The 144,179-nt window shown below is 38.4% G+C and overlaps 6 protein-coding genes across 7 annotated transcripts; 3 read left to right on the top strand and 3 right to left on the bottom strand.

The window, feature by feature from the left end:
• Positions 1–32,474: 32,474 nt before the first annotated feature.
• Positions 32,475–44,584, bottom strand: LOC137265052 (uncharacterized). The gene is made up of 6 exons (XM_067800374.1): positions 44,514–44,584; positions 38,108–38,167; positions 36,826–37,000; positions 36,097–36,314; positions 35,290–35,556; positions 32,475–33,856 (listed from the first exon to the last, which is right to left on the bottom strand). The coding sequence occupies exons 1-6, from the start codon at positions 44,563–44,565 to the stop codon at positions 32,475–32,477; spliced, it is 2,154 nt and encodes a 717-aa protein (XP_067656475.1). The 5' UTR covers positions 44,566–44,584.
• Positions 44,585–45,629: 1,045 nt separating this feature from the next.
• Positions 45,630–56,750, top strand: LOC137265828 (phospholipid phosphatase 5-like). The gene is made up of 8 exons (XM_067801292.1): positions 45,630–45,689; positions 48,425–48,502; positions 51,372–51,477; positions 52,714–52,801; positions 53,411–53,474; positions 53,895–54,019; positions 55,314–55,484; positions 56,450–56,750. Exons 2-8 carry the CDS (start codon positions 48,426–48,428, stop codon positions 56,659–56,661), a joined length of 843 nt encoding a protein of 280 aa, XP_067657393.1. The 5' UTR covers positions 45,630–45,689; position 48,425; the 3' UTR covers positions 56,662–56,750.
• A 9,690-nt stretch (positions 56,751–66,440) lies between these two features.
• On the top strand, positions 66,441–73,726 carry LOC137265944 (uncharacterized). Its single transcript, XM_067801428.1, has 10 exons — positions 66,441–66,586; positions 66,945–67,910; positions 68,028–68,105; positions 68,735–68,843; positions 69,279–69,433; positions 69,942–70,113; positions 70,518–70,682; positions 71,580–71,758; positions 72,501–72,740; positions 73,116–73,726. Exons 1-10 carry the CDS (start codon positions 66,467–66,469, stop codon positions 73,545–73,547), a joined length of 2,616 nt encoding a protein of 871 aa, XP_067657529.1. The 5' UTR covers positions 66,441–66,466; the 3' UTR covers positions 73,548–73,726.
• Positions 73,727–74,938: 1,212 nt separating this feature from the next.
• LOC137265322 (ribonuclease P protein subunit p30-like) lies at positions 74,939–86,346 on the bottom strand. The gene is made up of 11 exons (XM_067800691.1): positions 86,251–86,346; positions 83,256–83,320; positions 81,919–81,978; positions 79,646–79,720; positions 79,030–79,095; positions 78,771–78,860; positions 78,046–78,162; positions 77,736–77,765; positions 77,578–77,615; positions 77,282–77,361; positions 74,939–75,129 (listed from the first exon to the last, which is right to left on the bottom strand). The coding sequence occupies exons 1-11, from the start codon at positions 86,324–86,326 to the stop codon at positions 74,963–74,965; spliced, it is 864 nt and encodes a 287-aa protein (XP_067656792.1). The 5' UTR covers positions 86,327–86,346; the 3' UTR covers positions 74,939–74,962.
• Positions 86,347–86,490: 144 nt separating this feature from the next.
• LOC137265318 (F-box/WD repeat-containing protein 1A-like) lies at positions 86,491–115,764 on the top strand. 2 transcript variants are annotated; one of them, XM_067800687.1, is made up of 12 exons: positions 86,491–86,668; positions 98,750–98,978; positions 101,170–101,356; positions 103,432–103,525; positions 104,275–104,412; positions 105,886–106,004; positions 107,621–107,726; positions 108,568–108,711; positions 109,093–109,211; positions 110,410–110,520; positions 111,084–111,162; positions 112,510–115,764. In XM_067800687.1, exons 1-12 carry the CDS (start codon positions 86,603–86,605, stop codon positions 112,663–112,665), a joined length of 1,548 nt encoding a protein of 515 aa, XP_067656788.1. In that variant the 5' UTR covers positions 86,491–86,602; the 3' UTR covers positions 112,666–115,764. The 2 variants fall into 2 exon arrangements, with proteins under 2 accessions (XP_067656788.1, XP_067656787.1); XM_067800686.1 differs by having other exon boundaries at positions 104,275–104,418.
• LOC137265321 (ribonuclease H2 subunit A-like) lies at positions 115,765–126,297 on the bottom strand. Its single transcript, XM_067800690.1, has 8 exons — positions 126,096–126,297; positions 125,184–125,255; positions 123,909–124,035; positions 123,134–123,221; positions 120,706–120,843; positions 118,690–118,777; positions 117,281–117,404; positions 115,765–116,037 (listed from the first exon to the last, which is right to left on the bottom strand). Exons 1-8 carry the CDS (start codon positions 126,220–126,222, stop codon positions 115,896–115,898), a joined length of 906 nt encoding a protein of 301 aa, XP_067656791.1. The 5' UTR covers positions 126,223–126,297; the 3' UTR covers positions 115,765–115,895.
• Positions 126,298–144,179: the final 17,882 nt, after the last annotated feature.

Raw genomic sequence — 144,179 nt, 5'->3', positions numbered from 1 at the left:
GGTTCCATACAGACACACACACTATCTCGTGGTAACAGCCTCTTATCATATGATTTTTCAACATTATTATTTGAGCTTTGGGTAATGTAATAGTGGCGACAAGAACATCTAGTAACATCAAACAAACCCCAGCTATTTTTAACTTAATTTCTTTTTCTGTTACGCAAAGGTAAAATAACAAATTCTATTGTCACAAAACCAACGCGTTGATAAACAAAAACGAAACTAATTTCTGTGAGAAAGTGTAACATACAGATTATGACAGCTTATCAATCTGTAACACCATTAATCGGTGCAATGGCGGTATCTGCCATAACTGGAACACAACCTAAAAGTACGAAGGACGACATACTGGACGCCTAACGTATGCAAACCGAAAGATACTGTGTCATTTCCAATGTAAGCAAACATAATACGAAACATATCAACAGAACATGGAGCACGTGTAGTGTGTCTATCACACATAGGAAACCAGAGACCAACTCGTCCTAGGCTATGTCCATGACCCAAACACCACTTGTGAGAATGTTTTTAAACTCTGATCTGAAGACGGTATAACTCTCGTAACGGGAGGGAAGTTCGAGGATGCGGCCACATGTACGTGCAACTGGACGCCTTGCTATCCCAGTCAGCTCGACAAAACGTATTTGAATAACATCCGGCGGCTGCAGCATAAGGTTTGATCCTGTACAGTATCTGAGAAATCTTTCGACTTGATCAGAATTCATGTCTCGAACAAAACGCTTGAGATGAGACATTGTTTCCCTTTCAGTGTCTGACATCTCATCTGGAGGAACAAGGATTTTGGCAACTTTCCTGGGGGTTGGTAAAAGATCAGAGTAGATCTTGGTAAGGTCTTGTGGACTCATTACAGATCCCATGTCCCGGAGAATGTGTGTCCAACAGTCAATGACATACTTTGGCTTCTGTATCAGCTCTTTGTGAGCAATCTCTTGAACAATGTTGACAACATTTTCTTTAGAAACAAGTGTTCTACATTGCAGGTTATCAAACACTTCCATTAACTCATCATTGTCAACAGATGAGAAGTTTTCCAAGGCTGTTTCGATGGTTTTTCGATCTGGAGGTGGAAGGGTTGTCAGAAAGGCTCTAGTTAGGTCGCAGAAATGTCCACCAAATATTGCTTCTTCGATTGCTACGGGACTCAGGTAAATTGGGAAGTAGTTAGCAGCTTGCCAGCCTTTATAAATAATTCTGGCAATAGCTCTCCATTCCTCAACTTGAAAATCATGTCGAACAGTAGGTACTTTAACTTCATGCCCTGTGCAACAAACTTCATAAAACTCATTCCAAAACTCAGACAAGCAGTCTTTGAGCATCCCATCGCCAGCACCCAATTCTTCACTGCCATTCGGTAATATCATAACAACCGATAAATCGGTAGACAGGATGGATGGATCTTTGAAATGTGATATCATTTCCTTCAGACATTGTCCTCTGTGAATTTTCATGATGACTTTCTGCTGCGGGAATGTGTTGGCCAACGTGAATCCTGAGGCATCACCAAACTCTGGAGAGAATGGTCCAAACTGTATTTCACTATCATCATTAATGGCTACCTCGATGGGGTCTGAATTGCCATCCGAACTGAGTGTCTCGGTACAATGAAGATCAGGCAGGGGATCTACAGCAGGTGAACCACATGCTATCCCTTCAAAACTGTGACTGCCCAAAACACTTGTACATTCTATAATCATTTCAGTGCCCACCTCTGGCACGTTTTCTGCATCGTCTTTTCCCTTATCTTGTTTTGTGTTTGGCTCTCTCCTCTTCAGTTTCAAGTCTGGTAGTTCGTCTGATGAACTGGCCTCTTTGGCTGCGGTGGTCAATTTGAAGCGCAGTATTCGCATTTTGCTTCGCTCATACAATGTTTCGATGGTTGCATTTGGGTCAGCTTCTTCATATTTAAAGTCCCTGATACTAACATGAAAATCCACCAAAGACCCTCTCTTTGATTTTCCCTCGGGAAAGAACAAATCTATTGCCTGTTGCCGCAGTTCTCCGACTGTAGTCGTCTTGTGAACAATCAGATGTCGAGTACCACCTCCAGTTTGGGAACGAACCTGCTTATAGGTCTCATTTTTCTCGTCCAAATGTAACCATCCAAGTTCAATTCGTCTCGTGGACTTTGCAGCACTTCTGTTCCCAGACCATTTACTTCTAGACGTTGCCATGTGTACACTGCTCTCACTTTCGCTTTCACTTTCACTGTCGGAGGCTGGTAACGGCTTGTGTAGTCTCTTGTTTAGTTTCTTCAAAAGATGCTTTTTTCTTTTACTTTTCCCACCTGTGCCACTTTGTCGAGTACAAAAGTTTTTCACCGCCAATCTATCGCCATACAGAGGTAAATGTTGTGAAAGATCCTCGTCACTCATTAAGAGCAACACTTTCTGATCAATCTGAAATATATAAGTGAATTAACTGTAACACAAACAAAAATGTATCAATGATCGTTGTTCAATAATCAATGTAAATTGACCTGTAGCGATAAGATTTAGTGGGTGAGTTAAAAGTCATTGTCATCTTGGCAATATTTGAGCCATGCCATGACTTAAAAAGTTTTAAATTCATAATTTATACAATGAAATTATAAAAAAATGTCAACGAAGGACGTTAGCACAACTAGAATAGTATTAAGAGTATAAACTAGCGTTTTAAGAATTTCCCACTTCGGGTACTTTTGTTTTGATATGCCTCAGGGTAGGCACGAACTGGCAAATGTATAAATCTTATAATTAGCAGCCTCTCTCAGTACATGGTGAAAAGGTTACAGCACTGTAGTGGTATCACTACACTACACAACTTACTGCTGATTTACGCAGTTGCACAAAGTTGGTAAAATGTTAATGTGGGCCTCACCTGAGGTAGTGACTATTACACATATAACTAATATCAGATATGCATACCATATACATTATCTAACCTGTTTTAGTGCTTCGATTCAACTGTCGAAAATTTACGGTCTCGGTTCCTACCTTATTCTGTTTCATTCGCTGAATAACTTCTTCTGCAATATCCCGCTCCTTGAGGAATTCCCACAGCTTGGAATCTGAAAATTTGAAATTTGAAACAAACATGCACTAATGGTTATCTTGTTGAGGCTTATACTCACAACAGAGAACAAGCATGCATAGAATTGCGCATGTGTGTACTGTACGATATCCTCGGATGTAAGATGTGATGGTAGCGACATGAGAGTCCAATGTTACGATTGCTTTATTGATACCGTCGCTTTATGGATTGAACCCCTGTTAAGACAAACGAAAGTAGACATGTAAACATGGTATTGTAATGGATGTATATAGAAAGCAAAATAACATCATCACTTACTTACCTTGTTGACTCCCGTTTGAATCTTGCAACACTGACATGGTTTCAAATGGCTTTGACACGACACGAGGCATCAGTATTTCGTGCGCACAATTTAGTATATCGTGCGCACGCTATAGTATCTCGTGCGCACGATATATGATTTAAAAAATCTTCTCCCGTCATATCGTGCGCACGCTATATTATATCGTGCGCACATTTTAGTATCTCGTGCGCACGAAATATATATTAAAAAAATTCTCATACTCATGTCCCTTCAGCGCTTCCGTACTGTGATGTCAAAGCATGCGTGTGTTCAACTTTGTACACGACCATCCCACTTTATACATTCATGAAAACCCTTTCTTCATTGATAGACAAACCTCTTCATTTCGTGATCATATATAGATATAGATACAGGTGTTCTAGCTATATGGCGGTGGTTTGTAAATAATAGAGTCTGGACCAGACAATCCAGCGATCAACAGTATTAGCATCGATCTACGCAATTGGGATACGATGTCATGTGTCAGTCAAGTCAGCGAGTCTGACCATCACATCCTGTTAGTCGCTTTTAGGAATATTCGAGCAATTTCACGGCGGAGGACACCAGAAATGGGCTTCACATGTGGGGAATCGAACCCGAGTCTTCAAATTTAGAGACATCGTGGCAATGTTGGAATCGCGACAACAACATTGTTCCATATTTTAATAGGCATTACAACTTCAATTTGCTCATTGGGAGTAATGAAACTCCTTTCTTCAATCAAATCCGAAATTAATACAATCGTTTATGGGATCGAATTTACATTTTATGTCAGTGTTTCGGCGATCCTTTGTTTTAGAATAACCTTTCGTTTTCATTTCCAGTCTCTCAGTCGCAAAAATCTTCTTTATACAGCTTCACTTCTTGCAACATTTTGATTTATAGTTTCCATTAAGGCAGAAAAAGTCGAATATGTAAATTAAAGGTTTCTGCAAACGTTGAATTGAATGACTCTTCTGTGAAATGAAGAACTGGCATTTTTTATGGCTGCCTATTCACGACGCGTGAGCTTGCGCCGAGAACATATTGACAAATTTCACTGACATTAATATTGATTGCAATATGGTTTATCGATAAATATTTTAAACAGATCTGACTGAAGGTGTGACTGAGCGCGTGCTTATGAATTTTCGCCGTTTTGTTTTCAATATTCCTCCAGTATGACGGGGTACTCCAGACATGGGCTCAGCACATATATAGGGAAGTCTAGTTTAGTTGGGGAAGTGGTTTAGTTTAGGCACTGAAGGCATTAAGAACAATGCATGTGTATTTCGATACCTATGTCTGCAACTGTTGGTGAGAAGGAGATCGTGAAGCCATTGCTTTAAGTCCCTAATTCATATTACGTTTTCAGAAGTGGTAGCATCACATCCCGTGGCCAATATCCTTGTGCTGTCTCAGGCCCATTTCGTGAACAAATGTATTCTAAGCAGTTGTTCTTCAAGACACATCATGTACTAAACGTGCCGTCCTTTTTACTGGTATCCTTATCCTTTGTAGAAGATATTTTCTTCCTTACAGATGGATGCGAACAGAGCAAATAGCACAGCAATAGCAGACAGATGAATCAACATGCTACCAAGACTTCTCATTGAATGTAATATACGATTTTCCTCATAACTGCTAACCAACTTATTACATATCTCAAGCAGACGAGGAATTTGCTACAAAGGAAACTGCTCAAGAAAACATACAATGATACAAATTAATATATAGCAGTTACATACGATTTTCCTTGGTATGAAGGGTATAATTTATGAGTTTGTCTGACAAATTAATGATTGAGAGGACAAACGTGTATAACTGTCTTGTGTAGGTCAGGAAATTTCCTATCTGTATCTTCCTCTTCAGGAAAAAGAACCTTCATGAAAACGTCATCGCGATCCTCATGGTAGTTAAATGTCTGACGCGTCTAATAATGTTGATCGCAGTGTTAAGATGCTTTGATCAAAACAATTGCTTTATGAACATTAAATATTGGAAACAATGTAATGATACGTGAAAAGAAGACGAAGAAGCGGTTGTTCTTGTAAGTGTACTTGCATTCACTTTCACGTAGGCATTCGCGACATTTGCGAGTCAAAGCCACTGGTATGCATCCTCACACACGGACAGCACGTGGTTATATCCAAAGATTTGCAAGAGCGACGAAAAAATGAAATCGGATGATTAATCGGGTGCATTTAGCGGGTGTGTGGAATTATCGAACTGTTAAGAACGAAAATGGATTAGGTTTCTGCTCATAATTCGAAATTCACGTAATAACTTTCTGACAATATGTAACATGAAAAATTGCTATCGTCTCAGCAGTTCCAAGCAACTCTTTGAAAACTGTATCGAAGAGATGGATTTCCTTTATAGAAATAAACAATCAGGTACAAGTCCTTTACTTACATGTCTATATTTGAGACACGTGCAGAACATTTCCACACTTGGCGCATCAGTTACCAATATTTTTATGATCCAAATCCTTTTCTTTTACTTATTGCATGTGTTCTTCAGTTTCAAATGTCATGGTCATGAGTTACGTGACAATAGCTAAAGTTTGATGACTACATGTAACTAGTGACATCTTTACGCCTAGATTTCAAGTAATTTTGTAATGTCCAGTTTGCTGTTCAGAAATCCGTGTTCATACAGTGGCAATACCAGTCAAACGTTTTTGTATGAATCTAAATTGGTGACAATGGCAAAACTTAGGTATACATATGTATAACATACGATCAAGAACTATATCTTTCAAGTTGAACAACACCGTGTTTTGGTCGTGACTCTGTAAGACGTTTGTGTAATTGGAAACCAATTCTAATATGTGAGTAGATTATTTTAATTACAGTGGAGATTATGATCCATTTGTGTACACCAGTAGCCATGGAACAGTCTTCTCCAAAGGATGCACACAGTGTCTCTTATACATGATGGTACCTTCCAGAGATACCTCAAGACACATAACATTGAGCAACAACTGAGAGAGCAATTATAGCATGATTTACTCACGGGGTCTGACCTTCCACCAGACAATAGAGTCAAATCTTGTGTCCTATCTGTGTCACGCTGAACGATCATACATAATACTTTGATTTTAGTTATCGGAAATCGAACTAATCGTCATCAAATATCTGAGGCCACAGTTTGTACAGTAATATATGGTCCGGGTTTACAAGGTACAATGAACAGTTTATTAAATAAAGTAAGTAATTCCATTAAAATGTGTTAAATCATAAAAATGGTTCAGCAAGTATTTAGCAAAACGCATATATTCCATTACCGTACTCTTACTCCATTATATATTCATTATCTTTGATCTTATAAATTTAGGACTGAAGACTATAACAATATTAGTTTTTACACATACTTAGTCACCGTGTTGTCAACAAATTGAAGAGGTGCAAACCACCCCTACAAAGAGTGAGTGAGTGAGTTTAGCTTCAGCAATATTCCAGGTATATGGCGGAGGTCGGTAAATAATAGAGTCTGGGCCAGTGATCAACAGCATGAGCATCGTGACATGGGTCACCACCCGATCCCGTTAGTCGCTTCTTACGACAAGCATAGTCGCCTTTGATGGCAAACATGGGTTGCTGAAGGTCTGTTCTACCCCATACCTTCACGGGTACCCTACAAAAAAGGTGACTTCAACGTTGCAGTGGCCCACGTTCGTGATACATGTATAGAGCAATGTACAGTAGGTTCCTGACCACATTTCACACATATTGAGATAACATTTTGATCATGGTTCCAGATTTCTAGTCCCCAGTAAGAACATCATTATTCGAAATATTTGTCGTCAAAAGAAATCAAACAGAGATTTGAATTTTAACTACGATATTGCATTTAGAAATGAAACATTAAAACATATATCAGTTATGCTTTCAGATAACGCCATGACTGATAGCACCACGTCCTGGTCAGCGTTGCACAGTGAAGGACAGATTAACGTTGTCTGACGTAAGGCAAGCCAGTTGTCTGAAACTAAAGGTACGCAACAGGCAGGGATCATTTATTGTGCACAGCTAATCACAGGTCAACTCTAAATTCGGATACTTGTGGAGCCACTGCCCCTCTGTGTAAATTAGGACAGACTTGTCTGCAGGGGTTTCTGGATTTATACATCTTTGATCTAAGCTCTTTTAACCATGAACTGCTTGGGATGATGGGGTTTCTTTGAAGTTGTCTCAGATCTCGTATTGTGTCGGTAAGGTGCCGCATGAAAATTTCGGTTGGATATATTTCCTGTGGCCATTGAGGTCGCTGACATCTGCATCCAGGACATACATACTTGGGACATAAGACCACGAACATAAACAGAAACTAAAAAATGATAATCCTTTGTTAAAGGACAAAGTATGTCTCCTTAGTTACTTTATGTGTGTGTCTGCCTATGAATTATTATTGATGTAGTTTCAGCCTTCGCTCTTAGCTTATATTGCAGCAGGTGTTGCAAGTAAGGCGGAGTCTTTTTTATGAAGACCTAGTGTCACCACTGATGCCAGTGATCCATTCATAAAGTTTTGGGTTTTTTACACTGTTTGTTTATTCATTTATATTTTCTTATTTGCTTGCTTGGGGCTTGTTTTGTTTTTTGTTGTTGGGTTTTGCGTTGTTTTTGTTTGTTTGTTTGTTTTGTTTTGTTTTGTTTTGCTTTTTTGTTTGTTTGTTTGTTTTGGTTTTGGTTTTGTTTGTGTGTTTTTTGTTGTTTTTGTTTTATTTTGTTTTTGGTTTGTTTGGGTTTTTTGTTTTCTTTTGGGTTTTCTTTTCAATTAAATTAATTAATTATTATTTATTTTTGTTTTGTTTTGTTTTGTTTTTTGTTTGTTTGTTTGTTTTGTTTTTGGTTTTGTTTGTGTGTTTTTTGTTGTTTTTGTTTTATTTTGTTTTTGTTTTTGGGTTTTTTTTGTTTTTTTCTTTTGGGTTTTCTTTTTAATTTAATTACTTAATTATTATTTATTTTTGTTTTGTTTTGTTTTGGGGTTGTTTTCTGGGGTTTTTTTGTTCTGTTTTGGTTTTTTGGAGGGAGGGGCGTGGTATTTTGGTCTTTTTGTTTGTTGGTTGGTTTGTTGGTTTGTTATTTTTGTTTGTTTTGTTAACACTAAATGATTTTGGGGGGATGGGGATGGTATTCTTTTGCCGATAAAGAACACTGACTAGATTCTAGACCACTGAAATCTTCAGGACTAAATAATTGATACTTTATTGACTATTTGTATACTGACCTAGAGGTTGCAGGGTTGTGTCAAACCACATTTATTTGTATGTGTACGCACTAATGTTATTATATCTTCTTCTGTCACAAGCTTTCCCCATTGTGCTACACCTGATGAGTGTAAAACTTGTAATACGTACTTCAATATAACGGGCTAAGTATTCATTGATCGTGTGTGCCTTTACTTGTTTCTGTGGCGACGTACTTAACTTTAAAGCAAGGTCAATATAAATTGCCATAACAATATTTTAGGCTTGCAAAAAGTCTCACCTCATAATTAGAATACAGCAATAAAAAAATCAATTTATAAAATACTTTACGAGCCACCCATTCAAGGTGAAAAGTAACATACAGGTACATGTAAAATACAGAGAAATCAAAAATGATACTGAAAGCAATAATTGATAAATGTACACTAAACATTCTAAATAGCCCAACCGCCATGTCATAAAATACCTTGCATGTTTTGGCAACTTAATGACACTGGAGTGAAGACATTCGAATATTGTGTCAGTTCTGTAAACCAATAGTCGACACAAGATTTGTATCGCTGTTCAGAATTGAATTTCTCTGATACTATTTAATGATCCATGATACTATTTAGTTGTGATTCCTTAATCAGTTTAATATTCATAATAAGATGGTATTTTGCTGTGTTTCTTATTCGTCCTCTTCTTTTTAACAGAAGATCGTTGAGTGAGGCCAATCTTTCGTCAATGTCATGAGGTCCTTTTTACTGATTACGATGTTGATGCTTTTTTTACTAAAGTCGATACTGTTCGACTTGTTTGTACGGGATATGTACCTGATTGTCACTTGGAAAGATAAGTAACGACTCTGAATTATTAATGCGTCATTAATCAGACTGATCCATAAACATATGCTCGTGATGTTGATGGCCATCTTCTTTCGCAGCTTTTTATTAATTTGTCTCATCGTCTTACCTTTGGTTGAGGAGCCAGCGCCTCTACGGGATGACATAATGATGGATGAGCTTTTGTCTGGTTGGATGTCATCATGTAATGAGAGGTATTGGTGGAGGTAGCATGTTGATTCATCTGTCTACTCCATGTTCAGTTCTAATATTTCTGTAATAACGACAAAATGGCTTGTATAGGTGACAAAAATTATGTCTGATGCAATTCTCTATTTTGTCTTATACCATACGCTCCCTGTTTATTTCAGGTGAACAAATGGCTACACTTTGCTTATATTTATGACGGGTGTCACCGGTGGGGCAGGATACTCTCACCTTTTCGCCAACAACCGGTATCATCACTGTTTATAGTGATTTGTTCTCTGTCATCGAACGGCATGGTGACAATCACTAGATTACCTGGTTCAAACCCGCTTTGTTTACAAACAGCATCACAAAGGTGTAATACTGCTAAAACAAATATTTGCACATGATATAATCACAAATGTACCATTGACTCTGCTTTGGGGTTTGTCGCTTGTACTTACAGCATGAGGCCCTTTGTTACATAAGCGTTTAGAAAATCGTTTAGAAGTGAGGTAGGCGGGTGTCTTTTGGGATGAATACTTCGGGTGAGTGAGTGAATGTTTTCACACCACGGCAGCTTAACTGAGATGAACGTATGAAGAGATACATAGATGTCTACAATATTCTGCTAACAAAAGAATTATGATACCCATTCGAAACCAGTATCACGTGAAGGTTGCAGGGTAAGTTGGAAACAAACAAACAAACAAACAAACAAATAAATAAATATATATATAAATAAATGTACCGATTGTTGCTTACAGTTAAATCGTGGTCAGATGATTGCATGAAAACAAGTCTCAACATAATATTATTTTATTTAATGAAGGACTTTTTACTTTTTACCACCTGTGCTTGAATATTTAAATATTTGCCAAAAATTGAAAAAACGTATCAGGGTATCTGAGTTTGTAGAATAAAGAGGTCCGTTTAAAGGTCAATATTCCCCCAAAATGATATTCCCTCCTGAATGTTATGTGTCCAAGAACATATCACGCCTATATCACCAAGTGGAATCCTTTCGATGTCTGTAATTTGTATTTAAGAATTGACTTTCACTTAGTGGAAGTATTACCTCTGGTCATTTATTCGATTTCATGGCTTGAAACGACCAAATAGAAACGGAATTATGACACCGTATGCATGAACTGAACTTGTGTACAAAATACACATACAAGCGCCCATCAAGACGCAATACACTGTCGAATTCCATGACTGGCAACAATAGCTAGATTCAGAGAAGGGCACGAGAGACGCGGAGAAAGGATTTGCATATTGTGTTACTGAAGAACACAGACGGCAACTTAAAGTTCTGGAATACAAGCAAGAACTAATCTCCATCGATCTATACCGAACTGAAACCTTAAGGTGGTTTTGATGTTGGACACTCAAACACAACACAAGCAAAATGAGACAATTTTGATTAAAACTGACCATGCCAGAACAAACCTTTTGGAGTTGCCTGAAAAGAAGTAAGTTCAGTTCAGTTCTGCTGTGCCAAAACATGTGTTTTTTTAGAATTTGTTCATCACTGGCACACACGACAAACATAAAGGATAACTTCATTTATTGCTCCATAGTAAAAACTGTCGTGGTCATTCGAAGGTATAGAGTCATTACCATTTTCGAAAATTCACGGAAACTTGCAAATGAGAACAAATGTCATCTTGTTGACTATTCAGTGCAAGGTTCGTACAAACCTCCACCAATATTTTATTGAACACGTATTTTAGAGTAACCTTTCCTTTCGTTCCCAGACACTATAAAATCTACCAAAATGGTAACTGAAAGTTTCCAGACAGGACAAATCAAATATCTAAATTATATGATGCCACAAAATTGATTGGAATGACTCTAATATGAAATGAAGGACTGACATATGTTATGGCTACAAATTCTATTCGGCAAGAAATATTGACCGAGAAATAAGTTTATTTATTAAATCTCAAAGCATATGGGGGAGTGGGGGTGCTCAGAAAATGAACTCCAGACATTGTATCCATGTGGGAAATTGACCACTGCCTACTTCTGTTTGAAATGTATGTTTCCACTGTGAGCAAAACATCTTCTCAACAGATGCATACTGACAAGAAGAGGGATTACTTCATTTGTTTCTTCAGCCTCATCTTGGCGACATGAAGTCATACACCGAGAATAAGTATCTTCATACTTTCAAAATACTGTCATCGAAAGACGGTATATCGGCTAGATTATCATAGATTAATCAAAACTACTTTGAGACCATTTCTCAACAACATACAAAATCGGGTTATGGATCGCCAACAACCGAAATTAGTTCAACAAGGCTGGGACGGGGATTAACAGTACGTTTGCTAAATGCATGGAGCTCAGCTAGTGATTGGAGGGAAAAAATAAATGCATAAGGGACTGTTCATACTATTCCGCTGGGGGTAGGGACAGGGAGTGATGATAATTTGTATGGAGAGGTATGTGCAATGTGAATGCCCCCTTCACCCCACCCCCGACCGCAGCGTTTATGTACAAGGTAAGTGTGATGTACAAATACAATTGCCAGAACGGGAAGGTTCTACAGCGAGAGTACTTAAAGTTAAGAGTGTCACATACCAAAGTAACCACAACAGAAGAATAGTTTGTTTTGCAAAACTTTATTCCTCCCCTTAAGATATAAGTAACCCCAATACCTATACTAAACTAATTCTACAGGTGCAAATACAACTAACTAATCTAATTACCTAACCTAGCTACATATACAGTTCTGTCTACCACTTATATTGCTAAAGTTCTAATACTACTACTACTACTACTAACTACACTAAAATCCTAATACCCTCACTAATATAGATAATGATTACATATAATCCCAATCAGAAACTAAACAATTGAACTAAATAACAATAAAGGAATTTGCCACTCAGAGAGAACACTTTCTCTTTACAATGTAATCAGAATGTCAGTGCACTTTGGTTCCACTTGGTGACGTCATGGTATTTGTGTGGTATCCCTCACACCCAGGCGATGGTTTCCCTCACGGAGTTTAAGGGGCCTGTGTAATGGTTGATGGCTGTGCCATCCACATCTCACATTACTAGGAGATACATGCTCCTTGTACAACAGGGAAGACTCTTGTCTGTCTCCTTACAGGCGGAGATAATACCCCTCTCCTTACTTTAAGGATAACCGGCCAGTTCCGGGACACTACAATACAATATAAGTAACTACAGTTACTCAGTAAGACATGTGTCAATGTCTTATACTTTATGCATGTACTTTACTCCGATTTACATATTTGAAAGTGGAACAGTTTTTGTGGAACGATAACATTCAAATTTTGAATGGCTTTGTGGCTATATAGTGTTACAATATGCACATATATCTAGAAATACTACATCAGTAAAACAATTTCTTGCTACATCTACTCAATCAATAAATACAAAAGTAATAATGATAATAAAAACTTACGCCAGCCAGCGTGAGATGCAATCCCATACAAAAGTTGGACCCATACAGGTGAACACAGTGGTGATTCTGGCTGACTGTGCAGATTACTACCCTTCCTCACTATTTATATTGACCTCCCATACCCAAGCTACTCAACACCTCTCTATTGTTTACAAATTAACACCCCAGCTCTCTGGCCATACCTGGTCACGCTTCCCTGAACATAACCCTGTTCCCATAGTATTACCGAACATAATCTAACAACAACTCCCAACAATATATAACACACTCTAACAATACCATACTACATCTATTTACAGTACCATAAACTAATTATATAAACGAAATCATCTGTGATCTTGACATCACTCCCCTCTTCAAGTAATTGTACACAAGTACAATTATATATTACACTCAAGATCACATTTAAGTTTGTTTTAATGCATAAATATCATAAAACACAATTGTCTAAATGTACAATAGCACAGTAATACATAAGAAATAACTGCTGACAAATAATCTGGATATGCAGAGAGTACATTATTTACACACTGCCATACACATAGTATGACTAGGGTGAACACCGGCTCAAGAGATCAGCCCCAACATTCTCACTTCCTTTGATTGCACGAATTAGAAATCTGTAGGGTTGCAAAGTCAGGGCCCACCTCATCACTCGTCCATTGGTCATTTTTGCCTTGGTCATCCATATTAAGGGCTGATGGTCAGTCTCCAAAATAAATTCTCTCCCATACAGATATCTTTCTAACTTCTGTATTGCCCACACAATAGCCAAACACTCTTTTTCTATTGTAGAATACGCTCTCTCACGATCTACTAACTTCCGACTCACAAACAATATTGGAAATCGCTCACCTTCCTGTTCTTGTAGCAGTACAGCTCCGATTCCAACGTCAGAAGCGTCTGTTCTTACCAAGAATGGTTTCTTCAAGTCGGGTAGTTTCAAGATAGGAAAACTTGACATATGGGTTCTTAACGTAGTGAAAGCTAATTCCTGGCTTTCTGTCCATATTACCTTGTTTGGCTTTCCTTTCTTTGTGAGATCAGTTAGAGGAACTGCTATGGCTGCATAGTTTGGGATAAATTTCCGGTAGTACCCGGTCAGTCCCAACAACGCTCTCACTTGTTTCTTGGTTTGAGGTCGCTCCACATTTAGGATCTTTTCTACATTCTTACCTTCTGGTCGAATTAGACCACTACCCACCTTGTGCCCTAAAAAGTCCAGATGTTTATATCCCACTTTTACCTTTGAAGGTCGAGCTGTAAGATGGAATTGTCTTAACTTCGTAAATATTGCTCTCAGACTTACCATGTGGTGTGACCAGTTCTCAGTTCCTTCTATGATGTCGTCTATGAAGTTGTCTGTATTTGGTATGTTGTGCAATACTTGTCTCATCAGTCGGGAAAATACTGCAGGTGCATTAACTACTCCAAATGGCATCACCTTCCATTGGTATAATCCATCAGGAGTTATAAATGCTGTCAGTTCTTTGCTACTCTCTTCCATTGGAATCTGCCAATATGCTTTGCTTACATCAATTTTGGTAAGATATTTACAGTTCCGTAACCGTGCAAAGATGGAATCAGCTAATGGAATTGGTTCGGCATCAAATACGGTCACCTGATTCAGTTTGTGAAAATCGGTACAAAATCTGTAAGTCGAGTCAGGCTTCTTCACAAGTACAATGGGGGATGCATATGGTGACTGAGAAGGTTCTATCAACCCCATGTCTAACATTAGCTGTATCTCCTTAGCTACAACATCTCTCATATGATGAGGAAGTGGATAGGGCTTGGATCGTATAGGCTCATTACATGTCAGCTTGATCTTATATTCCATACAATCTACCTTCCCTGGTAAATCACTCAGTACATCTTTGAATTCACTTATGAGCTCCTTCACCTCATTTTGTTGCTCCTCTGTCAAATCTTCAGAAATGTCTACATCCTGATACGTTTCCTTAGAAACTAAAGAAGGTGAAGCTATGTCTAACATACTCACCTCTTCAGCCTTGACATCCACCAGACCAGCACTGACATGCACAAGTTGAGCTATGCTGACGTCACATACAGCTGTGTCCTTGACCTCCTCTCTCTCAATGTACCTTTTCAGTAGATTGGCATGATAGGTTTTAATCTTGTTACCAACCTGTATTCTGTAATTGCCAATGCCAAAGGTATCCAGTATTTCATATGGCCCTTTCCACTGCAGCAACAGTTTGTTTGAATCAGTGGGCAACAGAATTAATACTTTATCACCAACCTTCATTTTTCTTGGCTTGGACTTCACATCAAAGAACTTTTTGTATTTACATGCTTTCTTTTGAAGTTCTTGCTGTGCTACGTGAATAGTCTCCTCAAGACGGTTTTGAAGATCTAGCACATACTCATATGTGGTTCTTACCTCTGGATTTGGTATATCTCTTGTCCAGATTTCCCTCAGAATCTGTACTGGTCCTCTCACAGTGCGTCCATATAAGAGTTCAAATGGGGCAAAACCCAAACTCTCTTGAGGTACCTCTCGGTAAGCAAATAACAAAGCAGGTACATACCTGTCCCAGTCATTTGGTCGTTCTGCACACATCCGTTTCAGCATCGTCTTCAAGGTTCCATTGAACTTCTCCACTAGGCCATTGCACATTGGATGATAAGGGGAAGTAGTAAGCTGATGTATGGACAATAGTCTACTTACCTCCTTCATCACGCCTGACGTGAACTGGGCTCCCATGTCTGTTAATATCTCCTTGGGGATACCAACCCTACTGAATATCTCGAACAGAGCTTCGGCAACATATTCCGTCTCTACTCTGGGTAAAGCTACTGCTTCTGGGTATCGTGTTGCATAATCAACCACCGTCAGTATATACCTATTACCCTTGTCTGTGACAGGATACAATGGACCAATCAAATCAACAGCTACCCTCTCAAATGGCACTTCAATTAATGGCATTTGTCCCAGTGGTATTTTCCTTACCTTTCCCTTCGGCATGGTACGTTGACAAATATCACAAGACTGAACATGTCTTCTGACATCACCAATTACTCCTGGCCAATAAAACTGTGAGATTACCCTATCTAGAGTCTTCTTGATTCCAAGATGTCCACCCATCAGTGCTTCATGACATACCTTCATTACCTGTGTGCGCAATCCAACCGGTACTACTGCCTGTACAACTTGTTTACCATTGTCCATTTTATTGGAAGTATGCTTCCTATACAGCATATCATTCTCCACAAAGTAAGAGGAAGTACTATGTCGGGTCTCCCTAATCTTACCTTCTTCCACTAATTTTCTTATTTTGTTCAGACTTGAATCCTGATGTTGTAGGGATACGAACTCACCTCGACTCAGTGTCAACCCAACAGGTTCCAATGTCTTCAAGGGTTCCATGCCTACTTGGCGTACTCTTCTCTGGCTCCTTGTCTCTACAGCACCTACTGTTTTAATGTCCTGCTTATCCCACATCAAGTCTGGATCTCCTGGCTCTCTAACTCCGGGAATATTGCCCAATATTAAGTCACAGATTGGTGTGTCCATACATGCTGCTCTCACCATACCCGTGTAAAAGGGCGTATTTACAGTAATCCATGCTACCGGAAGTGTCAAGATCCTGCTATCTGCTAATTTACAAGATTGTGTTTCTGAAGTCAAACATGCATCTTTTACCATTGACCTCCTCACTATTACACCGTTACATCCCGTGTCTCTAAGCACATCTACTGGAGTGTCGTTTACCTTTCCCTGATAAAATGGCATGCGGTGATCTTTGGTAAGCACACTCCCTGAGGCTACATCTGCTTTAGTAACCTCCTCTGAAGTTGCTGCATCACCATCTAGAACTTCATGTATGCAGGGCTCTACTTTTGTGTTATCTGGATGTATTAGAGACATGTTTGTGTTGTCTTCACTCACCTGGATACTTGCCACTTTAAACTTGGGTTTCTTGCACTGTGCTGCCAAATGCCCAGTTTGATTGCAGTTGTAACATGTCCTTTCCTTAATCGGAACAAATTGTTTGGAACAAGTACCATGTTTACCTGATGCGCTACCCTCGACTATTTTCCCTTTGGAAACCTGCTTGTCAGTTTGACCTGGAATAACTGGTCTATTGTATCTTCCATGACTCGTACCTCTAGCTTCTATAAATTGCTCTGCTAGTCTAGCCATTTCCATCGCGTCTTTTGGCTTTCTCTCTCTCAAGAATATACCCAGATCCCTTCCAGTCACATTCAAAATCTGTTCACGCAGCAGCAAATCTCTCACACCTTCGAACGTCTTTTGTGTACCACTTAGTTCAATCCATCTGTTGAAATAGTTCTCAATTCTAACTACAAATTGTGTGAAAATCTCACCTGTTTCAGTTTTAGCAGTCCTAAATTTCTGATGGAATCCATCCTCAGTCATTTCATAGCGTTTAAGTAATGCAGTTTTAACTGCATTGTAATTTTCAGCCTCAAAGGCATTTAACCGGGAGTATACTTCTAAAGCCTTACCTTTCAGCAGAGTACACAGGTAAGCTGCCCAATGGGACGGGTCCCAGCCTTGCGCTGTAGCTACACGTTCAAACCTTTGCAGATATGCATCAATATTGTCATTGTGGTCGTCAAATGGAGGCATTTTAGGCATCTTGGGAATGGCTGCCGATCTATTCTCTCCTACCTGCCCTTCTTGATTTCCTGCCGCACTCTTTTCTAACTTGGCTAGTTCTATTCTTTCATTTGACTGTATTTTACACTTTTCTTTCTCCAATTCTAATCGTTCTCTCTCTCGTTCCCATTCTAACCTTTCTTTCTCCTTTCTTTCCTCCAGTTCTAACTTTTTAATCTCCCGCTCCCTAGCTCTTTCCTCCCGTTCGAGCCTGTCCTTTTCTTTCTCATTCTCCAACTCCATTTGCTCTTTCACAAACACTCTCAAATCATCTTTCTCATACCCTAAACTCTGACCCAGTTTGATAAGTTTGTCAATGTCCATAATTGTCTGTATGAGGGCAAAGCAGGGTACACAAAAAGTCAAACTGTCTGGAATAAATAGGGATCCTACCAAGAATAAAACCGGAGGTGATTTCCCATATATCCCAATGTTCAAAATGTTCACGACGAACCAATGGCCTTAACTGACCAATAACCACAATACACCCTCCACCCTTGAATTCCAAATCATACACTCAAGGACGCAGAAGTGGTGCCGTATGTTCTAACCCTTCTTTATGGACACAAAGATTCTGCAGCGATATACAATCAACAACGCTACATCAAATGCGCTACAGAACACAACTAGGGTTCCCTTTGATAGTGACAAATAATCTAATTATCCCACCGCTGCCACCAAAATGTCACATACCAAAGTAACCACAACAGAAGAATAGTTTGTTTTGCAAAACTTTATTCCTCCCCTTAAGATATAAGTAACCCCAATACCTATACTAAACTAATTCTACAGGTGCAAATACAACTAACTAATCTAATTACCTAACCTAGCTACATATACAGTTCTGTCTACCACTTATATTGCTAAAGTTCTAATACTACTACTACTACTACTAACTACACTAAAATCCTAACACCCTCACTAATATAGATAATGATTACATATAATCCCAATCAGAAACTAAACAATTGAACTAAATAACAATAAAGGAATTTGCCACTCAGAGAGAACACTTTCTCTTTACAATGTAATCAGAATGTCAGTGCACTTTGGTTCCACTTGGTGACGTCATGGTATTTGTGTGGTATCCCTCACACCCAGGCGATGGTTTCCCTCACGGAGTTTAAGGGGCCTGTGTAATGGTTGATGCCATCCACATCTCACATTACTAGGAGATACATGCTCCTTGTACAACAGGGAAGACTCTTGTCTGTCTCCTTACAGGCGGAGATAACACCCCTCTCCTTACTTTAAGGATAACCGGCCAGTTCCGGGACACTACAATACAATATAAGTAACTACAGTTACTCAGTAAGACATGTGTCAATGTCTTATACTTTATGCATGTACTTTACTCCGATTTACATATTTGAAAGTGGAACAGTTTTTGTGGAACGATAACATTCAAATTTTGAATGGCTTTGTGGCTATATAGTGTTACAATATGCACATATATCTAGAAATACTACATCAGTAAAACAATTTCTTGCTACATCTACTCAATCAATAAATACAAAAGTAATAATGATAATAAAAACTTACGCCAGCCAGCGTGAGATGCAATCCCATACAAAAGTTGGACCCATACAGGTGAACACAGTGGTGATTCTGGCTGACTGTGCAGATTACTACCCTTCCTCACTATTTATATTGACCTCCCATACCCAAGCTACTCAACACCTCTCTATTGTTTACAAATTAACACCCCAGCTCTCTGGCCATACCTGGTCACGCTTCCCTGAACATAACCCTGTTCCCATAGTATTACCGAACATAATCTAACAACAACTCCCAACAATATATAACACACTCTAACAATACCATACTACATCTATTTACAGTACCATAAACTAATTATATAAACGAAATCATCTGTGATCTTGACAAAGAGTGCATGTGAAAATTACGATGCATCAACCCAAACGCCATGAGCAGGAAGTAGATTGTGAGTGCGTTTTGTGGTTAAACAGTTCACAATCAATGTCAAATCAAAACTGCTTTCATGGGTGATATCATCACATCTCATGGAGGTGAAATCCTTGATAACCTGGACGCTATCCCTTACACATATATTGGGGAACAAATATATTCAACAATCACTCCCAAAGATTACCTGTCCTGCTGACATACAAAGATGGTTTTGTCTAACTGCTTGTATAACAAAGAACGTTGTAGTGTATTCTGCAAGCAGCATGCATATAAATCAACATGCTTCCTTCAACACGACTTGTCGTTAAATGTAACTGGTGATGTCCCTGGTGACTGCTGACCAGACCAAAGCATATCCATCAGATTGTCAGCCTGAGGTATGCTGGCTGCATGTATGGCTCCTCAACAAATTAAATATCAGATGATGAGACAAATTAATACAAAAACATTGTGAAATCAGATGGTCATCTGACAGCTGCTATGACGTTCCCGTCAGGTAGAGGAACTTTCATAAACCAAGTCATAGTCAATTTTAATTCATTCAAAAGTTGAATGGTGTCACCACTGCTTTAGATTTTCCTATTTCGACTTCATGATCAGCGTAATTTCACATATGTGATTTAAGATAAGGACAAACTTTGTAGATGAACCACTACTTTAGACGCATGAGAAGGCGTTTCGATACAGATTCTTGTATCGCTGTCAAGCAAATATACAAGAATCTGTGTTCATCCATAAAATGTATCCTTATCTGATTCACCAACATGCCACTCAAAGATGTTAGATGATTTCAGCTATATGAAAGTATAGTGACAATTTCTTGGAATTGAAATGCTAATATGTAATGTGGAAATCAGTCAATAGCAAGACCAAATCCCACATCACCATATTCTTCAAAACGTAATTTGGTAGAACAAGATTCTGATGTTATGATTGTTTACATCTACCGTATTTCTGCGAACAATTGACATATCTTTTTCTATGTCGCAGATCTCATCAGTAGCTGCAAATCTTCACTATCTTACATATGCATGAGTATACAACGTCGTAACATCGTACTGGGAGATGCGCTGGACGAGTAGACGATTCGAAAGAGATGACTGGCCATCAATCGAAAGAGACCAGAAGCTGAATTCTGTCCGACTGTCTGTGTGGACGTCAAATTGTGACTTTATCATAAAGTTACGTCACAATATAATTTATAACTGTAATTTATAACTCCCCTCCGACATAAATTTGAACCGCGTATTGGGAAACTTCGTGTTGTGTCATAATTACGTGAATTTCTTCTTTTTTTGTAATTTAATTTTTACAACAAATCAATTAAGAATGTAATTAATTCGGTCGTCTTTGAAAACGCATTGATACAGGAGACGTTCAGAGGAAAATTCTGTGTTATTCTCAACTCACTTCTGCAATATTTGTTAAAGCATGATTGAGCTTGTACAAGTGTTGCTTTCCCAATAATAAGAACAAGTCAAAACAGAGTCAGTAAAACATTTTCTTGCAGCCAAAAATAATCAGTTTATCAAATTAAAGTGAGTTTGAGGAGTTATCACAAGCTTCTTTTAACAGTGATGAAAATATGTACTTTTTATATGTACACTGTTGAGCATCGCCTCTATACATATATCTCCTCGTGTATGTATTAATATATGTAATATATATACCTGTAATATCATATGTAGGATGATATATCTCAGCATTAAGATTCATTCTTCTGACGAAAGATCATGGTCATTGGAACATGTTCTGCTTTATACCCGTGATAGCAATATGTACCATAAAACCATTTATCTTCATATGTGTTGTAAGAATGTTGGTATAAGCGCTATTGATTCCCTACATGTGCGACTCTTGACGTTCCGTGATCTGAATTACACGGGGAGTGCTAGTTCTGTATAGAAGCAGCTTTTAACCGTATGTACATTGCCTCTCCATCACCACTGATGAGGATGCCCGTGGCGTTGAACCGGGCCTTGTACTTCATATGATACTGGCGTAGTTCAATTCTGTCAGTCACGAATCGTGATATAATTGGGATCCCAAACTGTTCACATGGTATTGCTGTAAACCGCATGGTCATTGGCCTAGAAGAAGCAAATTCACAATCCATCAATCAGTCCTACGCAGCTATTCATCTTTTCACAAAACGGAAGTTTTCATATCGTTCTAGTGTCAGCTAAATCTTAGGTGTTTTTTTTTAATTTGTTTCACTTACGCCACATTGAAGACACGAGGGAACATTTCAGAATCTGACACATTAAGAACTTCCATTCCAGTGCACGTTATGACATGTCTTTTTCTCAGGTGAACAATTGACTTACTTTCCAACGTGTTTGTGACGAGTGCTCAGGATGGATGAAAATACATATTCGATGTGGTCGGATAAGTAAAAATGGGCTTTGATAGCTTTTCGCGGAGATTTTTTTACACCAGTGCGGTTTCAGGAAACAAACTTTGTAGTAACAGTAATAGTCATATCCTGACACACAGCGTGCTCACAGCGCTACGTACATTACTATCCTAGGTCATACGACAATCTCTCACTTTCCGATACGTTTTCAACTCCTTGAAGATTATACAGCCATGCTGCGTGTTGGACTCAATGAACTAAACACTCACATTGCCACGGGTACCCATTTTACAGCTGGGTGAACTGAGATAATGTGGATCTAAGCATCTTGGCCAAGGATACTACACAAATGTGCCCACCTCTGGACCCGAATCTAGGTGCCTCCATCTTTTTGTGAAACATGTGAGTCCCACTGTGAGCAGTGTTTTATCAGAACATTTCTTTGGGATATTTCAATAGAGCTTCTAGCCTATTGAAAATTTTGAACTATGACATGGTCATTGCAATAGTTCGGGATTTTCATGTCACGTGACCATACTTCATCTCAATTCATCCAACAACATTCCACCCTACCCAAGCGAAGAAAACAATCAATATTCAACATTTCAGTGCGTGAGTGAGTACATTTCGACGTCAATTTTAGCAATATTCAAGCAATACGGGAGAAACTAGAAATGGCTTTCGCACATTGTACCCATGTGTCAAATCGAACGTGGGTGTTCGGCGTTACGAGCGAATGCTTTAAACATTAGGTTACCCCACTACCCCTCAACATTTCAGAGCTTGCTCGTAGCCGAATACAGACCATCTATATGAGAAACATTATGGCACTGGATATCACGTCGGAACCAAGTGACACCAGCAGCAATCACGTCAACAATATTGTCCGATATTCCAGTGAGCATTAGAATTTCAATTTGGTCCAAGCGATAAATCAAACTCCTTTTTTTAATTAAAGTTTAGATAAATGAAATTGTTTATTGGACAGAATTTCCATTTTACGTTGATTTTGAATGAAATGTTCTTTTGAGTAACCTTTTGTTTTAATTCCCAGACACTCAAAAACTTTAGGAGAAATTGAAATCTATCTTATACAACTTTATTTTTCTGGCAGAATTGATTACAAGTTTTAGTTAAGTTAAGTCTGAAATAATCGAATATGTAAATAATATCTATATAAGTAGAATTCTCCCGTGAAATAAAGAATTGACAAATTGATTAAAACTCGTAGGCATGATCCTGTTTTCATTTTGTCAGTGTCGGAGGCTCCTGGCAAATTTGATGTGATCACCTGTCAAAGGAAAAATGCAGTTAAGGTACTGTTTTACAAATGCTGATAGATGATAGTTGTTTACGATCAACATGTAACTTTCCAACTAAGTTCATATTGTGAGAAGTAAAAACTTAAATCGATCGTGTTCCAGATCCGGTGCAGCACGTTCGTTTAGATCTAACAAAAAACTTTATTTTTCAGTGGTTCCATTTAAACTTTAACACTGTACCGACTCTCAAGTCTGTGTTTTTAGAACATTCTTCATAAAATATCTCGTTGAGTTTAATTGACATCATATGTGTCTATGTAGTTCTGGGGGGAGAAGGTTTGGAGGTTTGTTTGGCATTTTCAGTACTGTTTAGGTGTTTGTAAACTTTTGGACTCATTGAAGGACTGCAAGATCCATAACGAATATGGAATATGAACTGTGACATCTGGCATATTCAACAGGGTGAATGGTGGAAATAATATAAAAACACCACATTCTTGACCAAATTCGTCAGTTGGATACAACTGAATGGGTTTTCATTTGGATGGGTCTGGGTTATACACGTGTGCTCAATTAAAATGGCAAAGAGAAATAAACAATAAACTAGCAGCCAAACGAAAAGCCTCGGAAATAAAAGCGACAGTAAATTGTCAAAATAATTGTCAGACTGTTTGAAAATAGCTAAAAAAACATATCTCGAACACAACATGTCTACTCCCAGTAAACATTTGTACTTGTATTTCGTATTTTGTGAAAAAGTAGAAGTGCACAAAGTGACCCGTACCAGATTAAGGTTTAAAAGTTGACCACGTTTATACTCTTCCATCGTTTTAATCGATTGACAACCAGGAACATGCCTTGTTTATCACCAAAGCAGAGCAATCGGTATGTTTCTGATGGAACAGACACAAGAGCATGTGGCAAGGACCATGGGATGCTGCAAGTCCACCATCGGAAGACTTGTCACACGCCTATGACAGACTGGCAATACTGGGAGAGCTAGACTGAAGGTCACTACCCAACAAGAATACCGGTATTTACGGGTGTATCACCCGAGGAACCGATACGTCACCCTGACCTCATCAAGCGCCAACAGCATTGGACATCCAGTTAGCAGACAGACTGTGGCCTGACGATTCCGCAATCATGGTCTCTGTGCCAATCGACCTTTCAAGGGCATGACGTTGACGTGCCAATACCGAATTTACGACTGTAAATTTCCTAACATAGGTTTATGTCATGTAAACAGAAATGTACACCCGTTTAAAATACGTATGAATTATCACAGTTCTTTTTGAAGTTGGAATCGGTGTTATGATCTATTTCACAATTCCCTATGACAAATGCTACACTCTTTATGGGAATTCTTTCCAGGATAGATATTTCGGGTACGCACCTGCTCTAATGCACCAGAAATTGAGTTAATTATTCTCATTTGTTAAATTACGTATGTCGTCTGCTTCATGATGGCACAAAAGGAAAGAGAAATCCATGATGTTATTAGCCCTCAAAGCATGCAGGCATGTTGGTTATTAACTGATCTATGGTGGCAAATTCCTGAAAACGCATCATATCCGGAGATCAGTCGAAGTAACAGGACCAGAACAAGTGACGCTCGCAGGGAATAGCATCGTTTCCAAAGAGAAGAGAAATCTTTAAAGACGTAGTTCCCTGAAAGCACAAACACTGTAGCAAGGTAAGGTGTTATGTCTATAAGAAGAGAGTTGAAACGACAGGTCATATCCTTACAATCATTAGGGAGAGAATGGGGTTATGTTGGGATGGGATATGTTTGTTTGTGGCAAAAGGACAAAGGGCCATGGAAACCATTATGCCAAGACCACATCCCACAAATCTAGATTCAGAGTGCAGTGCACAGATAGAAATAATATTCAAGCGATGAGGTGCCATGCCTGTCCACTACGTATTAACATTACTGAACATGTTATGAATTCATGACACATGCACGCGCACACGCACACACGCCTTTGAGAATGCGGCAGATTTTGAGCGCTAATTTGTGTGTGACAAATTTTGACGTCAACATGTGTATACTCCTAGTACATATTTGTTCTTTTTTAAAACTGAAGCCCTTTGCGCTTGTAACAAGTTTACATCGTTGCAACCTGTTGAGAACTGTTACGAACAAATATTCTTTGGAAGAAATAAAAAAGACGTTTTCACCCCCAAAGCACAGCTCAAGGAAATAGTTGGATCTCCTATCCAATTCCATCCCATCTCATGGAACGGTATACCGTGTACAGGCCAAACCCATAGTGCGTTTCATTCTGACAGTGATATTCCACAATCACGAACAACTGAATACGACTTTGTATCGAAAAACAATACCTCAAGCCACCAATAACATTCCTAGTGAATGGAAGTAAAAAACATAAAAATACTAAGGCAGAACGCCGCTGTAATTATACCGGTGTCATGGACTCCTATTGCTGATGTTACGGCATGTTTTCTAAGATTCTTTTTGGCCTATACTGACAGATTGATTTGATCACCGAGATAGTTTCAGCGGTAGTATCAGCCTGTTTTACAAATCCTGATGGATGATAGTTGTTTTACGACAATAGCGGTTAACCTTCAAAGTGAGCGTGGGAAAGAAAGTTATGTCGTGAGAACTAACCATTTCAATCGATTTTGTTTCTCTTGCAAAAAGGATGGTGGTTTCGATTTCGATATGAAATTAAATTTACTGATGGATTCAAATTTAAGATGTTGCAATGGATATAATCTGATAAAAACAATAAAAGTTAGAAACCGTTCCATAAATATCCTATCATGATGTACATAGAGGGTGTCGAAACAACCTGCATTCGAAACGGACTGGGGTAACCTAGCACTTAAAGCATCACGCCGAAGACAATTCAATTCCCTTTTCGGTACAGTGTGTGAAGTTAATTTCTGGTGCCCCTCGCAGCGATATAACTAGAATATATTGCTAAGAGCGGCGTAAAACTAAACTCACTCACTTATTCAGAACCGAGTTCTACACCTATCAACTTTGTCCACCTGCTGTACATGTCCTTACCATGTGTAACCCATGTCGATCTTGGCTTCATTGATCTTCAGCAACTCCTGCTTGTCGTAAGAGCATATTAACGAGATGGGGTAGTCAGATTCGATAACTTGGTTAACACACGTTATCGTGCCGCAGATGCGTAGATCTATGCTCATGGTGTTAACCACTTGATTGTCTGGCCCAGATCATTTACAGGGAGGGCCATTTAGCTGGGAAACTTATGGGTAGCGCGTTAAAAACGGCAAGCAAACAAACACACAAACAAGCAAACCTTAAGGGCGCACCTTTTCATAACGAATGCTTAAAACTCGTCCTGTGTGTCATCGTATCCGAGTTGCTCATGACATCACTCACTGGATTGTCTGGTGAAGACTAGAATTTTTACAGACCACCACCTACATACATTAGTGCGGCGTTAAACTACAATCAAACGAGTCCGCACACAACGAATAAGTCACATTAGATGACGGGGTCACCTTCGTCCCTGTGTGTGGATGACGCACATAAGATAAGCAGACAGAGAGATGAACAGGATATATAGGTGGGTGTATATCCGTACATTTGAGAGCAGATACATCTCACTGACATACAACGTGCGTGTACTCGAGATAGACTTCTCCACTCTGTCAGTATAAACTCAGCTCATGAGCCATGTCATTTCCTTCTGGAGACATCACAAAGACACCTCGCAACCACCTCATGCAACTTGTGGCGACTCCATCACTTCCCAGTCAATTAGAAGCAGACTAAATACTCGCAACATTAAAACTTATTTCGGTTCGACCATTCCTGAATGAACAGTAAGATCATATCATCAGCGTCGTAAATCTACGCACGTCAATACGTTTGGTCTCAATCTCTGGCTCAGGAACTGATGAAGTGCCTCACCACTGTTACCACAGCAACCAGTGATCGAGAGCTGGGAATTTCAAAGATGATTCTAAACTCACGAACAAGCCTACAGTAACGAAATTAAAACGAAAGTTTTCGCATTTTAAGGAAGGGTTCTTTTATTGACTGCATGTTCCCGGACTCAGTAATGCAATTGGAGCGTTAGGCGTTCACAAGTCCACAGTCTAAGCGAAGGAAACAGGGCGAAACATTCTCAATAATTGTGACATTGTGCGTTTTCGTCTTACCACTGGATCAATTATAACACTCCCCATGGGTGGAAAAATTGAGGTCTTTCACGACGACTGTGAAATGTTTATAACAGTAAAAGCTTCGACTCAATACAAAAGAGGAAAAAGTCTAACGAGACGCCTTAGCACGGCGCGCCTTGAGGGTTGAAGGATGGGGCGATTTGTATGACAGGAGCGCTCTAAAATTAACAAAATACCCTCTTGAAAATCTCACGACCGTACAAAGTAATCTTCGATAAGATTATTCAACATGACTTTTCTTCAGATTGGCCAGCCTAATGAGTTAGAAGACCCAATCCATATTAACAGAATTGCCGTTGTTAAGTAAGCTCGAACCTTCGAATAAATTTACCTTGTTCATTTTTTAGGATATTTTTCTACTAAATCCATTACAAAAAATTCCAATAGTGGGAAGGAAAGCTGTTATCTATTGATAATTCTATTATGTCTGGAATTGCCCATTAGTGGGAGTGCATTTTTTATGCAATGGGTATTGATTACCAACATAAATCGGGGAACGGTTCCATAAATAAAGAACTCGCATCTTCACTCTCGTTGTTAGCGCGGAACGGAAACAACAGTATCGTGTAACAGTCTGAAAACACGACCCATAATCTGCCATACCTCAGATGTGATGATAACTAATTCTTAGTGTACGCAATCGCCCACGTCGTCTCGTTACCTCATGTAGACAAACTGCCCTTCATAAATCGCTGAAAGGAATATTTTTCTTATCGTATAATTAGTGTAAAATACAATTAAGGGAAGTGCTTTGTTATTGCTCTAATAAAGCATTCAGTTTTCACTCAAAGACATGTTTGTAAATCAACAAAATTCGTTGATAACGTGTTCTTCCAGAAAACGATTCATCAAGTAATGTGAGGGATATTTTACGTGCGCTTCTTGCAACTACCATTTCAACATGAAACGGTTGACCAAGTCGTAGTTTTCTTGCAAGTACCGGGATGTGTTCTATATTTCTTGGGCGCTTAGGACACAAGCACAGGCGCTGGTGTCATTGCGAGAATAAAAGACTTCTTTTAAATATGACAATTTTGGGATGACCCCCGACCTGAAACGCTTCACAGTCCAATACATCTAATATATTGTACTGTGGAGCGTTTCAACTCAAAAGTTTCATATTTGAAAAAAAATAATCTTTAATCCTTGCAATGACACGACCGCCTGTGGAAACAAGGGGAGTTAGATAGTGTCTTTAGTTGTACGCCGTACTCAGCGATATTCCAGCTATATGGTGGCGGTCTACAGCAAAAAGCAGGGGTTGGGGGTTGGTGAAATGTCAATAGGTTAATGTGTCTTGTAGCAACAACAGTACACGAGCTGGTGACAGTATGTTGACAGATGAGTGAGTTTAGTTTTACGCCGCACTCACTAATATTCCAGCCATATACCGGCGGTTTCTAAATAATCGAGTCTGGGCCAGACACTCCAGTGATCAACAGCATGAGCATCGACCTGCGCAAATGGGAACCGATGAAATGTGTCAAACAAGCCAGCGAGCCTGACCACCCAAATCCTGTTAGTCGTCCCTTACGACAAGCATAGTCGCCTTTCCTGGCAGTCATGGGTTGCTGAAAGCCTTTTCTACCAAGGACCTTCACGAATCTGTTGACAGATGACTGGACTGCGCATCTGATAACAGCCCACATATGAAAGTACACATTATTCAAACTGCTTGAGATATATTTTATGATTTACTTTGTTTTTTCAAATCCACCGTAAGCAATATTACACCTATATGACGGCGTTCCGTAATTTATGGAATCTGTACCAGACAATCCGGTGACTGACATCATGAACATCCATATACGTAACTCGGACACGATGGCATGTGTCCACCAAGTCAGTTAGCCTCACCACCAGAGACTCCGTTAGTCGCCTCTTGTGATAAGCATGGGTTGCGGAAGACCAATTCTATCCGGATCTTCACAGGTCGTCATTATAAGAGTATATCTTTTGTGGATCCTTGAAGCTCATACAAGTTCTTCATCTCAGGTTTTCCATTGTTACAAATCTGATCTGAGGCATATGTTTTGAATTATGTTAAACATCTATACAAGTGTGGGCTGCTGAAGATCAATTCTCCAGACGTCTCTTTTAAGCATATGAACTTCCTTACTGTATCGTGGCTATTTCTGATTGTACTGAGTGAGCACCCTGATGGGGATAATCTAGAAATGTTATGCCAATTTTACCGCAGTGATATTGCTGAAATATTGCAAAAAGCGGCATGAAACAATATGCAGTTAGAGAGATTTGCGATAGAAGAATCAATTGAATAAGGTACAATAAATCTATACAATACATCATGGCGCCAGCCATTCAAATTTTCAGAACAGTTGTATTTCATATACCACATTTAAAGTCATGGACGGATCCAGTAATTTTGACCATTTGAACAGCGGGAACGGGGCTACCCATGCCATGTTAGAAACCGCTCCGCTTGTTTCGAACTACTGAAAACTGAATTTTCGAATCCCCACAAGGCTTCGAGTTAACAAGTACATGAGTGTGGTTTTACGCCTCTTTTGGTAACATTCAACCAATAACATTACCTGAAATCGGCTTCACATTTTCGGCAGAGGTAGGGTAGTTGTCAATTCACGATGGGCTAAACAGTGTAATACAAGTAGCAGTACATGTGGCAGTATATGAAATAAGGCCCTTCCAACTTGCCTAGGTTGGCAAGTTGGCAAGTTGGCAAGTTGGCAAGTTGGCTTCGGTTCGAAAAATATTTTTCATGTCAAAATATAATATCGCCATCATCAAAGGTACACACCTACGATGTTCGTAGTTCTTCACTGGGTTGTGACCTCACATTCCCAACCCCATGTTGAACAATTACACACGTTAAATATGTTTTATTCAACATTTTAAGCGGCAACTGGTAGTATATCAGACCGTTCTTCGACTCCATTTCCCCTTCCAGCTTCCGGTTCAACGGAGTGAAGGAACGGTAGGACATTATTCAATATGGAATACTTACAGTTACCTCCCCTGCTTCATTCGCCCATTACGCCAGAAGTGTTTTTATATAGAATAATTTTTATGAAACTTCTAACAATAGCGACGACAGACAAGCTCCAACAGGTTCATGATAAAAATAAGCAATATGGTATTTCTTCTTAATTTCTGCTTATTTCTTTATTTCCGTCACTTCGTTCAGCCGGAAGCTGGCAGGGGTTGGAGGCGAAGAACGATCTGAATACCACGAGTGGCGCTTAAAATGTTGAACAAAACATGAGTGAGTAATTATTAAACATGGGGTTGGATAAAACAAGAGTGAGTAATTATTAAACATGGGGTTGGAAATCTGCGAGCACAACCAAATGAGGAAATGGGAGTGTACCTTTGATTGTGGTGATATTTTACTTTGACATGAAAAATATATTTTTGATCGGAAGCGAGGGATGCACGTTGCCAGCCTTTGCTCGCTTCGCTCGTATATGGATAGACGTGTCATATTCTCTATGCTGCGCAACCCCATTTGCGCTACAGTTTGTCTGTGCCCAAACCTACTATCGTATCGCAAGCTCAAAGCACTGCGCTGACGTATTCAAACAGAGCGCGGAGTAAATAAATGTCTTAGATTCATCAGATTATTCATAATAACTAAGTATTATCATTTTTTGTGTTGTCTGGTCTGGTTAAATCCATTTTGTTTGCTGAAATGGATTGAAACTAGACCAGAATTTCCGGTTGTGGTTTTGGCTTATTTCAGACACTGACATGTTGTACCAGAATATTGTGTTTCTTGATAGAATATTACATAATGGTAAACAGTGCTAAAAGACGTGAAGCCAGAATGTATCAGGAAATGGATATTGTTGGCAATGTGACTGTGTACGTTATTGATTTCCTCATCAATAAGGTATGCAAATACGCTCATAATACAGACAAGAGTTGGTCGATAGTACGACAGATCGATGAGAGCAGTGATGTACTCTTATAGAGAGTTATACCATTCGAATGAACCATGTCAACTTGGAAATCCTTCATTCACTGACCAACCCCGGTCAATATCAGATGATTTTGATAAGATGCTATCCCTCATACATACACGTCAGGAACATCAACTGACCCTTAGCAGAGATCAAAGGTCGGCATGACCTTGATCCTTTCTGCCTGTAACGTTTCAGAAGATGGTGTCAAAGCACTGGAGTCCATTCCTCATCGGTGTCCTCGTGATCTGAGAATGTAAACATTCCCTGTTAACGCTGCATAGACAGCACCCGATTATGTTCTTCCCTCGGGGTAATTTGTTTAGATACCCACCAAACAAACAGCGCTATCCTTGTAATGAGATTAATCTTTGATGATTTTAGGAGACCTAAGGCTTGTGCAGCGCGTATTTGCATATAGACAGGATTTCTACAATAAATATACTGTTATTGTTAGACCCATCTGTTCCGGAGCAAGTACTCAGTTGAAAAGAGCACCTGTTACTGAACACGAAACTCAACCCGATTCGTTTACATATAAACGTATTTGCTTTAAGCGGCAACGCCGCATTTCATCTATCTATCCAAGTGTAAACACGTAAACATGATTGATAAACATGACCCAAATACTTTATTCACACTGGCCTTAAATACAGGCATTGGGGAACGTGTATGAATGTATAATCCTTCAGGGTGGTTAAACAGCGGAACAGTATTCGAAAACATTATTAAACTCATTACATTTTAAATCACCTTACAGAGGAATTTTGCGGAAGGATTCCTTGTACACATAAGCTGGGGACGGCCTGCGGACAGTAACTAACGATCGCGTGATACATTTAACATCACCACTTTGTGAAACATGGAGAAATTGCTATGTACGTTTAGCTTCATCACACGCGGGCGTACATAAATAACACTGTTTTAAAGCGTCCAATTAGAGAAATGTCCAGGAAACATGTTGTGGGTGGCAACAAGTATTTCACTATCAGTATTTGCATAAAAATATCATTCAATGTGTAGAATGGGCACTGTCTTTGTTATCACCGTTTATTGTGATTATATTTGGTGCCGAAGTTTATTTTTATAAGAAAATTTGTTTTTGTAAATTTGCTGATTTAGTATGTAACAAACATTTTCCTTCTATTTGGTAATTTCAACCCTCCATTGTCACTAAAAGCTTCCTGAAATATCCGCTCTGATTGCTGTTTCCGTAACTTTTCAATAGACAGTCTACTATCTTCTGTACACATCCGCCATGTATTGCTGCAGATTGTAATAAAGTCCCATGAGGCTATTCCACCAAATATAGCACAGAGTAGGACGATCCCAATTGTCCCAATGCTCTGGGCTGACCGGCGCTCATCAGATACGCTAATGTATTTCCTTTGTGTCGAAGATAAATTCTTTTTGTCGACTTTTATCTCACGGACTATTTCTTGTACAATTACCTCCATTTCTTCAGACGTCAGTTCTTCCGGTAAGAAAGCAGCACAAGGACACCTACAGAGTGAACTTCCGTTTGAGGCGGAAGTACTTCCAGCGGCGGTTGTAGTCCGAAGGTCGTCACGTTTCCTTGGAGCTGAATTGGTCCCAATGTCGACACCTGATGTGTCTGCAGCGACAATACCCCGCTGATTGTCCGTTGTGGTCGTTGTAGAAGAGATTGAATGAGATGGCTGGCCTTTTACAGAATCGGGCAACATTTTTTCTATTGAAGAAGGACCGGGCTGAAGTGTAATTGAAAAGGGTACAATTTGAAACCCAGACGATGAGCTCGTTTCGGTTCCACTGTCGTAATTTGTCAAGTCGAAAACACCAGTTTTGTCTTTCAACGTTGACGTTGCACTGCGCGACTCCATTAAAATTGAAAGGACATCCGACGTAAATACTATATTAGGAATTTGCAAGGTGGGCGTCGAATGTAACAGGCCTCCGACGTAGTCATATGTCATGAAAGAATTCATTGCTTTTGGTGTTGATTCTGCAGACGTCGTGGGCATGTTAATGAAGTCATATGAGACTGGAACAGCTAAATAGGAATACAAGTTTGATGAATAGGCGTAAGAATCAGAGACAATGTCTGTGATAGAAAAGCTGGTCTGTAATGTCATTGATTTAATAGACTGTGTTCGTCCACCGTTAGCAACTGAGTCTGACGAAAGATGGCTACTTCGTCCACTCCAATATGAATTGAACGGAGATGAGGGTCGGATCAATGTGACCGTAGACACTGGGGGTGTCTGGATATTTTCAAAAAGGGTATTTGTCATGGGTTCGTGGGAAGATTTGATTGTGGGCGTGAACTGATCAGACAGTTGTAAATTTGCTGAGGAGGATGTGTGGATGGTGGAGATGATGCTCGACTCCCGTGACGTTTCCGGTGCGTCGAGCATGTCAGCTTTGCTTTGAGTTGATTCGGTAAAATGTTCAGTCCAGCAACCTCGATCTGGGATGGAAGAGATGTAGTTGGACGGGACCGGGTATCGGTTAACAAATGCTGCAAAGAGAGGAAAACATAATTACGTCCAGGAGAACACGTGACACATTCGTGTGGGCACTGCAATTTGCTCTGCAAAGTTGCTTTCCTTGGATAGTTCGAATGTGTGTGATATCTGGTTCAACACTTATTTCTAAAACATACGTATCAGCGAAAGAAACGCAATTTTCGAAAACATTGAAATCCCATGAAAGTGAACTTCTATTTAAAAACTTGACACAAAAGCAGAGTTGCGCTTCTTTTGCTGTTCAGTATATCTGTACGCCGATATTTACTCCCAGAAATGGAGGTCATAAATGGCCAGATCTGCAGATAGTTCACTGACGTAACAACCGGTGTAAATAGGGATTTACGTACCAATTACAGATAGGGATTGACTTAAGAACCAGTCATTGAGTAACTAATTGAAAACAGGTAGTAACTAGTTCAGGCAGGTGTTGACCACAAAAGGCAGGTTCGAGTAGTTTAAACTCGTAACAACAGATACTGGAATGTACTGACGTTACAAGGGCAGTGGGGTAGCCTGGTGGTTAAAGCGTTCGCTCGTCACGCTTAAGGCCAGGATCTATTCCCCACATGGGTACAACGTCAGAACCCGATTTCAGGTGTCCCCCCGTCTTGATATTGCCAGAATATTGCTAAAAGCGGCGTAAAACTGAACTCACTGACGTTATAACAGGTAGAGATGGTTGATCCATATAACAGAAGATTATATATTGGGATTGACGTAAGAACAGTCACGTGATTCATGCAGCAAAAGGACTGACGTAACAACAGTTACACGTGATTCATGCAGCAGAAGGATCGACGTAACGAGATACATGATTCATGCAGCAGGACTGACGTAACGAGAGCTACACATGATTCATGTAGCGGAAGGACTGACGTAACAACAGATACACATGATTCACTTAGCAGAAGGTTGAAATTAGGATTGCCCTAGCGGCAAAATCACATAGTCGTAATACGCAGCAATAGTGAGAGAGTGAGTACGTTTTTACGCCGCTTTTAGCAATATTCCAGCTATATCACGACGGTGCACGCCAGAAATGGACTTCACACACTGGGCGCATGTGGGGACGCGAACCCGGGTCTCCAGCGTGACGGACGGACGCTTAAACCATTAGGTTACACCATCGCTACACGCAGCAATAAGTTGAAACAGGTGTAACATGTCACAACAGATTCATATGTTTATATGTAACAATAGGTTCGGATAGTTGTAACACGTAACAACTGCCTCAGATTATTTTATCTGTAACAACAAGAAGCGCAGATAGTCAAGTCGCGTGTGCTATTGGTGATTGAGCATAAAATGAGGTCCCATTGCCTGTTACAGGGATTCACTACGTTTGCTAGGTTTTAGCTTTGTCTCCACTTCAACGGGTGGATATTAGCTTCTAACTGTTCCTCGTGCGTTTGCAGTTCAGTACCTTTAAAACAGTTCTTCACATGCAGTTCTGCAGCGTCGTCTTTCTCAAGGGTCAAGACACCCACGTCTAACAGAGGTTCTAGCTGAAAATGCAGTAAGCATGAGTTGTTCGTGTAGTGGTATGTGAGTGCCCAGCACTCCAGCTTTCCAATCTCCATCTCTCCACACCGGGTCTGGCATTGTGATGCTGTTGCGTCTTTCAGTTCTCGGGTGGCCATCATGGAACCAGGGTACTTCACCCCCCGCCAGATGTCAAACAAGCAAGCACCTGAAAATCACATTGCACATTTTGTTTGTTGTCCACGCCCACACAGCCATATTACAGGTATATGACGGCGTGTTTTTTGTTGTTGTTGTTGTTGTTTTATGTATTATCGACAGACGCGTAGCCAGTGATATTGCTCGTATAAGCCCGATAGGTGGCAAACTGTATATACATGTAGGTAGTATTGTGAAAATGATGTGTGAGCTCTTTTGTTTGTTTTGTTGTGTTTCTTGTTTGTTTGTTGTTGTTGTTTTTTTGTTTTTTGTTTGTTTGTTTTTTGTTTGTTTGTTTTTTGTTATTTAAGTAAATCGTATGTTTGTTTAAATAAAATACGCCTGGTCCTTCTGCATTCGCTATATTTTGAACAATGCCAAAATGTATCTATTCTTGTTCGTTTGATGTACAACTTTCTAGTTTACTTTAGGGATAATGTTAACTCAAAAAAAGTCACGATCACTTTGAAGCAATCAAATTTTCAAACAAGGGTGGAGCTTCACATGAGGAATATTTCTCATCACAAGATGGTCATTTTAAACGGCTCACCAGCTCTTCCTCCGCAAATAAACGGTAATTTAAGGTCACAGGAAGTTGGCCACCATTTGCCCGATCTCCATGACGACGACACACAGAGACCGTCTCCTTCCTGTATTGTTGTGTTCCAGTTTGAAAACGAGGCTGTGTCCGAACAGTCGTGCCATACAAATGGTGCCGAGATGTCGTTATAATGACGGTGTAGGCCGATCCAATTATCTTGATAGGCACTGTAGAGTGAGAGAGAGGGTGTATTTATTCATTGCAGCGCCAGAAGGAAGCACAATAGAATATACCAAGTAAACATATCAGGGTTGAAAAGGTTGGCTGCCTAATGTAGGACGTAAGACGAAGGTTCGATTCCAAAACAAAATGGTAAAAGAAGACACATGGGTACAATGTGTAAAGCCCATTTCTAATTTCTAATTTCTCATTTCTCATTTCTAATGTCATTTCTAATTTCTAATGCTTCAATGCTGCTGATAGAGGCCAAAACTAGAGACTCAGTAACGTCTATACTAAAGGATTAGTTACGGGGTTGAATGTGTTTCCAGAAAACACTAAATACACGCCAACATGCGCACGCGCACACATGCGCACACGCGCATACAAATACATTAGCCATGAGATTACGTCGCAGCTGGTGAACCCTCAGGCTATCCTGGTAGCATGGTCTCATTGACGCACGCACTCACACACACTCACTCACTCATTCATTCACTTGAACTGTTTTATACTCACAGAACTGCCCTCCACTCTGGGTCAGTCTTGAACTGGGAGATCATCATCCAGGTGACGAAGTCTGCTTCCATCAGAAGAGACTGTCCGTTGTTCTTGCACGCCATGTTAGCATCATTCCAGGACGTGGGGGTCGAGTACAGCAGAAACATGGTCCGGGAGGTCGGAAGCGTTAACGCTGGGAAATAATGATACATCACTTTACGTGTGATGAAATAGCGTTTAAAGTGGCGCAAAATATTACTGTCCTTACACATCGAAATACACACACACGTGTGTGTGTGCGCGCGCGTGCTCGCTCTTGTCTATTCCTGTGTGTGTGAACGTATTTAGATGTGTGCGTGCGTGTGCGTGTTTTCGAGTTTCAATGATCATTCTGCCAAGCGCCAGACAGGGTTACGAGCTCAAGCCTTTCACGTACGATCGGGGATCGACCGACCGAGCTTCCGCTTTCCAGACAGACGCTCTATCCATCCTTGAAATTGCATCATTTCAAGAAGGAGAAATTCCCCCTCAGTCGTCTAGTTATTAATCCCTGAACTGTTAGTTAAGTGCCCACCGTTGTTATCTGATCACCGTTGTTGGTTCGCATGTTCTCATTATACCGCGATATGTTCCTAGTTTCCTTCCTTCCTTCCTTAAGGGGTAGGATTATGCACCAAAACTTGTTATTCATGTTACAGAATTCGACATTCATAAACATTCAGTTTCGGCTAGTTATTATTCTTTGTTATATATATTATAATAGTCATCTCTAACCACATATGATTCATTAATGACATCTGTCCTAATTTGACGGAGATATGAAAATGATATTGCAGCAAGTGCAATGATATGTTGGCTTTGCAATTGTGTAGTAATAGTGACTGAATCAGTTTTGTCACAACCCCGAATGTACAGTACACAACCCTGTGCACTTAAAAACACTAAAATTCTACCACGAATTCGTTGGTAGATGACCAGATGGTGGCCACACGAATACGTGCAAACACGTAGTTGCGGGTACAGCAACGTGCAGTAAACATGGACAAAGTACTGTGACTATATGTCCCAGTCCACCCAGCTGTGAATGGGTACCTCGTGAGAATGAGAAAGTCGCAACGACTCGGTGCCCTGTTCCCCAGGGAGTTGGGACTGATAATTTAAGTGCCGCTGAGATTGACATCCGATAATCGAGAGGGAAAGCCCCAGCGCCTTGAGCACGTACTAGTTGCCTGGACACGTGTGGTATTATGATAATAATAACAATAACTGTGGCAATAGGTAAATGAACAGTTAGACTCACCTGGTCCAGATAGAAGGACCACACAAACCCAGCAAGGAAGATGCACCATATTGTCGTCATCTGAAACAAATACCTGGGTAAATAGGAATATCACCTGTATGCATGCATGCATCACCCTGTGCTCATATGTATGGATCTCTGGGTGTACTCTTACTCGGCCTTAATGTCCAGAAGGCGCTCACTAAGATAATTTTAGCCCCACACTGACGTTTAGTTGGAGAAATAAAAACACCAAAAAAAAATATCTACAAAAAGAAAAAATATATGAAGACCAAATATAAGCCAGATTTAATTTGTAGATCAGAGAAAATCTAGACTTCCGTCTATCATTCTAGACTTTTTAAATCCTTTTCAATCTTCTATCCGGTCTCATGTATACACTACTGAACACCCATTGCTAATCACGAGACGGCAAGCTGGTCGCTGATATCAGGATATAAAGTCGTTGTATTGAACTTCGTAACATCCTGCTATCGATTGCTGAGGTGAACATCCTCTTCAAATAGCTAAGTGGTGATGTTATCAGTGCTTGGTCTGCACACAAATCATTCACCGAGCAGCTAAATGGAACCATACACGACCAAGTATATTATATCATGTATATAACATAAGTAATAATAACTATATCATGTATATAATATATGACATATCAGTAGCATGCATAGTATGCATATCTCTGTCGCGTGAGTGAGTGAGTGAGTCCTACGCCGCAGCCACCAATATTCCAGTCATTTGGCGGCGGTCTGTAAATAATCGAGTCTGGACCAGACAATCCAATGATCAACAACATGAGCATCGATCATTTGGGAACCGATGACATGTGCCAACCAAGTCAGCGAGCCTGACCACCTGATCCCGTTATTCGCCTCTTACGACAAGCATAGTCGTCCTTTATGGCAAGCATGGGTTGCTGAAGGCCTATTCTACCCCGGACCTTCACCTGCCTACCTCTGTCGAATTTATTTGGCAGATTTTGTCTTTGGGAATGCCAATACCGACACTTCTTATGGGGTTAAAAAGTGTTTGTTGTTTAACGCCGCATATAGCAATAGTCCAGTCATAGGGCGAGAGTCTGTAAGTAATCGAGTCTGGGTCAGAAAGTGCAGAGATCGATAACATGAGCCTCATTATTGCATTTGGAATACGATGACATGTGTCATCTAAGTCCTGACCACCCGATCCCTTTAGCTGCCTCTTATGAGGAGCATAGGTCACCGGAGACCAATTATAACCCGTAACTTCACGGGTTAACTTCACGGGTTCTTTTCTAAATGAAAGCCCTTTTCATAGATGAGATGAAGTACTGACACAACACGTTCAGCGAAACACTTCGTGACAATAACTCTCTAATACACAACTTGTTTGTTGTACCCAACACGCAGGTGAGTAATCAACAGGATAAGGCTCCTGACAGGAAGATTGTATCACCTGATTTAGAGCTTTCGACTGTCAGGCAAGATTGTGGATATAATGATCATTGAAATCTGTCGGTGCAATGTCGTGGTCAGCCTGGTAATACATGTGCACTTGATGATTTCATCTGGCGTTGTAGTATAGTCAACCACGGGGAGAGCTTTCATGTATTTTGTATGACAGATGATAATTGATAATAAGAATGACATTAGTAGTAGTAATCAGAACGTGGAAGCTTCAGTAATCGGCAGTATCAACAAGGACATCACAAAGTCGTAGCGCGTAATGTCAGATAGAGCAAGACTAAACATGACCCCATGTCGTTTTCTTTCTTCCAAGAATCTAAATCCATTGTGATGTTGTGAGGTCGGATAGTTTACACGTCTTTTCCTGTCCTAAATTTCAATTTGGTAATTGGAATATCTACTCGCACTAACTTATAACGTTATTTCAAACAAGAGGACTTAAACAGTCAAAAATATAAAAGCAAGATATGTTCACGGTGTAAACAGCGATGTAAGTTAAACATGGGCAGATCCAATAAGGAGGAAAGGTGTTCTGGGGGTTCGGACCCCTTTCAAAAATTCTCTTAGCTAAGAGAGCTTCGGAAACCTAGACTCAAGATGCCTCAAACGCTAATACTTGGGGCACCCTGACTCTGAGGGTGTGGAATTCGCATCCCACGTCAGTTTTAAATATTATACATCCTTTAAGAATTCAGATTTGGATGACTAGATAGTTTAGATACGAATGCACTGAGTTCATCTAAGTGCGTATCTACACAGTTTTCTTAACACCTTGATCATTCTTCTGTGCGTAACATTTCCGGTATCGATCACGTGACCGACACAAACTTCCGGTTCAGTGAGCACGTCCGATGGCTGTGATTAGTAACGGTCATGTCTTCAATCGCCCCATCACAAAATCAATGCGTGGCAGAAAAGCATATCAGAGAAATTAGCAGCCTGTAAGGTTCATTTCACATGTCAATATCGCCCTGTATATGTCAATTACGTGGTGAATGCGGACACGCGGCTCCAGTAAGCCGGTATTAATGGCTGACATTGCCTTTACTTGCATGTCGTGGATAATACATCACTGCCGTTGTTATGTCTCATCGTCCGTTTGTTATCAGCTGTTCGACTTGTCAATACTCTGGACAAGGGATATGCCTCTTAAAACGTGAGACGATGTAACGGATCATTTCCTTTAAAAAGTGTGACGTTGCATAATCATTCAGACCCCTTTAAAAAGTGTGATAATGTTATGTGCAATAAGTTGCTCTATTTTATTGTTGGTACATTATATTTTCTTTTTTAGTTTTACAGTTTTCTCAAATCTTTTACTTTTGTAAAGTAAAAATTTACAAACACTTTGTTTTCCATACCTGGATTTGTACCCACATCTCTTTTTTCTACTTATTATTTTCACTGTTGTTGTTGTTGTTGTTGTTGTTGTTGTTAGAACCTATGGTGGTGCATTTTGCTATTAACAGATTTTTGTCATTTTTTATTTTTCTCGATTTCCATGGAAACGATTTGGAAGGGAGGGGTGGGCTTCGTTTTCGGAGCACAGCTCGAAAACCCTTCAAAGTCTTTCAACAGAACTTGCTTGATGTGTGATTCACATCTTCACGTGGCGCGTGTGTGTGTGTCAGTTAATCTGAAACGTGTTCTTGCTTTTGCTGGCTTTTAAATGCAAGTCCACTGAGTTATACTTTCAAGAATACTGCACCATATGACGTGCTTCAGGTGTATGACATTGTGTCATCGTGTTCTTTCTTTTGCTGGTTTTTAAATGCAAGTCCACTGAGTTATACTTTCAAGAATACTGCACCATATGACGTGCTTCAGGTGTATGACATTGTGTCATCGTGTTCTTGCCTTTGCTGGCTTTTAAATGCAAGTCCACTGAGTTATACTTTCAAGAATACTGCACCATATGACGTGCTTCAGGTGTATGACAATGTGTCATCGTGTTCTTGCCTTTGCTGGCTTTTAAATGCAAGTCCACTGAGTTATACTTTCAAGAATACTGCACCATATGACGTGCTTCAGGTGTATGACATTGTGTCATCGTGTTCTAGTCTGACTTTTTGTCGGTTTAGTAATGCCCTCTCACTGAGATATTTAAACAGTATGATAAAAGTTGCACGTGTGTGCGTGCGTGCGTGCAAGTATGTGTCATCGAGAAACCACGCCTTCAAGATGATTCCACTCATGTGTGAGCACGTGGTGCGTGTGCCTGTGCGTGTGTTGGAAATGTGTAGTAACCTAGATTGGTATTTCTCCTGCTTATTAGCTGTAGTCGACTGACATACCTCAGTTCAAGAGTTTAAGACCTCCCAACCTTTTCCTCCCCATAATGCCTAGCGCCAAGCAAACCACCTAATTCCATACCTTCAAGGCTGTCTTTAGTGTATCGTTAACGACACATGCGCACCAAAAACAGCAGACATGGTAAAAGATTCCGTATGACAGTCGTGAAAACGAAAACGCACGTGTACATTATGACAACTCTACCAATGATAGCGAGACCCAAACTTTGTTTTGACACAATCGCCATGGCACGAATGACGACCTATCAGAGGAACCAACTCTAGGGACGATTGCAAGTTAGCCAGACTGCACAGATGGTAGCCATTCCTTTCAGTGTTCATATTAGGACAATCTACTGATTGCTGGAGTGGTATCATGTCACTAACAGCACCCAAGATCATGCACGCAGTGAGCGACCTTCAGTAACATCATAAGGTCAAGAAAGACAGATTGTGTGTGATTGAGTCGCTTCCCCAGAGCGCTTCCCGACCATATAGTAGTCCTGTTGTCACCGCCCATCACCGCCTAAAACCGCCTGCAGTGGGCAACTCAGCATCAAAATTGGCGTTATCGACAATGGAGAATTGTGCTTTTATCTCATGAAAGTTGATATTGTGTTTTGACAGTCAATGTCAGCATGAGAGTATGGTGAAGGCGTGGGGAACTGTTTTCCAATGAGTGTATTGTTGAAAGAGTCCCGTGGGGTGGTCCAAGCCTCGTGGGGTGAAGTGCAATCGGTCTGAACCACTCAGTCGGCACCGTCGTGTTCCAGAATCTCGGTCCAGGATGAGGAAATGACGTGACAGCTATTCACTATAATGCCCAAAACATGAGACCCCACATTTTGGACATCACAGAAATCACATCTTCCGGCAAGACAACATTCGTGCTCACTCTGACAGAGTAACATTGGACTTCCTAAGACATTATGTCATCCAAACCCTACAATAGTCTACCTCCAGTCTTGATTTGAGTTCAATACAACATTATTGAGAAGAGATTAAAAGAAGACTGAATTGATCTCCACCTGAGGGCGACAACTGCTGCTGACCCATGTGCCAATTACCTTCAACAAGCGGCTATTTCATACAACGCTTTCATTGATACACACAATACCGTTCTTAACAAAACTACATGCGCTGGCATTTCAGACAAAGAGAGAAGGCATCTGACGTATGCTGATGTTTTTGTTCTCCGGTAGTTTTGAGGCATATATTGTGCCTTGTTAAGTCATATTTAAACGATCAATAATGTCCATTTAAATCTGTTAAACAAACTGTTGGGACATCATTTGCTGTCGTTAGAGGAACTATTATACTTTCATTTGTTTCTTGTTCATATTCATGGACCAGACAATCCAGTGTTTGACATCATGAAGATCTATCTACGCAACTGGGATACGACATACTTCAACCAAGACCGGGCGTCTCACCACCCTCTTGCGACATGCATGGATAGCTGAAGACCATGCTTACTGGGATCTTCACGATCTACAATGCTCTCCAACATTGTAAACCAAAAGTCACTGTGTTCTTTTATCTGACTGGTGGACAAATATGATCGAATGGTAATCGATTCCCTGAAATTTCCGGGTGTTATTGAGTATTTGACGGTGTCGGTTCCTTAGGTAACCCCGCGCTTCAAATACTCAATAACGCCCGGATATTGCCCAGTCCATGATGCTTATCTCCTATATAAATGATGCAATTTAAGATCAGTTTTGACTTTTGCATCCCCATGAAACAATTAACATATTTTCATATTTTTAAGTAACGAATATTTTTACTGTTTTCGCAATTATGTTTTCAAACAACGTTTTCTTTGTCCCACTTTGGATTATAACACACCTACACATGCATCTTGAGGTGTTGGAACAGTTAAAGAAAAAGTTGCCATACTATTTGAACACTTGCTCTTGGAAAGAGTCATAGTCATTACAACATAATCCTGTCATGTGCTGAAGATCGCAATGTTGTCGATGATATGTGTTGCTTTGGTCTTTGACCTAATGAAATCTTGTCTTGTCCTTGATCACTTTCAGCTAAATAGGCGCTGTTCGTATTTTTCTAGGGTGGATGGTGTTCAACGCCAGTATTAAAGCTATATGGCGGCGGTCTGTAAATAGTCGAGTCTGGACAAGACAAACCTGTGGTCAACATCATGAGCATTGATCTACAGAATTAGGATACAATGACATGTGGCAATCAAGTCAGCGATCCTGATCACCTGATCCCCTTTTGTCGCCTTTTAAAGCAAACATGGGTTGCTGAAGACCAATTCAAACCCGTATATTTAAAATTGGCAAGTCAGGAGTGTCCTCAAAAATATGAATTAAATGATGCATAAGTCAATTTCATAAACGATATAGTTTAACTGAACGCAACAACAAGAAGGACAGACATTCTTTTCATTAACAATGAATGATTTGAACTGCTGAGGTACTAGATACGAGCAAAGGTATCTAAATATTTAATGATAATAAATCACCGTTCTTGTCGTCGTCATCATCATCATCATCATCATCATCATCATCAGTACAGTAAATCATAAGAAACTTACCTAAATGAAAGCTATGAATAATCTAATGATCGGCGGCGGCGGCGGCGCCTTCATCAACATCATCATCATCATCATCACCACCACCACCACCATCACTACCACAATAGAAATCTTACCTGAATGGAAGAAAGCTTGAAATGAACTAACAGGCATCAGAAGTGGCGACATTCATGTATGCGCCTTGTGGGTGAACTGTTTTATGATACGGCAGATTACAAGTGTCCTGCACATTCTTTGCCATCGGCATTCGTTTGTTGGTCGCAATTACCGCCATGGCAGGTGTGGTTCATAAAATCCTTCCTCTTGTGCCAGGGGCTATGTGAACTGTTGTTAATCTATATGCACTGCCTATCCAGTTATTGATAAATGTGATCTAACCACTTTCATTATAGTGAAAGGATGACAAAGATTATGATAACAAATGCCGCGGCCTGCCAGGGGTTCTCGGGGTGTGTGAGTAAATTTAACTTGGTTTTGAACAGTTTGTAAAGAACTCTTCATCATCTAGTGACCAAATCGATCACATAGTAAATCACTGATTTTATGCACTTGTAGGAAAGAATCTGTCTATGTGACTGTCAACAAAATAAACAGCAGCAGCAGAACGCTGACAGTTTGCGGGGGGTAGCCAGTGACCCGTATCGGGGGTGGGGGTGGGGGGAGGGGTAGCCAGTGACCTGTATCAGCGGCAGACAGATCTTCAACTTTGGTCAAAATGTCCTGGATTTTTTGTCAAATTGTCCCAGGGGTAGTCAGGGGGTAGTAAAATAGTCAAACATATGCCATAAATGCATAGTTTTTGCCAACTTCAATATTATATTCTTCATATAATATTATGCAGTAATATATCTGATAAATGTTCCTGGGGCAATTTGACTACAAATCCGAGGTATTTTAACCAAAGTTGGTCGGGCATTTTATATCTGGGGCGATTTGTAAACCTGATATACCTTGAGGAGTAATACAAAACCACGTTGTATTATTCACAGATCGATTATTCGTTAGTTCCTGCAGGGATACTCTACAACTCTACTCAATAGTTATAACAGACTCTGTTAACTGTATATATATACACTCGTTTGCAATGGTAGGCTTCGGCAGGTACGCCAAATGGTGTGTTTGACGGACCATTTTACAATCGGTTTCCCCGAACAAACATTCGGCTCGATCAAAAAAGCCGAGAGATCCCGAGTGATTCTAGCAGACAGCTATTTCCTCTTCCGGTTTAAAATCTATCAACGTGGAGTGTGGTTCAGTTTGCAGTTCTAATTCATAATCAACATCGAAGACGCGTAAGGATTACTTGTATACAGGTTTCCCATTTTCAGCACAGTTTGTAATCCACCTAAGCATGATGTTTAAATTATGTTCAGTTATTAGCGTAACATCACGACAAGCAGTCACTTTCGCTGAAACGATGGACCAGCTGACACCCGGCACCACTGATGTTTAACCTGTCGGTAGACAGGGCAGCTGTTCAGGAACGAACTAATTTGTGTGCTTTTTATATTATTTTATAGATGTTAATTGCTTACTATTATTCACAATTTTGTTTTAGCTAGAATAAGAATTTGTAGGGGGTCTAATTCTTGTCTAGTTTTTGATATGCTTTTAGCACTTTGTTGATATTAATCCATGTTGTTATTGATTGCTTATCATTTCACAGATCATATAATAGAAATAAATATATCGCAGACTCAAAGCGCTGTCAAATATTTCCTGAGCTGTACTGCTGTTGTGAAATAATTCCACTGTTTAACATAAGGAAGATATGAGAAAATTGATATCCTGGATCTCAGTCCCAAGACCACATTGTTTTTCCTACTGCCTAGTCCTCCCTGCATTGTTAAAGTCCCATATTTCCCATTGAAATCTCATATTTCATTAAGGCTTATTTTCAATATAAATAGCTGTTTTTGTTACTATCAAAATTGGAACGGTGGAGTAGCCCCATGGTTATGGCATTCACTTGTCACGCTAAAGACCAAGGTTTGATTCCCCACATGGATACAGTGTGTGAGGCCTGTTTCTGGTTGTTCACTGACCTTGATATTGCTGAGATATTACTAAAGTGGCGTAAAACTAAACTCATTCACTGCTATCAAAATGTTTTAGATTCTGAGACTACGCGTTTATCCAGGTTAAACTGAGAAAGCCTTCATAGTCAAGTGGACTGACACTCTGTGCAGAGCTTGAAAGGTGCTATTCCTGACCATGTCATACCTTAATATGTTGACTGGTGATGGTTCAAGGAGATGAAAAGGACCAGGTGTGTCAGTGACTGTATGTTGTTTTTGGTGTATCCCTGTAAAGTGAGTCAGCAGTCGGACAGAAGTACACACATGCATATTCATTGCTATTTCAAGTACAATAGTACAACATTAACCCACATTTCACTTGATCTCACCTACTGGTTATTGTTTATAATGTTTTCCAATATGTGTGTTCTGTATTTATTGTATGATCAAAAGTTAAACTTTTAGACTTCTGAATTCAATCATGTTCAAGTATCATCCAATTTATGTTGCTAGCAGGCACTTCACAGGTCTCCTCTATCAGATTTGTAAAATACAATCATGTAACTGATATTCCAGATACAATTTGTCAGATGTTGATAAGACCATTTCAAATACCAATACAGTGGGAAAAGCTTGTGGTATGTATGTATCAAGCAGGAAGCTTGGTTCATTTTGTCAAATTATCCCATCCTGGTTACTATGATTACTAGTTGATTTATCAATTGCCAGTATTACTGTTGTCATGATTTTACCATATGTTTTGTATAATGAATGAGAAGTCAAAATGTACATTACTAGTACATTAGTGTTAATGTGCATAGTTTGTTTATGAGGTATGTAATACTTTGCCGTGACCCCTGCCATGGTTTTATTTTGACTCACAAACATAGGGGTCCACCAGCTACTAGTTTTGGAGGGATTGCAGGCTGTACAAGGATCCTGTGAAGTAACAGTGTAGAGAACTATATGTTTCGATAATTCCTTTAAAGCCTGGAATTAATCATTGATGATACTGACTGATGGATGAAATGATGCACGTAAATGCTCTGAAAGAAACATCCAGCCATAGTTGTAGATGTGTTTTACAATGAATAATACTGTGCATCTCTCTGGACGCAGTGAATGTTTTTTCTTCCTCCATTTTCTACATTTTTGCGTTTCTACATTTTTTTACACACATTTGCGCGTCAGGTAAAACCCTGCTCTTAGTGATGTCTTGCTTTTATCTCTCCATGGTTATCGCTAGGGCTGTTACGATTCACTTGGGTATTTGTTGATAGAACCATATCCTTACTTGAATTCATTTGTTTTTCTTGCCAGAAGAATCAAACACTCATAATAAGCTTTTGAAGGGAATGTAGTTGCTTGCACAGTAGTTTTATTTATCAAAGTAAGATATGCAAAATATGTTATATCCATGCCAGGCAGAATAACACTCTTCTGTGTTGAATCTGTCAGTAACATCATAACTAGTCATTGTCGTTACAAATTAACATTGTCAGCAAGGTTGAAACATGTCAAAGTATGTTTCGTTATTGTTTCATAATGTAATGACAAATATCAACAGCTGACTTTCATAACCCAATATTCATAACAGTCATGTACTGAGAAAGTGAAATTCCAAATATGACATATGTTGCAGTCATGATATGTATCTTATTTGTGACATGCTGGGTTTTGTTGCAACACTGTTAATACAACTGATTAGAATATCTGCATATGACATTTATACAGTTGTATTATTCACATCTGTGTTTCAGTGGCAGTGGGGTAACCTAGTGGTTAAAACGTTCACTCATCACACCAAAGACCTGGGTTTGATTCCTTACATGCGTGTGAAACCCACTTCTGGTATTCCCTGCCATGGTACTGCTGGAATATTGCTAAAAGTGGCGTCAAATCATACTCACTGACTCCTTTTGGTCAACAAATTATGGTAGCTGCGAGGTTTTGTAGTGAAAACAGCAGTTGAATATGGACCAATTAATATGTGACAATAAATTTTTCAGGATGAAGATGATAAAACACAGGCACCAGTCGTTTCTGGTGGAACTTGCTGTGAGGCTGACCTTGTTTTTTGTGTACTGGTAAGTGTTCCTGTTCAACATACAAAACATTGATCATGGATTCTAGTCAGTGGGGCGGTGGGGTAGCCTAGTGTTTAAAGCGTTCACTCGTCAAAGACCCAGGTTCGGTTCTCCACATGGGCACAATGTGTGAATCCCATTTTCTGGTGTCCCCCGCCATGATGTTGCTGGAATATTGCTAAAAGCGGCATAAAACTAAACTCACTCACTTACTCACTCTAGTCAGTGTGTGCAATAGTTTCCAAATTTTGCAAGCCAGTCGAGCTATGGTACTTCTGCCTGAAATTAGCCAACAAAATAGTTCATTAGCCTAAAAACTTTAGCATAGAAACGAAGCAAAGATTACAGAAATAGATGTATATAAGATATTGTCAGCATGACACAACTTTCATCATTAAGCTGCAGATATGAGGAACATTTGTATCAGGCCATAATCTTGCATGATGTATAATTGTATTATAAGGTTGGAGAGAGCGATATGTATACGAAATAAACACATGAAAATTTGTTTGCTAGTCAGGCCAGTGACTGGAGATTTTCTAGCCCATCTTTATATTAACTAACATCAGGCTAGCAGTCCAGTGGCTGTTTCGCGCACTGAATCTAGCTGTTGCCATGCCAAAGATTTTGAACGAGATTAGAGTATCATATTTTCATTATTTAAAATTAAATAATTTTCCCAGGTGCTTAAATGTGTTTTTCAGTACAGAAGTACAAAGTAGTCTGTTCTTTGGACCTTTGCCTGCAAGAAAAGAGCTCATTATTTTATTGATGTGAGGCACATGTGAATGAACTCGATGATTGTTATTTTTGAAAAAGTTCTTCTCCAAATCAAAATGTAAGTCTCTGAGACAGATGGACCCATGAAGATACAGATTAGAACTGGTCTTGCTTGTTGTATGAGGTGACCAGCAGTATTTGGTGGTTATCATATACCAGTTGCTAAAATTATGCTCATGCTGTTGATCACTTGATTATCTGGTTTAGACTGATGCTATGTAGCTGGAATGTTGCTGAGTACATAGGGGTGTTTGCTCCCCCTTCCCACCACCAACCCAAATCTATTATCAAATGTCTGTCAGTCCATAGACAAGTAATTTCAGCTAAACAACATTCTGAATGAACTACCTGTGGAGATCTGGGATAGAATAGGTCTTCAGCAACCCATGCTTGCCACAAAAGGCAGCAATGCTTGTAAGAGGCAACAAACAGGATCAGGTGGTCAGACTTGACTTGGTTGGTTCCCAAATCGATGCTCATTCTGTTTATCACTGGATTGTCTGGTCCAGACTTGATTATTTACAGACCACAACCATATAGCTGGAATATTGCTGAAAGCAGAAGTGTAAGCAGCTTTTTGAAAATACAGATGTAGTCACTGCTTGACAAGTATTAGATTAGCCAGCGCAGTGAACGTGTTTGTGACAAGCAGGCAGGGCAAGTAATCTGGACAAATACACTTGGTTGCTACAGGTAGATTGGCGATTAAGCATGTGCACTACACGCTGACAGTGGCATGAAATCAATATGGCTACTGTTTAACATGCGTCTTGTAGAGCGATTTAGTTCAGCAAGACACCATCTTGACACGATTCACTTGATGAAATTGAACTTTTCAATACTTCGACGACAACCTGTTTGCCTCTTGTTTCAAATGGAATGTTCTGGAGGGTGTTCCCATATATGCAAATTGGGGTCATTTGTCTGTTTGTGGCTCATCTAATACTTGTCAAGTATTTGTTGATTCATAAACTGTTCAGAATGTGTTTGTTTGCTGTTCGTTTGTTTATAATTGATAAAGATTATTTGCACAGAAAGTTACCTGAACCTGTGCCCAATGGATTTTTTTTTTTAAAAATTCACCCATAATGCTCTTTAGAAGTTGCTAAGAGCGTTGAGTTGAATGCTGTCATGGTTTTGGTGAAAGCTTTGTGCAAGTTATGTCCCTTTGCCAACTTCCTCGCTGCTTATATTGTCTCTGCGGGGATATTCTAAAAGTGATGTAAAAGTGTAAAATGTCACGCACTGTGTAACAGCAGCTTGTGGTAATTAAAGCTCTTCAATGAGCATGTAAACTGTAATTAAAATGGTTATACTTGCACAGTGTAACAGATGTCAGTAATAGATTTTGAAGTTCAGCCATGCTCCCAGGGTTCATAGGCTGTAGACAAGTGCTTGTTTCACTTAATGTGCGAGACAGTTTAATAACTTTGCTCAGTTTTAAGTCTTGTACATAATATCATCTCTAGAAGCAAGGCAACTATTCAAAATAGGAAAGTCAGTTCTGTGAAATACTCAATGTACAATTTGATAAATAATATGGTTTGAACAACCAAACTTGCTTGTCTCTCATAGGATGCAGTTTAAATTATTTAAATGTGTTATGCAGTTTCATGTGCATAGGATGCATTCTTCTGCATCTAGTAAAACCTATAACCTGCTAGTCAGATGAATCACAAATTATTGCCAGGAATATGAACATGGTATTTTTGATGAAACCATTTGTCAAATAGAGACATGAACTGTTTTCTTCATCCTGTAGGGGTGGTGGGGTAGCTAAATGATGAAAGCACCTGCTTCTCATGCCAAAGATCCGGATTCAATTCCCTAAATGGGTACAATGAGTGAAGGCCACATTTGGTGTCCCCTGCTGTGATATTGCTGGAATATTGCTAACAGTGGCTAAATCATCCTCACTCACTGACTACTTGCTCAAATATTGCTAAAAGCAGCATAACAGCTCACTCTTCATCTTGTGCTTAGAGATGATAAAATCATGTATGGAAGTGATGTTGGGAGGATGAAAGTTTTATAATAATGTTGACTGATGCTTATGAGTGTTTTTGGAGATGGGTTCTTTTTGTTTCAGGATCACTGATGATGCTGTTCCATTCCAGCGGAAGATTCAACCAGAAGAGATGTGGTTGTACAGATACCCCAAAACACCCAGCTACTACCCGGGATACTTGTTATGGGTATTGTTATGTTTGACATTAGTACCCCAGTATTGCATTTTGACTGAATGTCTTAGAGCCTACAATGATAATATAAATGGCTTTTTATTATGCGTTTGTTTCCATGCACTTGTACGTGCTTGCAGGGCTAGTGCATCATTACCCTGGATAACCCAAGCTTCCTGTGAGGCACTGGAAGGTTAATAGTTGTATGACTTATCCCACCGGGTACCCATTCACTGCTGGGTGAACAAAGGTAATTGTCACTTGCCAGAGGTGATACATGTACCACATGTCCATCATTATGGGGTGGAACTTAAGTCCTTAGAACTCTGAGAAGTCATGTCAAGCTGACAAATACTGTCACTCATCCAAGGTTTCACTGCAAACAACATTGCTTAACTTAACCTGATTTGAAATCTGCACTCTATGCACAGAACCACACAACACTTTGAATCTCTTGACAGACATTGCTCCAAGTGTCCCATGTGAGTGCTCTTCCTTCTCTTCCATCCTGATATCCTCCCATCAGCAATCACCCACTCTGAATGTATCACGTTGTACAGCTGCAGTATAGGGAACTGTTTCTTTTAAGAAAGTGTTTGTAATGAATCTCCCTAAGGACTAGAAAGTTCATGGTTTCTAAGATTAGATGCTTGTTTTTTCCCTGCCTGGTGTTCAACAATTACTAAATTGCAGTAGAATGAAGCATCAAGAACTGAATCAGAGTTACAGCCTTCAAGTGATCGGATTCTACCTGTCCTCAGTGTGTGTCCCTGTAGACTAGAAGATTGATGGATACCATGCAGCAAAATGAAGCATTGAGAACTGAATCAGAGTCATAGTCCAGTAATCGGGACTAGTGAAGGTCTGGGGTCCCTTCAGCAACCCATGCTTGCCATAAAAGGCGACTATGCTTTTCATAAGAGGCGACTAACGGGATCAGGTGGTCAGGCTCACTGAGTTGGTTGACACGTGTCATCAGTTCCGAATTCCGCAGATCAATGCTCGTACTGTTGATCACTGGATTGGCTGGTCCAGACTCGATCATATACAGACTGCTGCCATATAGCTGGAATATTGCTGAGTGCAGCGTAAAACTAAACTCACTCACTCACCCAGTAATCGGATTCAACCTATCTTCAGCACAGTTAATTAGTCTCAGGTAACAGACATGAATTTCAAAGGCTGAATATAACTACACCAACTACTATTGACAACCGTATGTTTGAAAGAACCATAAACGTCTCTCTACAGTGGACAGTGTTGGCAACACCTGTGGTTGTGATGGGATTATTTTACCTGGTGAGGAGAAGTGCTGAAGATCTGGTTCAAGGCCTTCTAGGTAAAGTATATTATAGTTCCAGGCAGGCAAGTTTATTGGACAAGATGACAATCAAGTCTGAAGATGCTTACATGGCACACAATTCCAAAGTATGACTGACGCAATAAATCTTAATTTAGAATGAGTATGTAATAATGAGTATTTAATAATTGTGAAACAATACACCTCTACAGCTTTTATTATTGATGATGATGATGATGATGATGATGATGATGATGATGATGATGATGATGATGACGACAACGACGACACTGTCACTTATAAAGTGCAAATGTCCACACACTTATGTATGCTCAATGAGCTGAAAAGAACTGATTGAACGAGTCAGTTGTAGGCACTCTGAAACAGGTGGGTTTAAACTTTTCACTTGACTTTTGACTTCTAGAGGTAAAGAGTTCCAAAGAGTTGGTTCAGCATAGGAGAAAGCCCTTTCCCCATATGAAATTAGGTGGAATTTGGGAACTTGTTGTAGGAGCAGTTTCTGGGACCAAAGTGATCTACATAGAACATGATGACATGTGGGTCTTTTAAAATTATCTCGTACCATTCATGTCCTGCTGTTTTAAAAACTTTTCAGTTTAACAGTCGCTGTTTCATGTTGTATTCCAGGTGTTTTCCTGTCCATATTTCTCACAGGATCCTTGACCAATTGTATAAAACTTGGCGTTGGAAGGTATTGTCCCATATCACTTATTGTTATGATGTTTTTGAAGTAATTCTCACTCAGCTATCTGATTGCCAAGATGATAGTATTGGTTTTAGTGATCTCAGGGTGTCCATGTTCTGCAGATTTCAAAGTGACATGTTACATAATAACATGATGATGTCATCATAATACTTCACCCTTGTCTTCGGCGTCTTGGCCCTTGAACTATTTACTTAATATGCTGAAAGAGGATCCCTATCTTCAGTGAACCAAAAAATAATTGAACTGTTTTTCATTTACAAACAATGGCACGATCATACTTTGCTTTACCCTAGATAATTAATTTCATGAAAATATGCCAAACATGTAGATATAGAAGTGCTAGAGATGTTGTCAGGGATCCAGTTCCCTTGGACAAATGATTAAATAAAGGAACGTAATTTCCAGACCTCGTCCCGACTATATTGACCGATGTTTTCCTGATGGGGCGGTGCGAGAAGACATGGCATGTACTGGGAACATGGACACCATCATTGAGGGCAGGAAGAGCTTCCCCAGCGGTCACTCTTCATGTAGGTACCGTCCATTGGTCACCTGTATAAAGATGTAAAATTCAGATGAGCATTTTGTAGGGTGCTTGATAGGAAAGCAATTTGTGGTAGTCGGTCTTGAGGAAAGCTTTCAGCAATCTAGAGATCCAAAAGAATTTGTGCACATTTACAGTAAACACTGAAGTTTTCATTTTCTCTAAGTCTAAGCTGTATTTTGCGCACATTTTTTACAATAAAAATTTGGCGATCGGGACTGATTTTGGATACACGTGTGATTCCCTTTATGTTTCCTTACTTCCTTTTCTCTTATACACCCCATCAAATCCTACAAAAAAGAGAATATCTGAAATACTATCAAAGATGGTGCTGTATTCTTTTCCCATGTTGGCCAAACTCAAGAAGATGCAGGTTAGAATTGGTCTTTACCAACCCATGTTTTTTCAAAGAGATGGCTAACAGGATTGGGAGATCAGGCTTGTTGGCTTGATTGACACGTCTCAGTATCCCAGTTGTGTAGACCAATGCTTATGATGTTGACCTGTACATTGTCTGATCCAGGCCCCATTGTTCAGAGATCCCCGCAATATGGATAGAATATAGCTGAGTTCAGCAATAACTAAAAAACTAATAAACAAACCGATGGTCATCTGATTGTGTTGAATTGATTAAATATGGAGACATGCATCTCATGTTTATGTTTGATGCTGGACAGTATACCCACTGAAGAACCTCTGAAATGGTGCATTGAAATGGTACTAAAAATGATACTACCTACATCTCACTCTGTCACTCATCTGTATGTACCACTCACTCATCTGTATGTTCCACTCACTCATCTGTATGTTTCATTCACTCACTCATCAATATGTTCCACTCATCAATATGTTCCACCCACCCACTCACTCATCTGTATGTTCCACTCACTCATCTGTATGTTCCTCTCACTCATCTGTATGTTCCAGTCCCTCACTCATCAGTACGTTCCACCCACCCACTCACTCATCTGTATGTTCCACTCGCTCATCTGTATCTTCCAGTCCCTCACTCATCAGTATGTTCGTTCCACTCACTCATCTGTATGTTCCACCCACTCACTCATCTGTATGTTCCACTCACTCACCTGTATGTTCTACTCACACGTCTGTATGTTCCACTCACTCATCTGTATGTTCCACTCACTCACTCATCTGTATGTTCCACTCACTTATCTGTATGTTCCACTCACACACTCATCTGTATGTTCAACTCACTCATCTGTATGTTCCACTCACTCACCTGCGTTCCACTCACTCACTCATCAATTTGTATGTTCCAGTTGCTTTTGCTTGCCTTGCCTTCATCTCACTGTACGTGGCAGGAAAGTTCCATGTGTTCAGCAGTAAGGGGCGGGGGAGCGGGCTCAAGCTGTGTTGTGTGGTGATCCCCCTGCTGTGGGCTACGCTCATTGCCGTGTCTCGCACCGCAGACTACCATCACCACTGGCAAGGTAAGTGGCATCTCAACATGCCCATAGTTTGTAGATTATGTTTTTTAGATACTTTTAACCATTTAGCCTGTGGAAATAAGATGAAAATTTTTGGCTGTCATCACATAAATCTAATCTTCAGTATAAATCTCCTGCAGTGTCAACTACACGTAACTAGTTGTTAAGATATTAGTACCACCAATCATCTGGTTCTACACTATGCCAAGGTGGAAAAAATCCCTTTTCATAACTGAGTGACAGGGAATGGCATATTATCTTTTGGGACTAATATCAATAACGTAAATTCTCTTTATAGTAATTAAGAAATTGCCTCGCCAAGGCTCAAGAATTATGTAATTAATATAACATGGGAAAGATAACCCTCCATTTCCTGTCATAAATAGGTTACTGTTTTTATTACCCTTAAATGTTTTTTGATGTTAAATGCACCAAAGTGGAAACAGTAGTTTCTCTGTTAGGACACCCGTGATATTGAGAATCGCCATATCCCTAAGCATGTGATTGGCTGTTATTTTCTGAAACAGCCAGTCAACATTCACAGAAAGATGTAACCTCCCTAGAGACTTACAGGAAAAATACTACCGTGTGTCTTCCTTCCCTTATCGGTGATAAAGACTGTGCAGGTCAGGGGTAGAACAAACCTTCAGCAATCCATGTTTGCCATAAACGGCGACAGTGCTTGTTATAAGAAGCGACTAACGGGATTGGGTGGTCAGGCTTGCTGACTTGGTTGACACATGTCATTGGTATAGTATACTCACTCAGTATAGATGATAAAAAGCTGTTTTATGAGTTGTATCTCTTGCTAACTAAGATTCCGATTTGTCCATACTTATTGTCAACTTTCATCGCTTAGAAAGACTTTATCAGGTTGCTGAATGTAGTAGTTAAGACTTTGTCCATATTTGTATGACAATTTTTAGGATTATTAAAAATGATACCTATAATAGCTGTTTTTGTTTCAGATGTAACTGTGGGTTCACTGGTGGGACTGTGTATAGCGTATATAGTATACAGGCAGTACTACCCACCGCTGTCCAGACAAAACTCCCATCTACCTTATACAGAGATTCCAGCTGCGCTTGATGTACACACAGATGTGCCAGGTCCGCTCAGGTCCCCTACCATACCTCTCTTACCTTTACACCAAATGGACTCTGCCCTGAAGATTGTTTAGCATTTTGTAGAATTATGTTTCCTCTTTGTTAAAGTGTGGAACAGACTGTTCAAATGACTGTTTGTGTTTGCTGGCCATCCACACTAAGACGTCATATTTTTCACGTTCAGACTGTGATAACCTGTTGACAGATTATAGTACAACATGACAATTAATAAGTTTTTAGTTAGTCATTTTAATTCAGAATCAAGGACCTGGTGGCAATACCTTCTTGGTAACATGTTCCTTTTGAATATGTAAATCCCCAAACAAATGCTTTATGCATGGTACACCCATCAGTGATTAAACCATGGCTCCGTTGTTCCAGATCAGGGTTTAACTGACCGTCAAACTAGTTAAACCCCAGACTGGAACTACTTTCTAAACAACAAACAAGTAATTTGCAGTAAAGTTTTAGTGTGGATAGTTTACATCTTTGCCTGGGTTTGATATTGAGGGAGATCTTAGCAAAGGGGTGAACACTACCGACTGCCGGAGCAGCTACTGTGCTCCGTGGACTTAACATAACGGTTGTAACAGTTTTTGGTAATTTTGCCAGGACACCCTGCATACTCTTCAGCGCATGCATTGTCAGTGTCAGTGTACTCACAGGTACTTGCAACATCTTCAAAACTGTTCAAATTCATCCATATCCAATCCTGTTTGTGAAAATGGAGGCCATGTCACTGTCCACTACGTTTGCATCCATCCTGTACATGTGCTTTGACCAAAGTGGTGATATGCATATGCCCGTAGTGACGTATTCAGATAGCACATAATCACTCATGTCAAATGGCCTAAGCAAAACAAATAGCAGGCCGAAACAAGAATAATTAATCGATAATAATTTGTTGTTCGAAATGCACGTGCAGGTCATGCAAAACAGACATCAGTGTCTTTGATAGGGAAAACCTATTTACAACCATTAGAGCAAACCATACTTACACACAAAATTTAGGTTGCTCTTTTAATTTAAATTTACTGAATAATCAGGGAAGTTAAGACCATCTAAAGCTAGCCATGGTTTAAATAGGCTAGACCACTCGGACCCGGTGTTTAAACATTGAAAAGGTGAGTTAAATCCCAGGGTTTAAATCAGCATTTCAAAGGTTTAACACAGGACCCACGTGGTCGAACCTATACATGTGTGAACATTGAATTATCTATTTACAGACAGGGAGGGCACTACCTTGTCTTTTGTGCATATTCTTTTATTATTGAAGTAATGAAATATGATTCATGTCATCATTTACAGACAGATGTAGATTGACTTTAGAGCAGAGATAGTTTTACAATTAAATGAGAAGAGTTATTTATGTTGAATATATTCAGTCAGTGTTTTATGTCAGTAACTTGACAGCCAAATCCTACAAAGTCTAACAATTCTACAAATATTTGAAAGTGTTAAATGGCAAATAGCTATTCAGTAATGATTAACTTTGACATTTTGGCGGACCAAATACTGTCCTCATCCACGCCATTCTTTTCACCAACATTCCAAACTGTTACCTGCAAAGCAAACAGTATAAGCACTTAAATCACTGATTTGTTGATATAGTCTACACATACAAAGTATGTGGACGCCCTGATTCTTGTAGTATAATAGTTAATCATCATCGCAAGTATCTATTGTAATGTGAAAGAATCAGGTTGTTCTAACATTCTTTGAGTTGTATAAGGATTAGACAGGATGCTTAGCATGCTGAGGATGCTGAGCAGTTTGATCATGTCTGAGAGTGGTGCATTTACAGTGGAGATACTGACTGTTTTAATGTGTAGAGCTACAGAGACATACTAGAGACATTCATCTGTGCCATATCTCATAAAACATTCTATGTGCTTTTATTGTCATGCTACATCCATATGAATGAGTGTTGAGAGGGACTTTATCTATTATAAAATTCCTGGTACCCACATTCTTAAATATTTCATGTATTATATCTCCATCCTATTTTGATGATTAATATGAACCTAGTTTTCTCTATGGTTATATTATGTCAGTGTTCCCACCTGTGGCATCGTTCCCAACTCTTACTTTGAGTAAAGTGACTTGTACTTTGATCGCACAGCTTTTATCTTCATCACTTTTGAATGAGGCTGTAACAAAGCTATGATCATGGAATATACATATTATACAGTGGAATAGCAACACAGCTACCATAAAATGTTGGTAATGAGCAAACTCGAGTGACGCAACCTCAGCACTGTTGTTTTGAGTTATGGCACCACATCACAATCATTCTGAAATTACTGGACCACAACAAAATCATTCTAAAATTACAGGAGCATAACACAATCCGCAGTCTGAGTCATGGGAACTATCACAATCATTCAAGTATTATGGGGCCACAATTCAGTCATTCTGAAATTTTTGGATCTCAACACAATCATTCCCAAATTATTGGAACACAACACAGTTGTTTTGAGAAATCAACCTGAAAACAGTTTTTCCAAGTCAGTGGATCTCAAACCGATTCTTTTGAGTCTTCAGCAATGAACCTGTTACTTTGCTGTGACAATATCTCCTGTTATGGTTATTGCTATCATGTTAATATTTATTATACTGTCTATTGCTTGAATTAATAATGATTATCATACTGTCTTATACTTATACTGAAAACAGTATCTCTTAATATTTACAATAGAGCTGGCTGTAAGATCAGTAGTTAGAATTTTTCTATAAACATACTTTTCCGACTACCTGATGGTCACATGACCATCAACAAAAATGCATATTGACTCCAACCCAGGTAGGACCAAAAGTCATACTGACTTGAGTTACTAAAAATAAGCTATGACGTCAAGATATGACATCATTCTATTGTTTACATGTCACAGTATTGTTGACATAATTTTATTGCTTTGCTGTGAAATTATAATTACTTTTCTTGACTAAATGCACATTTGATTTTTAGAAGCTTTTTTGTTGGCAATTACGTAGTAAAACAGTTATAAACTGTTAAATTTGGTCAATACCTGTTTTTATGGACGTTGTCCTTGGTCAGTATTGCTTTTTGCAGGTCCATAAAAACAGGTATTGACCTCATTGCCAGTCTGTAATTGTATAACATGGTTGATGTGAATGATTATTTGGATTATCAATATGAAAGTTGTGTCAGCACTAATGTCCTACATAATAAATGTGAAGAAATAGTGTTAATTTACTAACACAATATGTAAAGTTAGGTCCTTAATCATAGGAAGTGTTTTGTTCATAATCCATCGATAAGCATGCACAACTCACCAGTGATACGAAATATGATGATTACTGTCAAACATTTTGAAACTTTGCCCACAGATACTTCTGATAATCGATCAGTATTTAATTCATGATATCTATACAGATAGAGAGTCCTAGTTTGTACCGGTAATAAATTTAAATGTGCGGAAAAAACAGACAATTGGAGGATACTTATTGTACTAAAACCAAATTTGTTATACTTTGTCAGATTCCCTTCCCCTAAATGGCGATCCCAAGACAGAGAAGGCTGTTTTGTCTGTTTGACAACAGTCTGAGTGAAGACAAAGCGCTTCAAGCATTTTGTCTATGTAATGGACTCTTTGAATCTGTGAGATAAATTATTACAGGTCAGTGCATTTCTTCTGAATATGGCGGCTTTTATATATCACAAATCCTATCGCCTGTTGTAGGTATCTTTTGATATTGTTTGGGTAGTGGCTGCATTGTGCTCTTTGAAGCTAGTGCTATAAAATGTCTGTGTCTTTCACATTTTTGCACACAAAGGGGCCAGGATGTAGACATGGTGTCTGAGGTGATTCAATTTTGGACAGGGTTATGCCTGTTTACTCACCAGAATCCTATAATTATAGGTTCTCCCTGACTGTGTTACTAAGTTTGTCAACATCACATCACTTTCTCCTTGTTTTACAGAAATGGTGAACATTCACGTTAATTAAATTTTAAACTAAAAGTGCTTTATGGTTCAACTTCTTTATTATACAAGGTCACAACGTTTCGAGACAGATTCTAGTCTCTTCTTCAGGTGTCTCGAAACGTTGTGACCTTGTATAATAAAGAAGTTGAACCATAAAGCACTTTTAGTTTGATTCCTCCAACTTCTAAATGCCTTTGAAACAACTAATTAAATTTTAGCCATTTTGCTGTAAGGTAGATTTATTTGTATTCCAACCTTCTTGTCAATGAGGCCTATAACAAAGCCTTACAACATGTCAATAATGCACTGTTGTAATCAGTCGTTTACAGACTGTTAACTGAGGATTACATTTCAATTACAAAATGGCACAACTGGTAAGAATTGAAACAAGTGAGAATTATCTCCCCTTGACTTGGACAGCCCTGCCATTTGTAACTGCAGAACTTTCCTTACTCAGATAATCTGGAATCTTCAACACATTCTATACATTTCACATGCATGTAATATGAGAACCACTTTAATGTATCATAGATTCTATAATTACTTCAATATTTGAAAATAAAAAATGAATGGTTTCAGTTGTCTGAACAAAGAGACTTTCTAAGTATGTTTCACAGCAGCCATTTATTATGGAAGATACAAAGCAGTCCACAGTCACACTTCCCTAATTTACTTGAAGATACATGTATATTTATATGTAGATAATTTGATCGTACTATAAGACTGACAAATGGATGTGGTTATTGCACATATTTTGTAATAGCAAGGAAAATTAAGAATTACAACAGTTAATTATGCCTTTGACTATATATCAATGTTGGCTGGTTCATGAACTGCATCATGTTTGTAACGAGCACACAGATTTGTAACGATCTGTCATCTGGGTAATGGTGTAGTATTAGCTTGCATGTTGCGCACTGTAATCATCTGTGTATTTCTTCAGAGACTGAAATGTCAGGAGCTGAAAATGTACATATTTATTTATATGGTGATTTGTTTTTTGAATAATGCTTCACATAGTCATTTTATCATTCCACTTTAACAATGTCGTTATTAATCATTTTTTGTTGAACTACTATTCATATCCATATCATAATTCATTAAACATATTCAGTTTTCTCCAAGTTATAAGTATGAAATTTCATATTTCAAAATGGCTGCTAGATCAGCAGATGCTAGTGAAAACTAGTGGCTTCCTTTCCTGCTTGTATGTTTTAAAATACATATCTTTAGAGTTGGAGTTTGAGCTCATGTTCAAGATATATTAGTCATCATTTTAAAGAAGCAAGTTGTGTCATGTTCTATTTACCTGCAATAACAACCTGAAAAGGAAAATCTGAAAAGTGATGCTAACCAATATTTCGTTTAGTTGTTCTATGACATTCAGAAAGTTCAGACCATCAAACAGTGTCGTGTTGAACTTTGCTGTGCAAAATATATGTTTCTCTCAGATGGAAAACATGCATTTTCCTTATCTAGTCAGTAATTTGCAGTTGTGTAAACACAGACAACTCAAAGTATTAGTAGGTTCCAGCAACGTCAGCACAACACTGTTTGATTGTATATGTAAAGTTTGTTGCTTTGTGTCATGGCATTATAGTGATAACCAAGTGTAGAATGACTAGAATCTGTGACTGATACACAGCTTCACACCAATTAGTTATCTTATCACAGATATTGTGATAATTGTTTTTTTTATTCCTGTGTGAATTTTCAACTCAGTGTCACACTATTGGACTGATCTATGTCAGGTGACATTTGGATGTTCTGTATGTCTGATTTAGGTATGGTGGTGATCTTTTCACTCCGGTTTGTTGTTAAGGTGGGTGTGTTGAAATCAGACCCAGATGTTGGGGATAAAGTTGTTACTCTGGTTTCCCTTTGGTTGATCTCCGCAATTTAATGAGTCACATATTTACTCTCTCTGACTCTAGTCTGTTTTCTATGCTAGTGGAGTTGTTTGGACATCTCACACACAGTACACTCTTGTATGTTTGACCCAGTTTGTTTTTGAAGCTGCAGATTCCAGCTATATGGAAGTGATTTGTATAAAATCAAGACTGGACCATACCGTGATCAACAGCATGAGCATTGATCTACACATTTAGGATACATTGACACATGTCAACAAACTCAGGACGACCTAGTATGACAACTTAGTAAACATCTCTCATTGTATTTCTGGGAATGGCATGAGAAATAAATATCACCACATAACAACATATTTCTAAATACACTGTGATGTCATTGAAGTTTACTCTGATGTGGTAGCACTGAATGAAGATCTGGTAGGTCTTCCGTGAAAAGGTAATTTTGGATAAACCCAAACAAACGTGACCACCATTTGAAACGAAGGATCTTTGGGGTTTTTTCAGCCAATCAAATGTCAGCTTTCTAAAACAGGTGTACTTCAGTTTTTGACTCCTTGACACAAACACATTCAATGTCTCACCCTTCTCTGACATTCAGAAACAATGCCTTGTCCAGTTGGAATCAGAGTGAAACAAAGGTTATATTCTAATTAACTGAAGCTGATTTAGACCTTCAGCCATGGATTAGTGATTAGTTGGCATCAGAGTTGTTTTCTGGCAGATTAGGAAAACAAAACATTTCAATGTGTTACATTAAACAAGTATATATGACATACATGTTAGACTGGGCTCTTGACTAAGTAGTGGTGTAGCTAAGAGGTTTCAGTGTTCACTCATCATCCAGTAGGCCAAGGTTCAATTCCAAACATGCAAGTAGAACCAAGTAAACCATACTCACTCACTCACATTTGAATGCTGTAGTGAAACACCTTTGAAATGGAATGAGAATGACCGATCTGTACATAGATTTGATATCGGTCACTTATGGACAAATATTTTTTCATGTTTTGTGTTATATACTGAGGGAAAAAAGTAAGGGATTACAGGAAAGCAGAAGTGTTCCTTTAGTTTTTTCCAGGTTTCTTCACAAGCATTGTATCGCATAGTATGTGAAGAAACCAGGAAAAAACAGTAACACTTGTGCTTGCATGTGATCCTGTATTTTGTTTCCCTCAGTATATCATCTGACACATTAGTGGATTCATCCATGTTTGATTTCCATTGAATCTTGATGTTACACATCTGAAATGCAAAAAGACAATAGCTTCCTTTTCGCATGACCTTCAGATGTGGAACCAGATGGTTTTATTTTTATTGTTTTTGACAACATCTGTCATGCTTGAGATCTTTTTCATTGTAAAATTCATGTAAGTTTGTTTCGTCTATGAATTTCATTTTTATATATTTCACAGTGTTGTTACTTCAAGGCCGTTTTTTTTTTCTTCAATGTTGTTGACAATTCTGTTGAAAGGTAATCAGGATTCTGAGATGTGCCATGACACTTGGAATGAACAGTTCATGGATACCGAGTAGGTGTACATTGCAGACAGTCATATTTATGAGGTACGGATTTGTAAACTTGTCATTTTGTGTCGGGAAAAACTACAGTGCCATTTTTCTATTGGGGCAGTGCCTTGGAACCAAGAATACATTTTTCAATGAAACGTTGCACTGGAATTTTTTTTTAACAAATTTGAACATTTGAACGTTTTATACCAGTAAGTATACTATTCTTTGGGACATTTCCTATGAAATCACTTGTATCTATGAAGGTACCAGACTAGTGGTATGAACGTTTCAGTGTTTTGTTTGAGATTCATTTTCATGATATATTTTCTCATTGTTCCTGACATATACTTGTCTGTGGTTTGTTAATTATTGTTACCCATCTGTAAAATGTGTGATTCCTGTATTGTTTTTACAAACTTTTCAATAAAAGAATTATTTTGAGTTTTTTGTTTGTGTTACTTGTGTTATAAGATCTCGTCTATAATATCTACACCACCAAAGACAGTTTGTACTTTCCGTTTTGGAAAATGACGTCGTAATTTAGAATGTACCAATCACGAGCACTTCCGGTTCAATTATTCGTCTGCTACTCAAAAAGCAAACTGCATTAACATCAACAGCTATGTTATTAAAAGGTAAATGAGTTCTTCACTTATTTGTGATTGAAGTTTGACCACTCGCCCTAATGTTTTACTCTCAAAACATTTTCATTTCAGCGTTAGATACAGGTTTTGTTGAAACGCACTGTACAAAATAATAGGATGCTGCGGCGAACACGCTACACGCGTGGATCGTCAACTTGTATCTTCTTGTTATGGACTAACTTTTAATCCAGAAGATCTACACTGTACCACTAGCCCATATATTTCCAAACAAATAATGAATGTCAGCAATGCACCGTCCTTTATTTGATCTTTTCACATAGGATAGTGTGTTTCCTACATTTGTGAAATCAACTGTTTCAAGGCAATGTTGATCTTGATCTTGATTTTGATCTACTTATTATGGCATAATTTAACATAACTTTGCCTTTTCTATAATTTAGTATCGTGGTTTGAGGATTCTGTTTTTGTATATAATATTTTTTTTAATCCTCATATTAGATAGATCTATATGGGTTTTTGGATACTTAAAATTTATTCGTCGTTATCGTTTTACATTATTCCAACAACTGAAAACATCTCACTAACTTGTAAAAAGATAAGTTTATCATACACACAAAACCTTCGTTCAAGAATTGCAGTGTCTATATGACACAACACCCGTGTAAGTAGTGCCGTCCGAAATTATCCGACGGTATATGACTACGATCTGTATATAATTTGGAAGTTAAACTTGACCTTTGACTCGAGTTCTCCATTTATGAGTGTACTGAAACAAATTACTCTTTGAATGTACTTGACCTTTAATATTCAGAGCATTTGAAATGAGTACTGAGTTCTTCGGCATTTTCGGCCTAGTTCTCGTCTTTATATAAAGACTTTATATAAAGAAACTAGCCCGATAATGCCGAAGAACTCGGTCCCATTCACCAATATTTATCATCTATCGTCGAGCATATCTATCTAGAATCTTACGCGTTGTGTTGTTTTACGCGTTGTGTTAGAATGACATAGTTGTTTAAACCACAAAACACATTTGTCTTATATTCATGAGTCTTCGGTTCTCGAATATCATTTTTAAATGTGGACGTATGCCCTAGTTTTAAGAGAAAGAAGAAACAAGTTATGGTTGATAAATATTACTGAACCAGATCTGTAGATCATCCGTATCGATCCTGATCTTTGGGATCAATGGGATGCTGTGTATTATTCGATTGTTTATTTACCACTTGTACGACATACAAGATCAGACTACATAATCTGGCACAGTAGACCGAGGATCGCTAAATCCATCGCACCAGAAGCATGACACAAATTATCTCAACCAATGGGGTATATGTTATCGTACTACCCAGACCATCATATGATCAGATGTAGACCATATATATGCCGGTGTTGGGTGACCCGGAGGATCTGCAACAATGTTGTCAGTTTTCACCTTCAAGGAGGATAGGTTTTCACATGTTTTTTTGGTTCAAGTAGGCAGGTTATTTCATGCAGTATTCCAGGAATACGGTTAAAATACACGGTATTAGGTTTTGCGAATGCTTACAAAACTGATGGAACTGGCACAAGCAAAGACTTCTTGCTGACGTTTGATGAACTCTGTCCTATATGTAAATATTCCAAACACACAAACTGTGAAAGTGGGTAGAAACATACACTTGATCGTGGATTGGTTCAAAGTGGTACATGTCTGAGACTTGCATCACTAGGGGATTCTTCCTGATCAAAACGACACGACGTGTTATAACTGGAGTGCTGTTCACAGTCGCCTTAAAACCCAACCTACTCGCCCCAAATACCCAATCTTGAAACCATTCCTTTTTCGGGGAGTAGGGCAGTGCAACAGTAACGGAGGATATTCTGTAAGAAGATGTATGCTCGTAATTCAGTGAACATGATTCTCGCTTTCTCTCCAGCAACATAAAAGGAGAGTTGGACAGTCATGTTGGGAATAGCAAAATCAGCTGCATCCTTTTTTCTTCAACCTGTTGTACCCTTCTTTTGGGCTGGAGACGATAAGGAGCATAATTCCTGGAAAACACATTTTGAGAAGAGAATTCAGGTAACTGTATTAGTCAAAGATTAGAAAAATAACTAATCTTGCGGAGATTAATCTATGAAAATAGAAACTGAGTTTGGAGTTTCAAGAATGCCTGGTACCAGAATGAAATACTTCTCACAGCAGTTTATTCATCTGGTTTTAATTGGTAGATACATGTAAAACGCGTAACTCGCATCAAGGACTTGAAGTTTTAAGAAACCGTTACATCAAGTACGCTGTTTTATTCTCTTCCTCCAAATGTCATGTTTCAAGGCCTCTTGGTTCATATCGAATTCTTGTTTAAAAGTGTTAAATTCTGAATAATGTTTGCAGAAACGTATGAAGATATAACCGATAAGCAGTCTTACCTCCATTTCAGACAGGTGACTTTGGCCTCACGCTGCAGGCAGTGCTGCCGAGTAGGTTGGCACCCAGGTTTTTACAGAGAGACAAGATGGTGAAACAAGTGGAGACAGTGCTTTCCCACATGTCCGTCTCGGAACCAGAGGGAAGTTCTGAAGAACTGTTCACGGGCTCGACAGCGGGTCTTAATGGACAACACCTACTTAATCTCAGCGCGAATTGGGATGAGACCCGAAAGGCGTCTGTCGGTAAACGCTCCTCTTTGAGTTTAGAGGAATTTGTAAAATCAGAGATGCTTGTGAATGATATGGAAACATTTCTTAAAGAGTTCGATCTGGCATGCGAAGATCCCGATGTAAAAGATGATACTGAGTCCAGTAGCTTTGATGAAACTGTTGAGGACACTTTGGGGTTCGTTTCACCAGATGAACACTACACAGGAGACTCTCTGAAATGGGAAGGGAAAGTGTATGCCCCGAACCGTCCGGACGACTCACATAGTGCCCAGCCTATTGATAGTTCTGACGGTTTATTGGACCACGGTGGAGTACAGCTGCCAAACAATGACAGTCAAGAAGGGACGTCTGAAAGTGCAGATCCTTCAAACTGCAAGACACAGGAATGCACTGATAGCTTAGGTTTACATGAAACTGTGAGTGCATCACATTTGCAGAGTAATATGCAGCCGTCTGACAGTCTTCAAGAACAAAGTGACGAAGTTGAAGACGTAGCTCGGAAAAGCAGCCAACAGAACACTAACAATTCGGGAGATGACAAGAATACTAGAAGGTTTAAGAACAAAGTATGTCCGATTCAAACCAACCAGAATAACCACGCAGCTGATAATCCTTCACATTTTCCAGGAAAACGGAATAAACTGGGAATGACAAATATGGCGTACCAAACGTCAGGAACCTCGGTTGACTTTGCAGAGTCATCCAAGAAGTTCATAAAGGCGGTTTTAACGAACAGCGCAGAAAAGGTAACCAGCAAGAAGTACATGATTTGCGCATTACATTTTGATTAAATCAAGCATGATTAAAACAATCACTCATTTTGTTTGGGAGATTTCAACAGAAGTCATTGAATTTCGTTGCAGTTGAACTTTGAGGTTATGAAAGATGACTCATCCTTGAAGGGTAGCGAGGGATACAAACACTACAAACTGTTTACGACGGTGAGATAAATAGATTGCGAATACAGGATGGTATTAATAATCCTTTTTTTTTCATTTTGCCGTTAAGGCTCCATGATATATTCCAACTGAGAAATTGTTGTCTTGGTAAGTCTTTTAGATTATGTAGTGAAAAAACACGAAATTAGTAAGAGTGTCCAGGTTTCCCACTCTGTATGAACCACAAAAATGCATTTCTGCAGATGTGATTTAGTCCAGTCGAGATCTAAGTTACAATTCATCTTCAATGACCCATCATGCTTGTCGTACGAGTCAACTAACAGGGTCAGGTTTTTGGAATCACTTATATGTCAAAAATTATGTCATCATATCCCTTACTGCCTTGTTCGATGCTGTCGACGTCACTCACTGAATCGTCTGGCCCAGATTCTATTTATCCAGACATCCATCGTATAGCAAAACATACACACAAAATCGGGGCCTAGATTTTCGAAGCTTTCATAGCGTAACGTAAAGTAGCCGTAAGTTAATGGCACTCACTACAATCTTAGCGCCAAGCGAGCTTCCAAAATCTAGGCCCAGAATGCGATATTCCTTTATTAACAGTGTTACTATTAGTAAACATTCATGTATGTCATTATGTCATGGGTACTAATCATAACATTCTACAGATAGAATACGCGACAGATCTGAAACGCCTAGAGCAAGTGAAGGAGCAGATTGTCTCTGAGTACAAGTGGAAAATACGAACAGTTGAAGAACTTCGGGAGGCAGCTAACGGTAAACGGTGTCTCTTAAAAACAAGAAAGTGTAATTCAGTGGTTAGTGTCGATATATTCATGAAGCATGTATCTTGGATTAATGGAATATGGTTTGGTCACAAAATATGCATGTGTATTACAGTGGACAAGATATCTGTATGTATCTGCATGTATTTCAGTGTCTTGTCAAATACCATTGAATACTGTGAATCATAAGTGCATCATATCAGCTCTCAAATATGCAGCAAGGAAAATAGCTAAGCCAAATATATTCAAACCCAACAACTCCAGTGAAGTGTTACTGTTTACAGTTTGATTTTTGTATCTTTATGTCTGTGGTTACATGTTGAATTGAGTTAGCTGACAAATCATGGAGATGGGCTAGGATGGGTTGACAACCTATAGGTGTAATGAAAGGAATATATGAGGGGGTTATACTTTGCATTACTTTCAGCTTATTACCAGGACCCTGCTGGGAGTGGCAGGAAGAGATGGATTGAGTTGAGGAGGGAGATTGACCAGCACAGCAAACACAGCATGACCGACACCAGAGCCAAGTTGGCAACACTGACACATTACACACCCATCTTCACTTACGCTGTTATGATAGTATGTGCAGCCAGTGGATATATTATAGATCAATATACTGTCAACTGTATAGCATGTTGCTATTTGTTTCGGATTCTTTTATATGTATTTTGTCCACAAAATGTTATTTTCATATTTTGAAAAATCTTTTTACTATATTGATTAGAAATAAGAAATGTTAATGCATATATTTTTGTGACTCCTGTTTGGCACTAAGTCATGTTTGCAATTTGAAGCAAGGTAGGTAATATGTAGAGAGTACTGATGGCTGAAGGAGCATCAAATAATCAGTTTATGTGGTCTGTATCTATACATCTGTTACATTTCAGTACTGTAATCCAATATAAAAATATGTGATTTGTTTAATAACTCATTCTTAGGAGCACAGCCTGCATTGGGAATTCAGAAAATTTCTTTGAAAAGGATCATTATAAGAAAGACACTGCTGACAGATTGTTCAATATCACACTGAAAATTGATAAAATTCTACAAATTAGTCAGTTCATGATCAAAGCTGCTGTTTCACTAGCTGCAGGTTCTGATGCTTGGTGTGATGATTTCCCTCAATGGTGTGGCTACTGTGGACGCTGCATCAAGGCTGCTGTTGCAGGATAACACCAGAACTGCCTTGGGTGTAGAAACTGTGGACAAGAGGCAAGAAGTCAACATGTGGGTGGGCCCTTCATCTCGTTTCTTCATAGGTAAGGTGTCAAAGGGATCAGACACAATCCACTTTTATCATCTGCAAAAAATATTTAAAGTTTAAGGTATTTATGTGCTGACAGATAGTAACCTGGAATACATGTGAATATTGGCTGGCTGTCAATATGACAATGTGACATGGGCAGTCCCAGGTGGTAGGTATCTTTGTTGTATTCATTTTTGGACTAGCCTGTACTCTTGATGGTGGTTAATCAATGCATCAGCTTATACAAGCGATCTCGGCTGTATTGCTCTTGGATTGAGGCATTTCTTGCTGTTCCATGGACAGGCAGTTAATGTGTATTTTCATCTTGACCTAGTATGGCATTCACACACCAATCATATATTTTCAAGAAACACAAATGATCATATGGAACATTATCAGTATTTGTTGTACCTGCAGGAATGGGTGCACTGCTGAGTGTGTGTATGAGAGATGATCACAATCTGCACATGCGGGGCGTCGCACTGAACTACAGTACAGAAAGAACTCTGGGGTGTTGTGAGGTGCATGCCAGGAACACAGCAGGGACTACAACCAAGGAGGAGTGCCACTCACTTACATTAGGTATTGTATTTCTTGCCCTTCTCAAGTCCTTGGATACATTTGTGGGCAATTAGATACAGTCTCGGAGTTTAAATAAAAGAATTTTTAACACTGACATCTGATTTGAGCACAATTAGTCCAAGTCTTTTCTTTATTCACTTGCATTTCAGTACAAATTATATTCTTTGAAATAAGGCTATTCAGATGTAATCTGGGAGAATATTCAGCCCTAATATTGTCTTATCTGTGGTGTTGTTTGACATTATATTTTTATTTGTATGTACGCTACTCTTGCAAATATCAAATTTTAATATTCAATGAGATAAGCAGGCTACTTGTGAATCATTTTGGATTTATAATTAATCCACACTGTAGTATGTGAATAGGTGCTTAGGTTGCCTGTTGGGTGGTGTTTTATTTAAACTATGCACAAAGAGTTCAGTTTGTTAATGAACTAACTAGTTCAAAAACTGAAACCTTTTTGACAATAGCAAACAGGCTATTTAATACTCCTTCACTGACACTTTCAGTTACAACTCTGTAAAATGTGGGTACCCTGGTAATATACAGGAGAAATAATAGACTGCTATGTAAAGATTCGGTCTAAACAGGTGGTACTATAAAGATTACACACTTTGTTTTGAGGCTTCTTGCAGTCCATTACTGGAGCTGAGTGGTTTACAGACAATACAGTGAGCATCTTTGTCCATGACTTGTAAATTAAGAAGACGTTCAACATTTTTTGTGCTTGTAGACCACCACATTTAGTAATTTACCATCAAATCATCTGCAGATCATTCTTACAAACAAGGGATAATAATAATCACTTTCTACCCATAGCATTAATTATTCTTTGTTCACAATGTATATTCCTATTGCAAACCTTACAGATGTACACACTCTTGTTGGTACTTGCAGGTGTAGGTAACTGGAGGGAAGTGCCCTGTGGCCAGAGACAGCCTGGGGAGAACTATGTGCAGCATGTCCTCAAGCCCTGCTGTACTGATGAGAGGGGCACCTGCTTACTCATATCACATGAACACTGCAGTTTTCTTGGAGGAACATTTCATGAAAGGGAAAAGGAGCACTGTTCTCAGGTTAAATATCCCACATCTTATTCTTTATTGTGTCAGGGTTTGTTTACCTTCACAGGTCTAGGCCCAATGACAATCATGGTCAGAATTAGTTTCAGCAAAGAATAGTAAGTGTAGGAGATTAATTTATGTCATTATATCTCATTTGCATAGACCAGTGTGTATGATGTCAGTCACTGGATGGTCTGGACCAAACTTGATAATTTACAGACTGCCATCACATAATCGAACAGCAAAAGAATCACAAGATTTTTAAAAAATAAAATCTCATAAAAGGAAGTGTTTGTGTTTATGTCTCCCTTTTAAAACTTGACAAAAAAGCTAGAGGTGCTTTTCCTTTGCTGTTCAGTATACATTTTGCTGGAGTTCAGCATTACATAACAAAGGAAATAAACAAGAGGTTGAGGTGCAGTCATTTCATAATATTCATCCAATACTTTTGATATGCTGACGTTAAAGGTTTTGATAACATTTTGTGGTTATTTTGGGGCTAGTTATAAATGTGTAACTGTATCTGGAACTAGCCCATGTCACTACCAGTATGTCCCACTTCCATCAAATGTCATGTATTTCATGTTCGCATTGAAAATTCACATTAATGTTTAACAATCATTCTTTTAATAATTATTACACAGATTCATCTGAGTTTTAACTGTCCATGCATGTTATCTATTCTTACATCTTCTTAGATTCACGGAGCATATTATTTTAACATATTTGCTAACACCATTTAAATGACTAACAGGTAAATTGTCCAAGCGAAATCTGCCAAATGGGTGGAATGTCATCTGATACTCATAAGCCATGGCTTCCTAGTTCCTACCAGTGGTGGCGCCCACTCTTATCTCTTGTGTACACCCATGGTGTAGTGCACTTGTTGTTGCTGCTGCTGGCCGAATGGATGCTCCTGCGGCAAGTGGAGATGTCAGCTGGGTGTTTGAGAATGGGCATCATCTATGTCCTCTGTGGAGTCGCAGGTGGAATGGCAAGTGTTACTGTTTCCTTGATTTACGTTTAATAGGATTTACTGCAGCAGACTCTCATCTTGAAACAAATACATGTACTGTAATTGTATTGTGAACATCAAAAATCTTTTTGTTTTCTTACATCAAGTGTTTAAAATGAAATGGATTTGGGGGTCTTCATCTTATCAAGTGGTACTTGAATCTATGGACTCTCCGAATCTATAGCTTTGAAAATGAAGGCAAGCATCCTTGATGTTCAAGTTCAGTTACAAACAATATATAAAAAATAACACACTGAAACATTTAATTACTAATTTTAATATATAGGAATGAAGCATAAAATGTCAGCACAAGTGTGACCAAATTTATGCAAGATGTTTCTTTTCTATTTGCAGTGTGCGTCTGTTATCTCCCCCTACACACCCCAGGTTTGCACAACAGCTGCCGTAATGGGTGCTCTGGGTGTTCTACAGATGGAGCTTGTCGAGGCTTGGACCCTTCTCCCTCGACCGTGGCTGGAGCTTGTCAAGATCTATGGCCTCCTAGCTTTTGCTTTGATAACAGGAACTTTGCCTTTGATCAACAACTTTGCCATTATCACTGGCTTCCTTACAGGCCATATGAGTGCAGTTGCACTGCTTCCATACATTAATCTCCGACTTTGGAGCAAAAGGAGTCGTGTAGCCGCAGTGTTTGTGTCAATTGCATTGTTATTACTGTTGTACTTTGTCATCATTTACAGCTTCCATCATCTACAGAATCTGTACACATGCAAATGGTGCCGAAAACTTGAGTGTGTAGAATATGCTCAGCACATGTGCCCATAGCCATGATATTCCCATATATACCTCAGACAGTCATGTTGTATCATGATATGCCATTACTTGTGTCAGGGGTTGATGTAACTGCCTGTCCTAACTGCAGAAGTTCAACCACTATCCCAGAAGGTTGGTTGATTATCTATTTCACCCATGAAATAGTCATAAAATGTAATTTTACAAAATTGCAATGTTCATTTGTTATACTTTTGCAGGTCCATTCTTTTAGTGCCAGTTGGCAATGCTTGGCAGCAGGTGGTATGACCTGTAATGATTTGTATTAGAATTGGTCTTCAGCAACCCTTGCTTGTCGTACAAGATAACTAATGGGATCAAGTGATCAGGCTTGCTGATTTGAAAGACATGTGTCATGATACCCCTTTTGTGTGGATTGATGCTCGAGCTGTAGATCACTGGACTGTCTTGTCCAGACTTGATTACTTACAGATATGTAGTTCAAAAATTGTTGACTGTGGTGTTCAATAACAAACAGTACCTTCATGTTATTTGTTCTTACGTTTGGTTAATATGTTCCTAACTGTGCCTACAGGATGAGGATTTCCAACAGAAACATCACAACATTTGAATGCATCATGGTCAAGAAAACTAGAGATTGTGATGTTGAAAAGACTTCAAAATATTTTGATATCACAAGCTTGTCAAATCTCTCACTGACCTGTAACCTGCATTTGGACATTTATGACAAAAAGCTACAAAAAGTTAAAAGAAAGGTGTCACACACTTGAGAGTGTTTACAATACATGTTTACAATACAGTTTGCAATAAGCTACAAAAAGTTAAAAGAAAGGTGTCACACACTTGAGAGTGTTTACAATACATGTTTACAATACAGTTTGCAATATTCCAGCTATGTGGCAGCAGCCTGTAAATATTTGAGTCTGGACAGACAATCCATGATGAACAGCATGAGCATTGATCTACGCAACTGACATGTCACAACCAAGTTAGCAAGCCTGACAACCCAATCCCGTTACAACATAGGTTTTTGAAGATCAGTTGTAACCTGTATCTTAATTGGTCACACACTTACCTACAAACATAGGTAGCCTATATGGCTACTAAATTAACAGGCAGTAATGTCACATATTGTCCTAAAGTATATTTCCATTTGTGACAAGTGAGTCAAATACTATCAAACTTCACACATCCTTGTATGACAACCATAAGTGTGATAAAAACCTGTAGTACTGCATATCATAAATAAAAACAAAAACATTTAGGACATTAATTCAAAATATGGTATCTCCCGTATTCAGTATCATGATCTGTGAATCCTGGTATCAGGCTGCAACTATGATAGAATAGACAATAAGTAGTAGTGTAATACTTGCCCCCCCCCCCCCCCCCCCCCAAAAAAAAAACATGAATGAAAGCAAACACTACTTGAAACGCAATTTATTTATCTATTTATTCTTGCCCTTCTTCTTCTTTCTTTTCTTCTTCTTGGGCTCATCTTCCGTACTATCATCTTCAGCCAGCACACTACTGCCATACTTGTCCATGGTCCAAGTGGTACCAGATGCAGGTAACTTGCTCACAGATATCACAGATTTCGAGATTTTCCTTGAATCTAGAAAGTGCAATCCAGTTGAAGAGTTAGGACAAAGGCATGTTTGTCAGTAAGACTGAAAGGGCCAATTGTTTCAAAATCTTCATCGTATCCAGAATAATTGTGCCAGAATAGTTATTCTAAGATGCTTCGGTGAAAGATCAAAGGCGCCGACAATACTTTATCAGACAATAATGTGCACTTTCTGCATTATGTCACAATGTAACCGACGTCACGATGGTTGTCAGTTTCCATCGCCTCGTACAGCCTCCTATAGTAAACTGCTTAGCTGTGTGATAAAACTGCAAACCAAGAAACGGCTTGCTGTTGTTTCACACAGCTAACATCACGGGTGGAAACATTACGTTTATGGTTTCTGCAGGATAAAATGTCTCATAGTTTGACTAAACATTTTACAGAGACATGGTAATGTTTGCAATATATACATTCCCACAATGCAATCGTGGAATGTCGCATGACTAGTCAGCTTCAGCTCAATGTACTGATCTAAACTTTCGTTGATAGTAGAAATGAGACAGTCATATTGCCTTGTATGGTCTAAGAGAATCACAGATGTAATTAAAATGAACTAGAGAAGATATTTAACCCGAACGTACACCGTCACCAAACTGTTCATCATTTGTTTTTTCGGTAACGTTTGTCTTAACATAGGGGGGCTGACATGTCAAAAGAACAGCGCATCAGTTAGCCCTGTGCGAGGATTCTTAATTTAGGTCACAGACACCGTTGTTTGTTTTCTGCCATAGATTAATCAAAATTAGGCTTAGAAATTATTAAATATGGCATCTTAGAAAAGGTATACAGTTCACTCTACCACCATGTATAGTGTAATAAAGCACACTTTTGCCCTGAACTATTAGATCCTTGAAGCACTCAGATGCAAGCGTCCTCGTGCTTTAACTATAATAGTTCAGAGCGAAAGTGTGCTTTATTACACTATACCTGGTGGAAGAACGACATGTTTTTCTTAACTCTATGTCCAAAGTCTAGCCATATCACACCTGTCCGTCAGAGAATTTCCTTTAAAGTTCTCTGCATCACCTATAAGTGTGTAACAGGGGCTGCTCCTACTTATCTCTGTGAACTACTTCAGCTACACAGACCAGCAAGATCTCTCATATCTGCTTCACAGACCCTCCTACGTGTACCAAAAGTCAGGACAGTCAGGTTTCGCCAAAGATCCTTTGTGTCTTCTGCAGCTACGGATAGGAACAGCCTTCCCCCACACTCTTAAACTGCACCATCATACTCAGCATTCCGATCATATCTGAAAACTTATCTGTTCCAAAAAGCCTTCCCTTCATGTTGATGTGTATCAAATGAACATAATTTAATCCTGTGCTATGTGACTTTCAACACTGGGCACTTCGAGCAAGCATTATGCATGGAGAAATGCGCATTACAGATGGACTATATTATTATCATTATAATTGAACTGAAACATAACTATTTTCACTTAGTTCAAACTCAACTTCTAAAGTGCACATCAACTAGAGTGACAGTATCACAAAACTGCAGAGCAAGAAGTATGGCAGTATTTATGATTTGACAACTCTGACAGTTAGGATCAAGTATATTTCACTTTTGCTATGTTGAAACATTTAAGAAAAATCCCCCGGAATCAGGGTTGGAGTATTTCTAAACCTTTTCTTCTCTTAAAAGGCAACTTACTGCATCTAAAACTTGGCATGTCACTGTACGTGGAATATTGTGGGCCAGTGCGTAATCAATCAGTGGTTTGTAATGTCATGTGCAGAACACTACCATACAGACGGAATATTGCAAGTACTGAGTAAGCAACAAACTAATGGGCTTGTAGCTTAAATCAAATTCAGCTTCTACATAACAGGATGTGGCAGTAACAGTTTTTAACCACCTCCCCACATGAAACAGGGGAACTGTCCCGAGTCTAATTTGTCATTTCACATCAGTGTATGTATGCTGTCATTGGTAAATGGGAGAATGAGTGATTATGGTCTTACCCCTTTCTCAGCTTTATTCAGGCAATTTCAGAGAATGGGATACTAGAAATGATCTTCACAAGTGTTACCAACTGTGAGCAATGAATTTTGAACTGTATCTTAAGTTAGACAGGTAAACACTGACCCCACTGGCCCAAATGATAAATATAACTCATATTGAGAATACTCACCCGCATGTTTTAATACAGCTCTACAATTCTTGGCAACAGCATTCTTAGCATTTTCATGATTTAAACCAAACATAAGACCCCTGGTATATTGTTAAGGACATAGTGCAATAATTTGCATAAATACACAACATAAAAGTCAGTTGAAAATAATATTGAATCTTTGCAAAAGTGTTGCCATGAAATGTAATGCATGAAGATTTACTCCAAAATATGTTGAAGCTTGTTTAACTGTGGTCAATAAAAAAAGTATATTGAGTAACTGATTTTACTTGGTTGTAATATCTGTGAAAGGATACAGGTTTACAACATCATATGGACCTCTAAGCTCCATTGCCTGGAAAATATGACATGACACCATACAGAATTATATATGACAATTGCAACAGAGTAGTTTCATAGTACTGTTCATGAACATTTGAAAAAGGTTGCCAAGTGTCAGAGTCTAATTACTTACCATTTCACAGCCACTGCTAAGAATTATGTTCTGAAACAAAATAACAGTTTTAGTAGTACAAAGTCTGCTTATTGATTTGACATGGGATGCATAGAAGCGTAATTATTCCAAAATACTGACTTCAACTCAAAGATATATCAGCATTTATTTCAAGAACCTTGTTATCATGCAAAGTATGACAATCCAAGGGAGAGTAAATTATCTCCCCTTGGACCACTTCTTAATCAGTATAGTCCTGTCTCGTAAAATATATTCATACTGAAATGTGCAGCTGACAGAAAAGTGTGTTATCATTACAGACATATTTTACCTTTCCTTTTGTGACTGATGCGAGGGCAATTGCTGATGCTATGACATTTCTTCTCAGTGTTGAATCACGTACAGTAGGACTGTATTTGATTTCAAAGTGGATGCCTCTTTCAATAGCCTAATAAATACATATATTATTTTGTAAAAAGAAATAAATGTGCAAACGAAATGTATGCATATTGCCACTGATGTATTCACCCTGCTTCAATGCCATCATATCAAAAGTAATTGCATACCACAAATGTATACAACAGTTGAATATTCACCTTTTCTAAATACACAGAGAAATGAAAAGCTGACTCTTAATATAACCCCATTTCCTAAACAGTGTTTGCATTAACACAGAAATCAGCGTTTTTCAAGCAAAAAAAAAAATAAGAAAATTACGCAAAAAATATCTTGCATGCATGTTTTGGATGCATAGGTTCTGACCTGCTTAATTTTATTAAGTAGACTAACACAGCAAAATATAAAGAAAAAACAAGAAATTTTGAAATGATTCAGGATTATAATGAAAATTTCATTCGCTAAAGATTTGGACTACATATATTTACAAATTTATTTCTGCATACACTCATACAAAACCTACTGTGAACACCAATAAAATTATTGGCTGTCTACATTTAACAATAGCCTTAAGCTAAAATAAGCTAAAATATGCACAAAGAGTTGTGCTATTGACAACGTGAATATGACTGGTGACAGAAAGCAAAAAATTAAACATACCATATTTATTGAGGGTTTCTTGAAATAGTATGGCATTTTCTCTGTCATATCTACAGAAATGATATCCACGTTAAGTACAGCACAAGCCATCTGAAACAATGAAAGAGTTCCCAATAGAGTTCATGAAGAATTGCTGTAAATGATTCACTTTCAAATACATCTTACTGTTTTACACATGCATGCAGGTGTGCTGGGTATGCGATTTCATTTCAATTTCAAATGAAGAACACATATTACAAAACAACAGACAATGACATACATGAAATGTTTTCTCTGATGTGGGTTCAACAGCAACCAAATCATAGGCTTGTACCTCAGGGGACCCCTGTAACACAAGGAAACTATATTCATGAAACAACATTGTATCTTTTATGCAGCTTTATGGAAAGAGATATTTTACATAAGCTTGGTGATATATTCACTGTAATAGAATTTCAGAATAAAAATTGAGGTAAGAATGACTGAGTAGAATCTTGCTTTTTCAAGCAAAATCCCAGCAGGTTGTTACAAGAAGGGGCTTCTAGCCCGGACTCCAGACGCAGATCATTCATATCTCTAAAACAGAACATTCTCAGTCCTTGCTGTCCATGAAATAACATTATTGGTCAGGTTCTCAACATGAGAATGAAACCCTGGTCTTGACCTTGATAAGTGAAAACTGACTTACCAGCCAGGTTTCAGTCACATTTGTCATCTGAAGTTTAACAAATGAGGTTAATGACACCTTCAAGTACCAAAGGGCCCACAAACTAATTTCTACAACTCTTCATGAAGGTATGCTACCTTGACACACAAAATGGACAGTCAACACAAAGATAAAATGCATATGATTCTTTCTAAATGTATCTGGTTCTGTCCAGTCAAGTAATACTCACCAGCTTGTGTGTCTGAGATGGATCTTCTATAGTAGCTGTCAGTCGACTTAACTGTGTCAGTGAACGGCGTTTTTTCTGACAATAAACAAATCACTCAATTAATTACCATTGTAACCAAGTAATGTACAGACAATTACTATTTCAACTATTCAACAGTGGAACTTTACAGTATAGTCACCATGTTAAATATCAGATCAGAGAACTTTTTCTTTTGAAAGGACACTACTGAATGGATCAGTAATCGTGAGATCACTGAATTTTGGAGCCATACAAAAAACTAAAACTCAATATATGACATAACAAATGTGAATTATTTTAAGCACAGCATACCGTATATATATATGGAACTAATAAATATACAGTGCGTAAACTTTTTAAATGTTGATTATTTATCAAAGCTAACCATGATTTTTGTGAAAACATAGTTTTAGAATTAATCCATAGTAATCTCCCCTTAGTAACAACACAATGTCACACATTTCCTACAAATATTTTGGCCTATGTTACATATACTGGGGCCATATGCAGTCACTTTAACTTCCTGTTGGTGCAACAAAAGACATATTATCCATTAGGACATATATGGAATGTCAACAATTGCTCCACACATCGAAACCTGTTGCATGCAGTGTTGTCAGTGTTTGCTGACCTTTCTCAATCAAAAGGTGTGAGTAGGATATTCGAAAACAGAACTCCACTGAGAGTTGGACATTTAGAGGGGAGAAGGGGGGAGGGTGGGAAAGAATCAACATTTGTGGGTCAAACAATTTACAAAGATAATCGATTTTCAACTAATAATGATATGCCTCTAAGTCTGTGAATTATACAGAATTATCTCCCTTCAACAGTTTGTTAAATGACAGTGGTCACATCAAGCAATGCAAACAAGCTAACTAATCTTAATTCTTAAATAAAGCTCACACAAAAGCTAAGATTTCATTTACTCATTTATTCAACTATTAATCCAATGCCAAGGGGTCACTGATCAAGAAAACAAACAGTCAACAATGTGAGTGATAGACAAGCTAAATGGGAACTTCACAAACTTGGTTTGATGTACAAATAAACTTGGAACTTGGTTTGATGTACAAATAAGCTTGGAACCAACTTGTTGGTATCTGTGCCACTGAACGATGCATTGTTGCTTTATTTGAAAATGCAGTGTTGCATCAAGAAATGTGGGATTAAGGGGGACATCACCCTCAACTGTTCCAAAAGAGGGGAATCTGACACTAAGCAGGTAGAGAGGGGAATCACATATTGACTAAAGATAGGTATTTACTGTTATGATGATGCCATCACAACAACGCTTAACTATTCACATGAGTTTTCTCACCTGGCCTTTGGCTCAATGCTTGTGAAATAAACCTCTCTCTTTCTCAGCTTTTCATGCTGTAACAGCAGCAGTATAGGGAACTTCCTTATCTGGATCTGGGATCTGGGCTTATCTAGCATTATATACAAGCTGACTTGCATGAAGCTTGTGAAGCTTTTTCAGGGGGAAGATTATGGTATAACTTATCACTTTGAATGAACGAGCAAAAAAAGACGAATTTGTCAGCAATGACAGTAAAGCAATCAAACATCCCTAGACAAGACTGTTTACCATTTCACATCCTCATGATTTAGCGGTGATTTTCTAAATGAATACTGTTGCAGTGATCACAAAAATATGTAATTTAGTTACCTTTATTACATATTATAACACTGAAATGTGTGGTTTTGATTAGTGATTTTATTGCGTCTGAAGTGACGCAGTGTTTTCATTTGCACTTTACACTGCATCATATACAGAGGTTTTTCATGTCAAGGGGAACCCTGTCCAAGGGACACAACTCTATGAGGTTCACTTGAACTAATGGTCGGCCTGTAAAGGAGGTGAGATCAACTTAATGTAATGTTGCATTAATTCGTTTGCACTCTTTATTTAATATTGCAATGTAAATTGACAGTTTATTTGGGAATAAATATACAGTACTTCAGTGCTGATAGTTAGTACCATCAGAAGAAATGCCTAGTCTATTTTTTGGAAAGTCTGGTGTGAAATAGTGCCTTTAACCCTGTGAGTTAAAAAAAGGTCTTCAACTTATACTGGTCATAATATTTGACTTAAATGATTCAGTCGCTAGGCGTGGGGACTTGGTTGAAGGGATCACCATCACTGAGTGGGGCATTGCTCACATCAACAACTGGACTGTGTAGTTCTGTCTGGATTATTCTGACCATACAGGTGGAATACACAGTAAACCCTTAGTAAACAACTGTAAACATACCTTCAAGAATTGGATATCTGATTTCCTCAGCTCATGCTTCTTTGGTGTTGGTATTGTGGTCTGCAGGGTTAAAATTTGTTACAAAACATAAGTTACATTTGTAAGAATCAATAATGTTCAAGGTCATGCTGCTCGAGAGGAACTGCACAGGAAGGCAATGTACACTGTACACAAGGACTGGCCTAGAAAAAATACATGTTGCATCCCTTTGGACACAGAATAATATTCATTGTACTGAATTCTTGACAGGAAATATAAATTTCTGCAATTACAGTAATTTCAAAATCTTACAGACAGTACACTGAATAATTTCATAAAGGGACTCTGACTTCAGTCTCCAGTAAAGGCCCTTCAAATGAGGAGTCTCAAGGTTAAGGTTAGAGGTTAAGGTAAAACTGCCGAGCGTAACCGAAGAGGAACAATAATGTGTTTGTTCACAATACATACCATGATGAATGATGACAATGTTACAACATGAGATATCAATAACATTAGCAGGATATTCAAAACAAAATGTCTCAATCAGAAATCAGACATTTCAAGTTAACTAGTGAGGTATATTTGAAATTAGGTTTGTAAAACGGCATAGGCTTATGATCTACAGAGGTTTTTCATACATCTTTCAATGAATGCCCATCACATCCAGCCTAATCTTTATTTATTGTCATTATAAATATGTCTCTATTTTGGAAAATATCTTGGCCCTGTCTGGAAGGAATTTTAGCACTTTTTGCCTCATGGATCTATACAGGATTTCCAATGAAGGAAACTGTTCTCATAACGCTCAAATTGGTCTGTGAAACACATCTCCCCTACAAATTCATACCATTTATCACTACTATTCAACATCTGGGAAACTTGTAATTCCATTTTGGCAATTTTACCGGACATTTTCTAAATACTTGGGAGTAATACTCTGAGTAGGTCGAGATCAAACATCATACTTAGAACTGAAATTGGTTTGATGCTTTTACTGGATATTTGTTATCATGAAGCTATTTCAGTCTGGCTATTCATCATAATAAAGGACTCATGAAGGTCTGGGATAGAATAGGCCTTTAGCAACCCATGATCCCATAAAAAGGTGACTATGCATGTCATAAGAGGCAACTAACGGGATTGGGTGGTCAGACTTGCTGATCTGGTTCACACGTCATGGGTTTTCAGTTAAGCAGATTGATGTTCATGCTGTTGATCAGTGGAGTGTCTGGTCCAGACTTGATTATTTACAGACTGCCACACAGTTGAAATATTGCTAAGTGCAGCGTAAAACTAACTCACTCACTCAATCACTCATAACAAAGGGCCCAGGAAAACTGAGAACAAGTCTACCATACCTGCGACGCACCTTTCCCTTTCAAATCCTTCAACAGGACGTTCAGGCCAACACACTCATATCCAACTACAAGAAACAAAAACATATTTAAGATATCAGTCATAGGTCAAATGAATGAACAGGAATAGAAATAATTTGGGTGTTCTCTTGACTCAAGGCATACAAAAAAATAGAATTTGTATTTTACAATATCATGTTTCTACTTTCGTGCCTTATTTTAATTTTGCTCTTTTACTAAAGAGGATCAGAAAAAGAGAAAAAGGTTTCACATCTGTCATAAGAAATACCAATTCTGGCATGAACGCAACCAACAATTCATCAGTCTTAACAGTACTGAAATTATATCACAGTCTGATATTTACAACTTTGTTAAAACCCACATGGGCATGGTGCTCAAATCCCCAAAACAGGGTGAACCAGGACGAATCATGTTTGTTGTGTGCACAATGGAATAAAACTCTGTAGAGATGACTGGTACATTGCACAACTGTGGCACCCCTGACCCCAAAACACCCCTGACCTGAGGTCAAAGGGTATGCTCAAATGTTCAGCTGATAGCATCCCATAAGCTCCTGGTAGTTTATGAGTAAGCTAGTCAGCATCATTCATCATAACAGTGACAAGCCATTAGACAGCTAGATTCCTTAATGAATAAAAATAATTCATTGTACAATGTAATGAGAATAACTTAACACATTTATTACTCTCTCATACCATGTCCAATTTATGCAACTTTTAAACAGGAAATCATTAAACAAATGTGTCACCAAATTAATTCAAGTGTCAACCTCTAGCCTTAAATGTCTCTTTAAGAAAATGTCAAAAGTCCTTCCAGTTAACCCTGACAATAATCCACTGGATATGAAAATGGGACACTGTATTCTGATAGGATAGGTTATAGAATATTTATATAGCACACATTTCCACACACTAGTGCATGCTCAAGACACTGGTATTTTTCCCTCGATCACTGGATGTCAATCTCAACAGCACATCATAATATCAATCTCAACGCCCTGAGGAGTATACAACTCTTGCAGCCACTAGGCTCATTGAGCTATTGTCACTTTCTCATCCTAACAAGGTACCCATTAACAGCTGGGTGGACTGCGACACATGGTCACAGTACTTTGTCCAAGTTCACTGCACACTGCTCTACAAGCAACTAGGTGCAACTATGGTCATATACCAATGGATTTGTGGGTACATTTAAATGCACAGGGTAGTGTACAGTACATCCGGGGATGTGACAACACTGATAGAATCTGCACACAAAGCTGATTCCCAGGTTTTAACACTCGGTCACAGGTGGGCTTCATCCCAACACCTCAACTTCGCTGAATCACAGCCTGGCGCCTCAGCCAGTTGTGCCACCATACCACTAACAACACTTTGTAACATTTTTCAAATACATTTAAAGCCCTGTCAATCAAACATCAGTACACCTGATTTTTTTCTGTCATTGTATTGTGAAATTTGTCTATATCATGGCCAATCTAATTGCAAGTATTTCATGAGGCTTGGTGGTATAAGCAAAACAACCCTTCACAAAATAAATATAATAGAAAGTATTTTTCTTGTTGGAGGATAGAGATGTCAGTTGAACCAAGTAACATCTGATGCCTAACATTCCACTGTGACACTACTCTATGTCATGATTAATTTCACTGCAAGTATTTTGGCAGGATCAGTAGTAAGCAGTGTTGGGAGTGGGTTAAAATTTCATAATTAATGATTGGTTCACTGAAATCCATCAATCACTGAAAATAATTAGTTAGCATCATTTATGAAAAGTTCATGGTTGCTATTTTTAACACAAAAAAAATATAGAAAAAACAGGTAGTCGTTTCAGGATGTGTTTAGCAAACTGCACCTCACCAAGGACAACTAGTACGTTAGGAGAATAAATTTCTTGGGGCCTTTAGGATAAATTCAATCATAACTAGGAACAAGCTCATGAGATATTACAGATAAAACCAACATTGTGACAAATATTTTTCATGACAAATGTGTTCCAGAATTGTTTGTGTTTGATCAACTACTTAGCCATTTAGTCACTGCAACCAATCTTCAAACATTTTGATTAATCAGACCACCACCAGTAGTAAGCTGACATACTGAGATAACTGTTTGTATGTTGGTTGGATACAATTAGAATGTAACCTATGCGCACAAAGGAACTATTGAAGATCTGTATTCCCAGTATCAGTACAAGTACCTATGCAACTACCAGCCCCTTCAAAACCATAGTCCTATTTTGTGCCCTATTTTGCATGGTATTTTCATCTAGGTCATTAAGTTTGTTATTTTCACTTTTTGTGCTATTGGGAGTAGTGCATTTTATCTGGTGCACTTTTTCAGATTATATTTTGACTATTGTGGAGGCTAGGATTGAAGTTGCCTGTCTGAAGGTGAACATGGCTATGTGGATAATCTAACTTGTCAATATGCAACCTGTGGACTGCAAAGCTATCACCTTTGTGCAGTAGCCATTTTCATCAAAAAACCTGATACTTTTGTTTAAAGAGGTAACTGGCCCGCACTCTACATTGCAAACCCTACAGACTACAACATGATGACTAACTGTAAGGATCACAAAACGGTGTTTGATCAGAAAGTGGTAGCTAACACTTACGATCGCTACAAGGTGATTTAAAAGTAATGGGATTCCAATGGCTATGGGTGAGTTGGGTAATCCTACCAGCACAAGAGATCTGAGAAGCAACAGTCTGAGCAAATTAATGCCACAGTAAGTCGTACCAGATAACATGGATTCTTGTTATATTCATCTGAGGCAGACTTCACAATCACATATAACCCTACAAACTTGCTACTCCTGAAAAAGCAGGACGGGTCATGCCCTCAAATGGTGAGGTAATGTTTAAGACATAACTATGTTCCACGAGATATAACTACCCATTAACACACACTGACTACATATTTCCTACCTACAGCATCGGACTATGGATAGCTATGAATAAGATGTTGACATGTACGTTTTATTGCTAGTGTGAGAGTATCCTCGGTGGTTTCATCATCTGCAGGAAGGCAAAGATCTGAAAAGGCCGCCATATTTGTTTGAAAACCGGAACCATGAGACATGTGCTCGGTCCTCTCCTAATCATTGAAAATAGTTTTGATATATCTTTCCAAAAATATATTTGTTTAATATTCCAAAAAAACATGACTATCTGGAAAATTGATCGATATTTCATAAAAATTCATCTCGCGTGAACGAGAAACATGACGTCATAGATCCTGTCCCTAATATGGGAACAATCTGCAAGGGTGGATACTGAATTTCGCCCGATTTTCTAACCTTCTACTCTCTTTCTTCATATAGTGAACATGTCATTTATGGAAACAACAATGGAAACGTGTAGTTCTATAGATGATAGGCCCGATGAGAAAAGGGTAAGGTCAATAAATCGGTAACAAAGAGTCACTAATCGGTTATTTCTGGACGCCATTTTTAGAATGTTCTGAGATGTCTTGGCTTGTCAAATGGAATCGACAAGTTTTGTCTGCCTGTATATTATTACGTTCTTCACATTCTTGTCTGTGCTGTGGTTGTTTCTTATGAACACATATAAATGTTAACGGTACTCTATGTGATATGAACAACGCCCCATTTGGGGTCTGTGTAAATATTTGAGGAAGTGAAACTTGGAATTTTGACAGGTGAATCTCCACCTTGTGAAAACTGACTGATCTAGTATGCTTTCAGAAACACATGGTCAGTCGAGATCAATTTCATAAACCCCAAATAATAACTAGCATAGCTGTATTTTCGAACAATTTATTAGCTCAGTTTTGAGACTCGTGTTGGTGACCAATCCAACATGCGTGTTTGCACTAACGATGTTAAAAAGGAATTCTTTGGAAAGAGTTCTACCCGTACCCCCTCTTTTTACATTTCTACATAGCACTGAAATATGTTCATTGTATTTGAATGTATATTAAGTTAAGATGAGGTATGTATTTCAGTCTGTAATTTTGGCTTTTGATTGGGGGTACTATTGCGGGACTCTTGCCGTGTCCCCTCCCTTCTTTGGTAGAAATGGAGTCAATGCCCAGTCGATTCCAACATTGAAATAAGTTTATTGATTTTAGGGTGTTTTTTTTTTACCAGTTCTAGTTTTTAAATGTAGATATATGGCTAGGTTAGTTCATATGAATAAACTCGTATTCCAGCCAAGGCCTACATCGAGTTTATACGGCGAGTGCATTTTCTTTGACGCACCTTTCCGCAAGAAATTTGAGCGGAACGGTTTAAGGCAAAAACAGACTGAAAACTCAACCTATCGACTGATATTTTTGCAGATTTTGTTAAAACAAACATTCATCGTAAATGCGGGACACTTATCTCCAACAAAATATACTCATTTTATTTTTGATAAGTTTTGAAACATATATATCCCCTCGACTGCCGGCCATTGTGGATATGTAAAGGAGAGGCTGCTTAAAAAACGGAATCCATGAAAACGGACTATGACGCTCTGCAGTAGGCGGGAGGGGAAACGAAACGTTAGTGGTATATAGCATTGTTTATGGACGGTACATTTCAGGTTCCGAGATGTCATAAGACCTACAATGCCATTTCTAGATGTTTTTTGGTATTGAATAGGTGTGCATAGTGTTCTTATTATCCAAATGGGAAAGGTTTGGGTTTTTTTCAGAAACGACATTAGCATGGTGTTACATCTCTCATGCTACTACCTTGATAAAGACTGAAGTTCCTATAACGTTTGAAGTCTAAGGATTAAGTCGGTGGTGAAAATCAGGCTTCGAATTCCAATTTGTGAAGTCCATTTCTGGTGTCGCCCGTCTCGATAGTCCTGGAATATAACACCGGGGAGTGAAACTAAACTCTACCACTCACTCTAATACCCACTTGCAATACGTAAGGTACACACGCGTGTTATTGATGATCTATTAGAATGTTTGCCATTTACACATGTTGGGCACATATTTTCAGAACGTTTTTCGACAACTGCCAAGCTATCTAATATGCGACATTTTAGGAAGACTTCTGTCTCTTGTATGGGGAAGAGCCGTATTATTTCAGTCGACTTTATTAAATATTTGGTGGACGTCCTGCTCTAACGTCTATAATGTCCCTCCCCTCTAGCGATGAGCTAGCCCCAAGTTAAGTGTAAATATACGACCCTTCCTCCATCAAACAGTGATGCGTATAATTAGTTATTATGTTTATATAGTAATATGTATGAATATGAATCTAAGAATGTTATGCGTAATTAGTGCTCAAGTAATTCTCGGTACTTGATGTTCTGTTTATAGAGCTATATGTGTGGATGTGAACGTATGATGTTTACTTCGTTTCGTGAAACTGTAGGTGTGGTCTTTAGCAGACATCTTGCAAGTACCATGTCCCCGTTTAACCACCTCCCACTTGTATTTACTGAAGCGTAATTGAAAACGTTTTTAGTTGTGTTAGTTTTGTAAAGTCAATTGTTGGGCCTCCCCTGTTAACCTTCTTGGAGAGGGATTTGAAGCGAATGTGCCCGCATATGAAACACTATCAAATTATTCTTGATGAAATACAATCCCAAGAGCGTGTGTCATACAGTTTTTCTTGTCTTGGAAATACATTCACCGATTTGTTGAATATGTCTTCTTTCAGTGTCATGTAACTTGCGTAATGGCGCCACTTTATTACTGAAGGATAGGAACTGTATGGTGTAGAAATGTAGGACGTAGAGGAAATGAAACATTTGAATGAATCAGTGACGAAATCCTAATTTGGAAATATGTCAACTTTACAAAGTGCATGAAAGTGAAAACTGTCATCTCGTAAGACCCAATATGTATACTACATGCACACTGCCATTATGATGATGGTGTAGAATTATAATTACTTACAGTGATTCATTTCTTTTGAGAGTAATCAATGTAATTTTAAGAGTTCAGTGAATGGTGCGATGATATGTGGGATCCTGAAATGTCTACAAACGATGAAAAAATGAGTTAAGTTCGTTTCCCCGCAACCACAGTCAATTTATCGCTAACCGTTTTAGTGCGATTCCACTTTTTGGTTAACCAGTCAAAATGTCCGTCAAGTAGTGAAAAATGGGGGTGGTTCTGTATCAGGGCTGATATAAAGTAAAGTGAATGGATATTAGTGGATGTAAGTATGCCGTTTTGAAAATGAGTGTTTGTTTTAGCAATCCGTGCACCTGTTCTAGTCGACAGGCTGGATTTTCGCCTTTGACCGCTGTACATATCTGTACAGCGCACAGTGCGTCAAAGAAAATTCACTCGCCGGCCAGACGTCGAGCACACCTTGGTATAGTGCGAAGTCGTCTAGTTATATGCTGGACTAATGGCTAGGTATGCATGTAGGTTTGTAATTTTGGTTATTGATGGGATTAGGGCATACAGGCAGATCTCTTATCAGTCTTTTGGTGTTTATGATAGTGAAATAATATTTTTTGAGCGTCATTCATGTGATATGTTGTTTGACAATGAGACTTTGATAATCAATTGAAAAAACTTTCAATCAATAACATTGTATACTATCTTCATGAATAACATGAACAAAATCAATTTAGTTCAATGTTTATTTGTCAGTTGGTGCACGTCCAAGATTTGTAAATACCTCCAGGTAGGATCGCGCTCACAGCCATAACATACAGGAAGTCAAATCTACATATAGCTTGTTGAGGGAGCAGTGTTCTTGTTTAGGTAGTGACTTGCAGTGTAATAACAGTTTTACTGTGGATACATGTGTTATTTAGACCCACGTTCAATTGTATGTTTGAGTATGTAAGTATTGATTAAGGTTACTTAAATGTAGTATATTATGAAAACATGGTTCTAGAAACAACATACTGCTGAGAATATGGCACATGATCAAAATAAGCAATTTGATTGGCTGGTCAGACTGTCAACAAAATGCCTGCTTTACTGCATGTGTTTACTTCGAGAAAACATCTCTATTTGTGAAAGTCTCAATTCTCACCGAATTCACTTTATTGTTGTCACATCTACTCTTTTCATTTACTCATACTTTTCTATTCTGATTTCTGCATTGAATTCGACACACAGATCTTGAGTTCAACATTTCACAATTTTCTCACACACAAATAATTAATGTACGTATCACTTATCTGTAAAATTAGTAATCAAAATTCATAGTACTTGTCAAATACACCATGATTTTGAGTATCTTTTCTAAAAGTGCTTTTTAATCCATTTCTAAAGAAGAAAGGATAGCGATCTTGTGTCCCAAGACATGTATTTGTTACAAGCGATCATGTAGCAGTCTTAGCATCTGGTCTTGTGTTCATGAAGTCATACTTGTAGTCTATAATTTATCAATAATTGATCAACAGAAGACATTGATAATTGATTATGGTTTTAGAGGTCGATTTCCAATTTTAGTTCTTGCGTCGTAAAGAGCTGCAGCGATTCTGTTCAATTCATTGAAAACTGACATTGAATCTCAATTTTCTCTGCGAACCTTATTCTTTGGGTTGTTTTGTTTTGTTATGTTTTTTTTATTAATTTTAGTTGTCTTCATTTTATAGATGGTCACTTCATTGGATCTGCTACTTTACTTGTTTGGTTTTCTTCGGGGTAGGGGGGCGAGGTTTCATTTTTTTAATTTTTTTGGTATGTAATGGTGATTCATTTGTTTATTATGATGTTTTTAGTTTTATTTAAGATTGTCAACCATTGTCTCTATATAAATACCTTGTCACAAAGCAAACAAAATTTAAGACTTTAATGGTTTGTACATCCTTGTATGTCAGTCAGTATTGCATAGCATTTACAATTAGGTGCATGTTTATGCATGATATAGGAAGTATGATAGACCTCAAGCTCATATAGATAAGGCAAGGCTCTTTATATGTATCCAATATGTATTGTTTACATTACTGATGTCACTGAATGGTTTGGATACCTGCTGATACATCTGTTGATACATCTGTGATGTGAAATGACCCTGCGTTTCTAGTTCTTGTCCTAGATTTATCCTTTGCAATATTTATTTGGCATCTTGATAGTTGCAGTTTCGTTCATCTTTAATTGCAATGGGTTGTTATCTTGCAGATCAAACTGACATGGCAAAAATCTTAATCAAGACAATTATTATTGATCTATGTAACATTTGATTAATAAAACAGGGTTAATGAATTTTATTATGAATGTAAGGCAGCTATGATCATTGATTGCTTTCCAAAACATTTTGGAATTTACTGATAAGATGAAGAAGTATACATGTAGTTTTTACATAACTATTGAGATAAGTCGTAGAGATCCATGATCCTGATTATCGATCAGTTGTCAATAAACATCGGTAGTATATTTGAGAAAAACCTAAGAAATCTGAAAGAAATCAGCATATTCCTCATCACTGGCAAGTGTCATATATTCAGGCATTGATTACAGGCAAAATAGTGTCCTGATCATGATCAAGAACTATCCTAGTAATTTATGTACAAAATTATCAGTGAAACAAGTTTCACATGGATGATCATTGAAAGAATTATGTTGACAATATTTCTAATTATCTGTCTTTTCTTCAGCCTGGTTGTTGGCATAAATCATCTTGCATGTTTGACAATTTATTACTATTAGTGGTAGTCCAATTAATTCAAATAATCAGAAATGTTATTTTACAGTAACTTAAAGACCAAGCATATTGATCGCATTTTCTCATAATCAAACGCAAGAAATTTGGAACACTTGTTTGCATTAACAATATTTATCACAAGGTTCGTTTCGTCTGTCATTAAATTTACATTTCATAAGCACTACAAGACCAGGGATTGGGAAAGGCAAGGGCCACGGGCCATTTTGCACATTAGAATAAGAAAGGTCCCATTAAATTTTGTTTTTGATACAAGGGCAGTGGCCCATTCTGAATTGAGAAAATCACTAACACTCCTGACAATGGCCCATTGTCAAAGTTCTCTATCCCAGTCCCTGCAAGACATGAAGTTTGTTATAAGTCATGATTGAATTTATCTTAAGGATATACTAGTCATGCTTAAAAGTGTGAAATTTGCAAATACATTTTGTGCAGTTAGAAAGAGACCAAAGATCTATATTTTTCCTTTACATTTTGAGTGCATTAACAAACATACCAGGAAAATTTGACAAATGATGCTAACCAGTTATTTTTGATGATTGATCTGTTATTCAGTTACGAGATTTTAGCCAACACTACAATGTATGCTTTGTGTACATGCGGGTTACTGAGTTCAGAACCCATTACATTTGACTTAATAATATCTTAAGCACTCAAATGCCAGGTCTAGTAGGTATATTGTACTTGTCATCTTAAATACCTATGTGCTGAAGATGATGAAGACTTAATCACCACTGATTACTTAATCATGACTGTCATTGAAAGTGTTGAAATACATAACCCACAGAAAGTGTTACCTTTTCTGGACCCTTGACCCGAGGCAATGACCCATGACACTTTGCATCATTGCCCCTGGAGTGAACCATATCTGTCAGTCAGGGGTGATTTACTAGGTCATGGGTCAGTGACTACTCGTCAGGATATCAGCAGTCTGACTTGAAGTTGAAAGGAGAAAGGTTACAGGTAAACTGTGGTGACTGAAGGATTTGATTGCAATTTATGTTGAAGGTAATATTGAGTGAGGTTGAGATTACCATTCAGTGTTTGAAATTAGGTAGATAATGGTACTTGTTTTAACCTTGAAAGATTGGATTAAGGTACCAACTTGAAACTGGTTGGATTAAGGTACCATATGCAGTACTCATAGATCTTTGTTCCTGATAATTGAAAACTGATTATTCATGCCACAAACATATGAAAGATAAGGAATAGAAATATATGACAGGTGTTTTGCCTGTTATTAAAGTTCTGTTAATCATGTTTTGAAATGCAAACATAATAATGGGGTTTCATGTTGCGTCACTAACATGAGCATGATTAGACTGAAAAAGTTTCACGGTTATAATGTGTCCTTGCATGTTTTCTCTTTAGGATAATTATATATTTATGTAAGACTCTCACGTAAGGATAACTTAATCTTACATGACAGTGATGTTTTGTTGAGTCCATTAAGTGTTAACATTATTTGAAAATAATAATTAAATTTTGTAGTAGTCAGACTGTTAGCTTACACAGCTAATCTTTCACAGCTGTCTAAATGTTTGATAAAAATCAAATAGTCCTTGTCTTTACTCCAGTTTTATTTCGGTGGTTTCAAGATTCAGAATAATGGGAGAAAAACTGAAGTCACTGGAATCTTTCATTTAAAACATTTCTTTTCAGAATGGTAGTAAAATTGTGCATCAGACATGAGAAATTTATCAGGATTCCGATTGAAGTTTTGTTACCATGCTATCAGTATGATTTGTTGACATTTTGCCCGGTGATTGTATGGCAGTGTTTCAACAGGGAGATTCATGGATACTAGTCCTTTAGTCTGAAGCTATTAGAAATTTATATATACTAGTTGTTTTATTGTAATATATAGTCACTATTTATAACTTCTAGTACAAAAAGTGCTGTGGAATGGTTGAATTTGATCAGTGGATTTTCCCACTGAGAGTGATAGGATATATCTGTTTCTTTGTGATTACTCTTATTAGGGTATGAAGCTCCCAAAAATCTGAAGCAGACCTATGGGCTGGTTAGATGTAAAACTTGTGAGCCCTAACCAAAATGTACCTGCCCACAGAAAATACTAATCTACTTTATATAATTCTATTAAAACTTGTAAAATATTGAAAAAAAATATATTAACTTCATATTCATGTCTAAATTTTAACCCAACCATCGGGCAGGTGAATTTGAGAATCTGGCAGTCTGTGTTGAAAATAACCTGTTAGTGCAGTCAAATTTCCCACGCTGCTCTTACAGTGGTTTAGTCTTCAGACCCCTAAACATACTACGTCTTTACTAAGTCTTTAAATTTCGGCACAGTGAGTCCAAGACTTATACTCTCAGTTAAAAACAGTGGTGAAAAAAATGAAGGGAACAATCCTGATATTAAAAAGCTGATTAGATCTTTACAAAATCTTGCAGTTGATATTGTTCCTTAGGGTATGTTACACTGAGTACAAACATGTTTTGGATAGTAAGGAAACCGGACATGCCTTCTTGAATTACTGTTACACCTAGTTGAGATGTGTGCCCATGTAACAGATTGTGACGGTAAGGGAATTAAGCTGATTTGCAAGTATGAGTATCATCACTTCCTCAAGTGCACTTCCCGCAACTGACCCCATTAGATGCTCACAAGTCTCCATACAGGAGGAACATATGGCTCAGTTTCTATGAAGGGAAGTGAAATTCTGGTTTTTTAGAGAGAGTAAAATTTTATGCTGACTTTGACATCTGCAGAGCGAAGTGTTTTCAGGTCACAGTCACTTTTTACAGTGGCAGATTTTCAAAGTTTCTCCTGAAAGTGAATCTGGATTAACATGTTACTGTTGATATTGATGTGTGTTTAGGTGTATACTGATGCATGATGTCATGGTATATATTCTAATTAGTTCTTGTATCGGGTGGAAATATTTTGAACCAGATTAGCGTAAACATTATGCAGAGCCTTTAGACAAAGGCAGCCAATGAAGTCCAGGAGAGAGCAGTAAACTGTGGAAAAGGTTCACACTTAAGATGTATATAGCCTCAAAAAGTTCAGACAAGACAGTCCCATATAGTGTGCTCAGTAATGTGGCACATTTTCTCTGGAGACACTACCAGACTGTTTATGTGTAAACTCCCACTGTTAAAGTCTGAGTAATTTACTGTTTGTTCCATTAAAAATGTGTTAAGTTGTAATCCCCCAAATTAAACACCCCTTTAGTCTAGTTTGATGAATATTTGCAATGAGTTCAAATTATAGCTTTGAAAGTAAGTTCACAGAACGTGTTACAGATTGGACTGATAACAGTGTATTAATGTTGGTGTTATTGTTCTGACTTAGGTTTATGGTTTAGGACAAGCTGTCCTTGTTGGATCAGCTTGCTGTGTAGAATGACACATGAAGTTGTCGTGGCAGACTTGGGAGGGTGAGGTAGACAAATGGTGAAAGCATTCTCCCTTCGTGTAGATGACTCAGGTTTTATTCCCCACATTGGTACGTGTGATGCCCAGTTCAAGTGTACCCTGTCATGATATTGACAGAATAGTGATAAAAGTGGTGTAAACCTTCCTGCGTCACTCATAGCAGATGGGTTGGAAGTTTGTTTATTAACAAGATGCAAATTTTGACACAATCTCTGATCAAAGCATGAAATAAACACAAGAAAGTTGATAGCATGTCCTTGATCTGATTTTCAGTCTGATTTGTCTGAGTAATTGCTTCATTATCATAGATCGATTAAATGCATGTCATTTACAAGACTCAAGACACAAGGCTTGTATTGTTCAGTCAAGTAAGATCCCACACCTTAAGCCTTAAGCTGCATGATGGACATGTCAAATACAAAGCTAATGATTTGGTATCAAATTTGCCAAGGTAATGCTTTACTCAAAACAAGTTCATTGAATGATATTGGCACTGTTATAATTGTTAAGTATTATTGGCATCATAGTGGATTCTTTGCAGCCATTAGATTTTTCCAGGCTTACTGGAAACACATGCTTATCTTCACCCCAAAGTCTGCCATCATTGTCCATACATATAGCACAGATTCCTCGATTGGAATTGCAAATTACCCAGTTCATGTAGTTATGATAATAGCCAATGTTCTATGCTAAGCAGGAAGGTCTTTTATTCCCCAATAACAAGACCAGTAAACAGTTTACTCTTAGGAGATAAACATCATGTGTTGGCCAATTTCCGGGTGTTATTGAGTATTTGAAGCACGGGAATGCATTTGGAACCGACGGCGTCAGCCGGAGGTTTCAAATGAAATATTCCCGTGCTTCAAATACTCAATAACTCCCCGAAATTGGCCAACACATGATGTTTATCGACATTGTAAACAAAAAAGTAAACCAAAGGGGTTTTACTGTCTGCACTCGTTTACATCGAGTATGAGTACAGCAGTAAAGTGTCATCAGCTGGCCGTTTCAGCTGGTTCCCATGGTAACGTCTGGAGTTGCTCATTTGTGACGTCATTCTAACTTTACGTCACAATATGGTTTGAATGACATCACCACTGTTGATGACACAACAAAACAATTGTTTACGTGTAAATACGCAGTGAATAGTCTTACAGTTTCTGGGAATCTAATACCATTTGATCATGTTTTTCAACCAATCAGATTACAGAACACAGTGACTTTTGGTTTACAATAACAAAAGGATATCCTCGATATCTCGAGTATACATTCCAATAAATCAACAGTATACACTGGATGCATCTTTGGCTCAGCCCAATGAATTTATTACCTCTCATGGCTGGCTTTTTATCCAATCATTTGTCTGCACAGGGAAGTGATTGACTAAGCTGATTGACTAATGTGAGAATTGGCTAATGTGAGAATGCGGAGCCAGCAACGGGATGTAATAGAATTGATAAAGCTGTAGATGCATCCAGGGTATAGTGGAGATTTATCGTAACATATACACTGGACATATCAAAGATGACAAAGAGGCTGAGTATGGGAATCCTTGATAAATCCCTCGCTAGGTTTATATGTGAGTGGAGTTTTGTTACTTGACTGAAACAGTTTTTGTTAAGGATCCGACTTTTGTCTAAGGTGCATACTTTCTGCTTTGCAAACATTCTTGTTACAAAGTAATTTTTAATGATCATCGACTATGGGTCCAGAATGTCCAACCAGTACAATATTCCTGATAAAAATTGGTTGGAAATGCTATGCTACATGTTGACAATAGTTTTGATGGAATATTGCTGAAGATGACATAAAACAACTCTCCCACTCACTCGCTTTGGTCCGGCTTTTGCTGTAAACAAGTGTGTCTTATAAGTATTTTTATATCATGTTGTAGGCTCTATTAGATATAAATCTTTTTTAAAGATTTTAGATTGATTGTTATGATGTTTTTAATGAATAAAAGGCAGTTGTATCGCCTAGTTATGAAAGTGTTCACTCGTCACAACGATTAACCCGGGTTCGATTCCCCCCTGTTGTCTTCTCTCATTCCTCCGGCTGTTATGTTGCTTGGATATTACTAAAAACGACATAAAACACACTCACTTTCTCAAAATGGATAATGTTTTAATGAATTATCAGCTTTTAAGAACTAAATAAGTTATTGCATTGGCACTTAATGTCAGAATTCCTTGAAAATTGACTTTCAGACATGTCTGTGGCTTACTTTAAAGTCATTGACAGGTCTAGATCTTATGTTGACAGTTATTTGAAGTTGTAATTTATACCATTAAGAGTCAAATGTGCTAGGTTATATGATTTCAACATTCCAGGCTTGAATGTAGAACACTGTTAGAAACAGCATGTAATGAAATCTATATTGACTGGTGAGCTCTCCTGTGAAATATTAGCCGTGCATGGTGTATGTGTCAATCATGTAGTTGATGGTACACAGGAAACTTGACGGTCCAGGAAGGTGATCAATACCCACAGACAAGATGATTACAATCTCCACCAAGCCTATCCTTCATTATGTTAGCTTCCATCTCAGCCATGTTCATCATCCCTTTGTTGTTTGGAAAATTTGAATTTTAATATCAGACTCTCCTCTTGTGAGCAAAGAGAAGAAATTTCATTGTGGTGACTTGGTCATGCATGACAGCGAATGACAAACCAGAGGATACAGTTGATTCTTGGCTGCAACAAATGAACCATGTGTGGACAAAGGGTAGTGGCTCACCTTTCAACTGTCAAGGTTCAGATGACCATTGGTCAGAAAGGTCAGGTTTAAGTCACTGAGATTACTCAACCCTATGTGTCAGTAATAGATTCAGCTGTTGTATGAATACAGCAAGTCTGTTCATTGTGTCAACATTATGCATATGGTGAAAGTCCTTGCTCTGTTTAGAAGTTTTACATGTGCAGGGTTTTAAGATGGCTGGCTTTGATGATTACAATGGTGTTTTTTTGCTGCTTAGTCATGAGAGCGTGTTCAAGGAAGTTGACAATCCCTGCAGTTAACCCTGACCAGAGTATTCAAGTTAAGCTACAGTCATCGTTGACCATGAGAATAAGCATGATATTTATAGATATAGGGCTACAGTGTCTTTTGTCATAAATTGTGATCTGGTCAATTGTTACTGTTGGAAAGGGAGAGTTCTTTACTTGTTGACACTTTTGGAGGTCGTCTCACCTGTTTGTGTTTGTTTAGCAACACATCCGTCAGTTGGAAAAGTATTTAGTTCGTGGCAGCTGCAATGAGTTGCATGACTCTTGTGACTTTTACAAGTGTATTTGCAAAGTGAACATTGTCATGCTTGGAGGGAAAAATTGACTTCTTAAATCTCATGATGGTATCCAAATCATCAAATGTGAATTTCAGCAAATCGACTTTCAGTGTTGGTCAACACAGTTTCAAACAAATATTTGCAGTGAAGAAATTAAAATTAATAATTCCGTGTTTTGCCTTTCCACAGGCAGAGAGTGCTGCTGTAGTGAAGAGTTCCACAAAGATGACACCAGAGTATTCCGAGAAGTTTTTACAGGAGAGAGATCTTTGTACCACACAGTTTGAGAAATGGACTGAATATGAACAAATTGCATTTGTTGAACATTTATTATCACGGATGTGTCATTATCAACATGGACAGATTAATGCTTACCTTAGACCCATGCTACAGAGGGATTTTATAACAGCACTTCCAGGTAAGGAACAAGACTTTTCTTTTTGCATGATGGAGAGATTGAGTCATGATAAGCAGTTTCATGATTGTTAAGGAGTGGCTTTGAATGTCTGGCGTTAGAAAATGTTTTGGGCCACTCTTGATTTTTCAGTGTTAAAACACGACAGATGGTCAGAATGCCATGTTCACTAAAATTTAACGTGTACAGACAGTATTTTGGAAACATCCTGTGATTTGCATCATGCTAAATATTTTTTCTCATATTGATATGATAAATTTGATGCATTACAGTAAGTAAAAATATTTGTCCAATGTCCTCAAATGTATATAATTATTACCGAGGAGAGGCCTTTCTTTGTTTATGTACCAAGTTCTGAAATAGGCTTTCATTTTCAAAGACAATGAGGAATTTTAGGTTGATGCTATATGGGCTAATATGATCACACATCTCGAAAATGAATGTTTGAAATTTCCAATGACCCTTGTCATTACATGAATCCCTCTGTTTCTTGGTGTAATGTTTTTTTGGTTCAGTGGCAGGTTGTATATTAAATGCTTCAGAATCAACATGATATACCAATATTGTATCAGTTTATTTATCATAAGAATATTAGTGTTCAGATAATTTGTGACATGTAATAAGTCATGTTTTGTTGTTTTTTAGTTAGAAAATAGATGATGTGAAATCTGTGTTTCTATTTCTCTGTTTTATACTGGTAAGATATTACAATGATTGTTAAATCTAAGGGTTGATGATTGCTGTGTTGAAATTCTCATTGAAAATATTATATCATGGACTGTTACCACAGTGCTTCACATGTGCCAAATGTCCAACAAATACATTTCTTATCAATACAGCTGGTCAAAAGACATGTCTAGTTCAAAGTCTTAGATCTATTATTAGCAATGATGAGCTTTAAAGTATTAACCTTTACCAGTTTCCCATGTGTTTGGCAAATAAATATGGCACAAAACAAATAAGGAGTGAATACAGGATTTTGTTGCATGAAATAAGAATGGTCCACTGGCACCATGTCTGGACATATGCTTGCGATTTCATGCTGTAACCATGATTACAGGTACTGTATGTTTTGTACGTTTCGTAGTGGTTATCTCTAATCTGTAACCAAAGGATCTGCTCTTCAGTCTTTAAGTAATTTACTAGTTAACTTGGCAAACATGATTAGCTGCCCAGAAATGCACTGATTTTTGTTATTTTGTAACTTTTCTGTCAAATTTTTAACTTTTATCATGCCCAAACATTTCACATTGATGCAAGTGTAGAAAAAGAAAGACCAACAGCTAGTCTCTGAAATGAACATATTGTACTGAAAAAAGTTCATAGCGAAAGAAAATTAAATGAAAAGGAGCCGTGAGACTTTTATTTTCCTGAAGCAGGGGAAATCTAGACTTGCCACATTTTCTAGACTTGCATGGGCTTTCTTGGTTATATTTGCTTCAGGGTCTATATGAGAGACTTTGAAAATGATGATGCTACAATGAAACAAAATGGAAACAAAATGTTTCTGACTTTCCAAACATTCTTGTGATATTGTGACTATATGGACTGTAGTAACGTGTAACCATTATAAGCACCTTGACACATTTGATGTCTTATCCCATTTGTAATGACAGTTTCTGATAATATTTCATTATGACTTTAGTCATCTAAATGCAAGTTTTTATGGAAAATTGTTGTGGGGGTATTATTGTGAGGGTGGATTGGTAGACTACACCTCAGAATTTTGGTAACATTCAAACACAAACTAAATTTAAACTCTTTACCGAACTCTAACCTTTTATTAGAGGCATATGTGTCTTTTAATGTTTGGCTAGATGTGTCTAAATTGGAAACAGCTGTACAGATGGTGTAAATACAGCTAGGGTCAATGCAGGAAGCAAGTATAATGTAAGTCCTAATGGTGCCTAGTTTGGTGATCTCCCTTCAGTTGTCTGTGATCTGTAATCTATTTTAATCTATTTGTCCAAATTTGAAGTCCAATTTTAAAGACCGATGCTAGTTTTACTCTTAAAAATCTGTGACAGTTGTTTTTACTGTCCTTCATTGACAGGTTTTTGTAATTTTGGTGTATTTGTGGTGAATTTACAACTTGTTTTAGTCATGATAAGGCTGAAACATTGCAAACGTAACGTTCAGCTTTCACTCACTTACTTTTTGATTAATAATAAGAGTGTGGCATGTGTGTTTGTAGCCAAAGGTCTCGACCATGTGGCAGAGAACATCTTGGGCTACTTAGATGCTCCCTCGTTGTGTGCAGCAGAGCTAGTGTGTAAGGAATGGTACCGTGTCATCTCAGAAGGGAACCTGTGGAAGAAACTCATAGAACGCAAAGTGCTCACAGATAGTCTGTGGAAGGGGCTCGCAGACAGGAGAGGATGGTAGGTTACCTTTTGTTTGTTGTTGACTTTGTACTAGACAGTCTGTGTGAGTTACAGAGTGCATTATGTGACTGAGGGGTTGGCTATCAGGATGTATTCAGGGAATCCAAACTGACTGCTTTGTAGGCTCATTTGTTTGTATTTTGTGGAGTTATTTCCTTAATTTCAGAGGTATTTCATAAATTTTCGCTCATTCATTGACATAATGTAACTTTATACTGTTAAGCCTCTCCTGTTATCAGTGAAACCACCATAGCAGCACATAGAACCAAGTCATCTCCTGAAAAATCATAATGTTATTGTTCGTTAGTGTGAATAATGATAGCCCTCTGGGCAGTGTATCTCAAGATCAGATCGCAGAAAAGAATTTAAATTCAACATAGCCTGCTCATCCAAAAAACATAAAAAGACTAGTGCTTCTTAGACATAAAAATGTCTCAGAACGATCTTGAAAATATGGAAAAGATGAAACACAGGAAGAATATAAAAAAAATTTAACAGTGATGGGCATTTTTCTGCGATAGAATCCCACAACATTCCAGAGCTCCAGATAAGATTTGGCTTTCGTAGGGACTGTACCCACCAGATTTCTTCGGAGTGGGAATTTCATTTTCCGTGACCCTCTGCTTTCAAACATAATGTACTGCCTTGTGTAATACCCAATCAAAACCCACTTAATCAGAACGGAAATAATTTCATAAAAAATGTCACTCACCTTATACTGACAGTACAACTTAATAGCAATCAGTGTCTTTTTCATTATGCAAGCAATTTTCCTAAGTATATTCCATACGCAAATGTTTTAAACCTTTGTGTGTCTAACATTTTAAGTACATAACTGGCACACAATTGGGTATTATGCAGGACGCAATTTCTATGCATATTTTACCCGGATACACAGCTTATCTGGGCTTCTGAGATTCCATGCAGATTAAGAGTCAGTGTGCTTTTGATAAGTTTGAGATGGGGGATAAGGTTTAATCAAAACAACTTAGCTTGGCTTGATACTCCATGTTCTGTTTTCAAGGTAGAGGTCACATAGTTGCCATAGTGAGCATCAGAAAGGAGCATGCGAATCTCAAGTGGGACTCAACCGAAAAAAAACCCCACTAACATCTGTACTTTACTGAGAACATGCAGTTCCAAATATGACATGTTACTGGTGAACAAAGATAAGTTGAGCACCAACCTGACAAAAAATGTCTATACCCAGTATTTTTGTCGTAAAATGGTTTGGAAAAAAATATTTGCTCAACCCTATGAAGATCCAGGTTAAAATTGATCTTTAGTAATGCATTAATGGGATTTGATGGACATTCTCACTGATTTGGTTGACATGTGTCATTGTATCCCAGTTGTGTAGATTGATGCTCATGCTGTTGATCTCAAGATTGTTTGGTTTGGACACAATAATTTACAGACTACTGCCATATAGCTTGAATGTTGCTGAGTGCTATGTAAAACTAAAACGTACTCCCTCACTCTTTTGCTCAGTCAATTTCATCGTGGTGTCCCAACACCTTTTTTTCTGATAGCAATGTCATAAGCTATTATTCAGCCACTGCTGAACTAACACATGTTATACGTGTTTAAGAATGTTCGGTAAACCAGTAGGAGTAAGAATGGGCTTTGTGAGATGTAACTGCAGTGTTTTGGCAGTCAGTAATCGCCGTACATAGGTTTAACAAAAAGAATTCTAAGTAAAGACAAGCTTATCTGAATCCGGCTTGGCTAATGCACTTGCTGGAATGGCTCTGTTGTTTGTTATACCTAATGTGCGAGTGACTTTGCTGGCACTGTCAGATTCAATGTGTACGTGGAAGTACATGCATTTGGAAGTGTTAAGGGATTTTGATTAAAGACCATCCAGAATTAGTCAGTTATGATCAGATCTCAGGTAATGTGAGGTCACAGGTTAGTCAAATTTCAAGCTGAAACATTCTATGATTTACAGAAAGTTCAATTTGTTAACATGCCTGTATCACACATTATTGAGTTAAATAGGTCTGTCCTTGACCTCAAACAAAGCTTTTAGATATGACATTCCACTGACATCAAAGTGTATTCTTTTACAGGTGCCAATTCTTGTTCAAACCTAAACCTGGAGAACCACCAAAAGATCATAAATTTTACAGAAGTCTGTACCCGCAAATTATTCAAGATATTGATGTAAGTATCATGTTAAATACCTTTCCATCCCTGCTTCTGGACCATATAAATCAGTTGTTTTTTTATTCTAGTGTTTGATACTATTTGGCTACATAACGCCTAATGTATTTTACTTATTAACATCATACCCTCTGAAATACTGATTAAATAGTCCATATTTTTTATTTTGATTTACATTTATTTTCTTTTGTTCCATTAAGATATTGAGGATTCAACAAATATATATAATTGTGTTAAAAGAAATCTTAAATAAGGTCAGGTTAGACCTTTGAAATCACTAGTCAAAGTAATATTCTTACTAAATGCTAAATGTATTTTACTTTGACCAATGTATGAAGTGAATGTTGCCCAAAATAAAATCTTTAAAAAAAAATCTCGTAAGGTTGCATTTGGGCCCAATCAAAACATTAGTATTTTATTTTTTGAGCAAGGAAAATTGTGTCCTCAAAAAATATGACCTGTTGATCAGTAAAAGAAGAAATAATCTTGGCCTGGCCTAAATGTCTTTCCTTAGCACAGTAATCAGTTGGTTTACATATGTCCAGTGAAGAATATGTGACAAGTGCCATCATTGGGAGAAATTGAATTATTTCTTTACCACTTGCACAAAAAGAGTTATTACCTTGATGATACATAGTTTCTGAAAGAACTAAACATTGAGCTCACCTGAAGACTATAGTTACCATCGGGCAAATATGTTCTTTATTCTATTCCCTGGGTTTCAATGCAAGGTGATGTTTGTTTTTCAGAGAATAGAAAGTAACTGGCGTACAGGGCGCCACACATTACAGCGGATACATTGTCGCAGTGAAACCAGCAAGGGAGTGTACTGTCTCCAATATGATGATAGCAAGATCATCAGTGGGTTGAGAGACAACACTATCAAGGTATATGTACGTGTATTGCTTTATTTTCTCTCAAGTAAGTGCAGTAAAAGAAACCCTTTTCACCACGCAAGCAACATGCTATCATTTAGCTTTGGCTACAAATTATCTAATGACTGAATTTTTTATGCGCAAAAGTGTTTTTATTTGACAAATGTTAACTTTTTATGAAAACATTCCATGTTTAAAATGTCATTTCTAGGCATTATACTAATTTTGAAAGAGCTGGCATGAATGGTAGTTGCCTTGGCTACTGAATTTATGCATCTAGGATTGTATTTGGATTGTTTTTTAGAAACCTTGGCTTTATTTGATCTGGAACTAATAGATCCTTCAGGTCTTTTTTTCTCTTTGTTCAAAAATAAGTCTCATGTGATATTAATAAATTTTGACAGATTTATGAAAGAAATGTTAACCTACTTGGTAAAGAGATTCCATATTATTGTTAAGTTGTCTGTTTGATGATGGTCTGGCTGTCCAGTTGAAAAATTATCCAGCATTTTGAAAACCTTGAAAAAAAGATTGTATAAATATGTACCGGCCATTCCCTATCTAAAACATTGTCTAGAGCCCTGACCTGTGTGTTCTAAGCCTGCTGACCTGACTCAAAGATAGAGACAGCTTTGCCTGGTTCAGAGTTGAATGGCTGACTATCTGCTCCTTTGGTCATGATGATGATATAACATTCCTAAAACTTGCTCTGTAATTGTCTTAGCGTTCATCATGCATTTAAACTTTGTATTTATGTAGTTTTACTTCACAGAATAAACTTAAAATTATAAAGAAATACAAATTCACAAAAAAAGTTTATGCCTTACATTTACAATTTGTCAAATGAAAGAAACATGTTTTATCAACAATGTTCCAAGCTAGGTGCCATTCCTTTTCTTGAATTTTTTTTTTTTTTTTTGATTTAGATAGATTTTATGATATTTGAGAATAGTTGTGATTATGTCAAATATCTGATTGATTGGGTAAATTTTGTTTTTATGAAGTTCTGATATGTTACTTTCTTGTGAACGTAGAATCTGTGTTTGTCATTTTAAGCAAAGACTTAGGAAGTATGCTGATACTTGGTGGAAAGGGCTTTCTTCTTTTAATTATCATGGCTGTAATTGCTGTTTGGCAAATGGTGCTTCATGTGCAGTTTTGCTTTAGACTCATACAGTACTGGCTTTTGTAAATATAGGCTGTGGGGAATGGATGCACAATTTAGCATGCCTTAATAACTTTATGCATGGCAATTGTACATGTATGTAAATTGTAATGAATGTGTATACTGAAATCATAAATCTGTATTAAGTCTTAGTAAAGTTAAAGAAATTTAATGAAAATTTAACCAGATTCGTGCATCAAGAGTAACATTTGTTCCATGTAAATGATAAAGGTATATTGGAGATTGTATTATGGGTTCCCCCAGTACTGTAAGGGTTGGGCCATCTCTATGTACTAGTACATGGCTTGACATGTTTGTAGATGTGGGACCGCAACACGCTGGAGTGTGTTCAAGTATTGACAGGCCACACAGGATCTGTGCTGTGCCTTCAGTATGACGAGAACATCATCATATCCGGATCCAGTGACTCAACAGTCAGGTCAGTACAAGAAGATAAGATCTGTTATGAAATAGCAAGGATTGTGGAATTGGAGGGAGGGGAAATGTTGTTTCAAATACATGCAGATTTTCTAACCAAGTTTTCAAGGAAGTGTCCCATTAGAAATACTAATTTCATTGCTAAACATTGCTCAGCTTGTAAACTGAGATGTTTTAATACATGTCAGTGGAAACATAGAAAAATGCGTTGATTGTGACAAGCTGTCTCTGTCCATTTAAGTGACATCTGTGCGTTAGCGTGCCTGTCTGCTAATGACAATATGCAATACACAATCTTAACCATTGACCACATGCAGTTCACACCTATCAGGCTATACACCATAAACAGAATACATTGATTTATGGCTTGTGCACCTGGGTTCTGTCTCTGTCACATTATCTAATTACAGGCAGTTGTGATACTTGTACACGTGACGTGTTATTTTATCTGTTGTTTGCAAACAAACTGCATCTATTTTTCCTGAATGACTGGATCAGACAGAAACCGCAAAAAAATTCAGATTGTCAGGTTCTGCCTTGTACTTGGACAAACGACAGTTTCCAGCCACGCAGTAGTTCACCATCTCATTTTTGGTTGATTGGATCGAACACAAATACATGTATTTACAAAACCCAATTTCTCTATATGAATAACAACTTCTGTTGTACATGATGTTTCAGTATGGATTCTTTAGGTATGCCATTATCACTCTCGCTTGACAATGGTGTATGAATCCATACCAAAATGTTGCATCATGTACAATAAAAGAAGTTGTTATAGTTAAAAGAAATCTTACTTTCTTATTACTCACCATACTTCTGAAATGCCAAACAGATCATCTCTATATACACACAATGAGCCTTCTGCATATCTGCAAATGAACCAGGCAGCAAATGAAAAGTGTCTGTTGCACTTGAGTGCACACCCACCCACTCCTACCGGGTTTGGTATCCCAGGTGCTTTGTTTTGAAGGAAGTAAACCCAAGTACAAAACATTGCACTTCAGTTTCGCAATTGTATGCTTATAACTTTGTTTTGTTTTTCACAGTCAGCAGCGTATACATATTGTATGTCATGAATAAGTGATAATTCTGATTTAATCATGTTTGGGATTTTTGGGTTGCATGTGACCTTTAATCTGTGCAAGGTTGTTTAGAGATGAGATCTAAAAATGTAGAGTCTCTGATTTAGGTTATTGTGGTGAACTGGTTCCTTTTGCTATTTTGTAATATATTTTTCAAAATCAACTTAAAGAGTATCCGTTGTAATGATCTATAAGGTTGAAAACAGCTGAAGAGATTGGTTCAGGCTGAAAATGTAGCATAATGACTAACTAAGTTGAAAAGAGCATAAGTGATTGGTTCAGGCTGAAAAAGTTTTGATCATTTCCAGAGCATGTCTTGAAGACTTTACATTCCTTAACCAAACTTGGTAAACAGGTAGGCTTGGTTGTGAATTTGGGGGACAGGGTACAAGTGGTGTTGCAGTTTGTGTGACGTTTGTTTTGTATCAGTGCATGGAAAAGGTCAGATATTATGCAAAGCAGCTTTACATCCAGTTCACTAGCTCAAATGCTGTTGAATGTTTACATCAAATCACAATGTCTCCTGTTACAGAGTGTGGGATGTGAAGACTGGGGAGATGCTTAACACACTGATCCACCACTGTGAGGCTGTCTTGCATCTCAGGTTCAATGATGGCATCATGGTCACCTGCTCAAAGGTCAGTCTCTTTTCCTGAACGCATTTGCTTTTGGATGGAGAATTGATGTTGAAATCCAGCTTAAAAGCAATAGAGTTTGTCCTAGATGTAGTGCTGAGAGATGAAAGAGTCCTTAAATTCAAATTACAGTTGGATGAGGTCAGAGGACCTAAGTAACCTTCTTGATTTAGACACTGGATGCTTAAGTTTAAGTCAACTAAAACCAGGCAATGAAATACTCATTATTGCAAGAGATTTGTCTTAGTCCTTAATTATCATCATTAATTTTTCAGTTATCGAATGAAATGTTCTATTAGGTGTATATTTAGGAGATAAACATACTGTGTTGGGAAATCAGAGGTAAATAACGAAAGTATAATAGCTCTAAATTTGATCTAAAACCAAACGCATAGCTATTATAATTTTGTTTTATACCACTGATTTTCCAACACAATACGTTTATCTCTATTCTACCATTACCGTGTTATTCAGATTTTAAACAAATACTTAAAGTGTTGGAAAATCAGGGGTATATGATGTGATTATATTCCCCTGAATGACTTTGATTAACCAATCACAATCCAGTATTTACTGAAGTCATGGTAGAATGCTAAGTAGAGGTGAAGATCTTATGATGGCATGGTTTATGAAAGAGGTAGATCTATCTTCTACAAGGCTCAGGGAATTTTCTTTGACACAGTGGCAGTGTAAATCAGCTTTCCTGCTTCTGGCCGCAAAAAACAAAACAAAAAAATTAAAATGTTTGTGTGAAATAAGTGGATATTTTTGTGGGAAAAGGGTGCAATTTGTATGACATTGTTGTGAAAAATGCCTCTAATCTGAATGGAATTGCTCTAACTAGGACCGCTCGATAGCTGTATGGGATATGCAGTCCCCTACGGAAATCAACTTGAGGCGAGTGCTTGTGGGTCACCGAGCTGCTGTCAATGTTGTTGACTTTGATGAAAAATACATTGTCTCAGCGTCTGGAGACAGGACAATCAAGGTTTGTGTACATCAGATCTTTACATCAGCCACAGCATGTTTATGTATTTACTCATTTGTTAGCTCAACAAGACTAGTCAGTTGAGCTTAAGTGTTGGTATTCCATCTGTAACGTTTTCAGGAAGAGCAATAGGGAAGAGCCTAGAATTCTGAGAGGGTCCCAGATATGATACTCGGTGCTTGAGAACAGATTTCCTTATCTTGTTCAGTCACAACAGAGCTTTAAAAATCTTGCACAGAAAAAGGCAAGAAAGATCCCATGGAATGTAATGTGACCAGCAGTGCCAAGTTTCAGTGTTATGATTTCCCTTACAGTTGATAAACATTACACATGATTATGTTTCTTGACTTTCTGTAGTTTGTTGTTAATTTTATGTTTCAGGTGTGGAACACCTCTACCTGTGAGTTTGTGCGGACACTAAATGGCCACAAGAGGGGTATTGCCTGCCTTCAATACAGGGACAGACTAGTTGTTAGTGGTAGTTCAGATAACACCATACGGTGAGTACACACAGTCACTGCAAACAAAGTTGAAATAGGCTTGATTGTCTTTGTCATGTGGTCAGTGATCGTAAGTGAAGAGGTCCTTCCATTTGACGCAGACCTCAAGAACATGAGGACATACCTCCATACCTAGTGTTTGTAATGGAACATGCACAAAGGTGCTGGTTAGAATGTTGTATACCAGTACCTTACTTGGGTAGTGTATTAGAAGACTGTTACTGGTGTTCTTCATCATGTTATTGCTACAGTTTTACGAGTTGTGTGTAAATGTTGGGTGTCATTGGCCTTGACTTGACCTAACAATTTGCTAAAAATGACAAACACCAATGACAAACACCTGCTAGGGCTTGATTTCACCAACAACCTGAAACAGCAAATTGCAGGGTCATATTCAAATTTCGCCCAATCCATGTCAGCAGGTTGAAATTTCTGTCAATATGTCCATTAACTCAAAAGTGTCAGGGTTTTGAAAAAGTTGTATTGATTTATAGGGACGTTGTATTTATTTATAGGGACATACTTTGTCTTTGACAATTTCCACAAGTGCAGGCAGTTTGCAAACTTTGATTGTAACAACTTTCACCACTAGCCAGAAATTGTTCTGCCTGTTAACATAGCAGTTCCACCCTAATCAAACAATGTTGTCAACTGAAGTGTCTGGTAGATGATGTTCTTGAAATTACAGTTTTGTCCTTGAAATCCTTTTACTGTCCTTGAAATCCTTTTACTGTCCTTGAAATCCTTTTACTGTCCTTGGAGAGCTTGAACTCTAAAACATAAGCTTCCTTTTTAGGTTGTTTTTTTTTTGTATAGTTATATAGGACAAGGTTAAGTAATACCTGACCTTCTGTTCAGGTGTTTTATGTTATTTATGCCACCTTGATAATTCACTAGTAGCTTCTGTTGTTTTTGTTACGGGGAACTGGAATGGACAACAAGCAGTCAAGTCATGAAATGTGACATGGTTCTTCAGGTCTCTGTCTGTTAATTATATGCATTTTTCTTGACAGAACTGACAGTATAGTGTTTGAAATTATCACCCTGATATAATACCTTTCAGGAAGAACTTGCAACAATTCTTTGTGGTTGATTAAGTCAACACCAGATCGTTTTTGCAAACGAAACCCTGCTACTTTTGTGGATTAAACTGTAAGCCTGATGTGTGTTCACCTACTCAGTTCCTTGTATGATTCAGGTTATGGGACATAGAGTATGGAGCATGTCTCAGGGTGTTGGAGGGCCATGAGGAGCTGGTCAGGTGCATCCGCTTCGATGGGAAGAGGATTGTCAGTGGAGCTTATGATGGGTGAGTAGAAACAGATGTACTTGGCAGCCTGAATTGTTATGTTGTGATTTGGCAGACTGTACGTTTTACCTGAATTCATGTCAAGTATTGTTGTTTGCTCACTCTGTTAATGAGTTTGTGTTACATTTACATGTTATTAAATCAGGATCTTTGATTGTTTTTGACGCAGTTTTGTTTGATGATTAGCGACACACTTGGCAGTAATCACACTGTGTGACCTTGACCTTTTTGTTTGGAGCATGGCCCAGAAAATACACTGATGTTGTGAGTCATATTATCAGGGATTGATCACACTCACTCAACCCATTCGTCTTCTCCGACCAGACCCGTGATGGTCCAAGGTAGAAAAGGCTCTCAGCAACCCATACTAGGCATTAAAGGCGACAAAGCTTGTCGTAATTGGGGGCTAACAGGATCAAGTGATAGGCTATGACTTGGTTGACACATGTCATCAGTTCCCACTTGTGCAGATCGATGTTCATGCTGTTGATCACTGGATTGTCTGGTCCAGATCCAATATATATGAATGAGCAGTATGAAATGAACTTTTCATTTTCTTTCAGCAAAATCAAAGTGTGGGACTTGCAAGCTGCTTTGGATCCCCGCTCGCCAGCAGGCACTCTCTGTCTCAGAACTTTAGTGGTGAGTTGCTATGATGAATTCACCGACAGACATTTGTACATGCCATTACAATCTGTCTGTTGAATTTTTGGTAATTGCAAAAACAAATTTTGTTAAGGGTAATCAATCAGTAAATGAAAGTTTCCCAGTCTACTCCGTGATTTAATTGTTGTTATGTTGCATCAAATCTCCATCAGATCTAGGTTACAGGTATCTTGAACCCAGGGAGGCAGGTTTGTTTTTTGTTTGTTTACATCTGTCAACAAACTTCCAGCTGTTACAACGGGCATTTAGTTTTGATTCTTACAACCCACACTAAAGTGTTGGGACTTCATCCAGATCTCTAATGGCTCAGGGAAATAGGTGGTTGTGTGTCAGGGAAATGGGTGCACTGACTCAGGGTGTAGGTTGTTTTGTGTCAGGGAAATAGGTGCTTGTGTGTCTGGGAAATAGGTGCACTGGCTCAAGGAATAAGTTGTGTCAGGGAAACAGGAGAAATATGTGGTTTTGTCAGGGAATAGATGGTTTTCAGGGAAATAGGTGGTTGTGTGTCAGGGGAAAAGGTGGGTGTGTCAGAGAAATATGTGGTTGTATGACAGAAGTACATATTGATATGGTTGCGTGGCGAGGAAGTGGATGGTAGTGTATCATATATACTTAGGTAGTTGTATGACAAGAAAGTAGGTGGGTGAATATGAAGGAAGTAGATGGTTATTTGACCAGGAAGTAGTTGTCTCAGTGACGAAGTATAGTGATTGTATGACAAGGAAGTTGTGTGTATGTCAGGGAAGTAAGTGGTTGTGTATCGTAAATGTATTGTTAAAAAATTGCAAAATTTTTCTTAGTGCTGTCTTGTTGGTATAATGATAAGGAACAATCAGCTGATAGTGATAGATGTTTTTGTGGATAACCATATAAGAGTGGAGATAACTTGTGTGAGAAACTACTTGTCATCAAGGGGGCTGAGTAAATAGATAAAAAAACATCCCACTATCAAGCGATGACTTGCCTGGCATCAATCACCATGTGATGGTTGATGGTCCCGACGTTGATAGATGCCCCAACGTATTTTGGATAGCATTGTGACATACATCATAGGTGTATGATGGAAAATGTGATTCTGACCATTTCCATTGTGATCATTAAATGCCTCTTTTTTTTTTTTTACTTGTTTATTCAAGTTAATGTATGTCTATTTAATCATGAAAATTTTGCTTGAAATTCACGTGGCACTGATATGAAAGTTACCATAATTCTGATCCTCTATATTTGAAGTAAAATTTTTGTCTTTTGCTTTCACCATATTATTGTGCACCCAAAGAACAATTTCACAGGTATGATATCTTGTAATTTATGCGTTTTTTGCAGGAACATTCAGGACGTGTATTCCGGCTCCAGTTTGATGAATTCCAGATAGTGAGCAGTTCTCATGACGATACCATTCTCATCTGGGACTTTCTTAACGTACCCTTGCCAGAAGGTGGTAAATCACCTCAAAGAACCTACACCTACGTATCCAAATGATGCATGCTTCTTTCAGGCTCGTAATGCTGACTTACTAAGACTAAATCTATCCTGTCAAACAAATGCTTTGCCATTGGAAACTGATGTAATGGAGGCTGGTGATCAGACACAAAAGACTTGTGTCAGCAGCAGCTACATGAACTTGTGCCCAGCAGACAGCTTCAGGCTCAAGGATACCTGCCAAATCTCGGATCTGATGGTATAGAGTGGGTATAGAAAGGCATGGAGGACAATGGACCATGATAATGACAGAATGACGGACAGCAATGATAGGGAATTCCTTCCAAGCGGACGTCTTTCAGCCATTATTTGTACTTGTGTGTGTCCCGGGCAGCTGTTGACAATGTTGTCCAAAAAACATAAAAGAAAAAAAAAAATGATCCCAAAATGATAACATGTTTCTACATAAACTTGAATAATGTGCTCCGTCTCTGCTCACTGCTGACTTGAGTGGAATGGACAGAATGGTAGATAACTTCTGTGATTTTTTTCTGTGTGTGGATGGATGGATGGGTGGATGCTGTCTTCTCCGTGTTTCTCATCTCATCTGAATATCTGTAGTTTGTGGATGGAACTGGACTGTTTCTTAATTTGTCAAGCTTTCATAGGCAAAGTGGTGGTATTGGGCATCTGTGCATTGCCATGCCTTGTGATGGGGCACACTTTGCGACTGTTTAAGTTTTTTTTTTTTTTTTTCCTTCTTTTGATGGGGTGTTTTTAATACGAAAGTTGCTTTGCAGGGCAAGTGCTATAAAGAGCCTGTTTCATATTTTTAATGTTGAATTTGTTCTAGGTGAAAGAGTATGTCAGATATTCATGCATGGACAGCTTTTCTGAGTAAAATAAAATAGTTGTCTCATATCTGATCTTTTGTACACACAAGTTGCCTTTTTATTTTTGTGTACATTACTGGTTGTCATGGTAACCTTTAATCTGTTCGTTTGTAGATCATTTCCTAGTTCATTATGTAAGTCTTTGGGAATCATATAATGGTTCCCAATGTATTCATGGACTTGTTCATACTCAGCCTGTGTATGAAGTTTTATTCCACTAAACCTTGGTAAAGTGTGCAGACCATGGCCGAATGAATTAACCTGTACTGTGTTAATAGTGTGTATATGTCTCTGAGTATAAGTTATTGTGTGAATTTATTGTGTTGAAGAGAGAATTTCATCTGTTTGAACCTTGCCAGTCTGATAATATCAGCAGTAGTTCAAATATTTGATTTATTATTCCAGTCCCACACCTACAGGGGTTCAAACATCTCATCGCGTGACACCCGGGGCAAGTCTGATTTTATTCCAGGGAATCAAATAATGGTATCTTACTTGTCCCAGGACTACTAGATAATTGCTGCTTATGGTTTCAAACTGCAAATACACTTGGATTTCATTTCATATCTGCTCAAAATGTAGCTATTAAATTTTTCACTGATAATAAAGTAATCTTTCTTTGCTATTTATCACTTCTCAATAAATATTTCAGTAAACATTAACATCAAATACCATGTTGATTTTATTTTTGTCAAAATTACATCATGATTCAAATGATAAAAGAAATCAGGGCAATTGGGAAATTAGGATAAGCGACTTTCTTGCAATCACTTGCCCTTTGGCATGTGACTTTTAAATCAGTATTGAACCCCTGATCAAGAGTGATCTGGACCAGTCTTCTGAACATCCAATGGAGATATAAAATTGTACATACAAAAAATTGTATATAATGAACTGGTTTCAGTGGTAAAATTCCAGATTGTCAGACTGGCAAGGCCTAAGTGTTGGATGCCTGCGAGACTTACATTTGCAATGCCGTTACTCCTTCAAACTCATTAAAATATGATCTTTCATTCCATTGTGATATCTTTGCATGTAGACCTCTGGTCACCCCTCTGAGAGGTATCGCCCAGTAAATGCAGTGTGCCTCCCAAATTTAACAAAGGTTGTGGGTTCTTCAGCTAGAATTTACTAAGGCATTTCAGCTTCCATTACTTAAACTGATTTGAAAATTTAAGGAAGAAAATGCAGAACTCATGTATGTTTTTGATGATAGTCCATATATGGTGTATATGCCATGGTCTTCATAAACTAGAGGGTGCTTAAGATATCAAGTTATTTAGCTAGAGATTCGTGGCTTTAGGACGTTTTTCATGACTTAAGTTTTCATATCATTTCCAAAGGAAGGAGATTTTGGATGACTGCATCCTGGCATATGAACCAATTTGAATACTCAGAATAAGTCAGTAAACAATGTTCACATGTGGAGAAATAACCAGTGCTGCTCTGGAAACTTTGACCATTCATATTTAGAATTCAGAAGCCTCCATGCTGATTAAGTGTAAAGGGGACAACCTTCTATGGAGATGCCAAGTCTTGATGCAGAGATATTGTATTGGAGTAATAGATCTGATTTTAGTGTTCCAAAGTCTTACATACCAAATATTTACAGATAATCATGACCATGAAATTGACGCCATAATGTACAACCATTTCACTACATATCAGTCACTGAATGAAATGGACAGCCTAGGCTTCATCTTATGTTTGAGATTATGTCTTTGTTTGAGTTGGTGTATTGATCTGTTTTAACCAAATTCTTTTATTTAGGCATTTCTGTAACTTACAGTGTTTTGGACAGTGATTCTTCTCAGCAATAAGGACAAATCAAACGTGCATAGATGGCTTCAAGCAGATTTTGCTTCATGAGAATCACGCACAATTTCCTGCCCTAATTGATGTGCAAGTGCCAGAGCACAGCAGTTCCACCAAACCGTGACAATGTACTTAAACCTGTAGCTGCAGAATGTTTTTAGAGTAGTAGTTTGCTTCAAGCGTGAATGAATGAAAACGAAAAATGAAGCAAAAGCAATTTTTAAATGTGTTGACACTTTCCCAAAATGAAATCTGACCATGCATCTGTAAGTTATTCTTTAAATGTGGTCATTATTTATTGTTGTATGTCCAACTACCTGAAGATGTACCTAACATTCTACTCATTGCCCATTTGTTACATTGCAACACTGAATGTATGGAACTGTGATTTATTAAAAAGTCGCTTGTTTCATGTAGATATCATTTGCAGTATTAAAACCAGGGAAAAATATGGTTGTTCAAATGATTTATTTACAAGTATGGCCTGAATTATCAGGATTACAATACTTTTAGTTTCTCAATGTTTGCCCTAAACACATTGGAAAGGTACACGTATTTCAAAGTCTATGGCTGGTGTGGATGTCACAATGCTGTGACCTGTGTAAGACATCTGTCACTGAAGAACCTGTGTTTCTGTTGACGTGGGTCCTCCGTTTTCTTCTTGAAAAAAGACAACAGGGATGCACTGCCTGTGCTTTTGGTTTCATCTTCATCATCATCTTCCCTGAAAAACAGTTGAAATCATGCAAAACTACATGATGGTAATAGATACTACAAATATTTTGATGCTTTCAGAAACTGAATCCGGATCCGGATCCAAAGGACTTTGTTTCAGCCATATTTTCATACAGTTACAATCACAAGAATCAAACAGGTTTGGGTCCTCAATAACAGCTGTGAACAAGTCATTATCTCAAGCCATGAAGTAGGAGGCGGATATTGGGTTGAGCTGTCAGTCTGAGATGATGGTTACAGATTTTCTCAAAACATTACAGATTGGGAAGCCTAATGTGGTATGTGTTTTCAGGACATAAATGCATTGATGGAATTAAAACAAATTGGCACAGAACACTGACGGGTGATATTGATGACATCTCTCCTTGTTCAATTCTCAATGTATGATTCAAATAAGGTGTCAAATTTAAGAAAAAAATTACCCTGACAGTGGGTCTAATGGTATCATGATCTGCCGTACTGATTAGTATCATTCAAACCACATTTTTCATAGGGAACACTTGAAAGCCATCTCAGCTTCAAATCTCATTTTGTAACTGAAATGATTATGACACAAGCATTTACTACCAGTAAGTGAAGTGCACATGATTACTTTCACGTCAGCAGGGCTCTTGACCTTGAAATTCAGCTGACATGACAATATTATGCACAACAGGAAATACATCACATCCTGTGTGATCAGTCCAACTGAAACCATTGCACAAACACTGAACACCATAGCTATGAATGACCTCACTGTTTAATTCAAACATTTTGCATTTGTTTTCCATTTTGTTTCTTATTCATCACCAAGTATTAAATTTGTCACCTCAAAGGAAACACAGTCTGCACTACCTGCCATGTTCAGAGTAAAAAAAGGAAGCAATATTTTTAGTAGTAGTGCAGGTTAAAACTGTACTTAATTTCACTCTACAGTAGGTAGAGCAACTGTATTTCATAATTGTATCAAACTTTGACCAGGAATTACTCCTCAAATCTTTCAATAGACGTTAAGGTTCTCCAGAGACATTTAGGTAAAGGACAAAAGGTCCTGGATCTCAACATGTTTACAAATTGTTTCTTCACTATTCTTTGCTCCTTCATCCACCCAGAAATGTTGTGTAGACAATGAAGAAGTTGATATCCATAACATGTTGACATTATTAAGTTCCTTATGGGACACTATGTGAATTCTGAGGCCCACTGCCTTCCAAGGTCAAGGTAAAACCCTGAAGACAAGCTTCCTTTCATACCATCTGACTTGAACACAGTCCTTCTCAATCATCTGGGCAGCTGTGGACCAGCTGAAGCGGACAAAGTCTGGGAATCCAAACACAGAGTCCATGTTCTCTGCCAGAAACTTCTTAGTCCCTGGATCTACAAATCCGGGAAGACATTACCAACACAGATCATGAATCAGAAATGCATATTATGATGCGAGTCACAAGAAACTACGTACCACAGTACTTATACTACATACATTTGACACTACTTGAGCACAGGCCCCCACTGTGGATCAGAAAATCGATAAGCTTTAAGTACTGACTTTTGACTGAAGTTTGAGTAAACACAGGAACATGAATTTCCCAGAATGAACTGATATAAATATTAAACTCCAGCACAGAAGAGAATTTGAGTTTGGTGGATAGATTAATTAAGTGTGTACTGGCTTCATATTTTTAAAAATACACTTAAGTTAAAAGTCAGCTGTTTCATTTTGTCAAAACTCAGTTTGAAATTTGAGTAAAAACTTAAGTTTGTTTTGAGAAATCGGGCCCTAGTTTACCACCCACCCCCGTGACTGTAACACATAAAGGTGCTTAACAGAAAGGATTGAAAAATGGACAATTATGCACATATCAATCGATATATTTTAATCCTATCCTATTTTAAAGGTCTCACAACATTTCCTATGCATTTGGGATTCTAATACACATGTTTTCTGTGGGGGTTTGTTTGTTGTTTTTTTCTAAATCGCCAAAGACCAAGTTGCCGGAAGTATACAAAATTGGGTTGTCAGCACACTCAAATTGGTTGATAAGATGACAAGAAAAGCACATATGAAAAGGAGAGGTAGATTCAAATGTCTTTCATCTAAGATCTTGGTAACAATAACTTTAAAAAGGAGTGAAAATATTTTTTTAAAGAAACATAGAAGTCAGTGTTCATTCAGTGTAATGTCTCAGCCAATCTGATTGCTGGAGCTAGTGAAGTCAAGTGCTGACAAACTAATTTTGTCTGCTTCCAGCAAAGCAACTCAGTCTTCGGCAATTTAATAAAAACCAACAAATACACCCCAACGGAAAGCCTGTGTATATGCCTCCTACACATGTAGGAAATATGGACAAAGCTTTTGAAACTTGTGAGGCCTTTAAAATACTATATATTAAGTGATGAGAGCATTATTGTCCAGTTTTTGATCATGTCACCGTATTTCCTTGATGCACATTCACATGTTGTATACTATGGAGGTTGGATAGTTAACATGTCAATATGAATAATCTCCCTGATGTGAAAGGGAACCCTAGTTCCATCTTTGAATCCTTTTACCTGAGCCATTTAGTAGACAGTCTCACCATATGTAAAATTTTTGAGAGCATATACCTTGCACATTAGATATACTCCTCATAAAGTGTAACAAATTCTCAGGGGGGAAAGTCACCTGCAGGATACCCGGATCCATACTCGAGTCCTTCTTTCCCCAAAAGCTCTCGGAACTGCCATGACTTAACTGCCTGGTCTCGTGCCACCTGAAACACAAGTGACAGTATCATAGACTCCATTAGCAGTTATATTCGAATATATTGCTCATACTGAATACGTCTTTTCCTGTCAGGTGAATTATTGTTGGAAATAACATCAAACATCTGCCACTGATAAATCAGTTCACAATTTTCTGACATTTTATGGAAGGATGGAGGTCATTGCATAATAAGCTCCTTTTGTTGACAGTGTTCAAGTGGAAAGAATCTGACTTTATGAATGAAAATGCCAGTCAAAAGCAAATGTCCAACAAAATATTTCCCCAGACATGTAGTTTTCTGATCATTTCTGAAGATATTCAATTTGGCTATAAATGTCCCTCACAGTCTCACTGCTGTCAGTGAGAGCTGACAACATGGGGCAGACAATATTTTAATCGTGCTCCCTCATCTATTCGCTTCTGCTTGTGAAAAAAACAAAGAACGATAATGTACCCTGTCAAAAGTCCAATAAATGAACAAATCTATCTAAATTTTAGACAAACTACCAACTAATACCAACCCAAATTTCATTAAAATTGTTATGAAATCATAAAGGCCGTAAGTACCATTTCCAATATGGCTGTTACGCCTACATCAGCATATCATATCCCAATGTTCCTAACTGCTTTGTCATTCCATTTCAAAATCTCTGTGACTTTTCCTTTTCAAATCCTTTTTGACTGTGAACATGTCACATCATCTCTAGGTAATGAGCAGATCCATTTTAATTAATATATTAAACTTCAGAGCAAGAAGTCAAACTTGACATAGCAAGCTACTCTTGTGATACATTTATGTTAAATCAGGGCCTAAGTAGTTGATATCTCAACCTCTCTACTTATCTTAATGTCTTCAGACAAACCCTCTCTCTCTAGAGAGTAGTAATGGATACTGTATGTTACTGTGTGTAAGCCAATTTTCTGAGAACCAAAAAAGGCAATCTGTAGAAAGCAGACGGGTTATCTATGAGAGACACTTTCACGTAAGTATTTACAAGGTATGCAATATAATATGGAGACCGTCTGCTCCTGTTGACCTCTGTAATGCAGTGAATAGTCTTCCTGGGTGCTGTTGTACAAAACAACCTTTGTACCATGACTACCTTGGTCTTTCTTAAGGTATGGAAGTTACAGTCACCTCAGTGATAGGATCCCTCTGTACAACGGCACCAAGGTCAGTGGCAAGTTTGTGGTTTGATTCCTGATTGCAACATACCGTCACTAAACTATGGTACTTCCTTCACTGTCTGGCACTAGGCTTATTATGAAGTCAAAACAAGGCCAGGATGGGTTTCACATGTCTTGACCAGGCAAAGTTTCTCAGTCATCCACCACTTGTCCAGACAAGCAGAAGATACACACACTTCCATGCCCATAGATAGTCATATATTCAATGCACTGCCACCTCTTAACTATTTAGCCTCTCAACAATGGCTTCAACCATGGTATTTCGTTATTGTAAACCCAAAGTCACTATGTTCTGTAATCTGATTGGTTGAAAAATGTGATCAAATGGTATTTGAAACCCAGAAATTGCGAGACTATTTGCTGCACACTGCGTCAGTAGTGGTGACATCTTTCAAATCATATTGTGACAAAGTCGGAATGACAACACAAAAATTGAGCAATTCTCGATGTTACCATGGGAACCTACTGAAATGGCCAGCCAATGACACTTCAGTGCTGTGCCCATATTCGAAGTAAATGAGTACAGACAGTACAAGCCAGGTGGGGCGTTTTGTTTATCTTTTTGTTTACAATGTCAGTAAGCATTAAGTGCTGGCAAATTTCTGGGTGTTATCGAGTATTTAATGCCGTCGGTTCCAAATGAATTCCAATGCTTCAAATACACAATAACACCCAGAAATTGCCAACACATGATGTTTATCTCCTAAATAATAGCCAATGTTTCCAAGCAATATTTAGTTCACTGACCTTGGCACAGATACTGGCTCCACTGACAATCGGGTAGGTGGCATCAGCTTTTTTAGCAACAGTGATGTCAATGTCGGGGAAAATATCTTTCAGTTTCGCCTGGTACTTGGCAGGGTCTCCCACTGTGTCAACATACACCTGCAACAACAGACAACGTAGCATACATTATCTTGCGCTCAATAATCAAATCACTTAAACTTTTGTGGTTCTATTGTTTCTTGCAACACTCAGTAATATTAAAGCTATAGGAAGGGGTCCAGTAACTAATGTAGTGCTGAACACTGTACAAAATGATCTACACTGTAAAGGTCAAGTGTCAAGGGCACACAATCAAAGAAATCAGAAGCTTGATCAACTGATCCATTTGGTCATTTCTTATGACCAGAGACACCTATTCAATCTCAGAGGCAGTATTAAGATATAAAATATGAGATGATACTGAGAACAATGACAAAGCATACAATTTTACTGATGAGAACTTCTTGTTTACTGGATGGAGAGACATTTCCAAATAGATTCTTACACCATTATCAAGTGAAAAATGTAAGATACTACACTGAAATGTAACTCCATACAATAAACTAGAAGTTGTGACTCATATGTAACATTGTAAGCTTAATTTCTAACTCACCAACTTCTAGATTACCAATCAAGCACTGACTACAGGAACAATTCTGATTAAGACTTTAAGACACTTCAAGGGTTTCACGTAATAAGTTATGCAAAAATACTTTTGAGTGACAACATAATTTGCTTTCAATACTGAAATGTGTGTCCTTGTTTAGGAATGAATGTTTCAATTTCATGATATATTATTTTTATTCATAGGAATAACTGCATGTACATACTCTTACTGATTAAAACATTACAAAAAAAAATCATATTCTCCTATAACGCATTTAGTTGCGAACATCCAAATCTCTTTCTAACCAAGACCATCTGAGCATATATAATCTGATGTCTGCAGTAAAGTAGTGTGTTCAGTGTCAGAGCTCCATATAATTTTTCAAGCAACTGGGTATTTACTCTCATGTCTGTTTATGTATGAGTAATGGCCCTTTTTGAGGAAAAACTAGCATTGTGTATACTCCCACTAGTTTAAAGGCTTGCAGTCTAAGTAAACTTATCCTCAGTACATTTCGTTACACTCCACCATCTGAGTCTAACAAAACCTTATGGGAGGTCACGTCAGGTAACCTTTCAGATTGACCAATCAGAGCACAGCTTACCAAATCGCAAAAGTGCACATTCACACATCCCTTATGAACTTATTATCTAGAAAAGGTTCATACCCGAACGATTCCAAATGCTATTTAGCGTACGCTCGCTTCGGGGTGATGCACACGGCGTACGTACTGCCATGACAACGCTGAGTAAACAGTCGCTGAAAATAGTGTTTTTGACAATATTCGAGGATGTTACCTTGGGGAAATAAATATGTCAACAGAAACCCCAAAAAGTTCATATTGCAGGTCAAATGATTGTGTTATATGTGGATTTTTATTTGTGGAGAGATCTGTGTCAGTGAACTAAATATTTTGAAAGTCCCTCCGATCCCTAAATAGTAGCCATTGTCTGATTGGTTAAATCTATTTAACCACCTTGCGTTTGATTGGACAGTTATAAGTAGCTCAAAGGTTACCTGACGCGACCTTCTACTAGGTTTTGTTAGACTCAGTGGTGTAGTGTAACAAAATACACTGAGACGAAGTTTACTTAGACTGAAAGACTTGAGTACTTTTACACAGGGTTTCTTTGCACTTTTAAGGATATAAACATAAATGCTTCTCAATAGACCTTCATAATTTATAATAATTTTAATATTGCAAAATAGTTGGCCATTTTCAAAAAATTGACATGGAAGTGAAGTGGTAATAGCTATATGTATATATAGGGACTGCTTAATGTTCACTAACGCTGTTGTAGAGTTCAAGCGCCTCGTAAGCCAGTTTAGTTCATTTAGTGAAGTATGCAAGTTTTTATAGACCCAGACTTGTAATTAAATGAGCAAATGTGATATATATTTAAATATGCAAATATTCACCATATCTGGAGCTCTGAATGTTGTACATTTTCTAAACAGAAGGTTGTGGCAGGTTTCTACCTAGACTTGCAAATGGTGACACCTGATTATTAATTTTAGGGGTCCCTGCAAGCAATAAGTGAGTATTGTGAAGTTATAGTTTAGAGAACTGCAAGTTTTGACATTTCTCTAGAGTCTGGAATGAATCAGTGATCACACAGACAGATGGGTGAAATGATGCATATAAATGCTCTGAAAGACACAACCAAACACTCAGAAAAGTAAATATATACAGTGCACTCTGTTGCATGCACATTTGTGAGACGCATAAAACCATTAAGTGAGTTGCCTGGCCAACGCTAATAATTAACAGAGTCACAACAATCCCTAGTGAGACAGTATTACCTCCGTGATGTTGGCTCCCAGACTGAGGGCTCGCTGTAGGAGGCCAATTGCTGAGTCATGGGACAGAGCATTCAGATTATATTTGGTCCTGGAAAGCAATATTTGAGTATCAACAGAGATTCACAAAAATTATTCAGGTCTGAACTTTCATTAAAACTACAATTTCTAAATTTTATTTGAAGCAAGAACAAGCTGTCCTGTATACAAACAGGCCTGTGTCAGCTAAACTAGTAATAAATAGTATCATGAACATTGCCACGTGCTGAACAGTGACATTCAATCAACCAACCTTCCCACTGCACCACATGTGGTGGTCAATAAGGACTTTCTTTGCAACAGGTGTCCGTTCACTCAGCAGTGAAAGGGTACCTGACAGGATTAGATATAACCTTCTAACACCTCACACACAGTTTAGGTTGCATATTCTCCAAGGAAATGAGAATAAATGTCACTGAAACCGTAACAATCAACCACGTTAATGATGTAGAATGTTCTGGGTCTAATGTACAGACACCAAGTATTTTCAATGACAGCATTAATATCGTTTAAGGCAAACTGGAGGCCCATGTTAAGATAACTCTTTGAAATATTCTGCAAGAAAACCAGACGAGCCTATCCTCTGGACATAAGCTCAGACATAAAAGGAAGTGACTTTTGAGAACAATCAACACTTCATGATGAAGAGGCTGCTGGAAAGGTCAGCCAGATATGTCAATGGTTGAATGCATAATCCTATCTAAGTGAGTTCTTACTGAAGCAATACACTGAGGATCACCTTCGAAGCATGCTATTGGAGATGTAAGTGGGTGTGAGGATTTCTACAATCCAGCCCACTGTGTCTTGCGCAGCCTTTATCTTTTCCAACATGGATTCTCTCTGTTCCTCAGACAATGTCTTAGAGTCTGAAAATAAAAATGTCAAAACCACAAGTGTTTGGGAGATGCACAACATTCTCAAACAAACAATAACAAATGAAAGGTCCTCCACTTCACAAAACAAATGCTATTTCTTAATATGCTGTATTACCCCTGAAAATTCAGGTGGAAATGGTCGTCAGCAACTCATGCTTGTTGTAAGAGGTGACTTACAGGATCTGGTGGACAGGCCTGCTGATGTGGTCATCTTATCCTCATTTTAAGATTGATACTTTTATATTGATCACTGGACAATCCAGTCCAGAATTATTTACAGACTACTGCCATATACTGACACAGCAGAAATTTTTCTGCCGTGTTATCCCCCACCCCACCAAAAAATAAATCATGTGGGCTGTGGAAATATGAAGGCACATAAGCTCATGATCTGCAGCATCTCTCATTGGACATAATGAGGCAGGTTCAGCACTTTTCCAGTTCCAGCATAATGTGAAAGGAGCCAGAATTTACAATGATACAACTAGATCTGTCAGTATCACACCAGTGTTCATGGCTTTAAGCAGGGTATGAAACTCCCAAAATTTTCAGCCAGATCTCAGGGCTGGTTACATGTTAAACTTGCCAGCCCTAACCAAACTTAACCTACTTGCAAATAATATGCATTTGACAAGCGACTTAGTTTATCATCCAAATGGAATTCATCATTCATTTTTACAAGTAAATTAATAATGATTTATTATCCTGAAATATGATGAATGTATTCATATACATGTTTAAATATTAACCCACCACCTTGCAGGTGCATTTGAGAATCTAGCAGTCCATGCTGAAAATGACAGTAAGGTCGAACAGGAAGGTATTTTGAATGCTGGTTTAAGTGGGCAAATATATGAGCACTAGTGTAATGCCGACAAATCAGAACCTGGTTTGCCCAAGGGAAGCAACTCTGCATATCACAAGGACATGAACATTGGCATCCTGTTAGCCTGACATTCTAAATATGAAAAGTATCCTCTGAGGCAGAAATATTTCAAACACTTTTAGGGTACTGTGTGTTAAATATTAGTATTTGGGCTTGTTAGTTAAATTCCATCTCTGTATATCATCAAAAGATGGACCTACAGTTTGAATAAGGATAATGTGTGCTCATAAACAATTCAGCTGTCATATATCACCTGCCAATCCCATCTCTTTCAGCTTCTCCTGTTGTGACAGTGGACAGTATGCAATCCCGTACACCATTGGCCCTGGAGAAGAGAGAATAACACTGTATTTCATATGAAGTTTTTCTTAATTTTGATTGAGTTAAAAGCCTTTGTGCATTTTGAGAAAAAAACTGTGTCAAAAATCTAGGTAACACTGACTGCAATAGGTCACTATGAGAAAGACAGATTGAAGGAAAATGAGAATCACGGAAAAAGAGTCAGCTTATCAAATAGCCTACAGTCAGCATATTTTAAGAGATTAGCTGGAGATTAATTGGAATACACGTACAATAGTTTTGATAGCGGTACCAATAGATCTATATAAGAGTAAAGCATGTCAGTTTGAGATCCACGAATGAGTAATGGCTGTGAAGGATGGAACAATCAATTTGTAAATATTGTTGGTCACCACCATCCATCAGTGTGGAAAACTACACAATGGTTCTAGACTAGAGAGACCAAGCCTTGCTTGACGATTGCAGGAAAAAAAGAATCAGGAGAATAAGAAAAGAAAAGTCTCTAACATCGTCACAGTCAACGAACGCCTCCAGAACTTGTTATGATATTGGCTCATTATTTCAACAATAAACGTGGGAACTGATTCTTCTTCTTTTTTCCTGTTTCTGTTTTTCATCGATAAATTGATTCTTTTTTCCGATTCTTTTATGCTGATGCTTTTTTTTCGGTTACTGGAAAAAAACAACTAAAAAGCAGTTTTTGTATTGTAGTGTGGAGTTCATAAATAGACTAAAGACTTATTAATATAACGTTAATTAGAGTTATACATTTGTTTATTATCACCTGTCAAGTCATGAATCTTCTAAACTTCAAATTCATTATTGTTTTGTGTTTTCAATTCACTGCTATATTCACTATGCTTACCCAGAACAGGGCCTCTCCCAGCCTCGTCTATCCCCAGGCAGCATGGTTCCGTCCTGCAGATCTCTGGAACCTCTGACTTTATGATGCAGTTCTTAGTTCGATCGGATTCAAATTCACTTTGGTCCATTATCGTGTTAAAAATATGTCAAGAACGTCATGTACGTGTTCCCGCGGAAAATATACCAAGGGAGGCTACTCTAATACTTATTAATCTTAGTAAGCCGCTAGTAGATTTTTTTTTATTAACCTGAATGTATGAAACCAGAGACCATATAATATCTGTTATATGGTCTCTGATGACACATAAATAGAAACACCTGTTCGTTTAGAAAACAATGGAACAAGCAGACTAATGCTTAGTCTCTGAATATATGTATAATTCTGATAAAAACATAGTGAAAAGGGTCCCGGTGAGAAAACAGACTGAGAAATCTGTAGTTCAAACCCTGTAGTATATATAGTTTCAGAAAAAAGTAAGATCAAAAGAAATCCATTGCATGTCGTTCCAGCAGTTTAATCCTAAACATCCTAAGCATATCAGCGCGTCTCAGTGTTGACTGCATAAAAAATCGCAGTGGTTAAGTGTTCATGACCAGTGAGGACTACCTTCGTCTTTGCGCAAGTGGGAAGGAGTTTTCACAACTACAATTTAACAATGATAACAATAAATATAAATCTAATAAAACGTCTCTCGCAGAGTGTTTTTGTGAACGTGCTAATAATGTAAAGGGTGATATATTGTACTGCTCTCTTCTAGTGTCTCCGTGAAAGTACGTGTGTGCGCGTGTGTGTGCGTGTGTTAAAGTGTTCGTCTGACGTTTGTTAGCCGAGTGTAAGTGATAGCCAATGAATTTTGTGTTTGGTGTAGTTGTTGTTTAACGAAGCTCTCAGCAATATACCAGCTAATTAGCGGCGATCTGTAAATAATCGAGACCAGACAATCCGGTTATCAACAGCATGAGCATCGATCTGCGAATTTGGGATACGATGACATGACCACCTGGTCCCGTTAGTCGACTTTAACGACAAACATGGGTTGCTTGTGGAGGTAAACAAAATGACACGAAGACTGAATAAGATAAAGATCAATGTATTGGAAAACTTGGATTGTCAAATGACAAGATTGATAAAACATTAGAAATGGCACAATAGCAGTATAATATTCTAAATATCTGAGCATTGTATTCAAGTTCTACAATTTCCATACAGTTACACAATGTACATGTATATGACAATTTATCACAGATGTCCCCATTCATAAATCGCCGGACACAATATCACAGATGTACTTCAAAGTTCGTAAACTTTTTTTTCTTTTTCTTTTTGACTAATATCAGCAATGTGTATCATTTGTAAAACCATATTAGATTAAAGTTAATCAATTAAGATTCGCAATGACATTTTCAAAAATAGACCACGTTTTCATTGTGATTGGGTTTCAAACATAACACGGTAATACATATGCATCACAGTTGAAATAGGAAATATCCATCAAATCACATTCTTCCGAGACTTAAAACATATATATACATATATCCTCTTTATACAAATGTCTAAACCCCATCTATATGTCTATATAAATCCAAAGTATCCAAGAGGAAGCATCAACAATGGCAGGACCAAGGGCAGATAATCCTCGTACACTGATGTGTCCTCACAGAACTTGTTGTAAAGTTCCAGCTCTGCCTGACACAGAGCGCGGTACTCCGCCACGTGGGGAGCTTCGTGGTTAGGGGAAGTAGGGTTACTGTTTACATCATCAACGACTGGAACGGCAGCAGCCTCATTAACATCAGTGTGATCCTCCCCAGAGTCGGCATCAGCATCAGAGTGACCCTCGACAGCATCAACAAACGTCTCGGATGAAGCATCACGAGCATGACTTCGGGATGTTTGAAATTTGTAAGATGCAGTGTCCATGTTGAAGGAAAACATGAGTGAGTTAGCAGCAAGGGACAGTTCTGAGGACGAAGATGTCCCACGGAGGAGGCAGGATGCATATGATGATGCAGGAGAAGATGGAGGCACAGGTGGTACGTAGTATCCATATGATCCAACCGGGGAACTAAAGGCAGCAGGGAGTTCACAGTTTTCCACTGGTGGCTTAGTGTCCAAACTTCCATTTCCATGTTCTACAGACCCGGAAGTGGCAACATCCACAATGTCAGTCACACTTGTAAGTCCACTTTGTACAGACTTGGAAATTGCTGCTTCAGTATCGCTAAATAATGTTTCAGGTTTTTCTTGTGATGACTTGGAAGCAACAGTAGACGTATGGGTGAGCTCAGCAGAGGAAATGACACATTTTGTCATGTTCACTCTTGATACAGTCTGTCTGTGAGATGATATAGCGACGTCGATGTGTGGCACATGGTCGATGGAAATGGAACAGATCTCCTGGATCTCAGCAGGATCAGCTGCAGCTACTGATGTACCCAGTTCATGTTCATTTATCGTTGTGACCGAAGCCTTGTCTTTTGATGGCGAGACTTTGAAGCTCTTTCTGCTTCTTCGGCTGCAGCTGCCTGATTTACTGTCACTTGACACAGCACCATTAACTTCAGCAGAACCAGGACCTGCAGCTGTAGGTTGGTCCTCGTCCACTGGTGTGTTCACTCTGAGTATAGATCCAGCAGATTCTTCATGTGATTCCTCCTCAATGGAATCAAGATAACCGTGTGACGGCACGGTTACAGTAGGGAACATGAGCTCCCTTGTGTACTCCCCCTGCAACAGCTGGTTTACAGCCTCGAGAGTTGGGCGACGGGATGGATCCTCAGCCATACACATGTCAGAAACTACCAACAAGGTGGAGATTTGGGAGACGCCATGGATCTTCTTCAGGACCCTGCCAAGACTGAAAACATCACATGCAGCAGTTGTCTCGGCATGAGCGCAGGCCTCTGGAGCTAGATGTACACAATTCTTCATGTCTCCTCTGTAGGTTACTCCTGATTTGTATGACGCTGTTCCCATGTCACAGAACTTGACCAAGGGCAGTTCACCAGACATGTCCACAAGTATATTGTCTGACTTGATATCATTGATGAGGACATCTTTTTTGTGAATTTTATCTAGTCCACTGACGAGCTGGCACACGATATTTAGCCAGTGTAATCTTGGTAATTCCGATTCGCGCATTACATCATAAAGTGTTTGTCCGCTTCCAACATACTCCATCACGATGTTGTAGCCATCCTCCTCGTCACTCAGTAGTCCGTAACAGATTGGGACACAGCCTGTGGACTCAAGGTACATGGTGATCTTTGCCTCGCTTGCGATAGACTCCTGTGTTGTCTTGTCTGTGAAGTGCTCTTTAACCACCACGTCTCTACTCTGACCAGGGGACACCGTCAACGTTGCTGCATAAACCTCCCCAAAACATCCTGAACCGATGACTATTTCAGTCAGACCATCTGCCTCCACTTTGTAGTCGACCATGTCTGATGGCAGCGTTGGTATTTGGATGTGCCAGAATTCCGAAGACACTCTAAAGGAAGGTCCACACGCCCTCTTGAAGACGTACTCTGAAGGAAAGGGTTCATGGCTGGCTGGCTTGTCCCCATCGTGGTCCTGGATGGAGAAAGAAGTGATGGCATTACCATTGGGATAGTCCTGTCCAAGAGAGGCTCGGGAGGGAGACAGGATGCTCAAGGTAGGAATGTCCAGTACTTCATCCTCGTGGATGAAGTCATCGTGCAGGAAGGAATGTGGAGTCTCAATCCTGAAACATCAAAGCCAAAGTTATGATGTGATCACGTCACTACGTACTGCAATGGTATTTACACAATGTGTTGACTAATATAGAAGCAATTCATAATTTATTATGACGTACCTATCATCAGGACTGTTGTCGGTGAAGGAAAGGTCTCCAATGAAGTCGTCATCATTGGTAGATTTAGCCTCAAACACTGGAAACTGTTCAAGTCTGGAATGAGGAAGAAGTGTGATAACTTAGGCATCATTAACGCACAGGGAAAAATATACCTTCAATTTAATAGCATCACAACATATCTTTTTCACCTGCAATATTTTTCATATCCCCTTGCATTTACAAAACACCTACTCCATTGTGTTCACAAAACACCTACCTCATACAGCAGGCCTCTCTGTACAATGCGTCTCTCTGCTTCTGGACGATGTTGTTCCCTTCCTTCTCTGTTGAAGAGTCTGTGGGACTCACTGCAGCACTTCCTGTTGAACCACACTGATCCGTACAGTGTTCCAGATTCTTGATGGGTTGTTCAGGACTACACTCGGGGCTCTGTATGAGGTTAGATAAGAAACACAACCCACTTCTGTATCCATCTTTAAGAAATGGTTTACATGTTAGAAGGAGAACTCTCTGCAAGGTGGATTTTGGAACATCACTGACGGAATCAAACTTTGACACGTCTTTCAACAACTCTTTGAGATGAATAGCATCATCCTCAGGGGTCCCCTTCTGGAAGAAAGTCTCTTCAAAGAACTTTCCATCATATCTTAGGGTGGATGGTTCATGTGGTACAAAGGATATCCGACCCAAGCCACGATCAGTTGGATTGAAGTCTGGTTCTCTTTGTGTTAAGATTGCGTCCTTCCTCTGGCACTGCAGCGGCGGTGGTGAATCTGTGAACTGACCTGAACCTTTCCATGACTCATTTTGAGCTGCCTCTGACTCCAAATGCGTTTGGTGAAAATCAGCGTATGTTCCGTTCAGACCCGCTGGTCCCCTGTTACGAGATCTATAGCCGTCAGAGTGGCGTTTGTTCAAGTAGCTGTGTCTCGCTTTTTTCCTGGCAACATCCTGACCTCTGGAGAACCCCTGGTCCGACTTGGACCCGAAGACAGAAGAGTCGGCAGTGTCTTTATCACAGTCACCTTCTTCCTTGGTGTAACCATTGTTATTTGTGTTGAGACAGGCTGTGTCGTTCAGATGGGCACTTCTTGTGTTCAACTTTGTCTTGGCCGTATGATCGGACTTGAGTTTGGTCTCCTTGATGACAGACCCATACCAGAGTTTCCTTGTGAAGCACATCTCCTGCTGTCGTCTGTTAGCAATCTCGTCTGCTGTCTCAGGTGCACCCATCTTCCTCAGCTTTTCCCAGTACAAGTCTTCCATGATCTGGATTTGAGTTCGACCTGCCCGTCGGCATGGTGCCCTGCTAGGACTTGCCCTGAAGTACTTCATATGTTGAGTGGCCAGATCTTTAAGGGTGGCTGAGACCATGTCGGGGTAGGTTTCTTCAAGAGAATAGCGCGGTGTGAGTGGACTCCGGGCCAGGCAGCTTCCAGGATAGACAGTCTTCATGGAGGGGACAGTGTTGAGGATACGCTGTCGGGTATGCTGTGTGAAAAGAGGAACATATCGTGAAATATTTTGTTTACCTGTATTGTGGGAAGAATGGTCTGTTGTTATATACATGCATACAAAAATGTATCTTTTCTTTGAAAAAAACCGTGAACTTCCATTGTTTAGCAAAGACATCTTAAGGGTGCTGACTGCCATTTGTTTCATATGAAAACTGCATTTAAACCGAATGATTCTGACTTTAAATTCCTGAGCATGTGTACATGTCAAATCGACCATGGGCTTTTCATCATTCAAATATAAAAAATGAATTTTTTTAACAAGTTCTTGTTTGAAAGAAAGTACTGTCGGTGAAAGTTAATCACATTAATCGTATATTCATGGAATCAAACGCGAAAGATGTCCTTCCTTGTTCTAGACATGTTTTACATATTTTGATGGCGTTTATTAGTTACTGTAATACTGAATATTCGTATACATTCAAACTTTGAATGGTAATCCTATCAACACTTATAGACCATTTATTGATAATACAGAGAGAAATGTGTTACATTATTATGGTGTATGTGCATGTGTGTGTGTATGCGCACCTTCGTGAGGGCGTTTTGGTGTGGTTTTGTGTTGGACAGGCAGATCCAAAGTGACCCATTGTGTTCATACGTTTCAGTACTGGGGACAAGAAAATAAGACTTAATATAAATGTGTATTCTTATAAATTCAACGTTGCGGCACAAACACACTTTCAGGCACGTGAAGTGATAAATGATACTTACAATTTCTTTCTCTTCAAAGGTGATGTACTTGGTTGTACGGGGTTTGTACCTCAGCGGAAGTCTGTCCAATTTGTCTTTGAGCAGACGACATTTTTCAACCCGACTCCATTGCGGTCGAAATAGTGGTCTTGTATTTATGGTCTGGACATTTGATTGTCCCTTTTTCTCGAGGAATGGCAGAAAAATGTATGCCGTGGCCAAGATTCCATCATTATATACTATATCGTGGCTTGGTTTAGCCTTCATTCGTGCTGAAATCAGTGGAGTAGATAGTCGGGACACCACTCTTGTCGCATGACCCGGCAAGAACACTACCGACGTAGCTACGAGCCCTTCGTAAAATGCGATGAAGGGGAGTCTCGCCAGATATCGTGAGTTTGGGGGAGACTTCACCAGATATTCGTCATCACTTGATCCCATTGTGGCTAACATCACTTTGTTATAGACGATAGATAGACTGCGTTCACGTTTGAGTTGAGCGAGGTTCAGAAGGCTTGCGAGTTGTTCCTCCAGAAAGACTTTATAATCAAGCACGAGTTTATGTGCCGTGGACATAAACTCTTCATTGCACAGACTTTCCATAGTCTTGAATCCTTGCACTTGCACATGTCGTAGAGGTTGAGGCTTCAGTTGTTGATCGTTAACTGGCATTAGTTCATTTGCAGAGGTTACCCACATTTCGGAAAGAGCAACATAGGAGCGTCTCAAGTGTTCTGTCTTAATTCGGTTTCTTGTAGTCAGATCATATGCTTGTCCTACAGCCCCTGGTAAAAATATTTGTGAAGTGGCTTCCATCCCGTAGTAAAAGGCAACAAATGGCCTTTCTTTATTTCTTGAGCTTGTGGTCAAGCCGTTCATCTTCTCTACATTTTCTGGTAAGAATACAGCAGACGTGTTTGCGGTCCCATCGTAAAATGCAACGAAGGGGAGGACTTTCTTGGGTCCATCCAGATACCGTGAGTTTGAGGCCGGGCTCACCAGAGAACTGACCTCACGTTTCCGCTTTGTGGCTAATATTGCTTGGTTGTAGGCTATAAACAAACTTTGTTCGCGCTTGAGAATGGCCAGGTTCAGAAGGCTTGAGAGTTTGTCCTCCAGAAAGTCTCTATAAGCCAGCACCAGTGTATGTACCGTGGATAGAAACTCTTCGTTGTGTGTCAAAGATGCACTTTCCAAACTTTTAAATCCGACCAGTGGCACTTGTCGCAATGGGCGAGGCTTCAGTTGTGTATTAATTGGCAGTAGTGCACGTGCAGATTCTGTCTGTTCTTCGTAACACACGGCGTACGAGCATCTCGAGAGTTCTGCTTTAATTCCATTGCCTGGAGTCAGGGCGTATGTTTGTTCTACAGTTCCTGGTAAAAATATCTGAGCAGTGGCTACCATCCCGTCGTAAAAGGCAACAAATGGACCTACCTTCTTTCTTGAGCTTGTGATTAAGCCGTTTATCTGCTCAACAGCTCCTGGTAAGAATACAACACCCGTGTTTCCGTTCCCATCGTAAAATGCGATGAAGGGAACTCCTTTCTTGTGTCCGTCCAGATACCGTTGGTTTGAGGGAAGGCGTACTAAAGATTTGACATCACTTGACCGCATTGTGGTTAACATCACTTGGTTGTAAGCTACATATAGACTGTGCTCATGCTTGAATTGAGCCAGATTCAGAAGGCTTGAGAGTTGGTCCTCCAGAAAGTCTTTATAATCAAGTACCAATGTACGTGCCATGGACAGGAACTCTTCATTGCACTGACTTTCCATAGTTTGGAATCCTTGCAGCTGCACATGTCGTAACGGTTGAGGCTTCAGATGTTGTACAATGCCTGGCAAGACTGTAGTTTTCCGCGCTGCGCTTCTTTGTTCGAATGTGACATGGAAACTTTTCTTTTCCGCCAGTTCTTCCTGATTCCATTCGCTGGTTGACTTCACGTTCACCATTCCTGGTAAGAATATTACGGCGTTGGATACGATACCATCGTAAAATGCGACAAACGAACTTTCCGGAGCCCCACTCCAACATCTGAGTGAAGGGAGTGTCTTGGATTCGACAATTTCAGTCAACATCGTGAGATGTGACAGAGAACGTCCTGATGGCAGAAAGTCCGCATCAACAATGGCGTGACGTCACAAACGTCTCCAAGTGTGGTCCATCTCGTATCAATCTCGTCACACGAGGTTGTAAATATTGCTGATTGTATTAGAACATTAACGACTGTACGCCCTAGAAGCCATCACTGGAATTGCGTCACTATGTCCATGTAGCAAGAATGATATGTTCTAAGGTCAAAAGTTTCTCGACGCGAAGAGTGGATGGTTCCCATAAAGCTATGACGTCACAGATAAATGATGCCATAATCGGCGAAAGGCACAGTGACGTCATTTCATATTTCAAACTTATATCTACGAAATGTGTGCCTTAAATTTTACTCCGCGGGTTTAAATTCCCTCCTATTGTCTTTGGCTTCATGCATTCGTTCGGTCATTCATCGATATCTTCCGTCTCTGATAGCTTCGAAACTTAGGATTGTCCCGATTGTGTTTACCGGCATCCACGATAAAAAGGGGTCTTGACCGTTTGTGTAAATAAAAGGCTTTCGTGCCTAGCATATTTGTACCCAGAAGCTCATCGCAGGGCATAGAAGCGACCCGTGAAGATCCGGGTTAAAGCTGATCTTCATCTTCCCATGTTAGTCGTTAGATCAATGAGATCAGGCTCACTGACTTCGCTGACGCATGTGATCGTATCTTTATTGCGTTGATCGGTGCTCGTGCTGTTAATCAGCGGACTGCCTGGTCCACACTCGATTGCTTACAGACCGCCACCATTAAGCTGTAATATTGTTGAATGCAGCGTTAAATAACAAACAAACAAACAAAGCGTAGATGCGACAAACTCCCGAAATCGTGCATGCCGAAGTTGTTTTTTTTTGTTTGTTTTTTTTGTTTTGTTTTTTTATTATTATTATTATTCATTGAACTCAGTAGACAGTTACACAAATAAATGATGCAACAGCACAAGCACACAATAAGACAAACGTTCATATGGATAAAACTTATACATACTGGATATATGGCAGCAGTGGTGACCATTTTCTGTCAAATGGTAACATTTTATTATTCTTAGTAGCAATAAACCTTTCAGTTTTGAAAATATCACCCAGTATTTTTAGAAATGCGTCCAGTGATAACTTGGTGTTTTTAATACTTGATACATGAATGTATTTTTTACCAGCAAGAAGTATATGGTTCATTAAGTCAGTATTATTTCCACCAATTAAGACTGTATATTTTGTCAGGGTAAATGTTTCTGTTGTCTTATTGTCAATATATTCTTTCAGTTTCAACCAGAATGTTTTCACACATTCACATTCCCAATAAATATGTATCAAATTTTCAGACACTAAGTTACAAAAAGAGCAAAGTTCATCATCAACTAATTTCATTTTCAGTAATTCTTTTTGTGTGCATATAATATTATGAATAAATTTAAATTGAAAGTCAATCAATTTAGTATCTTTTGTGCATATTCTATAATCTTTAAAAATATGTTCCCATGGGATTACAGTGTCAAAGAGTTGTTGCCATTTTTCACATGTAGAAGGGAAATTTTCAGTACTTATAAGCTTATCATAGAAATATCTTGACCTCTTTGGTGCTGAAAGTAAACATATCAGTGATGTGCTGAGATAGTGATTATGAACAATCAATAGATTATTTCTAATAGTATCTTTCCATTTTCTTGGTATATTTGAAAGAACCTGGTAGTAATCAAGAACTGTGCCTTTGATTTTGTAAATTTTCTTAAGTTCATTAAATGACAAAATACCTTGATCATTACACAAGTCTCTTATAGAGTGAATACCCTTAAAATACCAATGTCTTATAATAAAATTACTATTTTGGAATTGATGATTGAACCAAAGGGGTTCAGATAAGATTTGATTAATATCTGTGAAATCAGTTTTATGTGTTCTATAAAATATTCCCCATGCTGCCAACACATCTTTCCAATAGGGATTAATTATTTTCACATAATTTTCAACGTTGGCTCCAAGCAGAAATATATCCTTGTATGGAAAGGTACTAGGGCTAGTGTGTTTATTTTGGAGATATTTATTTAATACTGACAGTTTTAATGAGTTTATGAATACCTCTACATTAACCATTCTGATTCCCCCTTCTTCATATTTTCTAATAAGTGTTGTTCGCTTTATCTTATCACGCTTATCATTCCAGATGAATTTATAAAATATATTGTTTAATTTATCAATGAATTCCTTTGGAGGATTTGGGAGTGAAGTGAATATATGCACTAATGATGAGAGTGCTAAAGTTTTAATAACCGTTATTTTCCCTATTAATGTCAAATTTCTTTTTCTCCAATTCCCTAGAGTTCTATTAATAATTTCTAGTCTCTTTCTTGTATTAATTACCCAAAGGTTATTCAAGTTAGGATTAAGCTTTATTCCTAGTACATCAAAATCCCCACTGTGCCAATCAAGCTTAAGATCCTGACATAACATCATGTTACTACCTGCCATTGAGCCTATCCATATTGCTTCAGTCTTCTGTACGTTTATTCTTAAACCAGACATTTTGTAGAAATTATTTAGGGTGTCAATTGCTATGCTTAAGCTTTCTTCACATCCATCAAGAAATAATTCAGTATCATCTGCATATTGTCCAATTTTATGTTCAGTATTATTCAACGTCATTCCTTTTATTGCACTGTTGTTACGGATCATTATTCCTAAAATTTCTGCCACTAAAAGGAATATGTAGGGAGAGACCGGGTCGCCTTGTCTACAGCCCCTTTCATTGTGAAAAAACTGAGATAGATGACCATTTTGTATAACACAAGATGTAGGATTATTGATTAATATTTTGATCCATTTTTCCATATTGGGTCCAAAGCCAAATTTTCCTATTGTTAGAATTATAAATTCTTTAGAGACAGTGTCAAAAGCTTTTTCAAAGTCAATAAGTAACAACAGTCCCTTTTTACCCTGTAATTTTGCTTCAAACATAATATCATATAACAGTCTAATGTTCTCACTAATACATCTTCCAGGGATAAACCCTGTCTTTTTTTTAGTTTTTTTAATTCTATTGGCTATACATGTACTGAGTATTTTATACACAGAATTTAGTAGGGAAATTGGGCGCCAGTTTTTTAACAACTGTCTATTTTTGTTAGCTTTTGGAATGCATGTGATGACGCCTCTTTTGATTGTTGGACTTAACATATTTTGCCTGAATGTTTCTGATATATATATCTACAAACCCAAATATGGAGATCTTTCCAGAAAAATTTAAAGAATTCTATTGGGAAACCATCTATTCCTGGGCTTTTGTTATTTTTCATTGATTTAACAGCTTGTGTTATCTCATCTATTGTAATGTCACCCTCAAGAGCTTCAGCTTCAACAGTTGTTAGTTTTGGTGTAATAATATCATTGAATATCTCAATATATACTGAACATCACTGAAAACGCACCACCCCTAAAATTGTGGATTTCTAAGAGCAGAAGTGAGCAATCTATGTAAATTTTACATATTTGTGTAGACCAATGTTTGATAAAGAAAAGAAGCAAAAAACAATCAAGCAAAACAGTGAAGATTTAATGCAGCTGACAATGAAATAAAGATGGGGTCAAAATGGAAAGTCAGTAGCGTGTATGACCCCCGTTAGCAGCAACACAAGCTGTGCAACGTCTCCTCATTGAACGGATAAGTCTCTGAATAAAGTCCTGAGGCACTGCATTCCACTCTTGCTGCAAGGCATTGTCGAGTTCCCCAAGGTTGTTGATCTGCGGACGACGTGCGAGGCGTTGGCCGATGTAATCCCACAAGTGTTCGATGGGTGACAAATCTGGTGACAATGCAGGCCAATGAAGTAGAGGAATGTTGTTGTTAGCCAGATACTGTATCGAAACACGTGCAGTGTGGGCTCGTGCATTGTCATGTTGAAATGTGTGCAGATCTTGATGCTGGTGAAAGAAGGGAACGACGTTGTTCTGAAGAATGTTGTCACGGTAGTAAACGGCATTCCCTCTGCCACGACAAACAATCAGAGCGGTTCTGTGGTGATAACTTATCCCTCCCCACACCATAATGCTGCCTCCATCCCACCGATCGGTTTGCACAACACAATCCTGATGATAACGTTCACCCCGTCGACGCCATACCCGTAGACGCCCGTCAGCATTTCGCAAGTGAAAACGCGACTCGTCGGAGAACACCACACCATGCCAACGTCGTAACAACCACACACGATGCTGTTCAGCCCATTGTCGGCGTTCACGGCGATGCCTGTCAGTCAGGATGGGTCCAACGTAAGGGCGTCGACAACGTAACCCTGCCGCACGGAGACGGCGTCGGACGGTGGAAGCGCTGATCAAACCACGTCGACCCTGGACAGCGTTGGCGGTTCTGGCAGCGGGCAAGGTTCGATCCCGAATATGTCTCGATCCTGACGAGGGGTAGTAACACGTGCCTGACCTGGGCGTTGCCGGTCCCTGCTGGTTCCTGTTTGTTGGTATCTGTTAGCAAGCCTCAGAATGGTCGAATGATGACACCCAAATCGTCGTGCAATGTTTCTGCTTGAAGCGCCGACCTGCAGCATACCCAAGGCCTGTTCTCGTTCCCCTGGTGACAATCTTGGCATGGCGAAAAAACTTTACTTACGAAAGTACTGCGAAAATGAGAACGGTTTTGTGCCGAAGGTCATTTATACCCCTGAACAGCATGCTTTCTGCATGCAATTTGTGCCCTTCGTGTGTGATGTGCATGAATTTTGTTGTTTTCATGTGATGTGTTCGATGATGTGTTCGAACGATCCGTTTTTTACTGTAGAGCGTTATTTACGATCTAGTGTGTTATTATCAAAATTCCCACCATTAATTTTCCATTTCCAAAAGATTCTATTGCCTTATTTCAAAATTTACAGGTGGTGCGTTTTCAATGATGTTCAGTATATTTACTTGCTACTGTACCACCTGATGCATATACATTTTCATAATATTTTCTCTGCTCATATAAAATAGCTTTACCATCTGATATTACTTCTCCTTCATCATTAATGACACTATTCATAAGCTTACTGGTATAATTTCTGTTTTCGAGATGACAGAAATATTTGGTTGTTTTTTCTCCTTCCTCGTACCACTGAATTCTATTTCTTTTTCATGTTTTCAGTTTTGATTTTTTTTAGGTAGGAAGAGAATGATATTGTTTTCCCCCTCGCTTTCATCAAAAATGTTTCTAAAAACAATGTGTCACTTATTTTAAGTTGTAATTTTGAGTCCTCAGTATGACCTAGTTCGTCCTCAGTGCAGTTACAGTATTCTAATTTTGTTTCAAAAAGCATGTCTTTGACCATATTTACATAATCTTGATTATATAGTAATGATGTATTTAATTTCCAGTATCCACCACCCCGTTCCTTGTGAAGTTCACTGGAAAAGGACATAGTAATTGCCGAATGATCAGATTTGTATCCTGGAAGTATGGAACAGTCAGTTGTCATGTTTGCTAAATCTTGTGAAACTAAAAAGAAATCAAGTCTGGACTGTTGTTTCGGGTTTTTTTTCCACCATGTGTACTTTTTTACATCAAAATTTCTCTCCCTCCAAATGTCTATCAAATCATACTTTTCTATATTATCTAACAATACCTTTCTTGCTTTTGGATAATTAATATGTTTATACTTTTCTAAGTCAATGGAAGGATTAAGAACTAAGATCCAGTCTCCACATATCACAAGAGATTCATTTTCAAATTCTTCCATATTGTGAAATAAGGCATGATAAAATTCGGGTGCATCTTGATTAGGACCATATATATTAGTCAGTGTGATTCTTATTCCTTCTATAGTTACATCTGCTATTATATAGTTTCCATTGGTGTCAGTCTTGAATTTGTGGATATTTACTTCCAAATTATTGTTAAATAGGATAGCAGCCCCTCTTGCATTTGATTTATATGGTGCTATAATGCTTTGAAGACCCCATTCATTTCTCAAAGTAATATCATCCTCTTTGGCTATATGAATATCTTGTAGGCATATAACTGAAAACTTTCTTTTACGCCAAAGGTTCATTATTTCTTTTCGTTTTCTCTTTTCTGCCAGGCCTCTACAACTGGCTGAAGCTATTCTAATCTTATCACCCATATTGATTCATAATGCGCACACTGTTACTATATCTCAACTGCCAACTGAAATGGATGTTTTTATATTTTTTAGTGAAAACAAGATTATAAAAGACATTTAAAAACATAGATTACAAAGAAAAAGTGTCACCACAAGTCAAATCCGAAGTGCATCCCGAAGTTACTCAAATGTATATTCAGTCACTGGTTGCGGGGTAAGACTCGATTCTGTACATGTCGCCGTGCTTTATTCACGCACAGCACACATATTAGAATGATAACTGTCAACATATTTTACACTATCACAAAATCCCGTGAAGATATTCCATAACCTATTCTTGTCACAGAAGTTGACTGACGGAATCGGGTGGTCAGGCTCACTGACTTGATTGAAACGTCACCACATCTAGATCGCGGCTCATGCTGTTGATCACTGGATTGTCATGTTTTGGATTGGATGTTTATAGATATCTCCATATTGAGAGCAGCTTTAAACAACAAATCGATCACAAACAAAACACAAACAATTTACGAGCCATTAGAGAAATATACACAAAAAACGTAAATGACAACAAGACTCCCGCGGATTCATGAGCAAGCACAGATCTACTTTACCATCTAGATTAGGAAACAGATGACACATGAAACAGATCATCAAATATTCCCCAGATAGTACACACTGTCAGTATAGTGTGCAGCCACCTTGGCGCCCTGGATTATAAAAAGTAACATTCTCAAAGGATGTTATTTTTTTATTATTTGTAACTGCACCTGTGTGTTGGTTTTAGAGGCACAGAGATTGCTGCCCTGACTGTTTAACTCATTCACACCTAGAATAGTGAGACTCGGGAATGACTGGTGCTTAGAAAATTCACCTCCGGCGACTTTATATGGAGCTTTTGTCTGATCTTCAAACGGAGATATAGAGATATATTATGACGGTATGTCTTTAATTAGCTTTGTTTCAAATGTCTTTCGCTTGAGTCTGGGGTGAAATATATGTATATAGTTTTTTAAGTTCATCATTATTAAACCAGTATGATTTAAAATATAATATTGTGTTCGTGCGAAGCATGCATTCATCGGAAACAATAACAGCTGTAGCTTGTCGTTGTTGCTTGTTGTTGTCGTTGTTGTTGTTGTTTTTAATGAATGGACATCGCTGACGATTTCTCGATACTGAGGCAACCCTGTCTCGGCTGTTCGAACATGATGACAATCGAATGACAAAACTCACCCCTTCACAATAATAGACCCAACCTGTTGTGACACGGTCACACAATGCATCGGTATTCACTTGATCAGGTCGAACTGAGTGAACTGTACCATATATACTTGACATTTGTATAGCGCCAATATCCAGTTCGCCAGTTCACCTGCTCACGAGCGCTGTTTACCCCCGATCGTTGGTTGCCCATCACATCGTATTTTCAATCTCAACTCCCTGGGACCTTGCATCCGACTAGGCGCACCGAGTTAATGTGGCTTTCCCATCCTTACAAGGTACTTATTCACAGCTGGGTGGACGGGGACATATAGTCACAGTGCCTTGTCCATGTTAACTGCACATTGCTGTACCCTCAACTAGGTGTTTGCACATATTCATGTGGCCACCATCTGGTCATATACCAACGGATTCGTGGGTTCTTTTAAGTGCACATGGTTGTGTACTGTACACTAGGGGTAATGACAACACTGAAAGAGTCTGCACATAAAGTTGACTCCCAGACAAGGTCAGAGGCGGGCTCGATCTCGGCACCTCCAAGCTCGCGTGAGTACTAGCTTGGCGCCTTAGATAGTTCACCCACCGCGCCATCGTTTGAAGTGTCACCTGTTCCTGCATCAATCAGCTTTCATTACCAACTTGACCTACATGTCTTTTCTAGTTTGTTTGTTAGTTTGTTGTTAAGATAAGATGAGATATAACTTCATTATCCCGGAGGACACTCTTTTTGTATTAAAGACGGCCTGATAATGAATATACACAAAATTAAAAAAAAATATACACAATAATTACAAGCACAAATGAATGCTGATGATAATTAATACAAAGGCACAGATTACATTAGTGGTTGTCGCTTGACTATTCCAAAACATTTGACGAATTAATAATACGAATGCTAGATTGTTTGAAAGACACTTTGTCCAGCAATATTTCATTATGTGACGTGATCTGGACCAGCAGTCTAATGATTGATATAAAGACCTTCCGATCTTGAAGACCTATGGGTAATTAACACCAGAAAGAGACCGGAAGAAGTTAATAGATTCTTAGCAACTTCGAGAAAAAGACATTTAACACTAACTGGTAATATAACAGCAGTAAAAGCCCTAGCAATCTCCAAAGTAGTTCATATTTTCAATTCTTTGGAACCTATTTCAGAAACAACATTATGTTGACCCAAACAACATTAATGAAGTTCTATCCGAACCACTAAGGTTCAATCACAACTTCAATAACCCTACATATTTCATAAGGAATTGGGCATCAAAAGGAATTATGAATATTAGGGTCATTGTGATGAGAATGGCTTACTATCAATAGAATCTTTAAAAGAGAATTATCACATCAAAGGTACTTGTATAGATTTCAGATATTTGCTGAACACATTAACCGAATCTTGGAGAAATACATTAAAGCACTGTCCCTCTGATCCAGTTAGTAGTATGAATATTACCCAGTTCCAGATAAATTTAGTAAAAGCATTAAAAGGTTGCAAATTTTTTATGATAAACTTATTTGTAATGATAAACATCCAGTTATTTGAAATAAATGGCAACTTTTATCTCCCGAAACCGACTTTGATTGGAAAAATATATTTATGGTACACAGAAAGGGACTGCAAGTTACAAAACTTATAGACTTTCAGTACAGATTTCTACAAAGGATTGTTAACATAAAAAAAAAGAACATAATGAAAAAAGTTGACAACAGTTTGTGTTGTTTTTGCAAAGTTGTAAATGAGAGTGTGTGTCATGTTTACTGGGAATGCGAGGTGGCTCAAACCTTTCGGATAAATCTACAAATTTGACTAAACAGTTTTTATCCAGATCCTTTGGAATTATTAAAAAATGATTTGGTTTGGTACTCGACATGAAAATGGACTACTAAATCACATCATCATTGCTGCGAAGGGACATATGCACATATGTAATATAAACAAATATTCTTCCAAATTTAACTGAAAAAAACGACAAATTTAACTTTAAAATATACATAAAACTCTCATAGAAATATTCTTAACTTCCATCATAAATGGAAATTTTTGTCCCAATACTTCGATGACTCATACTGTATTGATTTGTACCTGAGATTATCTATGCATTATCTATTTAGTGCATTATGCATGTTATTAAAAATATTTTCACAATAATATCTCATTTGTACATTATGTAACTGTATTACTTTTAAGTCGTATGGATCACAGAGTTGTGTATGTGTACTATTCTGACGTTGGGAACCATTAAAGAGAAAGACTGTATACATTTGGGGTATAATGGCACGTATTACCAATGTGAACGAGCCTGGCCACCCAATCCCATAAGAAGAAGCATATAGCGAAAAGAATGCACGCTTCTACGACAGTCGTGAGTTGCTGAAAATCAGTTCAAAACCAACTTAACGGGTTTGTAAATCTACGGTTGAAAACGAATGAGCCGTTCACTGTGTAAAGTAAAGTAAAGTAAAGTAAAGTAAAGTAAAGTAAAGTAAAGTAAAGTAAAGTAAAGTAAAGTAAAGTAAAGTAAAGTAAAGTAAAGTGGGTGGGTGGGTGGGTGGGTGAGTGAGTGAGTGAGTGAGTGGGTGGGTGAGTGAGTGAGTTGGGTTTTACTCCGCTTTTAACAATATTTCAGCAATGTCACGTCGGGGGACAC

Source organism: Haliotis asinina, chromosome 15, assembly GCF_037392515.1.
Source record: "Haliotis asinina isolate JCU_RB_2024 chromosome 15, JCU_Hal_asi_v2, whole genome shotgun sequence".
Lineage (NCBI taxonomy): Eukaryota > Metazoa > Mollusca > Gastropoda > Lepetellida > Haliotidae > Haliotis > Haliotis asinina.
The sequence above is the reverse complement of the archived record's forward strand: the minus strand, read 5'-3'. Positions and strand labels throughout refer to the sequence as shown.

Coding starts and splice junctions, on each gene's coding strand:
- LOC137265052 (XM_067800374.1), bottom strand. CDS start 44,565: ATGTCGCCACTTCTGATGCCTGTTAGTTCATTTCAAGCTTTCTTCCAT. Junction 37,001..38,107: donor GGTCCTTCTATCTGGACCAG/GTGAGTCTAACT, acceptor ATTATTTCCCAG/CGTTAACGCTTCCGACCTCC. Junction 35,557..36,096: donor TATTTGCGGAGGAAGAGCTG/GTGAGCCGTTTA, acceptor TGTGATTTTCAG/GTGCTTGCTTGTTTGACATC.
- LOC137265828 (XM_067801292.1), top strand. CDS start 48,426: ATGAAGATGATAAAACACAGGCACCAGTCGTTTCTGGTGGAACTTGCT. Junction 51,478..52,713: donor ACCCGGGATACTTGTTATGG/GTATTGTTATGT, acceptor GTCTCTCTACAG/TGGACAGTGTTGGCAACACC. Junction 52,802..53,410: donor TCTGGTTCAAGGCCTTCTAG/GTAAAGTATATT, acceptor GTTGTATTCCAG/GTGTTTTCCTGTCCATATTT.
- LOC137265318 (XM_067800686.1), top strand. CDS start 86,603: ATGTCATTTATGGAAACAACAATGGAAACGTGTAGTTCTATAGATGAT. Junction 110,521..111,083: donor GTCAGTGGAGCTTATGATGG/GTGAGTAGAAAC, acceptor ATTTTCTTTCAG/CAAAATCAAAGTGTGGGACT. Junction 111,163..112,509: donor TCTGTCTCAGAACTTTAGTG/GTGAGTTGCTAT, acceptor CGTTTTTTGCAG/GAACATTCAGGACGTGTATT.
- LOC137265944 (XM_067801428.1), top strand. CDS start 66,467: ATGTTGGGAATAGCAAAATCAGCTGCATCCTTTTTTCTTCAACCTGTT. Junction 67,911..68,027: donor TAACGAACAGCGCAGAAAAG/GTAACCAGCAAG, acceptor ATTTCGTTGCAG/TTGAACTTTGAGGTTATGAA. Junction 69,434..69,941: donor TCACTTACGCTGTTATGATA/GTATGTGCAGCC, acceptor CTGTTTCACTAG/CTGCAGGTTCTGATGCTTGG.
- LOC137265322 (XM_067800691.1), bottom strand. CDS start 86,326: ATGGCGGCCTTTTCAGATCTTTGCCTTCCTGCAGATGATGAAACCACC. Junction 79,721..81,918: donor CAGATATCCAATTCTTGAAG/GTATGTTTACAG, acceptor GTTTATTGTCAG/AAAAAACGCCGTTCACTGAC. Junction 77,766..78,045: donor CATCAGTCACAAAAGGAAAG/GTAAAATATGTC, acceptor ATTTTGTTTCAG/AACATAATTCTTAGCAGTGG.
- LOC137265321 (XM_067800690.1), bottom strand. CDS start 126,222: ATGGACCAAAGTGAATTTGAATCCGATCGAACTAAGAACTGCATCATA. Junction 124,036..125,183: donor GAAAGAGATGGGATTGGCAG/GTGATATATGAC, acceptor TTTTATTTTCAG/ACTCTAAGACATTGTCTGAG. Junction 120,844..123,133: donor TGGGAGCCAACATCACGGAG/GTAATACTGTCT, acceptor CTGTTGTTGCAG/GTGTATGTTGACACAGTGGG.